General features: G+C 33.8%; 5 protein-coding genes across 5 annotated transcripts; 4 read left to right on the forward strand and 1 right to left on the reverse strand.

Moving 5' to 3' along the window:
* Nucleotides 1-9,622: 9,622 nt before the first annotated feature.
* LOC133333911 (diencephalon/mesencephalon homeobox protein 1) lies at nucleotides 9,623-81,446 on the forward strand. The gene is made up of 8 exons (XM_061542224.1): nucleotides 9,623-9,714; nucleotides 28,437-28,560; nucleotides 46,510-46,601; nucleotides 46,738-46,839; nucleotides 66,680-66,784; nucleotides 67,125-67,561; nucleotides 79,427-79,614; nucleotides 80,761-81,446. The coding sequence occupies exons 2-8, from the start codon at nucleotides 28,464-28,466 to the stop codon at nucleotides 81,444-81,446; spliced, it is 1,707 nt and encodes a 568-aa protein (XP_061398208.1). The 5' UTR covers nucleotides 9,623-9,714; nucleotides 28,437-28,463.
* Nucleotides 81,447-85,082: 3,636 nt separating this feature from the next.
* On the forward strand, nucleotides 85,083-86,903 carry LOC133333894 (kunitz-like toxin PcKuz3). Its single transcript, XM_061542204.1, has 2 exons — nucleotides 85,083-85,152; nucleotides 86,734-86,903. The coding sequence occupies exons 1-2, from the start codon at nucleotides 85,083-85,085 to the stop codon at nucleotides 86,901-86,903; spliced, it is 240 nt and encodes a 79-aa protein (XP_061398188.1).
* Nucleotides 86,904-90,042: 3,139 nt separating this feature from the next.
* Nucleotides 90,043-90,450, forward strand: LOC133333912 (U-actitoxin-Avd3p-like). Its single transcript, XM_061542225.1, has 2 exons — nucleotides 90,043-90,106; nucleotides 90,173-90,450. The coding sequence occupies exons 1-2, from the start codon at nucleotides 90,043-90,045 to the stop codon at nucleotides 90,448-90,450; spliced, it is 342 nt and encodes a 113-aa protein (XP_061398209.1).
* A 3,412-nt stretch (nucleotides 90,451-93,862) lies between these two features.
* LOC133333896 (uncharacterized) lies at nucleotides 93,863-94,955 on the forward strand. Its single transcript, XM_061542206.1, has 2 exons — nucleotides 93,863-94,169; nucleotides 94,238-94,955. Exon 2 carries the CDS (start codon nucleotides 94,245-94,247, stop codon nucleotides 94,941-94,943), a length of 699 nt encoding a protein of 232 aa, XP_061398190.1. The 5' UTR covers nucleotides 93,863-94,169; nucleotides 94,238-94,244; the 3' UTR covers nucleotides 94,944-94,955.
* Nucleotides 94,956-95,036: 81 nt separating this feature from the next.
* On the reverse strand, nucleotides 95,037-96,787 carry LOC133333895 (uncharacterized). Its single transcript, XM_061542205.1, has 2 exons — nucleotides 96,038-96,787; nucleotides 95,037-95,965 (listed from the first exon to the last, which is right to left on the reverse strand). The coding sequence occupies exons 1-2, from the start codon at nucleotides 96,536-96,538 to the stop codon at nucleotides 95,153-95,155; spliced, it is 1,314 nt and encodes a 437-aa protein (XP_061398189.1). The 5' UTR covers nucleotides 96,539-96,787; the 3' UTR covers nucleotides 95,037-95,152.
* Nucleotides 96,788-108,142: the final 11,355 nt, after the last annotated feature.

The following is a 108,142-nucleotide window of genomic DNA, read 5'->3' on the forward strand; positions in this document are numbered from 1 at the left end:
CGATTTATAATCACGATAAGAATATGTTAATATGGGTCTAATATCAAAATGGGTCTAAGATCATCTTACATGACTAATATCGCACATAATTCAATCTTAAAAACAGTACACCTGAAAATATACCCAAAGTATGTCCCACTTTTCAAACCAAACTAATAGTACGTTTACATTGTACAGGATTACGTTAACCGAGTGGGTTTCACCTGGTAAAAAGTCCTAATGTAATTGCCGTTTAAACTTTCAGAATCTAAATAAAGATCCCAAAACTTATTTCAAATTCCTCGTCAATGATTTGCTGAGTTAAGAAATAAACCTACAAAATGTATATTTGTTCTTGTTTTAGATTCTGATGCCTGTTTATGGGACTTGCTTGTGGAGAGGTAGTTGGTGTCCTTGTTGTTGTCATTGCTGCTGTGTTGATGCCGTTGAGTAATAGAAATGTTTCTGTATCTTTCACATTCACATCTAAAATGCACAGCTCTGATGGCATTTCGGCCATAACACACCGAGCGCGATGACTTTCTGCCATCCTTCTCTGAGGTTTGAGGAAACAAAAACACAAAAAAGACACACACTCACATTGAGAATGTTTGAGTGAGTGTACTGTGCTGTATTATATCGTCTACAAGTATGTTGTGGCTGGCAAAGGAAGAAATATTTTTCTGGGAGCGGTAAATTGCAGGGGCATTTGCTGGTAAAACGTTTATGTTCGTTTAAATTTTATTGCGGTCGCCATCTCCTTTTTTCTTTGGGTTCATCCTTATGGTTGGTAGGAACGTTGTAGGTCTCATTTGATGGTTTGGGAGAGAACATGTTGTATTATGACCAAAAACCCCACACTCAAGCGGAGCTAATATGAAGCTAAAAGGGTAATATAACTCAGAACTGAAATAATGGTGGCCAAAACAAAATTCACATGCACAGGCACACGCTGACACGCACACACAAACAAAACCGAGAAAACCATTCATTTTACAATTTTCAGGTTATTTATGACTGACAATTTATTCGAAAAGTATTTGAGCGGCCATTTCAATTCTACAACTTGTAATAATGCATTCGTAATAATATTGTTGTTGTTCTTGTTGGTGCTACTGCGATATGACTCCATATAAACTGTGTGTGTTTGTGTTTTTTGGCTTGGTCGGTGGTCTCAGGCTGTTATCCTTTTTCATGGCTGGCATTCAATTCAGCTTAGTTCAAATTTCAATTAGGTTTTGAAATATTTATGATATTAGCGCAATAGGTAAAAAGGATTAAAGCATAAATTTTATTGCCAACCCCCTTCTTTGGCACATTCAAACGCCAAAATGGGCGTTCGCGAATGGGTCGTAACAAAAGCTTTTGTTGGGAAGTGGGGTGTGTGGCAGTTGGGGCCAAATGTGGCAAATAAAATTTATTACATTTAGTCGAAGTAACATTTCATTCATAATTGCATATCCAAATGTATTTCGAAATGTTTTATTTGATTGGCTGCTGGCAGGAGGAAATTGCTTGTCATTTAAGTAGATTATTGTATATATTTTTTTCAAATTTTATGAAAGCTTTTTATAAAATTGGAGTTTTTTTGGTATTAGAGGGAAGAGTGCGTTGGTGTCATATCGAATTAATATAGGATCAATGTATAGATATATGAATGATGTGGAACAAACTTTTTTGGTTAGTATTATGTATTCAGTACATGGTGGTACCATCAAATTCTATATCGATTCAGCCATATACATATGCCTGTGATATATGGGATATATTGGTCCCACTGGTGTTGCCCCCATATACGATATCGCAATATTGTCGGTATTTTAAAGATTTTAGCTACATTTTGAAACTAAATTAGCTGTAAAATGTCAGATAAATACTGTTTTGTCGAAAATTTTCAAAATAGGTCCACTATTCGTTATGGTACGGACCCATATCTGGTATTATGAAGTTTTTATTATTTTCCTCTGGCATTTATTTTACAAATTAGGTTCATTTAGTCCCCATATGAATTTACCTGCGCACCTCATGTTGGACTATATACAAATTCGGACGGATCTGGCTTTAAATTTGTAAAATGTGTACTATCCGGTCGTTAAATGAATACCTACCGGAAAGTAAATGGGATATTTGAAAACACTATCCTATATTGAATAAATTCTGGAAAAAATATTTGTATTCTCCATGAATCCGATAAGCCAAATTATAACCACTTCGATTAGAAAATGCGGTAAAAAATAACTTTATAATACCGCAAATGGGGCTCTATGTGGGGGCTATATAAAAACTTGCATCTATATAGACAATTTTTCGCAAAGATGTATTTTACCCTACAATATCCCAGAAATCCAAATTACAGACACTACAATGGAAAAAGTGGGGCTAAAGCCCTCAATATACCGAACATTGGTCGGAAGCATTATATGGGAGCTATACAAAAACGTAAAACGACATTGTTAATTATCGAAAGGGAGATAACAAAGAGAACCTGGAAAATCATATTGGAAACAATTCGGTTGACCTAACGGGTTGACCAAACTCCCTAAAATATTGATACTATTATACGTAAACTTACCGGAAATTTGGATTAATATTAAAATATTTCTATTCAATGAGTATCCCAAAAATAAAATTAGAGACAATTTGGTTGAGACACGTGCCCAAACTACCCCATACCCCAAAAAGTGGGCCAATATTAATGATTTTTATACCATCTGCCTTATGGCTAAAGAGGGCGCAATGATTCTTAGGACCAAATATGTTTCAGACAATTTGCAGTCGATTTACAAATGTCCGTCTATCTGCCTGGCTAGCCGGCAGATAGACGATAACTCTCGAAGAGAGTAACAAATGTCATCCAAACTTTGCACATCGCAATATTTCTCTAGTTTAAGGTCGGAGATGGGTATTATCGGTCCACTCCTTGTGGTAAATCCCCCACGAATGGTCAGCATTTTCAATATGTACAAGTCTAATATTAGGCGAATGGAATGGCTGATTTGGGCCAAAAATTTGCCAAACCTAGTATGAAGTCCTAGTATGAATGGGAGCTATTGATCCACAACTTCTGGTGCCACCGCAACAAATTGTAAAATTTTTTAATATTTACAAATCCAATATTAGGCGAATGGAATGACAGATTTGTACCAAACTATTATCTTTACCAAACCTAGATGAAGTCTGAAAATGGGACCCATTGGTGTACTTCTTCTAGTACAACACACACACCGACTGACACTTAGTAGGAACATTTTCTACTGTTTTCCAATGAGAATATCAAACTACAGCAGATTAGGCTGAAAAACGCCTGAAAGATTCAAAATACCGTATATTGGGGTTGCCGTTAAATAGGGGCTATACAAAACATGGGCCACTATAGAAAATTTTTGGTAGGAGATTTTCTATTCAATGATAAATTTTAATGTAAAATTAAAACCAAATCTTTTCAAATAATTTGCTCAAAATATTAAAAATTTCGAATATTAAAAGGGGGAGCAGTGATAGGGGGCTACACTAAAAAGTGGACCAATATTGATCATTTTTAGTAAGAATATTTTATACACAGTAAGAACCCAAAATACCACATTACAGATTGAAAATACCGAGAGTACTGAGCTTGAGGGTAACGTTATATGAGGACTACACTAAAAAGTGGACCGATATATTCCATTTTCAATGTCAAACATTCTAGGGATAGTAGCAATGTATGTGAAATGCTCTATCATAAATATTGCGAGCTATATATTGATTTTAACAGACGGATGGTAAAGGGTAAATCGACATAGAATTATGTTACAACATTTTCCAGAAGGCATTTGTTCCATGAATCTCTTTGGTATGAACCTTCTACACAAAGTATTATATTTTCATTTCAAGTAACCGATCTGGCACAAGCTATTGCATAATATGTAAAGTTCAGTGATGATGTGAGTATTTTGAGTTGAATAGGTTTACCGACGACCCATTTTTAAACATTACAAGTCTTATCCCTAACTAACTACTGAAGTCACTATCTGCTCAAGAAATACCGTTTCATTATTTAGCCATGTATTTTCTTTATTTTCCTTCGAAATCTTAATGGATGACTATCCAACCAACACAACACAAAACCATTCTATTAAAATTAAATGCATTTAATTTTCTTCTTATCCCAGCCATTTATCTGACTCGAAACCCTATTTACTAAATGGAATTTATCTTAAGGTGTTTCACCCAAACCGAACAAAAATAAAATTGCTTAGCTTTCAAAATGTTTGCCATTCTGGTACACAGATGGTGATGGTGGTGGTGAGAGACGAGCGAATTAGGCAGGATATACGATAGGATGGCAAATGTGTTGGTGAGATTGCTTAAGCTTCAAGTAAATGTCAGAAGAATGCATTGTAAATAAAGTAATTGTGGTGTAAATGGCATAAGTGTGTGTACTACAAACATATGTATATAAATAGGTGGTATAATAGATGGGGTCGATAATTTCCAAAGTATATGTTTACAAAATTTTAAAGTCATTCGGTTAGAACCATGTTTTATATAACTTAAGAAGAACAAATAAATCGAGAATATTTTCGTGGAGAACAAATATCTGTGATAATTTTCCGAACAAATATAACCTTCTAATGAGAATACGATCATTAATTCCGCAATACCGTAAAATATTTCGGATACTTGATTGTAGACCTCAACCCGGATAGCATAATATATATTTGTGAAATGTAGTCCGAAATACCTTAAAGGACATATGATAAACCTGTTAAGATGGCCCTTGTCAATAATATGATCTCCAAAGATATCTGCCATTTTGTTACTCCCCAATCTAATAATAATCCAAATCCTCTATCTCAAATGCATCTGACTTAATGTAGTTTACAATAACAGGAATTCATTTACTAATTGCTCCATTTATTTAGTAATAGAAGCAGAGGTAATGGAATGATGTTTTAAGGAAGGACAGCAGATGGCTAATACCAAGAAATACCCACTTCAGCTTATGAAAATTAATAACATAGCACCTTGCTAGGTAAATACATACAAACAACCATTTAGGCATATTAATTGCTTTATCTGTCGCTATGGAACACCCAGTTTTTTCTATTTCCATTTTCCAGTAATAAAGTAATTATTGTTCCATTTAATTAATTCAAATTATATTTTTTTGTGCCATGCTTTGCTGTCAAATCTCAATGGCATTTTCCTTTCCCCAAATGACTTTATCATCATCAAACTCCGAAAAAAATCGAAAAAAAATCCCTAACAAATCTCGATATATTTTTTCGTATTAAAAAACTTTTGGAATGAACAGCATTCTATTTGAGTCGACGGGAAAAGAGAGCAAGAGGCAGAGAGGGAGAGAGAAAGTCAAGGAATGACAGGATAATAAGTTGAGTGAAATAAATGATTATGTGCTTGTGTAGCAAAAACACACCAACAGAAACAAAAACAAAAAAACAGTAACAATAAAGGCAATAATACCCGATAATAAATTAACTGAATTCACTTACGACGAGTGGCATTAAAAAAACCCTGAAGAAGAATAACAATGGCAGGCATCAACCTCATCGTCGTCGTCATCATCATCATCGGAAGCAGTGGCAGCAGAACGAAAACCCCACCCAACAGCAGTGGCAGCGATATCAGCAAATATGTAGCTGCTACTAAAACGGCAAATTTGAAATGATTGTTATACGTTTCGCTTTTTTTGCTCTTCTCCGGCACAATCTTCGTTCGTGTTCATGAATGGTTGGTTGCTGGTTTGGTTCGCACGCCCGTCCATTCATCCATTCTTTCGTTCGTTCGTTTACGGCGAGGAGAAGAAAATTAATAAAAATAAATTGAGTTGTCAAAAATGATATTCGAAATAAATTCCTTGGTGAGTAATCGTTTTGAGAGCCAACAAACAGTTCAAAGATATCCAAAATATAGAAAGCAGGCTACAGGATAACAACACGGACATGGGGCGGAAGGCCATTCATATACATACACACTACACACACATCATGTTTTGAGGTGCCTATGCCTACAGAGTTGCCATTGTGGAAAATTAATGTCGATTATTTATATCCCCAAATCTATTTCAGACCATTTGGAGTCGATGTACACAATAATTGTCGAATATTGCGTAATATCGTAATATTTCCTCCAAAACTACGTTAAGTTCGAAGATGGGAAATATCGACCCACTCCTGTTATGAAAATTTAAATTTTTATGAACATGATTTTATAATATAATGCGACCAAAGTTGACACAAACAAACCTTTATAATTTTTGAAGACTTGATCCACCGATATCATTTTCATATGAAGCGAATGGTGCATCCTAAACATGTTTTTCTTATTAAAAATCAACCGAAAAAAGTAAAAAAGAAAAGTTCGGCTGGCACAAACTTTTTATACCCACTATGTCTGCGGCGATCAGTGAAAATACCTAAAATGACAGCATATGTCATGGCAAATTGCTGTCAGGAGAAAACGAAATATGAGGTTGGAAAATTGGGCTAGGACGAAGTTTAAAAAAATGTCTGAAATTCTCAAAATAAAAAAATAGGGACTACGCCTTATGGTAGGCCATTAAAAAATCCACGCCTTATAGTAGGCCATTAAAAAATCCACGCCTTATAGTAGGCCATTAAAAAATCCACGCCTTATAGTAGGCCATTAAAAAATCCACGCCTTATAGTAGGCCATTAAAAAATCCACTCCTTATAGTAGGTCATTAAAAAAATCCACTCCTTTCCATCCCCGGACCATGGGCTCCATTTTTGTTTATGTGACTAAAAAAATCATCCTTTAAAAAAACATTTCACATATACCTACCAAAATATTGTTGGGCTATAGCTGACCGGCAACACTGTTTTATTGCAGATAAAAAAATAAAATGCTTGACTATGGAAATCCAATTTTTACTGTAACTCCTTTCCCCCCATTTATACAATGTGAATAGTGACTCTCTCTGTTTTATATATACTCTTCTCTGAGCCTCAAAGGTAATGAGAAATCTTGATACAAACACCTACACATAGGGGAGACTGGGGCACCTTCGGCAATCGCGTTTTCGATATGAAGCTCTCACCGTACATCACTAGTTTCGATACATAGGTATCGAATATCGAAATAAATAACTGACACAAAGTTTGAAATTTTTAGCTAATAAGCTTATTTAGATACATGGGTTTTTGTATTTTTATAGATGTTTCTGTAATATTTCAATTCCATTTCGTAAGTATTTTGTGTATAAAACTTTTTAAATTTTTAAGACAATATTATTAGAAAGTGGTTAACTACGATGTGTATTATTATAAAAATATTTAAAAATATAATGTTTTTACTAAACTGATCGAAAAAAATGAAAAAAAAAACTATAAAAAGTACATTCGGGGTACATTCGGCATTTTAAAGTGGGGCACATTCGGCCATATACAGATTGTGCAATATTATTTCCTTAAAATGTTTTTGAGTTTGTCTTTAAAACTAATCCTTTATTATGGCCTGAAATTGCATATATAAGATCAAACGTGCTTGTATTGACGAACATGTGATAGAAAACCCCTATTTCTGATGGTGTGTGCGACCTTGAGTTGTAAACGTCCGCCGCTAGAAAATAAAGTCCTATAATTCAAACATTGTGTGGCGTATTAAAACCAAATAGAGCCTTTAGAGGATCAGAATTTCAACCAGACTGATAGCGATGACAATTACCCGGCTATGACTATGGTGCCGAATGTGCCCCATCAAATGCCGAAGCTACCCCGGGTTGGGGCACATTCGGCGAATTTGACTTTTTTTACAAAACTGTAAAATTTTTTAACTAATACTATTTTTTTACATCTTTTTGGTACTATTTTTTATAATTAAGTGTCCGAGGACAATAATCAGCCATAAAGTAGTTATATATGTTGAGTAAGTACTGAGATATAGAGCTCTAAAAAAAAGGTGCCGAAGGTGCCCCAGTCTCCCCTACCATGTGGAAATCCCTCCAGTACCAAAGTGGGTAATAAAATGAAGTATACAGCTTTAGCCATAATAAAAATAACCGAATGATCCAAGAGGAACCAGCCAACGACCAGCGCCATCACCAGTGTGCAAAAATAAAGATGGGGAGTGAGACTCATTCACATCCTAATGGCAGCCGACCAACAGCAGCAGTGGCAGGCAGGCAGCAGCATCAAGCAGTTAGCATAACTTCTTTACCTTCAACAAACCTCATTACGCTTAAGAGGAGAAAGGAAATTCAATTTTCTCATCGAAACGTGAAGAAAATTCACACAAAATGAGAAAATTGTCTTTTAATGAAGACATTTTGCACAAACACACCGACACACACACTCTGCGAGCAATACTCGTTTATTCTGCTGTTAGACAAAGAGCATACGGAAGGGGTGGAGTGTCCACAAAACAGGGTGGCAATCAACAGAAAACAGTTAAATTCAATCTATCACTTAGTTGAATAACTAAATAAAGATTCTGTGGGAGAACAGAGCCAGAGAGTCGGAGTAATTCTGCGCACTAAAGCAAATAACGGGAAATTTATGCTCAGTTACTCTCCACTGAATGTCGAAGGGGCGGGTTTTGTCAAGCAAATCGTGTGTGTGTGTGTGAGTGGTGTGATGAGACATGTCTGTTTCATGGCCATCATATGGCCGTCTGGCCATAACAAACATCAGAGTCGCCATTGTTTTTCCACAAGTCAAACGGTGGTGTTGCCTGTCGCCTGCAATGTGCGATGCTGCTGCCCGTCTGCTCGCCTACCCTGCCAGCCTTGCTTGAATTGACTTCACACTTTCTCAATTGAAATAGCGCCGCGTGGTGGTACTGCATGGTGCGAATAAAACCGTTAGATCATTCGCTGATTAGCTTTGCATCGAAGTGCACGCGACTCTTGCGATCCAATTAGAAAAACAAAAATAAACAAAAAAGAAAACGGTACCCATTAAACAAATCACAACGTGTTAGAAAAAGCGTAACAAAATTCTGTTACAATAATCGGACATCTTAATTGGTGACGCTAATCCCATACACGTTTTGTTGTGATTGCAACGTGTAATTGAAATAATAAAAATATATTAATAATAATACCCTGTACCACAGTGTGGTGAAGGGTATAAAAATAACAGTAAAAAGTAAAAGGATTATTAAAAAGAGAAGAAGTAAATATCTGTAATTTTGTGTAAAAACAACTTTAAAAATTTTCAAAAAATATTAAAAAAAAAATAAATAAATAAAAACTAAAAAATCCATCTCAAAAACTTTTGCAAGTGAATTTTTGTCATCCTGATTTTGAAGTGGCTTCTCTCACGTGTGTGCATTACCAATTTAACGCTACAAAGTTTTATAATCTAATTTGCTCTTTTATTTGAACTCACCTGTTCAAAAGTCCATACAAGTACACACTCCGAACAAAATTCAGGCAAACACACACACACACACATCCGGAACCCAATTTTAAGGATAATTAAACCCTAACAAGTTCAAAAGCGCGTGTGTGTAAAATCAAAACTTTCTTCAAAAGAAAAAAAAAATAACAACAACAAAAGCTATCAACTTTATCGTAAGCCAAAATAAAAAGTGTGTGCTAGTGAAAATATTTGAGAGCAACTTTAGCTGCCCCCAGCCTACCACCATCAAAAACATCAATTCTACATCTATTTTTTTGAAGGAACGTAAATTTGTGCTGCAACGACGGCTGAGTTTCTTGACGAAACTCGCCAAACAATTACTGCCAAAATTTTCACAGACGGGAATAAGGTAAATATCGTTGATTTAAAAAAAGATTGTGAACAATTCGAAGGGGATTATGAATCACAATTTAAAGGAAATTAAAAATGAAAATTAATTTACCATCGGTGCAAAATATATGCAAGTCAATAAAGGAGTATTGAAATCATAGGAATCTGTGACAGAAACAATTTTTAAAAAAGAAGAGAAACAAATATTTATTTGAGATTGATTTGTTAATAAGTAAATACATAATTAAAATCTGAAGGCCGAACTTTTTATATACCCCATCATGAGGTGAACATTCAAAATACCTAAAATCGATTGCAAAATTTATATGGAGATAAGAAGATTTGCCACCCAATAGATCATGTACAAAATACTGAATAATGGGTGGTACCGTTATATGGGGCCTACTCCGAAACCGCAAAATCAGTACTGATACTTTTTTGATCATCATAAATACTAAATTACAGCCAATTTGGTTGAGAACGTGTCTAAAATAAAGTAATTTGGGTGGTATCTTTATGTGGGTCCCTCAAAAGTGGGCCAATATTGAAATTTCCAGATTTCCTACCCAATGAGAACCTAAAATACAAATCATAGCCAACTCGGTAGATAAAATCGGTTCCCAAAAACCTTTAGGCGGGTTGCAGTAAAAACGTTTTTATCGGCAAATATCAGTTTTTCCTTACTAGGAAATAATCTATTAAAAAGTTGCCAGTTGAGTAAAAATTATTGAACACCAGAATATTTTTTTGGAACCTTTCATCATGACAAACCTCGGATTTTGCATATTTTTGGAATGACCTGATATACCGAATTGTTGAGCCATGAAATACCTAAATACAACATTTGAGTCCAGTCGGATTAAAAATAAAAATAGACAAAAAATCGAAATCTAATCACGACGGACAATTGCTCATAAAATTTTTTTATCCATTTTGTTCCTTTATTTAACTATGGTTTCTACATCTTGACCATAAAGGCAAGAATAAGCTATGGTTCTCTATCGAAATAATTCGGAGGCTAAAAAAAACCATACTAAAATTCCTAATAATAATTTTTAAAGGGCCCATCAGAGCTTGAATTTTTTAAATAATATATTTTTAAATAATATTTTTTGAGGTATACCAAAATTTGGATTTTTGTAATACATGTGTTCTTGAAGGCCGAAACATTTGTTTGTATAATGTTTTGGATATAGGTTCATAGCCACCTCATAAGGGTTCCGTAAAATTTCTAGTATTTTGAAAGTTTTATCCGCATTTCCAACAAAATTTCTACTAAGTTGTCATTCTGGGTTGTTGGAGGATTCATTTGCGAATATTTTGCCTGTTTACACAGTCTACTCCGTGGCGTATTTTAAAGGTTTAGGCATCAGAAGAGGCTGTAAATTGACATTACAGTCTCTTGGAAGATTAAAAACTTATTTGACTGAAAGCTTTGGAATTAGGTCCATGTTTTGACATAGTGAGGTCAGCGTAGTGGCGAACGGAATCCAACACAATAATGGATAATGTCTATCGAAATAATTGGGCGACTAACCAAGAAGACATTAAATTAAAATTTCTAGTATAAAATTAACTAAATTTAGGTGTCTTAATTATACTGTATAAGGATCTATAAAATTAAATAGATTTGTGGAAGGGAATATAAACAATTAATATGTCGAATCAGAAACTATAACCTAGAAGCAGATGTCTAAAATTGTGACATAAACTTCTAACTTCAGATCCAAATTCGGAGTATAGTAAGTGTTATTATTTTTTGAATAATAACATCCGTTTTTGTTGCCTAGAATCGGGTCGAATTTTGACTGAAAAGTTCAAAATAATCTGCCGATTGGCAGCGATAACCCCGTGCGAAAACGATCATGGTCAAAGAGCGGGGAAGCACCTCAAACGGTGGCTAAATCAGGACTACGGGCTAGGAAGGTTTTGCTATGCATTTGGTGGAACTGGAAGGGGATTATTTATTATGAGTTGCTTCCATATGGACAAACGCTAAATTCTGATCTATACTGTCAACAACATGGCCGTATGAAGATAGCAATTAACCAGAAACGGCCAGAATTGGCCAACAGGAGAGATGTTGTGTTCCACCAGGACAACGCTACATCTACAGTGACTCGCCAGAAACTTTGGGAACTTTGTTGGGAAGTTTTAATGCATCCGCCATACAGTCCGGACTTGGCACCAAGCGATTATCATCTTTTTCTTGCATTGCAAAATTTCCGGACTTGGCACCAAACGATTATCATCCTTTTCTTGCATTGCTAAATTTCTTTAATGATAAAAAATGGTATCTAAGGAGGATTATGAACATCGACTAATAGAGTTTTTTGCAAATAGAGATCAGGACTTCTATGAGAGAGGCATTATGAATTTACCTTCAAAATGGCAACAAATCATACAACAAAACGGAGCATATTTGACACAAATCGGACATTTCAAAGGATGTTAAATAAAGTCCAATAGTTCATAAACAAATAATGGATTTTTCACACGAAAATTGATCGATCCCGCTGGCCTGTTTAAAAATATCGCACTGTGAACATTATTATATCCCCGTTATTTCATACAATACTACGCAAACCCATGACCTGTTCTCCTTCATTATCTCCTTCATAAATTTTAAAAGTTTTACTAGTTATTGGGTATGGGAACAAACACAAAATATTTTATATCACACTTACCAGGTTCAGTATTGTCAGTTACGTTGAAATTTTGTCTGAAATTGGAAAAGAAAAATAGACATATTAACTTATCATACAACAAAAGTCGGAAAAAGTAAGTACATTATTTGCAAGCTAAGATTGAATTTTGACCTAATGGTAGGACCGATATTTTAAGTTATCGATAATGGTCGGAATTTATTTTGTCGTAAAGTAGTTCCCTACGAATCTTAGTTTTTTGGACCAAAACTATATTCACCATACTGTTTGATATTGAGAAATTTGCATTAGGTTTTTTAAATAAAAATTTAACTGAACAAAAATTCCAAAATCTGACAATTTTATTAATATTATATCTTCAAATGAAAAATACTCCCCAAATATTATTACATTTTTCAATTAAGTTAATTAATTTTTGATTGATTTTCATGTTGGCTTATTAACCCAAAAAAGAAAAAAAAACACACACACAAATTCAAATTTAGACCACACATTTGATGATTGGGGATTGGTTTGTTTGCCTGCCCCATCGATGCATCAGTTTTTCATTTCCAGTGGAGTTTTGCCGTTTTTTCTCTCTTTGACAGATTTAATCGCGACCCCTTTTTTGCAAATGAAATGAAAAAAAAAAAGAAACTGGAAAACAGCAGACAGTTAGCCACACATGTTGCATCAATATTGGCTGCCACAAATGCATGAAGATGACGACAACGACAGCAGCATTTGACCAACCATTGACTCGATATACAATAAATTGAATACACTCCATTAAAGCGCTCCTCTCTCAATTAATTTGTGGTTTATCAATTTAATTTACGGTATTTTTTTGTTGCTGCTGCTGCTGTTGTGCAGCTGTATGTACATGATGGGGCAGCTTTGATGACAACGTCGCTGATGAAGAGTGCGGGATGAGGGATACCACACCAACAAATAGTCAGTCAGCAGTAGTCTATGGCTAGCATGGATGCAATAATAATTTGTATCTCCCATCTATCTATCTGAGGGCTGTGTTCGGAAAGTTCCAACAGGCCGATAGCCTGCTAACAGCTAAAAATGGGGGGTTTTGTCGGCAAATATTGAATTGGCAAAACCAAAAACAAGAAAAAACAACAGAAGCGATATGAAAATTGAAAAGAATAAACGTTTGATTGCAAATAATTCAATATTGATTTCGACCAATGGATGGATGGTTGGCTATGGCTCCAAGGCTGATGCGGCTACTGCTGCTGATGATGATGATGGAGTCGCAGATCTCGTTGTAAATATTAATGGCGGTTTATCAATTTGATGGCGACGATGTTGAGGGCACAAATGCAAACTCTGTATGCATATTTTGTGTGGAGTTTGTTGAAGGAAGTTGGCAGGGAGGGAGGGTGCATCGATTTACCAATTACCTCAAATAGGGATAAAAATGTTTATAAAGTTTTAATTAACATCAATTAGGTAAATTTGCAAATTAATTAATATGCTTGTCGTTTGTGGCTTTCCAATTGAAAACTGTCTGCCTTCGACGCGACTGAGTATGGTCTGGTCTCCATTTAGGGTTGCCCGACAAGGTTCCATGGTTAATTGAACAATTTTAATATTTTGGTATTTTGAGTGATTTGCTTTGTTGTTGTCGTCGTTGCTGTAGACGAAGGAAGTCCTTCACAAGCGTTTTCAAGTGGCTCCTCTCAAGTGCTTGTTTTTTTATAACCGCAATTGCTTTATTAAATTTATTTTTTAATCGTGTTTAATTTCACACACTCATTCACTGATGAGGTATGAATTCAAACACTTCTGAGAGGTTTCGAATGAAATCTGTGCGAGAACTTAATGGGATGATGAAAACCTATGGTTATCATCAACCAAAAATCTAAACTTTAAAAAAATCCGGAAGGGGAAGGTATCCTTAAATTCATACGAATATATAAAGTTTTTATAAAAAATTATGAAATAGGGCTGATACACATTTACATATGTCCAATCAGACCTGATCCTGTCATATATATTTACTAACCAACAGCAAGCATGGAGTTTTTGAGGACTACTTTTTTCGTGTACTAGACAGGTTGCATTTTTTATGCAATATTACTCAAGGTCCCTTAAGCGTGATATTTTGAAAAAAATATTTTTTTAAAAAATCCACGACTTGATTAGGCCTTGAAATAAATATATATTTTTTTAAATCCCCGACTAGATTAGGCCTTAACAAATATATATATATATTTTTTAAATCCACGACTTGATTAGGCCTTGAAAAAATATTTTTTTAAATAAACGCCTTCGTTAGGCCTTAAATTTTTTTTAAATCCACGCCCTGAATAGGCGTTAAAAAATATATTTTTTTTAAAAATGCACGCTTTGATTAGGCCTTGAAAAAATATTGTTTTAAAAAATCCACACCTTCTTTAGGTCTTAAAAAATATTCTTTAAAAAATCTACGCCTTGATTAGGCCTTGACAAATATTCTTTTTTTAAATAATATTTTTTGAAGGGGCATCAAAGCGTGGATTTTTAAATAAAATTTTTTGAGGAATACCAAAATTTCGATCATTGAAATACAAAGTTTTGAAGGGTCTTGGAGGTTCAAACATGTTTAGGTAGAACGGATAAGGTCCATATTTTGACTTGGTCCTCATATAAAAGTCCCATTCAATTTTCAGTACTTTTAAGGTTTTAGCCGCATTTCTAACTAAAATTATAGTAATTTGTAGTTTTGAGTTCGTCGAGGATTGATTTGCGAATCCTTTTTATACATTCTTCATATAAGTACCCCCTATCTGCATTTTAAAGGTTTAGGCAATTTGACATTTCAGTCTCTTGGAAGAATTAAAGCTTTTTTGAATGAAAGTTTTGGATTAGGTCCATATTTTGACATAGCCTCAAGTTAAGTCCCATATTCGGAATTTGATGATTCTTCCCCACCGAAGTGTGAAAAACTTCCCCCGAATTATTTCAACATACGTCAATAGTTAATTCTATAAGTGGAATAAATTCTCAGTTTACCAAAGGACTAACAAAATATATTTCCTTTGCAATGGCTAATGTGAATAACAAAAATAGTACCCGTTTCCCTTTCCTTTTAAAATCGTTTTTATTATCCTTAATTGCTATTATCCTAGTGTCGTTAATCTAACAATAAAGAGTCCCTTTGTATTACTGTAAATACGCTGAAAATTAAGGCATATCAAAGTTTTCACAAGTCAAGTCAGGACACCAAAGGAAAGGGCACATTAACTAGCGCATGTCAAAACATACGCTGAATCAAAAACAACAGCAACAACAATTGCTGGACATTTTACGCTACTCAAAGAGCAAAAGGATTTTTCCTTAACACAAACTTACCCCTTAATTGGGGAGGACAAGCAACCACACGCACATACACACAGCTACAAGTAAATATCATTGCTCTGACTTGCCATCATCCTCATCATCGTCGCCGTTTATTGCTGGCTAGTGTCATTGTCAACGTGTGCTTTGAATCTTGAATTAGCTGACATACGTACGTACGTCCATTCGTACCACCATCAAACGTACATACGTCCACACAAGAGTGTCAGCCAGCCGGTTCTTCGTTTGCACTAAAAAGTGATGCCAAACGATAATTGAATTTACAAAACAATTGTTGAAAATGAAATCGTGATCTTTGCTAGATTTGTTCTGTACGGCGGTTGTAGTTGTTATTTTGATTTGAATTACTGTTTGTGTGTGCGTGTTTGTCTTCTACTACTTGCAAATCTCAGTAAGCGAGTTGGTTGCAATACCACCACACACACAAATAAAACAAACTATGTAAATCGTATGATGAGACCATTTAGCACACTTAGCATTCATTCATGCATCCATCCACTCGCTAGCTCGCCAGCTCACACAATCAGTCAGTCCACTAGAAAAAATAAGTTATTTTTTGGTAGTAAAATGCAAAGCTGATAGAGAGACAAAAAAACAGAAACTGAAATCACCACACTGTCTGTCTGTCCATGCCGTAATGAGACAATCGTTGGAAAGCTGTTTTTTTTCTGAGATTTACAATCAGAATTTTCAAAATCTCAAATTCCTCCCAACCCAACCCTGTAAAACGTTTACATTCGTAATTGTCTAAAATGTATGTCAAAATGTAGAGGTGGGTGTTTTTCAGTGTTGTTGCTCGCAATTGCATCCGTTCAATTTGGATATCACTTTGAAATTTTGTCGCAAATTTTCAAGTGATATCATCCATCACACCACCGGGCTGGCAGCTAACCACACACGAATTACATTCTATTGCAACTGCAACTACAACTCAACGTGTATGGTGGGTGTGTATGTGTGTGTGTATGGCAAGTGATAATTAGGTCTGAAAATTGCATTTACTCGGCAACAGTCGAATATTGCACCGTCCAATGGCAGGGGGTTCTTAGACGGTCAACCGTCGTCGTCGACATCGTTCGGACAGACATCTACAATCATATCGTTATTTTTAAATTAAGTGTAGCGTTGATTTCATTACGTCCATCTAAATTCAAATAACGAAAAAAGTGCCTACATCCGCAATCGCACTAAATAGATTTAGCACGTGTTAAAGACACTTATATTTTGTTGTTGCTGCTATTGTTGTAGCAAATTTCAAAGCACAGCAGCCAGCAGCGAGCGAATGCATTCAATGAAATTTATGCAATTTCATTTAGAAAATCTAGAAAAAAACAGCCAATTTTTCAGGGTTAAATTCAAGGAAGATAAAGGTGACTTAAGTAATAACATTTTAAGCCAAAGTGGGATATAAAGAAGAATGGAATGAAGGAGAGACGGGTCCAAGAGTAAAACTAATTTATTTAGAAGGAACATCTTACCCTCAGATATGCCTTAGAAAAAAAAAATCTTTAAAAAATACACGCCTTCTTAAGGCCTTGAATAAATATTCTTTTGAAATTTCACTGCGTCCTACGGCTTTAAAAAAATATTCTTTTAAAAATCCACTGCTTCCTACGACATTGAAAAAAATATTCTTTCAAAAATCCACTCCTTCACTAGGGTTTTGAAAAATATCATTTTAAAAATCCACGCTTGAAAAAATATTCTTTGAAAAATCCACGCCTTGAAAAATACTCTTTGAAAAATCCACGCCTTGAAAAATATTCTTTGAAAAATCCACGCCTTGGAAAAATATTCTTTAAAACAATCCACGCCTTGATTAGGCCTTGAAAAAATATTCTTTACAACAATCCACGCCTTGATTAGGCCTTATAAAAACATTATTTTAAAAATCCACTCCTTTCGTAGGCCTTGTAAAATATTCTTTACAAAATCCACGCCTTCCTTAGGCTTTGAAAAATATTCTTAAAAAAATTCACGACCTGATTAGGTCTTGAAAAATATTCATTAAAAAATCCACGCCTTAATTAAACCCTGAAAAAATATTCTTTAAATCCACGCATCGATTAGGCATATAAAGAACTGGAAAATCTCATTTATCTTACATTCAATTTAAATCATATTGCAACTATATTGAACAAAAACATAAAAAATATAAATTTTAATGGAGTTATTCAATTTACATTAAACAACTCCCTTTATATTAACATTCTCTTGCAGCTGTGTCCAAGCATTCATAAATTATGATTGTTTTTTACTCAATCAGACAGAGAGGCAGTCGGAGAATTAATGATGATTGAATATAAATTAAAAAAAAAGAGAAGAGAAAATAATGAAAACACACACACAATAATATTATTTACATTTTGTGCAAAGCCCTTCCTCTATCCATGGCATAACTCAATGACTCATCAATGACAGTAAAACTTGGATATGAAAGCCAAGGAATATTTATTAAAATCAGTTTTTATTCAAGGTATTCCTAATGGATCTCCCCATTTTTAAACGTGGAAAAATCAGTTGATTTAGTTATATGTGTATTTTGGAAAATGCTCAATATTCCATATTTTGAAAAATGCTTCATATTTTCCACCAACAACCATCTCTGGTTTTATTTTTTTATTCAATTTATACCATCATGCTGCTTTTGTCACTGGCCTTTTATCAGCAGCAGCCTCTCTCAAATGTATCTGTGCAAATGGGCCTTCCCATATATATATGTGATTGTGTATGTGCATGTGTATGCGTGTATTTTTTCACTGCATTTTAATTTGGTTAATTCAAATTTATTAAATGAAATTGCATTTCATTACGATGAAATTGACGGGGGGACGTTGACGACGGCGACGACACATCAATGAAAACGCACAGGCAAAGTGAGTGCCAACATAACGCCACTGTCAACGGGGAAAATATGGACTGATGTAAAAAAAAGAGAGTAACGTGACTGTAACAAGGGGTTGTTAAGAATTGTGGCTCCCCCACTTGCTTTTGTATGTGTGACAACAGTTGAGGGCAAAAAATTGAATAAAAAAACAAAATAAAATAAACAATTGTTGTACCCTACATCATAATGTGATGTGTATATTAAATTTGTCATTCAGTTTGCAATAGAGTGGAATATTTTACGGAAACCAAATGAAGTCGAAAATGTCGATAAAATCGGAGAAGTGATCGAAGTTCACCAACAGTTAACAGTCGTAACATCGCCCAGGAGCTAAAAATCGACCATAGAACTGTTTTAAACCATTTACACAAAGCTGGATTCAAAAAGAAGCTCGATGTTAGGGTGCCACACCAATTAACAGAAAAAATTGGATGGATCGAATTTCAATCTGCGAAGCCTCGACCAAACGGAATGAGATAGACCAATTTATTAAACGGATGTTGATTTTAGATGAGAAATGGATCACATACGGTAACCCTGTGCGAAAACGATCGTGGTCAAAGGGCGGTAAAGTACATCAAACGGTGGCCAAACCAGAACGAACGGCCAGGAAAGTTCTTCTATGCATTTGGTGGGACTGAAAAGGGGATTATTTTTTATGAGTTGTTTCCATATGGTCAAACGCTAAATTCTGATCTCCACTATCAACAACTGGATCGTTTGAAGATAGCAATTGAACAGAAACGGCCAGAATTGGCCAACAGGAGATGTGCCGTTTTCCATCAAGACAACGCTAGGCCACACACATCTACAGTGACTCGCCAGAATCTTCGGGAGCTTGGTTAGGAAGTTTTAATGCACCCGCTATACAGTCCGGACTTGGCACCAATCGATTAGCATTTATTTTTTGGATTGCAAAATTTCTTTAATGATACAAAATTAGTATCTAGGGAGGCCTTTTACGAGAAAGGCATTATGAAGTTACCTTTAAAATGGCAACAAATCATACAATCGGACATTCCGAAGCATATTAAGTAAAGTCCTATATTTCATATAAAAATAATGGATTTTCTTTTGCCCAGCCTAATATTATTTTTAAATCCCCGCATATCATCAAAATCGAGCCTTTTGGGCCCCTTCGTACGGTTAACCTTAATTTAATTTTTTTAAGGTTTTTCCACGATTTTGAAAAGAATTAGCTTCAAATCAATTAAACTAAATATAAGTATACGATGTATCTATAGAATTTATCTCTCTGAAGTCGTTCACTTTTGTACAACAGTGTAAATATTTTCTTACGAGTTGTCAACAATGTATGTCAATTTAATTTGATCTATCTTTATGTTTTAGAGTTTGCTCGAGACCTTCATTTAATTGTCTTGTTATGTTTTTTTGCTCGGCTTCAAAGTTTTCAAGAATAACAAATCAAATTAGAAATACTTAGCTTTTCTGTAGAGAATTGAGGTAGAAAGATCGAAAAGAAGAAATAAATCATGCGAACAAATTTTCAATAGCCTATATTTAGAATTGAATATGAACACTGAAAATGAATGAAAAATTTGGCTAAATTGACTTTGTTTGTTTGTTTTTAAAAATTAAAACCAGGAGAATTCGAATCCAATTATATTTGTGATTAACAGTGAATATCCGTTCCACTGATATTTTAGTTTCTATCTGAGGATCAAAAAATTCATATATGCCATACATTTGAACATTTTAGATTTTTGCCAGTAGAATCTTTTCAATAGGATTTCTTAATTTCAATCAGAATTGGAAACTCGAAACAAAAAACGTTACAATTTTCGTAATATCTTTACAAAATAGGCATGTAATATTCTACTTTATTTATTTACCGTTAACGGTTTACACTCCTTATTTAAGAAATTTTTGCACCTTTTGCATTTCAAACGTTTTAATTTTCAATTTTTTGCTTAAACCCCTTTCAACACGATTAGAATTTTTTTGGAATATATATAGTTTTAGGCCTAAATAGTGACCACATCTAATTGCATGTTCACACGTCATGGAGACATACAAACTAAAAAAGGACCTTGCACTTTAATGGCAAGGTGTGACGGACGGACAGGCTATCTAAATTCTAAATGTAATAATGTTTTCAATTTGAATTTTGATGTTTTGCAGTATTTGCCTAACACTAACGAACAAGCGGACAGGATGTTCAAACCCACAAACACACCTAATCGCGTGTGGGATAAAATGGTGTGTGTCAGTTTATTTGTGTGTGTGTAAACCTTTTTAAAAATTTACATTCAAATTCGAGTTGGATACCACCAAACCCTGGCTAATGTGTGATGATTGTGTTTTTGGTGTTATGATAGCCCCCAATTCACATAATATAGCTAATGCTGCAACAACAGCAACAATAACTAGAGCAATAACAACAAATAACACCAGCAATTGCTGGCTCTGTTGTCTCCGGGTATTATTGTTCCTGTTGCTGATGATGGACATGTTTTGATTGAATTTGCATTTGAATTAGTTAGAGCATCATGTCGGGTTATTGCTGCGGATTTTTCCGTTGCTATGGCTGCTCTTAAGTGTTGATGGTGATACGGCGATGATGATGCTGCTGCCGCTGGTGATGATATGCAAAGTGAACAAAGTGTGCCACAAAATTTAATCTTTGAAAACCGGGTTAGAAACATTTAGGGAAGCCGAGAGGGAAATGTATGAGGGTCTTTTTGGAAAAAACAGGTGAACAAAAATGATCGGCAAATTTATAAGGGCAGTCCGTATTCATAGCAGAGCTACGAATTGAATAGGCATTCAAAATACTTAAAATAAAAAATAATAATAAATAAAATATAACATGTCTAAACATGGCCTAGGAGGATTATTATCTTCTGTGAAAAGGAGAATAGGAGAATTACAACTTGAAAAGTCCGGCAAAGTAATGGGACCATTACTTTGCACCTCAAACAAAAATATCAAATTACAGACAATTCAGACTGCTGTTAGAAAATGAAAAAATCCCTGTTGCAAACATAAAATGAAAAAAATCTTTTCGGTGGGGCCGAGCATCTGGGCCCCCACTTCATACTTCGGTAACTGATACATATATGATACTATATGCAAACTGATACTATATACAAAGCTCAATCCGAAATTTTCCTATATCTTTTGTGATTTGGAAAGTGTAAAAACCTTTTAGAAAAAGAAAGAATACCTGATGTTATAAAAATATTTAAAACACATTTCTTTCGAATTGGTCTTCGCTATTGTGATTTTTCATTCACTCTACACGGTGATAAACACAATCAAACGAACAACAAATTTTCAAATTCAAATTTTGATAATGCAACTACCCACTCTTTGAAGTAAAGCTAACAATTGTATGTCCTTAATCATCAACAGTTGTTGTTGGTGCTGTTCTTGTTGTTATGGTTGCAAATTATCCTGGTGCTGCTGGTCTGTTGGGTCCCTTTGTAAGCTGTGATATTTATCGCTGATTTTTTCACGATTATACAAATTGCTATGATTTTTGGAAAGAATTCCTCTTTTTGTGCGTTGTGTGCGAATGTAAATCAACAGTAACAAGGGTGCGCTGTGTATAAAGAGAAACAACAACAACAACAACAAAAAACAACAATCACATAATTGAATTTCGCGTGTGCGCATTGTCTTCAGCACTGGTTTTACGGCTACAACGGCTCTTGATGTCAGTTAGTCACTCAGTCAGCCAGTCAGTCTCGGAAATGCATCACAATTGGATAATTGCATTTATTTGGTTAATGGACGCCGTTATAACCACGACAATGCCAAACACAACAACAATAACACCGCCATCATCATCATCGCCGAAAATCCCATTGTAATGGACGGGAGAACGGGGGTAATGTTGGCATCAAAACTCATTGAAAACGCGACTTTACTTTGGTCTTTTGTTCGCAGCATTATGCCACATTTCACGTGACATGACAGAGGATTATTTTTTTGGGAGGGAAACAGTTGTAGGGATACCTACAACAGAATTTTAAGAATATTGTTTTCAAAGTCCACAATTTTCTGGCAGATAAAATTTAAATTTAATTAGAGGCAATAGTTTTATCAGACAAGAGCAGTAGGGAAAGGGTTTCAACATTTCCGAATCAAAGGGAGTATTTTTTCTATGGAGGCCCGATTTCTCCTCTAAAAATACCTCGATAGAAGCAAAGGAGGATAAATGTTCTATCGTTTTCAATGAAAAAAAAAAGTTCTCAGCAGAGGGGCTAAATAGTTTTCCGATATCAAATATCCTAAACCAATGAGGATGGCAAAGCTCTATTGTGAAGCTCTATCGTAAATATTGGGATCTTTCGGCAGACGAACATGGTCAAACAACGTTTATTTTTGCTATGGACCTTTGATAAATATTTCTATATACATTTCAACTCATGGTAGAGGGTTTAGATATTCTCAAGGAGAAAGTCCGAACCACATTTATTGAGAACATATTTTATTTGAGGTATTCCTCAAAGAACGAACAAGAAAATATATGTGTACTGATAGTGAATCTCAACATTGAGAACATTTGTCATATTTCTAAAAAGGTGTTTCCTCATAACTTGACCTGTTTATTGATGAAAATTTTCGAAAATGTTTTATTTTTAATTCTATTGAAATAAATTATCTGATTTGCTATAGAAACTCCATTTATATCGTCTCATATTTTCTTCTGATGGCGGTCTATTAGACTTTCAGAATTCCCACAACAAATGTGAACCAACATTTGAAATGTATACCAAAATTAACCTCTCTACCGCAATACCCCCTCCACCACATTGCAACAACTACAAAGTATAAATCAAATTTCATATTATATTTAAATGAAATATTCAAAGACTGCAATTGATTTGAATGACTGGCTATCAACGACAGCCTATAATGTCCAACCGTAAATTGGCATTACATTTTCGCTCAATTTCAATTTGTTGCACTAATACAACAAATCTATGTAAATGGGCATCAGCTATTCATTTGAAATCAACTAAAAACTAATTATTTAACACCTACCGATAAGGGAACACGAACCCCCAACAAAAATCATGTACACCTGGCAACATTTGTATAACGTCTCGTCTCTCCCCAACACCATGGGAAAATGTTTGCAGCACAGCTGAGTCCCGGCTACAAAGCAAAACTACAAGGGCTGCAATTGGTGGGCACTTTATCACATTGGTGTTCCACTTCCATCACTCCACCATAAAGCCAAGTATTGTGGTCACACGCCATAAAATTTACAAAAATAAACCAAACGGCAGGAGCAGCAGCCAGGACCATGAAAACAAGAACGGCAATCGTGCTCGTAGAGAACATTTATTTTGGTTTCATATTACCAGAGCACCTGAGGTCCACAGCTTATTATGGTACAACTTTATATATATAGGGGAGAGTGTATGGGAAAAGTGTAACAATATTTAGTTAGAGCATGAGGGGTGTGTGTGTGTGTGTGTGTGTCAGTGTGCCCGGGTAGCCAACCAAATACAGGATAATAATAAAGGATATAAAATTCCATTAGAGTTAAAGTGTCATGAGTAAATTTTGCATAATTTTTACAACTACAAATAGTTATAGCATTTGGTTAGCTAGCCCCACCTCATCCTACCTCTCGCCAAGTCCTTCCCGGTCCTTATGTGGTGTTATTGGTTACAGCTAATGTTTTAGCATCCAAATAGCTAAAAGGACACTTGGGGAAAGGGAATGGAAATGTGAATGCTTTGTTGGTTGGTTGATGGGCAAATGGATGTATTTTTTCTATAAAATTCATTAAACAAATGAATGAACATGAACCGAGTTTAATTTGTTGCAAAATGAAAATTTCATAATGTTGATTTAGATGATGGTAGTCACACACACACTCATACACCTAGACATTTTCCTGTACTAAATTGGCTTTGACTATATGGACCATTAGAGTTTTATACAATGGAGTTTCATTCAATTCATTGGATCGGAGTGTAGAGTTTGTTGAGGCCCAATTGTTAGCCATTGATGAGAGTTGGATGTCGACAAAGTTGACATTTTAATGACATGGCATTTATTTACAGCAGCAACAGCATCATCTGAATTAATTTCCTATACATAATTTATATTCCATTATTCGAATGAACGAATGCCAAAAAATATTGCAAACGGATGATGGGGTCATAATCTAAAATTATTATTTATAGGTGGGGAAATAAATCATTTGACATGCATTTGTTGTTATATTCCAGAATATATGAAATATAGAAAAAAAGTAAACGTAGGATTGTGTTAATTTAATTAAAATATATAGAATTATTTATAAAACATCATAACTGATACGGAGGTGAAGGTGGAGTCCTTAATATACGACGGAAAGTGATATTTATGATCGAGCTGAGAAGAGTCGCTCATAAACAATCTGAAAATAGTTTTTTTTCCGTACACAGGCTAGAGAGAAGAAGAGTGTAGGCGAACTGAAGAAAGTCATTCCTTAGAAGTGCACAATAGTTCCGCCCCCTTAATAAACGAGCCAAAGGAGTGTTTTTAATGACAAGATACAGGTGAACACATGTCTTCCAAGAGGCTTCATGTAATCAATAGCCTTTTGTCATATCCTATGTACGTCATTCTTTGTTTCAACACAATATTTGAGGGTAACCAACCATATGCGGACTAAGGGAGACCGAGACTAGTTAAGAAAGCATTTGTTTGGAGAGAGTTCTTTCCATAGATAAGCTTAAGAGATGATTTCATAGGCGCGAACTAAAAAGAGTCTCTCAAAGGCAATTTGAAGGAATTTTTTCATATACATGCTGAAGGGAATACTTTATAGGATAGCTGAGGGAGGCGTTATATATTACATGTTGATCTGATAGATCTGAAATTGGGTGGGTATAGTAATTGAGGGTTTTATAACCTCCACAATGGTATGGAGGGTATATTGAGTTTGTTTTTCCGTTTGTAACTCATCCAAATAATAATTTCCGATCCTCAAAGTATATATATATATATGATCACGTTTAGGCATAGGGCCCAAATAAGGGAACCCCCCAATTTTATTTTTGGGGGTATTTTGGGGTTCCTGAGCGCGTTTTCCAACCGAATTCGCTGATTTTTTTTTAAATTGGCTGCTTATTTGGTACCAAATTTCTCCACTAAAAGTTATAGATATAGGTTTATTTATTTATTTTTTTTTTTTTGGTAGCCCCCTTTGTAATGATATCTCCCGGTCTGAGCATATTTTTTCATCCGAATTCGCTATAAGTAGGTACTCTGAGTTCTTAAGTACCAATTTTTTTTAAATAAATTATAATCAGTGAGCGGAGCTGTATAGTCGGACGGGGCCGACCATACGATACCCTACACAACTACAATGGAACACTAACTTTCTGCGGATTTTTAATACGAGCCTGGACAATATTTCGTAATAGTTTCATCCACTTGACCGACTAGAGGTCAACAAATTTTACTAATATTCAGTACAGCCCATCGAATTACTTGTTCAGATTCCCTTCTACGTGGCTTGTGTTGTGATGTTCGTATTATAATTGTAGTCTAAAGATCGACTAGAAAAAACACAAACAAATTAAGTATTCGGTCCACGTCATACCAGCATTTGTATCTGATCATCAACGATAATTATAGGAGTTATCATTGACCATACCTGGATCCTCAAGCACATTTTCAAAGCGATCAGCGCTATATTTCCGCCCTCTAATATTAATGAGCTACTAAATAGTATCTGAATACGTAAGCACCTGTAAATATTTAAGTGTAACTCCCGCATCCGAGTACCTACGACAACATAATTGGTACCAATTTAAAGGTCAACCACTCCTCTTGGATATACTATCAAATTCTCGGGTCTATGTCCTTCACGGTAATTTTTGTAATTTTTCACACACAAGTCTGGGTCAATTTGGCCCGCTAAATATTAACCAATCTTTATTAAAACAGACTTGCTTATTCTTTGTCCCTAACCGCTTCTCCATGTAAAAATTTGCGACGTGTGGACCATAATTGCGGCCCCTGGAGCGACCAGAAAATCAGATTAAAAAAGTTTTTACCCTAGACAACATAGTTGGTATACAAACAGAATTCAACTTTTTTAGATAGCCCCCATATAACGGTATCACCCTTTTTCGTTACTTTTGGGTTTTTTAAGCGTTTTCAACCGAATTCGCTGTAATTTGGAACTAAAACATAACAAAATTGGCCCTCGGTAAATAAAAATGTTTATATTGAAGAAAATTGGGTATATTAATGTCCCCCGTTATATTGAATATTTTTTGTGGGGACCTCATATAGATAGATGGCCTGAATTAAAGTACAAATGTATGGAGGATAGCAGAAAGTGCGCTTATATATGAGGTAAGGACATTCTTCGTATATATCCTGAAGGAAATCCATATTTGTTTATAAATGTCCTACATGATTATATATGTATGTGCTAAAGAAGTCGTTTTATTATATATGGATAATTTATTTATACACTTTATTAAAATTTGGTTTATATACAATGAAGCCGTTATTATTATAATTAAAAACAAAGAAATGTTTTCTACCGGAATTTATAAAAATAAAATAAAAAAATCATCAGCACGTTTTGAATGCTTCGATATTCCCCACATCTCTTCCCTTGAATGTAATAGAATCGCTTGAAACTATTTTATTAGAATTGCAAACAAAAAACATTTCCACTTTTTCAAAACACAACGATTTTTTCCCTATCTATTGTAAATAAATTAATGTAAAAAATTTATAAAATGCATATAAATAATTTCATATGCAATAACAACAATAACAACAACATTGGCAGCAACTGCGCTATGAAAAAAGAAGAAATGAAATTAATTTAAAGCAATTGCTTTGTTTGAGGACAATTTAATCAATTCATTGTCCAGCAATAAAAATGCAACCAACAACTACACCAATAACAACAACTACAAATGAGACAAGAAACAAAAAAAATGCATGATAAAAACTAACGACAACAACAATTGGAGCTCTCAACCCTTTTTCCATATTCATTTGGGTTTACAACTTCTCCCCCTTTGTATTCATTATTTTTCTTTTTTTCATTAAGTTTTTGTTGTTTCTTTTTTTCATACATTTATCTTAATAATGATTGTGACAAAACTTTACAGTGGCAATCATAACTTTGCTATTATAACTGGCACGGGTAGTAAAATATTGTTTTTATTTGTCATAACTCAATGTAAATGAAAAAAGAAAAAATGAATTGAAATAAAAAGCGAAGAAGACGACGAGACCATAATTGATTCTAATTGAATCGAATTAAAGGTGCAATTGACAATATTAACTCACTGACGATGATAATAACAACAAAACAAAAACAACAACGGCAGCAAGAAAACTGGGCGTATGCAATGCCGCTTTTCATTTGTAGCAAAAAAAATGAATTTTTCAAATGCAATAGTTTGCCGCACTTAGACTCTGTGTGTGGTTTGAGTTATAGGCACCCGTATATATTGGCATCTTCCACAAACCCCTTTCCCATTCCCTCATCTTTCTACCGTTTGTGTCTTGGATGGATGCATATCGGCATCTAGCCGCCTTTTATTGATGTAATTTTGTTTTTCCACTCTCTCTATTTTTTATTTCCCTTTTAAAATGACTTTAATATTTTGCCGCATGCAGGCTGGCAGTCAGGCAGGCAGCGACGACAATAGCAAAGTCGCTTTGTAATTGAATATCAATTGAATTGCATACAAATTATTATTGATTCAAATGGTAACATTAGAAAGCGTGATTGGAGGCAGCTTGTTTAAGTTGTGTGCCATACACACTCACACAAACACACAATCTATGAAAATAAAATCATTTATTTAATAGTTCTTCATTTTTTTGTGTTGTATTTCTTTTCAGTTGGGTCCTGCTGCCGCGGGAAGAGGCATGTTTTGCTATCAATGTCCGCCCGCTCTACATCCATGTGGTCCACATCCGCCACGTTTACCAACACTGGAATATCCGTTTGCTGCAACGCATCCATGTAAGTACAAGATGATTTTACAATTAAATTTTCCAAGAACAATTTTAATGGAAAACAACCTCTCCAAAAATTATTTACGAAAATACATTGCAAAAAAATTCTCGGGGTGTTGGGCTCTGAAGACATTTTGCTTACCATGTGTGGGGCATTTCAAATTCCTTATATATCGATTATATGGTAGTGCCCATATAATCGACCCTACCGATATAAGGAATTTGAAATATAAGCAAAATGCCTTGGAATTTTTTTGCAATGTATTTTCGTAAATAATTTTTGGAGAGGTCTTCCAGGAAGCAATATGTAATCGGATTGGAAAACGGGGCTACACACTTCAAGGTAACACACTTCAAGCGTGACTCTTACATGGGGGATCACCAGCCACTTCGATGGGAAACGTGAATTAAATCTATAAATTACAGGAATGGGAACCGCTATATGGAGTCTATACCAAATCGTGGACCGGTATATCCTATTTTAAATTCCAAACTTCCTAGGGGTAGTAGCATTATATATGTATACATTTTCGAAGCTCTATGTATACATTTTCAAATCTCTGTCTTAAATATTGGGATCTTCAAAGTAATTTTGACAGACGGGCATGGCTAAGTAGACTTTGAATTATATTCTGGGTCTTCGACGAATATTTCGTAGTGTTTCAAATGGAACGAAACATTTAAAGGGTTTAAATATCCTCAGGAACAAAGTCCTAACCCCAGGCAATGAGGGTTTATACACTTTGGCTATGACAAAACATGGGGCCTAAATTTTGCTTTTAGACGCCATGTTTTTTTACCGAATCCGTTTCAGACAATTTCGAGTCGATTTGCAAATGTCCGTCCGGCACGATAACTCTCGAAGAGAGTAACCGATTTCACCCAAACTTAGCACATTGTAATATTTCTTTCAAACTTAGTTCAAATTCGTAGATGAGGAATATCGGTCCACTCCTTCTGGTACCACCCACACATAGTGGTCAACATTTTGCTGAAAACTAATTTTGTAATATCATAGGAACGGACTATTCGATTTGAACCAGTCTTTGTACAACCTATTATCTTTACCAAGCCCAGATCAAGTTTGTACAATCTTTACCAAGCCTAGATCCAGTCCAAAAATGGGACACGTTGCTCCACTCCCTCTGGTACCTCCCGCACAAATTGTTAAAATGTTCAATATTTAAAAATCCAATTTTAGTCGAATGTAATGTCCGATATGAAACAAACTTTGCACAACCTATTACATTTACCAAGCCTAGATGAAGTCCGAATATGGGACCCATTGGTCCACTCCTTCTCGTATCTTCTCGGTTTACAAAACCTGTGTGTAATTCCGTATACCTTCGCAAATCATAGACTGAGGGTATATATCTGTCGGCAAAACCGACTACCACAGTTTTACTTCTTTAGAAGACAAAATGCGCATAAACTAGGGAATATTGTACAAAACCTTGTAAAAAATGAGGCATCGGTTAATGAGGATTTTTCTTAAAGAAAAATTTTCCTCAGAAACTGATGATGATTGGGACACAGCGAATCTAACAAAACATTTTTTTTTAAATGGGGTGCAGTATTTGTGGATTTATTCTGGGAGCCTTGCAATTGACTATTTTCCCCATTATTTATTCATTAGGGAAAATAGTTAATAGACCTTGGTAATTGGAAAAAATTGGGCTTAAGTAATTAAGGATTACTAAGAACAGTAAAAAATGGGCCTAAAAACTGAGTATTTGGGAAAATTTTAAGATTTGATTTAGAAAAAAATTGGATTTTTAAATATAAAAAATGCGGATTTATTTCTATGAAAAATAAATCTTTATTTTAGATTCTTTTTCTATAGAAAGAAATTGTTAGAAGACTACGGATTTTGGTTTTTATGAATATTTTCCTCAGAAACAGAAAATAAAATATGGGTTTAAAATATTGTCAATAACAGAGGATGTTCTCTATTAATGAAAAAATGTACTCAATGACCCAGCATTGAAAAAATTGGACTTCAGTACCTAGGGATTATTTTTTGCTAAAATTTGGGCCCCATATTTATAGGTAATATTTTTTCTATATAAGATTAATCTGTGACCTAAATTATTGACGAGTTTTTTTATAAAAATAATTTGGCATTTAAAAAACATAGTTTTTTATAGAAAAATAGGATTTCAGTAATTGAGTCATTATAGAAAAAAGTCGAACTCGGTAATTAATATGTTGGCCCTATTTTTAATGAGACCTCCTCTTTTTTGTATAATTTTATTATGATTTAATGTCTAACGCGTTTTCCCGCCCCAAAAAATTATAGGCATAAACCTGGCAAAAAAATTATAGGCATGAACAAGGCAAAGCAAGTCAACAACCAAATGAGCAACAATCTTTGGTGTAAATCAAAATAAATTGTAGATAAAAAGCCTGAGATAAGTTGGCTTCAAGTGTTGCTAACAGATGCGCATCTCCCGGTTCCGCCATCAGGATGCATGAGCAAAACATTACAAATAGACTACCAGTTACCATACCAGATATGTCTTATCTCTAATGCCAAATGTATGAATTTTTTGTTGTAAGCACCAAAAAATATCCGATTACCATTTTAAGATAAATTACAAGCCACCCTTCACCCCCTCTCCCACAAGAGAAATGTATTTGTTGTGCATTTTACTGTTTGAAGCCGTGTGGGAATTCCTAAGGGATTTCTTTTATGAGGGGTTAATTGATTAAGGGTTGCTGTTCCATTGCTGTGTTTTATTTATAGTATTGAGTTTCAAAATTTGTCCAGAAGTTTACTTTTTTTGTTCTGAATAAGACAAAAGTCCAGATAGTTATCTTGTCATGTTTATATGTAACATATTTTGATTTGATTATGATGAAAAAATATTACATAATAAAGATTTGAAATTGTTGATATCATGGAAGTGAGGCTAATTAATTTCAAATGACATATTTTTGTAAAAAAGGAAATTCATAAAGATCAAAAGTAGCATTACACCTAGTTGCCATCACGAAATACCTTAAATTGTATTTTTTCTCTTTTTTATTGAATTAAAATTTTCCAGTTTTTCTCTTAATTACCTCTAAACTGTGAATAATAGTCTGAATTTCCCCTCGGATATTTAGAATTGTACATATTATGCAAATCCTTCATCATGCCCATAATCCAACTAATCTGAAAAAATGCAACTTGAAAAATTCTACATCTATTCCAATTCGAATGCAATTTTTCAAAAGGAACATCTGTATATGCAACATATCTGCAACAAACAGTCAGCAACCTTCATTGGCTCCACAACGAATATAGAATTGATAAAAATGAACATTTCTAAAAAATTCAATTTTCAAACTAAAAACAAAAATTGGTTGTGGCCGTAATGAAATTGTCATTTCAATTTACTAAATCCCAAACCAAACAGAGCTCCACAATAACGAAACAAAAAATAAAAAATAAAGAAACAACAACAAGAACACTGACGGAATGAAAACAAAATAAACAAAAAAATCTGAAAAGTGGAAAATTAAAACCAACATCAGCATCGTCCAACGGGGAACAGCGCGGGGCAAGAGCTACGACTACGAATGTAATTTGCCAACAATTTGATTGAATGGGATTCGATTTGATTCGATTTAAAATAACCATGGCTCTTATTTGCCTGGGCATGGCAAAAGCGAACAAATTCTAGGAATGTCATCAACGATGACATCAAACACCGCGTCGCACCGCCAACGTCAATGATGACAACGCTCTGCTCAGCATCTCAGCCAGCCATCTATCACTCCTGTGTCAATATAAAAAATGCAGGAGTGTCACCTTTTTTGTGATTTTTATATTTGATGGTGTATAGCATGGTATGGTATTTTTTAAAACAATTATATAGAGAGCAAATATGTAAAGTACTGGAACATATTTTTATGATTTATTTTTGTTTTCAAACGAGGTTGGTATGGAGAATAGCGTTAAAACACCAGCAAATAAACCAAACAAGAGTAAACTTATTCCCTTATAGAAGATAAGTAGTTAAAAATGTCTTATGAACTTAGAAAACCTATGGGAAACCTATGGGAAATCCTTTTAAGAAGACCGGAAGACCGCAAAGTTTTCTTACACAGAAAACCAATAGATATTCTTTCGCAGTTAATTCTTCTCTTCAATAGAAAATCAGAATGTCTTCGTCGATAAAATACCAGAATGTTTTCCTCCTAGAAGGTTTCTCCGCCAGAAGATCTTCTGCCATTGAGAACCAGAGGGTATTTTCCCATAGTAGACCAGGATTGAAGTGCCACAGATAACCAGTAGGTCGGTCTTCTTCCACAGAAGACTAAAAGGTATTCTTTTGTAGAGGACCAGGAGGTCTTCCTTCATAAAAGACCAGAATATCTTTTCCCATAGAAGATCAGAAGACCTTCTTCTATACAATACCAAAATGCCTTCTTCGATATAATACCAACAAGTTTTCTTCCATAGAAACGTGGAAGCCCGGCTATGACAGTACATGGAACCACCAGTCACTTCGGTGGGAAAATGTGGCTTAAATCTATAAATTATATAAATGGGAAGCGTTATATGTTGGCTATACCAAATCGTGGACCGATATATCCTCTTTTAAATTCCAAACCTCCTAGATGTAGATAAGCAAAGGCAAAAAATTAGTTTTTAGCCTATGTAAATGAAGATCCTTTTAAAACGGGCATCAAAATCTGAGGATTCTTTTCTATTTTCTGTTTTCACAGAAGACTAGAAGATTTTTCCATAGAAGATAAGAAGGCCTTCTTCTATACATGACCAGCATGTCTTCTTCGATAAAATACCAAAAATTCTTCTTCCATAGACAAGTAGAAGTTTATCCTATTAAAGGACCAGAAGATTTATTCCCAAATAATATCAGAAGGTCACCACTCCCGTAGAAGATTAGAGATTTCTCCTTCTCATATTCTATGTGAAGATGACAGAGTTATCTCGAAGACGATGAGAGATTTTTCTCCAAAAGAAGTCTAGAAGTCCTATCCTATAGAAGACCAGAAGATATTGAGTAATTGGAAATCAGAAGGTCTTCTCACATAGTAGATAGGGAAGGGCTTATTCTATAGAAGGCCAGAAGCTCTTCTTCCAAAAAATACGAGTAGAAGATCTTCTTTCATAAAAGAAAATATTTTTTTAGCAGAAAAAAATCTTCTTCTGCATAAAACCGGGGAGGTCCTTTATGAAGATGAAGATCCGAATAACTCCTTTCACAGAATACCAGAATGTCTTACAACAATAAAATTCCTTAGATTATTATTTCATAGTAGGGTTTACTCCCATAGGTTACCAGTCGCACTTCTTTCATAGAAGGCTCTGTAAATCTCATATTTGTAACATTTTTAAACAACCTTCGTAGATATCAATTCAATCCCTTCCCCCTCTTGAGAATTTAGTTGTAAGTATCGATGTTGTGCTGGTAACTGCTGTGGAATGTAAATTACAATTTTCGTGTTCGATGTGTAAATTGAAGCCGAATGGAGTCAGGGAAAAGCTGATGTTGCCGTGGATTTATTTGTCAATACTTCAATACGTGATTGATGTTTGGTGCGATGGTGCATGTTTGGCATGAGGATGGATAGATGTAATATTGGTACCTATCATCATCAACATCATCAGCTGCTATTACATGCATACAAACACAAGCATATACATATGTTCGGTATTGATTTATTTGTAGCTCAGGTGCCAATCTGCTCTGCTCGATTTTGGTTGGGTGATTATTAAATTTCCATTAATGTGTTAACTTAGCTTGGCAAATTTAGTCAGCAGTAACTGCAGATATTTTTTTTGTTGTAGTTATTGTTGTAATATGGTAAAATTTTATATTGCAATTGAATTTATTAAAATGTGTGTTTTTTTCGGATTCATTTTTGAAGTCACCGAAAAATGTTATAAAAATAATTTATTTCTATTAAAATTTGTCGCATGGCTTTGACATGCAATTGGTTTTTCAAATACAAATTTTAAATGTGAGGTAACATAAATCCTTAGTCACCGGGTTTTTTGTGATAATTTGGAAAATAACAGCGGCTTTGTTTTATGTGAGCAAATTTTGAAATTGATGTAATTTGAATAGATTACACTGGAATACATAGAGTCGGAACTGAAGCCATGTTATGCCTTTCTAATTTCCGTTATAATGTTGGATTCGAAATTCTTTAAAATAGTAGCCGAATTAAAAAAAATGTGTAAATTAAAAAGAAAAAAGAGGTAAAGACGTAGACTGAGGTTAGATCAACACCGTTTTTAATTAATTAGTTCATAAAATTCTCAGTTGGCATAGAAATATTTTTCCGATCCTCAATTTTCGATTAGTCTCATTTTTCATTTTGGTCAAACATTGCTTAAATCGTCGACTTACACACATACCTCGATACAAATGATAATACCAACTAATGGTTTTGATGAATAACATTTGTTGTTATTACATTTTTGTTTTTGTTGTTGTTGCTCTATATGAAATTGCTACACGTTATGAAATCTTAATTTATAACACCTTTCTAAAGATATTAACATCAAAAATCAACTACACTTACACATTAGGCATTACATTTCATTAATGTGTGCTTCTTCTATACAACGCATCGCACACACATACATATAACGTTGAGTACGTGTGTGTAATCTAAGGATGCAGCATAGATTGTGTTTACTAATAGATTATAATAATAATGCGATTATTTATTAGTTGAGTATGTCTTGCTTCCTGTATTACACACACACCAACACACATCCTAACACACTTGGACACACACTCACGCATTTGCTTGGGACATTTTAGCCATGTCTCAAGTTGCTTTTAATGGACTCTAAGCATTTATTCTCTATTCCTCTATCTAGGGATACCACCACATTTGGGTGGTGGTATTTGGTGTGCTTGTGTTCGTGTGCCTCAAAGTAAAACTATTCGTTGAGATTAAATTACACTGAAGGTGTTTTTAGTTGGCAAATCAAATAGCATAGTTTCAGGATAATATTTACTTCTTAACGTTAAGTATCCGTGTGTGGGAGCTGAGTTGATGAGGGTGTAAGGAAGCATTGTGTATATGAACATACACACACATCCACATCAATTATTCATAAGAATTTTGTAAATTCTCCAAATAAAGTCAAATATTCATTCTTACAATTAATGAGATTTACTTTTTGGCAACAGGACGAGATTGAAGATGAGTATAGTTTTGAGACTAAGTGGTGCAAGTGTAGGCGGATAATCATGAAATTTGCAGAAGATAATGTGTGTAAATGAAAATTCCACTTAAACGGAACCTTTGAAAATTATGATTAAAATAATTCCATAAAGGAGACTGGAATTTCTTTAGTAGATTTTTTAAGCTTTTATTTAAGTGGACCCCATATCTATATTAAACATTTTTATGAATTTCAAGAGTGCATACCATTGAAGTCTTGTAAATTTGTATAAAATCTTGTTGTCTTGTAGTTGTTTTTTGTAATTAACGAAAAGTAATTTTTTCGATGGCGGGTATGATTTCCGATCACTTAACGTCCGATTCCAAAAATTCAACGGCATTAGAAAGGGTATTTTACGGGTTCTGGTTCATTAATCCTAGTTCAAACCGCACAAAAATTAACAAAATAATATTTAATTTTTTAAAAATTCTCCATTTTCGACCACAAACCGATTTAGAAAATAAGGAAGAATTGAATTGGATTTATCCTAGTTCATACGATAGTTAAGTACATACTAACGTGTACAAACGGGAAAAGGATTTCATTATTAGTTATCGTGCCCGCCATTTGAAAAACACTGTTTCGGCTAAATCGGCTATATGTTCCAGAGTTATTGAGATTTTCACTTGCAATTTTAAAGGGGCATTATTGAATTAGTGTACGATTGTAGTAAATGGAAAACCAAAACTCAATTTTTGGAAAAAGAGAATGGGGCGTATTTCAAGGATTCAGATATATTTACACACTTGGCCACTTTTTCAACCGATTTTTTATTACAAAAGACCATGAAAAATATTGTTTATTTTTAAAATTTTCTGCGTTTATAAATCCTTTGAACATTTGACAGACACTTTTTGTTTTTGTATTTTTTGTCAACAAAGCAAAAATTGACCAGACGTTAAAAAGTAATCCTCTTAACGAATTTTATTTTCGGTGATTCAATAAATGTGTTTTCATTTTGCCAAAGCTTTTTTGTTGTTGTTCTTGTTTACTTTTTGGTGGTTTGATGACAATTTTTTAAATACAGTGGGAAAAACACACACTCTCAGGTGGAATTTTTATCAATTTTTTTTAGCTTAAGCTATGTTTTTGGTTCGGGATGAACCTGAAAGAATTTTGATATTCCTTCAAAATATTCTTAAGAAAAAGACAATTATAATAATATACTTGCATGTGTGCGCTACTTCGTTAGCGAACGAGAGAATTATTTAACTGTGTCTTAATATATTATTTTGTTTCCACAGACGTACGTACCTTCATATCTCAGCACTACACACCAATTCTGACAGCGACAGAAATTGAACTCTATATTAATTTTGGTACTATTTATTAAGTTTCGCACTCTTGAATTACTTATATCCAAAAATAATTCCAAATTCCATGAATTTAACCCAAATCTTAATTTTACCAAAAGAAATTATGTTTCCCAATTTCAGCTTTCGCTTCACCCAAATATAATTGTACCAAGTTTAGTACCTTTTAAAACACATTAGTACGAACTTCCTACATAACCCGATCCTCCACAACAATAGTGATCCTAACATTAAATTTTAAAATTCCAGTTCTATCGGTTAGCCAAAAATTTAAATTGCACTAAATTTAGTACGAGTGGAAATCTATCCGTTCAACCAAATCAAAATTGTACCAAAATTATCACGCATTACGCAAACTTCCTACACATTCCAATCCTACACTCCAACAGTGATCCTAAATCCAACTTTCAGGATTCCAGTTCCCACAATTTAAATTTTACCAAATTTAGTACGAATTTCCAAAACTTCCTCAATAGCCCAATTCTGCACCTCAACAGTGATCCTAACTCCACATTTCAAGATTCCAGCTCCATCGATACCATTTAGTACATAATAATACGAATTTAAAAAACTGCCTACATACCCCAATCCTAAACCAACAATGATCCTAACTCCAAATTTCGGGATCCCACCTCTATACTTTTCATATACTTGATACAATTTTCCAAACCACCTCCTTATATCGACCCGACTTTACAACCTTAATTCGCATTCCATACTTCAATATAAATGTCTTCGAGTAATATGTGAAATATTTGACACCTTAGATAAATCTCATGATTTCTGATAATATCTTAACAAATGTATATTTCTGGGGAATACGGTGGTATTTCACTTCAATATCAGTGTAATAACGCAAGGGAATTGAGAGTAAAATTTCATTTGAATATATTATTCTTAGAATGTAATTAAGCTACTTATTGGCCCTCAAACTACCATCAAAAATTAATTACATTATTCGCAAATGTGACTATATCCATTCTTCATTTAGTATAACTACTACACAAAATAATTTATTTTACATTCATATAGAATTGCTAGAATAACAATTAGTATCCACTGAGACTATCAATAATTATTTATGCTGATTATATTATTAATTTCTATAGGATAGAGGGGAAAATTAGAAGAGTGGGTTTATATCGCACCAAGTATCTACAGATGACAGGGGATGGTTGACATTGGTATCTTCAGTTTGTCATTGCTATGAAATGAGTCAAGTGTTGTTACAGCCCTTCTGTCAACCGGTTAATTATAACAAATTAAGTTGTACAACATGCAAATCCCAAAAACAAAAATTTGTTAATACCCCTTAGAATGACAACAACAACAACAGTAAGAATAATAACATGATGGTGATAATGGTAATGTCGACAATGACAGTAATGGTGGTGATGATGATGACGATGATACTACAAACAGGTCAAAAACAACCCCTAATAAAATTTTGATAGATTCTAATGAAGGAAGACAAGATACAGTGGTTCAGCAAAGGCATACAGGGGTTTCCATACCAAATAAAAGGAAGCTAACAACATTTCTTCTAAACCTATAATGTATAGCTACCAATGTGATTATTTGAGAATGTCTCAAGAGTATTATCTAAAAAATTAATAGATGTTATAGATCTATGGATTTGTAGGAATGTTTTTGGTAGCCACAACCGAGAATATAAAATTAGGACAGTTTGCTATATATGTGTGGATTCAACATATTAAACGACGAACCACTTTTAGGCATAGTGTAAATTTTCATAAATAATTATATCATATCAATATTTGCATGTTTTATATAAAAAAAAACATATCCGAGATTAATTCATATTTTATAAACATTTCTAGGGTATTGTCTCATTAAAATCAAATTAAAAAAACAGCTATTTGTTTTTCAAAATTTCCCCTGAAGAGCTGCCATTTAATAAGTGCCATCTTTTAAGAACTATGAGAGGTACAAGTGTGCATTTTGAGGGATTTACTTACAGACTTATAAGAGCAATGAGCGCAGATCTATTAAATATTTTTCCTTGAAGGGGCGTGAAGCCTGTTTTTATGTTTCTTTCAGGAAGAAAGTGCGGAATTTCTTTAAAAACTCTTGAAGGGATATTATGATTTTTTTCTTGTAGAAGAACATAGCTATAAATACGACATTTTTTCTGAATATCCTCAAAAGTCTGTGAGATCTGTTTGCAGGATATTTTCATGATTTAGTACCAAATCTATTCTATACTAGAGCTATAAGTGGAGATTATTTTTAATAGATTTTTTTGATTCTGATGTAGTGTCAGAAATATATACTCCGATTTTTTATTAAAAATTTCTTAAATGATTACGTAGACTTCTTCAATCGATACAAAGAGAAATATATACATTGAAACTACAATAATGGATTCGAAAAGATCTGGTAGTTCGATTCTATTCCAGGCCTATCAAATCTACAATTGTTTCCTCTCTCCAATCCCAAACAAGCAAAATCACTGTGCCACACCTAGTCAATTATTTAACAATGGATTAAATGCCAAAGCAAAATACCCAAAAATCAGACAAACATGACAGCTACAACAACAACAGCAACAACAACAATAATAAGAAACAATGTACTATGTGTACAGCAACAACAACGCAACGATTTCAAACAAACCACACTTGTCAGGAAAGCACAAAGTTTAACAAATCCATATTTGCAAATTGAATCAAATCGACTTGTTTCCACATTCCAAGCACTTTGCCAATACCAAGGACAAAAGGAAAACGTTTACGAAGAATCCGGAAAAAGAAAAGGGGAGTTCAGTGTCTAGTAAATTGTGGCTGAGTGTGTGTGTGGGTTGCGATTCTTTTAGGTTTTATCCTTTCGTAATTCGTAAATGACGTCGATGATGATGCTGAGGATGCTGACGAACAACCCTTAAAAGTCAAGTAATCAAAGATGAGGAAGTACCCAGAAATTATCCTTCAGTTCCTGTCTGTGTGATCTATTCTATTGACATCAGACTTGTTTCCAACAACCAGTCAGCCACCAGTCATGATTTTATTTCCCTCCCCCTTCTCCCTCACCCATCGACACTCACACAATTTTCGTTCGTTAGTTATTGCAGGAAGCACATAATTCACAGATAATTCAATTTTCAGACAGTTGTTGGTTTAATGGTAAAACCATCATTAAAGGATTTCTTTTTGTGTCTTGACTCAGTTGTGTTCTGAGTTCTGAGCAAAACTTGAATTTCCTTTCGTTTTTTGGGGGGTTTTGGGTGGCAATTTGTGAAGGCCTAGTTTGTTTTTCTTGTCGACGCCTTATGGCAGATGCTGCTACTCCACAATGCAATGCTATCAATGATAATCACTGAGAAATCATTGGCATCATTATCAGAAATAGCATCGTCTTAATGCGGGATCAACGATAACATCAATGATAACTCCATTAACCATTTGGCAGTAACATTTCGTGCGAGAGTTTTCTTTTTTCATTTCTGTTAAATCCAAGAAAATCTTCGGTTATTGATGTCGGTGATGCTGATGATGATAATGACCTTTGTGGGTTTTTGGATGACTGTTTTTTTGGGGTGATGACATTACACTTTATGGTAATGATGAAAATATTGATTAAAATAAATGATAAGTGCAAAATATGTTATGATAACAAAAATTGGAGCAGGTTGACTGAGGAACAGAAGAAGGAGCAGATGACCTCAAATGCTAATTTTAAAGCATTAACTCTAAATATAGCTCTAACTCTAAATAATTTTTTTATTTATTATTGGCTGTTTGTGGAAGGATGAACCATTTAGGAAAATTATTTCAAGTATTGTATGAACAGATTGGCAGACGGTCTGTGTTATAACAACTATTTTTGGAGGACTGCGAGAGCTATTAAAGATATTCATAAAAAATATTTTATAGTACTAACGGAGCTGCAGGCGAGGATTTTTTTAAGAATATATGCTTGTATTTAGTTGAAGGACTACCATGCTACAGATGTGGATTTTTAGGAGTATATTTTTAAAGGGCTATTAAAACTTCAAGAGAGGATTTTTTTGAAGCACAATCGGAGTAATAGGCGTGTATTATTTAGAATGTTTTTTCATTGATTTCTAAATTTTTTGATTCAAAAGAATTATCAGATGTACAGGCGTGTATATTTAACGAATACCTTTGAAGCACTATCTTAGCTGCACTCTATGATTTTTTGATAGTTATACCGTACACAACTATGTTGTCAGAGTATTAAAGCTTTGTGCAGCCCCAAGAGTTTGTAACCCCACGAAATATTGGTCCTAGACCCACATTTAACTACACCGATCATATTTCGACTAGCTGCGCCGATCTAGACATTTGTATCGGTCCGTTCGTCTGTCCATTATAATTTGTAAACGCGATAGAGGCCACATTTACGGACTAAACGTCACGTAATTTTGTTTGTAGGATGGGTTCTGGCCAAAGAAGACTCCTATTTTTTGTCCGTCAATATTAGATAATGAAATGGTCTCGAATACACCAGGAAGGGAATCTGGCCAAAGAATAAACATAACAAATTTTACCTGAAGTTCCGGTTATGATCAAGGACGAGGGCTACAATTTTCGGTGCTGTTGAGATGAAATTTAGGAGTGCAATGAACTGAAAAATGTATTTTTGTCAGATTTTCTAGTTGCTCTAAAGGCCATTATTATATGCAGAAGGTCACATATTTTACACGGTGAAGGGGATCTGAATGGCTATTTAGGGGGCCAAATCAATCAAAACATAAAGTGACCACATGCTTATTTTTTGGATTAAATATTCACATCGGAAAAGCAAGATTTGGAAAATATGCCAGGTTTAGAAAGTGGTGCTGTTGAACAATAATCGGTCAAGAGGGTAAAAATATCGCGAAATAGAATATAGAGTATAGTTTCGCAGAAAGTTGTGTGGGGTATTATATGTTGGGCGCGTCCGACTGTTTTTTTATTTTGTTTCAAAGCATCAAAACTAAAAAATATTTTGTATTATTTATATATTATATACGAAAATTCTTTGGCGTTTGGAAAGATCAGTACTAAAAAGTGGATTTGTATACCCTCCAATACAAGGCGAAGTCTATATTTAATATTCCCCGGTGAACACATGTATTATCTTTTATATTCTCGATATGAATAAAACCCTATACCTATTTAGCAAAGTTCAATATATAAAATTGAGTTTTGAAATACATTCTACTACTCCTAGGATGTTTCATATAAATGTGCCAAATTTTCCGAAGGAGCTAGAGTTTGTCATTCCGACTTTTTGAGAGGTAAAGTCCCTCTATACCTGAAATAGACCGCAATCGAAGAGCATGTAATTTTGCATATTACAGACAATTTCGAAATGGGTAATATAGTCACCAAACAAAGATCCTGCACATTTTATTTTTAAGATTTTAGTTTGGTTCAGCAAAATTTGCCAAGCCCAATTACCAACATAAGTGTTTTTAATTTTGTACCACATATTCTCAGGGATTAAATTACAATTTCGAATATAGGTACATGTTTTGATTAGATAAGAATACCCATTGATTTTAGGGAGTTGATGTTGAAATTCCTAGCCCAATTTCAAAACTAAGTGCATTTAAAATAAAAAATTACAGACAAAAATTTACAATTCCGAATATAGGTCAACGTTTTGATTAGATAAGAGCGTCCATCGATTTTAGCTACTTTGAATGAACACCACTTGGTGTAGGATATAACAAGATCTACCCGGCCGAACTTAACTTCGTTATTATTTGTTCCTTCATTTTTCTTGAAGGACTTTAACAATGGATTTCAGAATAATTGAGGGATGATCAAACGTATAAACTTTTTTTAATCTGAATGGATTAAGCATACAAAAGTGGCACCCAAAGAAGGGTTTCCCTGTGCCAGATCTGAATTTAGAACTAACAAATTTTAAAAATGGAAAATATCTTCTTATATTGATACTTTCCACATTTAATGGATTATTTTATCCCACTTTTTGTAAAAGATTCTCGAGGGACCCAAAAGGGTTAATTGAATAAAAAATAATTTAGTATTAAATTTCGCTACTATAACATGACAGAAATATATAGCATATCAAATTATTTTTTCTACAAATATATATGTCTGTATGTTTATGTATACCTCCCCTAGTCACCTCCTGGGCTTCATTTCCATCTGGCAAATTGGGAGCACACATACAACGACAACAACAACAACTCAAACTGAAATGTTAAAATATTAATTGTTTCATTAAATATTAATAAAGACACGAAGTGAAGATGAACTTAAAACACAATTTGTATGAGTGGCATGGACACAAGAAAGGGGGAGAAAGGAGAAAAGTGGGGAAGAAATAGGAGAAACGAAAAGAAAATACCAACAGTTGACAGCAGCTATGTTTTAGGCATTTTCTATTTCTTAACACACGAATGGCTTTCGGTTTTTTTTGTTGCCGGTTGGTCCTCGTCTCTCTCCCTCTCTAAAATCCATTTGAACTTGGCAAAAAGTCTAACACAAGGAGCTGTTGGCAGCTAACAGTATTACTGCGCATTAAGAGTTCCCTGGAGACAAGGACGGACAGAAGTAGTAGCAGCAGCTGTAGATGTAGTGGCCAAACAGGCCGAGTTGTAACTGACTGTGTGCGGCGGAGTAAGGAAAGGAGTTGAAAAAGTGTTTTTAATGGAAATCCGCCATAGCAAAAATATGGCCAATGCTTACTAAGTGGTCCAACAATTTGAACCTTATTTTCTCTCTCTCCCTACTCACACACACACAAATAAAAGAAAATATCAACAGTTTATGTGTGTGTGTGAGAAATGTTGTAAATATATAAAATCTCTAATCGGATTATGTTTAACAGAAAATTACAAAAAGAACACAAACAACATTAGCTACATCGTAATCAGGACAAGAGTGAAACGGTAGCCATTGCTAGCTGGCAGAGGCCACATGGGCACTCAGCTGCAGAAAAACAGGACCATTTCTAACAAGCGTACCAAGAAGGAGAAGAAGCAGAATACAACACATGCCTTTACTTTTGGGGGCACTCATTTACGCTTGACTTACTGCCCTGTGAGACCCTTCATTTCCCCTCTACCCTCTCTCAGAATTTTTTTTAAACCAGGCCAAGCAAGTGTTTTCCATATTGGCTTGGAAAAACATCTGCAGCCTTCTACCAACCAAAAAGCAGAGAAAATTAAAATTAAATTTTGCAATTTGTAAGTCATTATTTATTTAAAACAAATTGAAAATTAATTTCGCATAGAGTCCGAAATTTGCCCTGCACGAATGCCCGGCATGGAGAAGTTTTGTACAGAAATTATAATGATCATCCTCATGCTGGCGATGAAATATAAATGTTAACACTTTTTTCTTAATTTTGTTGTTGTTGTTGCTGTTGATGTGTTATTTTATCCTTCCGGAGAGTGGAAGAACTCCCCACTCCCCCTGTCCCCCAAGCGACGAATTGCAATTCAAATTGGATCTGTTGCTAATGTCCACTACTGCAATGGTGGGAGGTGAAAAATATACATTTTTAATTGTGTTTAAGGTTGGTAATGAAAGCCTAAGGTCATCACCAGCCATCACCGAATGTGAGTGTTTACTGGCCACTCATTACCTTCATTACAGCGGCGCTATATTTACCCCAGGTAAAACAGTGATTATGTACAATGTACAAATAAGAATACATAACAAGGATATGATGGATGGATGAATATATGTTCCATGAGAGTGGGGTTGTGTGTATGTGTTTGTGCTCAAAAGCAGTGATGATTTAATTATTTGTAAATAAAAAACATAACATAAAATGATGAAATTATTTATACACAATTAATGAAAATAAAACATGCCGTCAGTTAAGGGGTGGGCTGGCTAGGTTTTGTATAAAAAATTAATATGTAAGAGAATTTGAGAATTTTGCATTTAAGAGCAAACAACAAATCAATATGGACTGAGGATTTTCTAAAAAAAAACAAAAAAAAAACAAATCTAATATAAGAAAATCTTACAAAATGTTCCTCGGAACCGCTGATTTTTATAAAGACAATTGTTTTTATAAAAAATATGTTCAGGGCTCCAGAAAATGTTTGCTACAGATCATTTTTAGAACGAAGAACCTGTTAGGTTCTTTAAAAAAAATCCTTATGATCTAAGAATATTGTTGAAATAGTCGGTCCTCAAGCTAAATTTCCCTCTTCATGGTCTTATGACTTTATAGTTAGCTGCTTTGTGCCGCGAGTTCATCTATGTAAGAACTATAAAAAAATGGGTTGAGACCTCGGGTTAGTTACCCTGTAGTTTTTCCTGTCTTCAGTGTCCTCGTGTTTTTTTAACTGACATCGCAGGGAGGTCTTTGTCCACAATAAAGATGAAAGAGGGGTCTAGATAAGCCTGGGCTCTGCTATCTTAAAGCCTTACATTAACTTCTATTCTATATAAACATTTAATCTCCAGGATCTGAAGACATTTTCGGACAGAAGAAACTTGTTCTCAGAATTATAAAAAAATGTTTTTTATGGCTCTGAAGAATTGGCTTCTGATGACAAAATCGTATTTTGGTTTCTAACAATTTTCTATTGAAAAAAATATCCTCCTTAGGTTGTGTAGGATTATAACAAAATATCTAGTAGATATATTACTAGAGAAATGATTTTTATGGAACCTGAGAAAATTTGCAACGAAGCAATCCATGCTTTCAGAAATACAAAAAATTATTCAGGGTTGAGGTTGAGGAAACATCTATTATCTGAGTCTGAATAAATCTGACCTGGAAGCATGAGAAAATATGTTGAAGTCGGAGTATTTTTTTCTTCGAAAAAAAAATCTGCCCTACGTGTCGGGACATGTATGTTTTTGAAAAAATATCTTCACTTAAATCGAGGATAATTTTTAATAGAAAATATATTCAGTGGAAGGCTCTTCCAGATTCAGAGAAGTTTCCTTCTATAAAAATATTTTAAATAAAAATAAATCTGTGATATCTTTCTTTAGAACAAATCTTTCCTCCGCAGGATCAACAAACTTGTATTTTTATTTATTTTTGTGCAGCCCCAAGAGCTTGTAACGCCGCGAAATATTGGTCTTAGACCCACTTTTAAGTATACCGATCGTCATATATCGACTAGCTGAGTCGATCTATATATGTGTGTCCGTCCATCTGTCCATTATAATTTGTAAACACGATACAGGCCACAGTTATGGACCAATCTTCACGAAATTGTGCATGTATAATGGATTTTGCCCAATGAAGACTCCTATAAAGATTTAATATTTAGGGGATAAAATGGACCAAATACTTAATTTTTGTCGGTTTTTTGGTCGCTCCAGAGTCCAGAAATTACAAAAATATTTTTTTGTATGTACCACCCTAATACATTAAAACTTTCAACAAAAAAATCTAAAACATTTAAAACTTTCTACACTTTTCAAAACACATCTAATTTTCTTTACGATTTCTTCTTATTTTGTTGTTACAGATACCAGCTATTCGTATCATCCTGCCATACATGATGAAACTTTTGTGCGTCGTAAACAACGACGAAATCGTACAACATTTACACTGCAACAGGTAATTGATGTGAAAAAATGTACTCCCCCTATTCCTCCCCTAAAAATTTTACAGGCTCTTAAAACTACAAAAAGTTTTCACGACACTTGACTTCACTTAAATCGTTGTATCCTCGTTTCTTTTGTTTCTTTTGCAGTTGGAGGAACTTGAGACTGCATTTGCCCAAACTCATTATCCGGATGTTTTCACACGTGAAGATTTGGCAATGAAAATTAATCTTACGGAAGCTCGTGTACAGGTGAGAGAATAGAGAAAAATCATAAGGGATATTTTTTACTAAAAACAACAACCAAACAAACAAAAAATGGCAAATAAAGAAAGTGAACAAAATATGGAAGATTCTCTATCAAATATTTAAGGATTAGTTTAAAGTGAAGTGCACAAAAAAATGGCAGAGCTGAAAGTTGAAGGACCAGATAAGAAAATGGAAATCCAAAATACATTTGGCAACATTTATTTTGTTAACAGAAATAAAAAAACTATGAAAATTGTATCAAATTTCATTTGTTCACTTGCTGTGCTGTTCACTTTTGATTTTTGGACCACTCAGATTATGCATTCATATTTCCATCAACCATAACGACCCTTTCTTTTTGTCTACTCACCCCCAGCCTCGGTTACAAGCACAGGCGCACACTCTCACGGACAAACACACGTTCATCTCTCAGACATTCACTTTTGCTGTTGTTGTTATTATTATTATGCATGTCCTTTTGTAGGACTTATAAATGGATTGGAGTTTTTGTTTTATTTCTGTTGTTGTTGTTGCTTTACTTTAAAATATGTCATGCATTGTGATCAAAAGGATTTTCAATTGTTGTTGTTGTTGTTGCTGTTGCTGTTTTGTCTCCTGTATTCAAGAATATTCAATTTTGTTAATGTTTCTGTTCTGCTTCGTTCGACGTCTTCCAACTTTCTCAACTCGTCCATTATAAATGTTGAGACGATGATGATTTATGAATGTTTTTTGTCTTTTCTTTTTTTATAAAAATTATTTGCATTTTGTAAATTTTATGCAATTTATTTTATTATTCAAAACAATAAAAAAGCAACAAAAAGTAAAAAATATTTCGTATGTAAATGCAATGAAATCGACAAATTGGGATTAAAACAAGGAGAAATAAAAATTGGTATTGAAATTGAATTTTACACAAATAAAAAGGGTTGATTTGATACCTAAAAGCCGAATATCCCAAAAATATCAGTTATTTCTAAAAATCTAGCTAAAGCTCTACAGAGAAGATAAAGGGACCTTTTCTCTCATAGAAAGTATAGGCCTATGTTTATACATAGACCCAACATAAATGTCCCACACCTACCTCGGTATTTAAAGATTATCTGTGTGTTCCATCTTAAGGAATTCTAATTAGGCATTCCGGGTTCCTGGTGAATAAAAAACTAAACATTTTCAATATTTTGAAATTGTATATGAAATACGTGTTGGGAAGTGGTGCTGATGTATAGAAATAGTGTTAGAAAATCGTACTTATGTGTAGGAAAGGTACTAAGTGGTTGGTTAGGTACTAGTTGCATTTAGTTGAGCGTATAGAGATGGAATCCCAAAAATAGGAATTGTTGGAGTACAGGATTGAGGTAGCTTAAAAAATCGTACGAAAAATACTAAATGGTAGTAAATTTGGTACAAGTTGGATTGGAACAAATAGAGCTGAAGTCTTGAAATTGGGAATTAAAATGACTGTTGGAGTATAGGATTGAGGTAGTTTAGGAAATTCGTATTTCGTATGTGTACGAAAAGTACTAAACGGCGCTAGATTTGGTACAATTTGGATTTGGATAAACGGAGAAAGCTGGAAACGTACAATTTGGAATAATTGTTGCTGTTGGAGTGTAGAATTGAGACATGGAAGTATAGTACTTATGTGTACTAAATGGTACTATATTTGGTACATCTTGATTATGTGTGAACGGATAGAGCTGGATTACAGACTTACTGTTAGAGTGTAGGATTGAGACATGGAGGTAGCTCTGAAAATTCGTAACTAAGTGTACCAAATTTGGTACACTTTAGATTTGAGGGAACGGACCTATCTATCCGTGCACTCCATAGATAGGTAAACTATTATTTGGAATTAAATTAATTTTAGAGTACATGATTGAGGTAGTCTTGGAAATTCAATTTTATAAGTACGAAAAGTAATAAATAGGGTACAAATTGGGATCTATGGGATCCTGAAATTTATGATTAAAATTACTGTTGGAGTGTTGAATTGAGGATTATTTGAAAAATCGTACTTACGTTCGTTTACGAAACTTAATAAATGTTACTAAATTTGGTATAATTTGGATGTGGGTGAAAGGATAGTACAATTTGGACATTGGTAAATGGGTAGAACTGGTACCCTGACATTTACAACTATTATAACATTCCTAAAGTACAAAATGGTGCCAAATCTGTTACAGTTTGGATAGAGCTGGAATTTGTAAATTGGGACTTACGGTTACTATTTGAAAGCATGATTGAGGTAGTTTTGGAAATTCGTACTCATGAGTACGAAAAGTACTAAATGGTAATAATATAAATTTTAGTACAACAAAGTATACAGTTTTCACGATTTCCATTTAAAATATTACAGTGAACTCTCGATAATGTGAGCTGACATTAAAGTATTGGAAAAAATCGGGAATTCACGGTAATTAGCTGGTCGAATCGAAAATTTGAACAAATTCGAAAATATGAACTACCCCGACATGAATTAATTCATATTATCAAGAGTTCACTGAATTTATTTGTATTGCATTCCCTTTTCGCATACGAAGTACCGGGCGCTTTGCTAGTATTCTATAAAATAAAGGTATCTCCAGATCCCATGAATTTTTTTCCATAAAAAAAATTATCTTAGGATAATGATCTTGAGGTCCTGAAATTCTATTCTATAAAATAAAGGTAGTATCAGATTCCGATGATTATTCTCTTAATAAAAAATTATCTTAAAATTCAGAAGATTTAACCCATTAATGCCTGTCCATAGAACCCACGGTACATTTTTTCAAAATTTATGAGTAAGCTAATACAGGTCATAGAAGTTGCGTTTCAGCATAATGGGTTAATAAAAATATAATATTTTGGAGCGAAAAATTGTTCAGAGAAAGGTATACCTCAAGGACTGACAATTTTCCTCCAATAGCACTACAGAATAAGGTAGTTTCAGCCTTTAAATGAATTTTCTCATGATAGAATGTATTATCAGGACTTGTGGATTTTTTCTATAGAAAAATTCTATACTCAAGAAGAAATTTGATTCATTTCCCTGAGATTATTTGATTGAAAAATGTATTCTTATATTTCGGGATTTTAAATATACATTCCCTGGAAATGTTGACAAAAAATTGTCTCAGATCATGAAAATTTTTTCTAATGAAAAAATATCGGTGGTTTTTGGATTTATTTATATACACCTGTAGATGTAAATTAATCTATTCATTAAAAGAACAGCAAACATATTTAAAAAATAATCCGTACCATTACATTCTTATAGATGATTTAGATAGCTTCCATTGAGAATGCAAATAAGAAATTTAAAACATATTAAATTCCTAATTAATATGTTTACAGTTGTTACACTTTTGGCAAATGACATTGTAATAAACCTTAAAGAAAATCTACTCACCTCATATTATAATGAATGGCCAACCTAGCCGGTCATTCAAATTGTAGCCAATTATTGTTAAACGTATGCAGATCAGACATTACGTCAATGTCTGATAAACAGCATTTGTAGAACTTGACAGCTCCTTAAATAGGTATCTTCAATTAATATTTTATGCTAGCGGTAATTCGATGCCTCGAAGAAAATCTGTAAAGAAACACAAACACACACAAACACAAAATAAATAAAAGATGTAAATTTCAATTTTTGTTATTTTATGACAAGAAACGAACAAAAAAGTGAGCAACCACACAATCAAGTCAAACCAAAATTAGAATATTTCTTTTCGTTTTTCTCTAATTTTCATCTTTGGCTTTGGCTAATTTGTTTATTATTCGCGTAAAACATTTCGTAAAATGATACTTATTAAAATTTATTGGACATTTGCAAATGAGTGGCGACGACATTTCTTCTTCTTCATCCAACAAACAGCCTATACACCTACACATATGGAGACGATAGTCGTTTACACATCTCAAGGTTTGGAATAACGTCATGGCAAACAAATCATAATGAAGCAACAACAACAAAAACGTTTTTCTTTCTCTCGTTAAACTTGTTAAAGTGGTCGAGGTTTAGATTTTCTATTTTTATGCGCTCAACAGAAAATGAAAAACGGATAGAGGCAGAAATGCAATTAACACAAAATGTTTGAAGCAGCAGCATTCCGTGTTCCACTACAAATCCGTCCGTATGAATATGCCACTACTCAAGATTGAAAAAAATAAGAAGAAAGATGGACTACTTTGCCATAATCTGGGGTTCCTGTTTGTCGGGCATTTGACGGAAAGCTCTTTAGCACGTTATTTCCTCGGTAGTGCAAAAAGCGTTCATTAGCGGTTGTTTAGTTAGATGTATTCGCATAATAATGGCAACAACATCAACAACAATAAGTGCAAGATTGTAAAAACAAATTATCCTTTTTTGTATCCTTTTCAATAACAGCGATGAAAATCTCATATATTTTACAGTAGTTTCGGGAGTAAACAACAATAGATAAAATGCTGAGGAACTATTCAAAATATAATTTCAGTTCTAAAGGATCCTGAAAATTATTTCTTTAGGAAAAATGTATTTAAAAAGTATGCAGGACCCCTTTTGCAGGGTTTGGTATATAGGAAAAACAATATTTGGTCCAACTTTTTTAATTAAAAAAGTATTCGGAATAATTTCTTGTATAAAAAATTCATCCTCATGACCCTGCAATATTTAAAATAGAAGGATCAAATCCACGACTTTATTAGGCCTCGAAAAAATAATTTTTAAAAATCCCTCGAAAAGCATTTATGATAAAATCCAAGCCTTTGTTGGACCTCGAAAAAATATTCCTTAAAAATTCCTCAAAAAACATTCATTATAAAATCCACGTCCAGCCCTTAAAAATATTCTTTAAAAATCCAACTTCAATATTTTTCTTTAAAAAATAGCCCTTAACAAATATTCTATAAAAATCCACCTTCAATATTTTTCTTTAAAAAATAGCCATTGAACAAATATTCCTTAAAAAATTCACTCCTCTTACAGTCCTTGAACAAATATTCTTTAAAAACTCCACGCCTTGTGTAAACTTTAAAAAAATTATTCTTTAAAAACTCCACGCCTTGTGTAAACCTTGAAAAAATATTCTTTAAAAACTCCACGCCTTGTGTAAACCTTGAAAAAATATTCTTTAAAAACTTCACGCCTTGTGTAAACCTTGAAAAAATATTCTTTAAAAACTCCACGCCTTGTGTAAACCTTGATAAAATATTCTTTAAAAACTCCACGCCTTGTGTAAACCTTGAAAAAATATTCTTTAAAACATCCACTCCTCTTATCCACGCCTTGTGAAAACCTTGAAAAAATATTCTTTAAAAACTCCACGCCTTGTGAAAACCTTGAAAAAATATTCTTTAAAAAATCCACGTCTCCTATAGCCCTCCAAAAAATATTCTTTAAAAAATCCACGCCTCTTATAGCCCTCAAAAAAAAAAATATTCTTTAACAAATCCACGCCTTGTGCAACCCTCGAAAAAAATACTCTTAAAAAAATTCACTCCTCTTATAGCCCTCGTGAAAATATTCTTTATAAATTCACGCCTTTGTAACCTTCGAAAAAATATTCTTTAAAAAATTCACGCCTTTTGTAAAATTCGAAAAAATATTCGAAATATTTTGTAACCTTCGAAAAAATATTATTTAAAAAAACGATGTCTTTTATCCCAAAAAAAAAGCTTCAGTTACTGGGGAAATGTTTTCTACTGAACAATATTAAACCCTATTTATGGAGGACATTTTTTCTTTAGAAAAATGAACCTCTGGCCTCTGTTACCAGACTTTAACCTCCACGAGACCACTGTTCCCTATCTACAATTATGTAGATAAAAAGCAGCCTTATAATATTTCAAAAGAATTATAAAAAGCAACAACAACATCCTCCCAACAAAATGAAACATGTTTACACAAATGTTACATTTAATTGCCAACAATGTCGTGTTAACGAGCTAAAATTCTTACGCCTTCATACGCCATTATCCTTTTGGCAAAGGCTTCCATCTGTGTGAGCTTTACTTTAATTTGTGTTTTTTTCTTTTCGTTGTTTTTGAAAGCACTTAAAACATCCGTGTTAGAGAATGCGTTAAGCAGTTCTTATTGTGTGCTCTCTTTACTCATCCTTCTTGTTGGCTATAAAGCTATTAAGGTTCTCTAGTGGTGGATTTTAAGTCTATTTCCGGCACAATTATTTGTACTTGGATTTGTACGTGAAGTGATAAGTGGCTCATTGTGTTGGAGGGTCTGTGAAGGATGTATGTGGAGATGTGTGTGTGTATGAGTGTATAATATTTACTATAATTATAAGGATATTATTGTAACAAAGGACTAACAAGCATACAAATTGTGGTATGATGGGTTCTACTAATTACCGATAAATTCCTAATTTGGAGGTTATTTGAACACAGAATAAAATAATTCGTATATTATATGAATAGTGTTCATATAGTTTTGCCAGAGTTCTGCATTTTATGAATGCAATTCATAAAACTTTAAACACTGGTTTCTTGTTATAGAGAGAGGAAGAAAACATTGGAGTTGTAAAATGCACGCAAATAGTGGTAAAGTATAGCGAAGTAAAGAAAATAGTTGTAATATTAATGAAATGTTTACATTGTTTGGAAAAATTGTGGTTTTTTCATGATTGTAAGCAGCGAGGTACATGAACAATATGGAAAATAACTATAAATGAAATTATGAAAATATTCATTAAAAATATTTTTCTGTGAAGTGGAAATTTGGTTTAAGTGTTGAATATTTATGAGAGGAATTTGTAGAAGGCATATAGTTGGTCCTATCTTCATGGACGGTATCCTTTTTATTTTTTTTAGACAATTAATATAACAATCATATTCGTAAAAGGATGAGTGTATGTATAATTGTTGAGCAGTGTGTGTGTGTGTATCATCGCAATTCCCCTTGCAAAAATTAAATAATAAAATTAATAAATTTAAAACCTCCTCCAAAATGATCCCTTTATAATAGAAATTATTTTAATAACCACTGGTGGGTGGATTTTACAAAAACGAAAAAGAAGAAGAAGTGTATAATTGAAAATGCCAAAATTGCCATACCAAAAAGAAACAACCATCCGAACAAACACATGATACCTGATATCAAATTTCCGACATACGTTTAGTCATAAATTACATTACACAACTTTCAAGTTCCCAGGCTAAATGGTACACAGCAATTTGCAGGATTTCACTACCACAAACATGAAACACGGCTGCTACAAATTATGTAGATATTAAATGAAAATGAAAAAAATACAAGGCTATTTTTTATTACATTACGTTTCCCACTACCTCCCCACATTCAATTCACAAACTTACATCCCTCAAGTGGCATGATGTGCTGCTTTCAACTTGACTTTTTGGCCGTGGAAAATGCGAACAAAAGAAGTCATACACCACCCTTGTCAATCTTCTTCGAGTTGGAATAAAACCAACAATTTGGCATTTATGCCATAATTTAGTTTGTTTCGCTGTTTTCTGCGGGGGAGGAACGACGTCTGCTTTTGTTTTGTGTCAGAAAATGTGAAATAGGACCAAACAACGAAATGTCAGCTCATAAAATGGTCTATTTACAACGATTTGTTTGACCAACATGATTGTGGCATGTTCGCCGTAAAGATGTCCAGAGATGAAGTGTAAATGAAGACAGGAATTCACTCAAGTATAATGGACAATAATTGCATGAGGACACAAGTGGCCGGACAGGTTCAAAGGGATGGGGATGAAAAACAGAAATTCCATTACAAATAATTTCATGATTGTAGAAAAATAACAAAAAAACACATCAACTATTTTGATGTGACGTGAGATTTTCAAAAGAAACCCTTAGTTTTTCAAAGAAAAATTCCATTTAGAAAAAAATATTTGGCACTTGTCGTCCCATTTCAGAAGCCTGCCTTGCCATCCACTTGACAGCAACACGTGTTCGAAACATACAAATTGGCATTTGCCATTTGTTAAACTCTAAATTAAATTCAAAGTATCAAGTGTCAAAATTATTGTTAACTTACGACCAAACTCCTTGGTTTTGAAAAATATGTCATTTATTTTTGTTTTGAATCAAAAAAATATTTGTTTACATAAACAAAGGTTTGGTCGTAAGTCACTCGAATTCGTTCGTTTAGAATTTTACAAAAACAGCCTGTAAATAAAATTCAAACTATCAAGTGTCAAAATTATTGTTAACAATTACATAAAACGAAGTCGACATATTCCCACATAACTTCGTTCAAGACCATCCCATCACGTTATTTGATACAGTGACAAGTCTACACTACATGTGTATGAGTGACTGGTATATGTTCGATTTTGAAAATACATTTTTAAGAAATCTCAAAGGATTTTATTTCTCATGCCACCAAATATTTTTCGTCCTTTTTTTGACTGGTAACTGTTGCTTAAAAATGATATTTTAGGCTTTTGGGGGGTCGTTCGGTTATGATATGACATTTAAGTTAATCTGAGAATGTAAATTTTCATAAAGAAAAAATGTATAATCAAATAAAGCTTAACGCAACAAAAGTAATGCCAAATGTAATGCCAGGGAATGGTATATTGAAGAACAAAAGGAATACATGTTTGGGAAAGTGTGGCATACAGTTTATAGCTCGCAAAATCTTTAATATTGTGAAGAACTTTTTAAACCGATTTTAGGGAATTGCGAAGCGATGTGAAATTGAAGAACAAAAGGAATACATCTCTGAAGTATATTGAGAAATTCGTATATTTCTAAAGACTAAGCACAATGGGCTGAGGTGACAGACGTTGGCCGAGTAAGACTTGTGTCGTTTCGGATCGTAGACCCGGCTGGTTGTTTAGGATACCATTTGTATTTTGTAATTGGTCCCTGGTTCCGATATCGGCTACAGATCCATTATTCAAATATCAGACTTCATTCCACCACTTATAGTATCAATAAAGTATTATTTTATGTCATTGTAATACCTCGAAATATTCGTTAAATATCCGAAAAGTGCTAAAATGTACTAAATTTTGTACACTTTCGTAACATATGAACGAATAGAGCTATAAGTTTGAAATTTGGAATGCTGTTCAAAGTTGAGAAGTAGGGTTGATATAAGATGGTAATTTTGGAAAGGTTTACACATGTAAGAAAAGTACTAAACAGTACTAAATTTGGTACAATTTGAAAATTGAATGAACCAATAGAGCTGGAATTCTCGTAAATAGTACTACATTTGGTACAATTTTAGAGTGAACCGATAAGGCTGGAATCCTGAAAGTGGGAAATAAAATGTCTATTGTATTTTGTAGGTAGTAATGGAAATTTATACTTAAGCGTACTAAATGGAGTGTAGTGGATGTAGTTATGGAAATTTGTACTTATGGGTACCAAATTTGATACAATTAGGTGAACCGACAGAGCTGGAATCCTGAAATTAAATTACTTTTTAGGTGTAGAATTTCGGTATGTTTTTTGGAAGTTCGTATTTATGTGTGCTAAATGGTATTAAATTTGGTACAATTTGGATTTAGGATGAATCGATAGTGCTGAAATCCTGATACTGGGAAATAATATTTCTGTTGAATTGTATGATGAAGATAGTATGGGAAATGTGTACATAAGAATTCTAAATGGTTTTATACAATATTAATTTATGTGATCAGATAAATCCCATTCCATTACAGTAGATATCGGATATAAGCACATCTCATATGAGAAAAAATCGCATATAAGAAAGATTATCAAAAAACACTGAGCGTATACTTTCTATATCCGATAATTCCATATTCGCATATAAGAAAAAAACGCATATAGATAAGAATGTATGGAATTAATATTACGGTTGGATTGTTGATGTAGGTAGTTATGGAAATTTATATTAATTTCAGTACACATTATATTCATGTCAGTACACATCATACTAAATGTCATACAATTTAGATTTAGGTGATCGGATAAAGCTGGATTTGCTTATTGATATTGGAGTGTCTGTTAATTAGCTCTCCCGATATTTGCATTTTCTATGAAAACAACAGACATGATAAAATAGTCCACATTCGCTAACGAAGAATATGGGTATATGGTAGTTGCCTATAATTTACTCCAAAAATTATCGATTTTAGTTTATTTTTAGGCTTATTTTTAGGGTCTATGTTAAAACATAAACAAGTTTTTTGTCAAACGCTTGTTTATCCTGTGACATAACCCGTCATTTATAAAGATCCCTAACGATTACAGGTATTTAAATGTCCACCCCATGGTGGCTATACACCTTGCCACGACATATTTTATTACTGGCAAGAAGTTTCTGTCTCAAAACGAGACATACATGATTTGGATATAACGTCAATGAGCCGTACGATGTTCTTTAATCGAACTGTTTATACCCATCTCCATGATTTGGTAATTTAAAGCCCTAAATCAGTTGGACCCAATTGTATGGTCTATGTTAAAACATAGACAAGTTTTTTGTCAAACGATTGTTTATCCTGTGAATAAACGAAATACCATATTACAGACCATAGTTTTTGAAAATTTGACCTTTAAAATACATAAAGTGGACATTTTTTCCATATCTGTCAGCGAGGAACTCATTTACCTCTGCAGACAGACAGAACATGACAAAATGGACATCGAATAAATTCTAATAGCGAAAATGCCCTATTTCATTACCTATGTATTACAAGATTATGCTAACCACCTTATATCAATAAAATGAATGATATCTCTAAAATTCCTAGTCTTCTACAAAACTTCAATCCGTTTTTAAAATGCTAAATTTAGGTAGACATTTTTGTATATACAAGTGGATCCATATTTCAATTTGTATATAAGGGTAATTTCAAAAGTATATACCACACTATTCTTACTATCAGAATGACAAAATAATATTATTGGTTTGAAGAAATAACATTTATTGATAGACCAGGAGAACACATTTCTTATATACCTTAGAAAAACCCAAAGTACCACTCATTAAAAATCCGACTCATATTTATTCAAAATTCATGGCATATGGAATGTAAACAGAACAATAACACCTCCAGCAAAATGAGCTGCAGCAAAGCTGCATCGGAGCACAGCAAATTGTAAACATTCATCCTGCTTAACATGATTGTTTACAATTTGCAACATTATTACAGAGGCGGAACCAGATCAATGGACCTAAGAAGCACAATATTATAATATTTTTTTGTTTGTAACACCAGAGAGAGGGTGAAAACAGTATCAGCGGGGTTTTGTGTTGTAAAAACCGTTTAAAAAAACAAACACTTCAAACTTTTTTGTTGACTTGCCACTGTGTTGAAAGTGGCATTATCGAAAGCAAAAAAATGTGCGTAGCACCATCAATGAATGAATGGAACAGATGTGTTAATGCTAAGCTTATTTTTGGCCAACACAAACACTCCTTTTGCTCGATTACCCTTCTCGCCACATTCGTTCTGATACTCCCTGCCCTTGGGCGTATTTTCCTCTGTGGTAAGGGTTTAGGGGTAACCACAAAACACTCATTGTTGGGTAGTTACACCCCTTCTCCCATTGTGAGTATTTATAAAATGAACATGTTTTGGGATGTAGAGGAAAAAACAACAAAAAAGAAAACGAAACATCATCATCGACATCTCCCTTGCCTGTGTGTGTGTTTGTTGCACAGTAGCACAGAAGGCATTAAAGGATTACTCCACCAAATGCAATTATCCAAATCTGCCAAACCGAATAGCAATGGGTGGAATGTTGGAAACCCTTCTCCGTACCAAACCAGTCGAATAAGGAGCAAAAATCAAACCCTGGCATGCACCAGCTAGCTACCAAGTGTACCAAGAGGCTTGTAGATACTACATCCAACCCCTTTGTTGGCCGCCTTAGGCCTTTTTTTGCTATTGGTTTCATGAATATTAAATTCTTTTGGAAAGCAGCAACTATTATTTTTTCACTTAACGTTGGATAGAAAGTACTTTGTTGCTTTTGTTATTTTTTCAGTGTGATAGCTTGGCCTCCAGTTATTCCGGCTTCTAGTCTGTGTATGGTGTCTTGTGGTTTAGTGGTTGCTGTTGTTTTTGTAACATATTTTGTTGTTTTGTGTTTGTCTACTGCTACTGCCAGTCATGCTTGATCACAATGAACTTATTTGACAAATTGTTTAATGATCCGTTTGTTTATTAGGGTATTATCCTGAATTATGGTGTTAGATGATGTTTTAACGACCAGCGGGAGGAGTATGAAGAGAGTGAGGGTGGGAGGTTGATGAGTAGTTGTTTTTTTAGAGAAAATTATAGATTTGATGACAAGTGCAAATTTTGTTATTAAGATCTAATCATTAATTGGTCGATTGAAGGGGGTTCTATGTCAACAGATGGATAAATAAAATAACATTTGTTGAACTGGTGATTAGAGATTGATGAAGCTCACAAATATCCGCACAGGTAATGTATAAATTATGGTTTGACGAATTACTCTCAAGAGAAGCCTGTCAGACATACTGTGGATATTGTAAAAGGGTAAATGGTGTGCTATACTTGGAAGCATTTAAAATTCCACGATAGATCGACGAACATAAAAAAATCGAGATGATAAATGGATCACATAAGATAACCTTGTGCGAAAACGATTGTGGTCAAAGAGCGGTGAAGCACCTCAAACGGTGGCCAAATCAGGACTAACGGTTCTGCTATGCATTCGGTGTGACTGGAAGGGGATTAGTTATTATGAGCTGCTTTCATATGTCCAAACGCTAAATATGTCCAAACGCAAACGCTAATCTGATCTCTTCTGTCAACAACGTTGATAGATAGCAATTGACCAGAAACGGCCAGAATTGACCAACTGGAGAGGTGTCGTATTCCACCAGGACAACGCTAGGCCACACACATCTACAGTGACTCCCAGTAACTTCTGGAATCATTATGATGTCTAGATAATTATAACTTGGAGGGCTTATCGGGACATTTCTTTTTATAATGTGGTATACAATAAATATATTAATCGGAAAACCAACACCATATTTACTGACATATTCATCATACGGAAATTTTCTTACAAAAAATATAAAAAATCCATACACAATCTTGAATTACAATTATTCCCCATTTTACTCCATACTCAACTTTGCAAAAATTCCCATCTCATCTCTGCTCATCAGCAACATTCTCAGAAAAATTACCACAGCAAGCAAAAAATAAAAGAAAACGTTCATTAAATTACTTTCATATTTCATTGATTATCCTTTCAATTACAACGTATCCTTTCGTTTGCACATTGAACCACAAAGTTCAACAAAAGAGTGAAACAAAATTACAGTCATTAAAACTTAAACAAAATTACCCAATCAACTTTGCCACAAAATTAATAACAACAACAACAAAAACCCCTAATGGCAGAAGTCAGCAGAAGCAGCAATACAAACAGATTCCAAATCCAGTAAGAAAAACCCTAAGAGACTCGGAACCATCGAATTTGAGTGAAGAGGAGGAGGAGGAACATTTTCCAGTATCTAATCGAGAAAAAAAAAAACCCAACAACAACACCAACAGCAAGAACGATAGAATAAAGAAAATGATGAGAATATAAAACGTAATTTATAAGATTATTTCATTTTGTAAGTAACAAACTAACCAAATTGAAATCGATGACTCCCAAAGGCAACACAAAATGCCATTGCCAACCAACTACCACATCCCTGACCCTCCTTTGAACGACAGAGAGTTTTACTGAGAGCAGAAAGAAAATTGCCATTAAAAAACCGAAACAAGAACAACAACAACCAAACACAGCAATGGAGCCTTGGGGCAACAAGAAAAAAAAACCTCATTGAATTTACTCTCACCAGTGGGGTATGTGGGGGAATCATGCGCGGCACAAAGGGCAAACAACCCCCAAAATAGAAATGTATCTGTGTAGGGGTAGCAATCGCTTCCATATATATAGAGACAGCTGGCTCTATGTATTATTCAAAATACAAAAGTAAAAAAAAACCTGAAAGGATATTCGGTGGAAACAAAAAGAGGAACACAGAAGAACAAAAAATAGGTGGGCGTTACAACAAGGGGAATTTAACCACACAAACACAGGCACCCACACTTATAGGCAAGCAGAGAAAAAATGGATGTAAAAAAGTTATGGTAACAACTACATACAAACAAATTGTATCCTTACAAAATATGAGACAGTGGAGGAGAAACAAAAAAAAAATCCAAATTTGTTTTTTTGAAAAAGCATGCTCTCGCATACCCCAAAAATTGGGTGGTATGATGTGGAAGTGTTATTGTCTGTGTGGGAAGTAAAGGATGTACCTATATAGGGTCTCAACTTGATTGCATTATTCTATAAAAACAAGAGCATAATAAAGCCCTTTTATGGATATTTTCTTTATTGATGCTGCTGCTGTCCGCTGCTGCTTCGACTACTGACGCTGCCAAACATTTTCTGCTTAAGGCGAACAATTGAATTGAAATACTTCCACATGAACAGTCAGTCAGTCGGATCTGTTAAAGGATGAAGATGCTATACTTCAAGTAATATGTTGTTGTTTTTGTCGGTTTAATATATGCAGATGATTCATTCATTCATGTTGATTATTACCCCAATATTACAAGCTTTAACAAAATTGCAATGTATCGTAGACGCCCATTCCATTATCCGGTTTTCCTTTATTTTTTCTCATTTTAATAAATAAGTTAAGGTTACATTTTATATGGAAAATGATAGCCCATGTTTGTTAATGTAACAAAATTTCAAGGAGTAACAACCATTAGGAGTTTATAATATAAAATATGGTAATACCCCAATATAAGTTAATAACTATGGCATTTTTTGAGCAACGACGAGACTTCAATAAGTTTTCGGTTCAAGGACCAACACTCTAATGAGTATGAGCTTAATATAAAATAAAGCCATAACCTTAAAGCGTGATTTTTTTTACAATTTTATATTAGGTTGGGGAAAAAGAAATCTAGTAGGCCGGTCGTCCAAAATGTCGGTAAAAACGGAGAAATGATCGAAGTTGACTGGCATGCAAGCAGTCGTAACATCGCCCAGAAGCCAAAAACCGACCATAAAACTGTTTTAAACAATTTCTACCTGCGAAGCCTTAACCAAACAGAATGAAATAGACCCATTTCGAATGGTGACTGGAGATGTGAAATGGATCACATACGTCAACACTGCGCGAAAACGATCGCGGTCAAAGAGCGGTGAAGCACCTCAAACGGTTTCCAAACCAGGACTAACGGCCAGGAAGGTTCTGCTATGCATTTGGTGGGCTTGGAAGGGGATTATTTTTTATGAGTTCCTTCCATATGTCAAACTCTAAATTCTGATCTCTACTGTCAACAACTGGACTGTTTGAGGATAGCAATTGACCAGAAACGGTCGTCAAAATTGGCCAACAGGAGAGATTTCGTGTTCCACCAGAACAACGCATCTACAGTGACTCGCCAGAAATTTCGGGAGCATGGTTGGGAATTTTTAATGCATCCGCCATACAGACCGGACTTGGCACTAAGCGATTAACATATTTTTCTTGCATTGCAAAATACCCCCCCAATTGTCGGTTCTTTTTCTGGTAGCCCCCATATAAGGGTACACCCCATTTATTTTGCCCGTAATGAGTGTATTTCATAATTTTCGGATATTTTGGGTTTCTTGAGGGCGTTTTACAACTGAATTCGCTGAAATTTGGTACATTGGGTTCTTATTGGATACTAAATTTCTCCACTAAATATTATTAATATAGGTTCCATTTTTCTTTTCCCTTTATAACGGTAACCCCATTTTGAGGGGTTTGATCGGTTGTTTTCGATCGATTTGGCTGTAGTTTAATCTCTCCGCTAAATGTTATAAATATAGGTCAATTTTTTGGGTAGCCCCCATATAAGGGTATCCCCAAATTTTGGGGGTTTTGAACGCCTATTAGGAGTACCCCTACCCCTATTAGGGGTAGTCCCCATATAACCCCCTCTTTTATATTAAAATATTTATCTGATTTGTTCCGCGTTTTGTGTTTGGTTCTAAGACTTTGTTATAATCATTCTACCTGTGGAAGATATTGAGATAAAAAACAATAATTTTTATCTATGAAAGCATCAAATTTCCTGAGTCGGGTATTTAGCACACTCCCTTATCTAATTTAATTTTTTTTAGAATAATAACACTTCTGTTTTTTTCTTGTTTTTGGTTTTGTAAATTTCTTTCGTCAAACTGCTTCTTTCTAATAAAAATATATTTTATATCTACTCCAATGTTTATTTATTATTATAATGTTTTGTTTCGAATTTTGTTCAAAATAATGAAATAAAGAAAAGCTACTGCTAGTAATTGTTTCCTTTCACATGCCTGTAATTTGACTACATTATAAACTAAATTTCTAAAACAAATTGCAATCAATTTCAACTATCATTTGACTACAAATTCAATTTTTTATTTTCGTATCCTAGTTGATTTCGTTTTTTGGCCATAATTTGCTAGACAAAATTCATCTTCACCAAGAATCATGTCTACAGGAAACGGAAACAGAACAAAAACAACAACGATAATAGCAACAAAACGAACCAAATCGACATGATAAACAGGATAAAAGAACGAACACATCAACAGCAGGCAACGAAGGAAACAAACTTAGAAAAAACGAAGAAAATAACGGAAGATAATTTATCATATTGTCATGCATAAAAATCGTAAATCGTAAAGCTAATTGTCTCATTAGTCAAGTTAGGGGCAGGGGGGTTATGTATATAAACACACAGAGAAAGAAACAAGGAGAGAGAAGAGGAAAAAAGAAAAAATAAATTTGCACATCTACAAACTCGATGTACTGAATCTGCACATGTGTGTATATATGTATTTGTAGTGTAGTTGAATATTTGTGATTACTTTCCCAATCTCTTGGGTAAATTGTATGGCAGAGGAAATGCTTGGGTGTACAAATTGCCCTTAATCTACAACAAAATGGAAAACTTTACAAATCACAAGATAGCAATGGAATTCAATTTTCTTTTAACAACACTGTAGTATATGTAGTTTGTATACAATACATAAATGACAATTTACTTTCTGTAATGAAAAAGTGCATAATGAAATTGATTCATTGTTTTAGTTCGCAAAAACACAAAAAATAGAAAATCTTAATCATTGTTTTCGAAGTTTTACACAGATGTTTAGTTAATCGAAATATAACAAAAATACACTATGAAAATTGAATTTTTACAATAGACACGAGCGAGGTTTAAATGTAAATGACAACTTAAGTCACACATAAAATATACTTTGAGAAAATCCGATCTTTCGGATTTGTTCAGATCTGAAATGTGAAAATCAAAACTTTACGGTACTGAAAAGTATTTTTAAATACAGTAAAGTAAGGTTATAGCTAGTAGGGCCAAGCAAATTAATTCATTATAGACGAAGTTCGTTATATCCAAGGTAAGGCAAAGCCAAGGATTATCAGAAAAAATATATTAATTTCCAAAAAAAATAATTTTTTGTGTCCTTTTTGGCAATACTTTGGCTACTCCTCTTATCCTTTGATGAACCGTCGATTTTTTGCGAAGGTTGCCAGCGTTAGCTAAAAATATGCAGGTTTGTCATCGTTAAGTATTTTGTATATTTATAGCAAGTTCGTTATAACCGAATTACAATAAATGAGAACTGAAAGATGGGACGGTATAAACAGTTAGTTTTGTTTAAAAAAGTTCGCTATATCCGTAGTTCGCTGTAAGAGAAAAAAATTGTATGAAAAATATGTATTAAAACTTCGGGACCAGGGAATGCGTTCGCTATAAAGAAAGTTCTTTATAACCGGAATTCGTTATGTATTTATTAAACATGTCGGTAACAATTTTTAGTTGGCAATGGTAATCAATTTTTAAATTGGAATTCATGTTGTTAAAAAACACTTTTTCTCTTCAGTTATAAATGAATCCACAGATTTTCGGAATTTTTAAGGTTTTAATTAGATTTTTGGAATAATAATATTTTAAATTTGTTATTCTGTCAATTTAGCCATTTAGCTCGCAACATTTATTATAGCGCTCAGAAAAATTCCACATTAATTGCTATTACTGATATGATGTTTGTTATTGAAAACGGTATACATCGTACAGCGCACAGCCTGATCAGTTTCCAACCGAAGAGGCTGTGTTATGGCATTCCGGGTTCTTGGAGGATAAACATTAGCTCGCAGATATCTTTTTAAAATAGGTCAAAAATTTGGCTTAACCCCTATACTGATGCCCTTCCACTATATGTATTTTAATGGTCCTATCTGCATTTTCAGAGGATAAAACATATCCCTGGGAAAATTTAACTTAATGTTTTACATAGATCACATATTGAGGTCTGAACAAGATTTGATTATTTGAAGGCTCCTGTCACTTCATACAATCAAAGTTTCTGAAATTTTATAATTCTCTAATGGATGTTCCTCAATTTTTATACTGATTTGTGGTCAAAAATAGGGAATTTTAGAAAAATCTAATTTCATAAGTCCACCATTTTGTTAATTTGTTGCCATATTAATAATCCTAGTTCGTACCACATTCAGACAAGTACGTTTCAGTGGTCTAAAATAACGTAAAAACTAAAATAACTAAAAATTTTCCTTTAGTTACAAAAAGCAACAGCAACAAAATTATGTTAACTATTTTTCTTATAATTTAATACATATAATACATAATACATATTTTCAAGTTTACAAGTCTTCAATGTAATGCAAGTCCATTTGCCAACCGGGCCCCCCTTAGATAATGTTTTACATATCAAATGGGTCTATATGTGGGACCCATTTGAGTTCTTGCCGCTTCAAGTTTCTGAAACTTGATAATTCTGTTTCTCTAAGCATGAAGAATCCCCTTGAAGACAATTTGAAATGTTCAAATGATTTGACATAATCCTCCGATCACTTATTGTATTTTGAAGATTAAGGTAGCATTTTCAGAACTGAAGTGACTAGAATTTTGCATTCCGTTTTGACAGATGATAAAAAATTTTATGGAAGAACCTGTAAAACTATTCGAAGATATTTTGTATTTACTGAACCCGAAATATCTAACATGTGTGGAACATTTTCAATATAAAGATCTTTAACCCCTGAGAATCTGAACTATTAAGCTGTACTAGTAAGCTGAAAATATCTCATATAGAATCGACATCTGGACCTATTGGATTTTTTTTTTATAAAAAATTATTATTATATTAATACAATATTGCATACCTTCATAATGTTCGCTAAAATCTATAGATCGGTAATATTTTTGTAATCAAAAAGGAAAGTGTTTTTTTTTTTGTACTCCGTAGTCAAACCTAAATATGAAAATTAAAAGTTATAGCTCGATATGATATTTAGTATCCTTACAGTCCTTGAAATCCTCATTTTATAAAATTCCAAGTTGCATCTTATAATCAAATAACGAAATGAAATATATCTATCATATTTTTTAATAACGCCGTGTTCCCTCTATATCTTCAGTTAAGCATGAAATACATTTTTGCCCTTAATAAATTTACTTTCACAAGGCCCCTAAGGATCTCATCCTCTATTTTTTTCTTTTGTCATACTCAAACACAAAAATGAAATTTTCTAACAGCTCCAAAAACTTTTTCAATTTATGACGACGACTACACAAAATTATTATTTGCCTCTGGGCGACAGCAATGAAAACAATTGTAATTTTGTTTCTAATTTGGTTTCTGTGGCTTTCCTTTTCGTGTTTGTATGTGTGTGTGTGGTATCACATAATGTAAACATACGAGTAGGAAAAAGGACCAACATCAGATATTGTTTAACTCAATTTTAGGAATGGCCATCCCATCCTACTACTCGACATTTTATTATTATTACTGCATTTCATTGTTTAATAACTAATTTCTGTGTTTGTTTTCCATTTTTGTTTTGTTTGATTCCAGGTTTGGTTTCAAAATCGTCGTGCCAAATGGCGTAAAGCGGAACGCCTCAAGGATGAACAACGCAAGCGTGAAAATGGCGACTGTAGCAGTGTTTCATTGGATAAGGTAAACAATAAAAAAAATGAACAGAAGCACACCAAAACAATTGATGATAACTATGTATAAGTAAATAATGCAAATTTGTGGCGGAAAATTGATAGTCATAGCAAATAAAACAAGGGGATAGTTGCCTTGCAGGATAAGGATATAAATAAGAAAAAAATATTATTTGCTAATCCAAAAAAGGGGTAAAAATTGAATATTGAAAGAGGAAGTCAATATTCAAAGGGTTGATTATATTTTGTATGTATATTAAACACATAATATATAAGGAAACTGTTTTTTATTCTTGTTTTTTTATTCTACCCTTCTATTATATTCATGAAACATTTGTCTATAATTTCAGCTCCACGATAGCCGTGAATCATCACCCGATATAACCGGTGAAATGGATGACGATGAACCCCATCCTCGCTCCCATAGCCCTGGGCCTGGGTCATCTCACAGCCCCCATGGTACCGGTGCTGATTCGGACAATGAACGTCCCCTGTCCTCAAATCACATGAACAGTGGACACTCTGGGTCACAATCAGTCGGATCTATAAGTGCCGGTTCACCATCACCAGGTGCTCGTACCCCACGCAATCCAACAAATAGTCCTTCGAATTCACGGAACACCGATTCTCCCATAGAAGTTGGCGGTCCCATATCATTGGCCACCCGTTCAAGTGCCTCATCAACGGCACCAACAACAACATCCACATTAAATACATCAGCATCGAATCACCACTTTGGTACACACATCTTTGGTACATTTGGCAGTAGTAGCAGCAGCAATGCCATGCTGGCAGTGGCCGGAACAAATACCGGCGGAGGAAATGGCAGTGGTGGCAATAATAATGAAACGTAAGTACAAAAACAGAAGTCAGTTAGGGTAGTGGTGGTGGGTGGTTGGAGGATCAATAAAATGATTATCAATTCGTTAATGTGAAACACGTGACCAGCGAACAACGAATTCAGGCCTCATTACATTTCAACAATCTCCGTAGCTGGAGAAAAACGCAGTTCTAAATCTTAATGTTTCCGGCAAGCGTGATGTTTCCGCAAAAATAAGACGTTTATCCGTTTAAGTTTAACACCGGCTGACTTTGTTGGCAAAACAAAACCAGGGGCCACAGTAGAGTACACACGCGCACAAGCCATGGGACACTCAATGTTGTCATTGTGATTTGTTGTTGTTGTTTTTTTTTAACAAAAGAAGGAAACAACGGATACAATGGGAACGTGTGCCCACCATTTACACAATGGGTCCACAATAATGGTTGGCAAAACTACTGCTGAGCACCCTGTATGAAAATTTAGAATTTTGCGAAATTTACGGGTAGAATTTTGGGTAATTTGAGGTGAAGTGTGGTGTAATCAATTCCAAAGAGAGGAATAGGTTTTTCATGAGAAAAAAACTCGTCATTTTACTAATGATATGTGTTCGGCTTTAAAGTATTTTCATTTTTAATATAAAAAATGGGTACTGTTAGTTCCAATGGGTCCCATCTTGGGATTTGATCTAGGCCTAGTAAAGAAAATAAATTGTGCAAAGTTTGGTTCAAATCGGATAATTGTTTCGCATGATATTATTTTAGCATGATTTTGACCATTTAAAGGTGGAGGTAACAGAAAGGAGGAACAATATTCTACATCTACAAAATTAAACTAAGATTGGAAGAAGTTTGTTAAGTTCCTACGTTCGCACCAGCCGATCCGACAGACGGACGGACATTTGTGAATTAACTCCAAATTGTCTGAAATGGATTTGGGATCTAAAATCCATATGAGATTTTGAGACACATTTTTACCGTATAAAATTGTATATAGCCTCCGTTTAAATCCAAGTTTCTTTAGACTAAACCTGTAAAGATAATAAACCAGTGAACGTAGCAGTATAATCGGACGGGGCCGAGCATATGATACCCTACACAACTACCACGAAAATCTAACTTTCTGCGGTTCCTTATTCTGAGCCTGGGCAATATTTCGCGATACTCCACACTCTTGACCGATTATAGGTCGAGAGCTCCACTTTGTAACCCTGTTATATTTTCCAAATCTTGTTTACCTGAGAAGAATATTTACAATAAAAACAAAAAGTGAGCACTTTAGGTTTTGGTCGATTTGACTTTCTATAAATAGTAATGTCCTTTAGAGCGACTAGAAAATCTGACAAAAATAATGTTCGGTTCATTGCACCCCCTAAATATCATCTCAACATCACCGGAAATTATAGGCGTCATCCTTGATCATAACCGGAACTTCATGTAAAATTTCAAAGGTAGTAATAATACAAAACCATATCATAACACATATACACCTTTAAATATTTACGTACAACTCTCACAGCTTAGGTCAACAACTTCTCTTGGATATACATCCGCTTCCCGAATCGACGACCTTCAGGCGTAAATATATACGCCCCAGAATACAAATTTTGTTATTTTTCACACAAAAGTCTGGATCTATCTAATCTTTCTAATCACAATTGTTGTGTAGAGCTACCAGAAAAACAGAAAGAAATAAAGTGTTTGCCTATTTCAATAGGTGCCTTCTTTGGCCAGAACCCATCCTACATGCAAAATTTCGAGGCGATTCATAACTGTGGCCTGTATCGTGTTTACAAATTATAATGGACATACGGACAGACGGAAGGACACACATGTCTAAATCGACTCAACTAGCCGAGATATGACAATCGGTATACTTAGGTGGGTCTAGGACCAATATTTCGTGGCGTTACAAACTCTTGTGGCTGCTCTAAGCTAAAATACCCTGACAACATAGTTGTATAGGGTATAAAAAGTAAAGAATCAGAAAGTGCAATTCTCTCTCTAATTGATAGATCCCTGAAGATTATTAAACAAAGTCGTTAGGACTCAAAAAAAGTTCAAGGAATGGATATTTAAAAATTGTAGAAATATTGGCATTACCCCAGAGATTGACTTTTTTGAGTTTGGTACCAAAAATATTATATATTAGTACCAAATTTTAAGTTTCAACATTATACGTACTTTTTTGGAACCAAACCTAGTACCCCATGATATCAACATACAAATTTTAGTATCCTTTTAATTTTATATCAATAAAATAAGAAATTAAATTAATCTTTTTTAGCAATATTTTTTAAGCCCACAACTAATTAGCTTATAAGAATTTTGTTGCAAATAATTGCAATTTGAGCAGATATGAATGTATTGCAAAATAAATTTCCCATTATTATTTCGCAAAGAATAGTCAAATTTTAAAAATTTGCAACCCTATTTTGCATTCGATAATACCCAAACCCCAATATCACCTCTTAAAATACAATTTAAAACGATTATCAACAACTCTTAAGCGTACTCATACTCAATAACCTCACTCTCATTGTATTAGCTTGGTAATAGTCCATGTAATTCAAGGGGTGTGTGTGTGAGTGTGATTGTAATACACTTCAAGTGGGGTGACATTGATTCATCTCAATTTCGTTGAAGAAGAAAAACAAACATTTGACACCCCTCCCAAGCCAACAGGAGAATCACTTACAACCCACTTACTCTCACACACACTCACACACCCATTGCTTTTTAAACAATTAACGGTAACGTTTACAAAAGCAAACTGTCGGATACTTTGTTACACTGTTGGACATTGCATACTTTTAGGAATGTCATTATTTAATGTCGTCGACGTTGCTGTGGTTGGTGTTGCTATTTTGTTACCGTTTTTAAATTCTCTTCGTTTCTCACTGGGTGGCTTGGAGGGGTGGTATTTTGTATCATTTGTGTGCATTTTTGTTGTAAATAAACATTCTTAAGTGGTCTAATGATATGTCGTTAATACTGCAACAATTAGCTTTTTGTTTAAATCCAGCCACACCACACCACCTTCAACGTGTATTAGAGGGTTATTTTTATCGTTTATTTGGTTGGTACTTAAAAGTGCCGGTCATTATTGTAAATTTATTTTGTTCGACTAAACGTAACAGGAAGGGGATAAGGAAGGAAGGAAGTTTGTAATGTTTCTTTTTTATTTAACTTGCTGTTGAATATTCATTACAAACTCTCTTTTGTGTGCGAAAATTGAAAAAAAGAGGAAGAAATTCATTAGCTGAAGTAGCTATTTAAACAATAAAAAAATAATTTAGCAGGAAGGTAGATTGTTTATGGATATTTTTGCGTGGGATAAGGGCGATAATTGGCCAGTCTCAAATTTTTTACAGGATTATAATATTTCGCATTTTGCTGATTCGTGGAGAAAATTGTCACCCCACAAGTTTTTAGCACAAAATATCAATGTATGTTTGGAAAAAAAATCATAAAATATAGTTTTATTATTTTAATTAACTCATAACAAACAAATGATTTATGTGACAGTCCGCACAATAGTTTATTTATATTAGAAAAACATTTCGTGAATAAATTAAACCATCGACCATATTACAATACAATCAATGTGATTGTCAAGTTATAAAAAAGGGGATCAATATTATCAGACATAGACTCAGACATATGTATGTAGTCACTCTTGTGTTCATCAATCGTAGAGTGTTTGTGGTTTGGTTTTTTTACAAAATAACTGTTTTTTGTTGCTGAGAGTCATTAAATTTGGCAGCATCATTTTGTCATGATTCGATGGCAATTCTTTTTCCTGCCTACAACTACTACAACAAAACAATGGAACATATTTTTGCCTTTTGGCTACGCATCTCCGGTTGATGACTGGGCTGACGCCTGCCGTTTTGTTCTCGTTTTTTTGGTTTTGTTTTCGTTTTTGGTTGCAATGTCCTGTCGTGTTTTGTTTTGGTTATTATGTTGAGTTTTTTTCAGTGGCTTCTGTTGTGAGTGTGTTGGATGGTTGGCTAGGTCTTCCTGTTGGTTTTTGTTTTTACACTGACTTGGCTCCCCACTGTGCAACCCAAAGGCGTTAAGTTGGTAATATATATATATTTTATTTGTATATTCGGTGTCACTCCAATCAACAACATAAACCATACGCATCACATCCGATTTGTTTGTGTGTATGTATATCATTAATGAATTGTTCTGTCATCCATCCGAATATCCCGATCCATATGTACATATTTAGTTATGGACAATTTAATTCGTTGTTTGCAAATGTTCATTGTGAATGTGTTCGTGTGGGTGTGTGTGTGTGTTATATGACAATTGTGTTACCATTTCCATTTCAATGTTATAATAATTTTTGGGGTGTACAACATGTTGTGTGACAAATGCCATGGTTGGATGGTTGGAAAAAATTGGGTGTTATCATCGCTTATTGATGAGGAGGATTTGTTTATCATTAAATATAAGTGTTTTGATTCTCCACTAAAAGAAACACAGCAGTGGGTGGTATGGATTAATTTGGCGCGTGGGGTACTTTTTTAATATCTTCAGAATTGGAAAATTGGGCAATAATAGTAAACATAACCATAACTGGAAAAAGAAATCTATTATGAAAATGTCGATAAAATCGGAGAAATGATCGAAGTTAACCGGTATGTTAGCAGTTTTAACATAATCCAGGAGCTAAAAATCGACCATAAAACTATTTTAAACTATTTACAAAAAGCTGGATTCAAACAGAATCTCGATATTTGAGAGCCACACAAATTAATAGAAAAAATAGGATCGATCGAATTTCCATCTTCGAAGCCCTGGCCAAACGGAATGAGAAAGACCTATTTTTCTTAAACTGATGGTGACTAGAGATGAGAAATGGATCACATACGATAACGCTGTGCGAAAACGATTGTGGTCAAAGAGCAGTGAAGCACCTCAGACGGTGGCCAAACCAGGACTAACGGCCAGGAAAGCTCTGCTATGTATTTGGAGGGAGTGGAAAGGAATTATTTATTATGAGTTGCTTTTGATCTCTACCATCATCAACTGGACCGTTTAAAGATAGCAATTGACCAGAAACGTTCGGAATTGACCAACAGGAGAGGTGTCGTGTTCCACTAGGATAACGCTAGGCCACACACATCTATAGTGAATCGCCAGAAACTTCGGAAGCTATGTGGGGAAGTTTTAATGCATCTGCCATACACTCCGGACTTGGCACCAAGCGATTATCACAGGGACCAGATCTGGAAAATTCATATATACGATATAAATCCTCATCAAAAAATATAAGTTAAATAAAGTCCTATATTTCATTTAAAAATAGTAGATCAGAAGTTCTTTTTTGAAAATAAGTCTTAAAATAAAAATTTTACTACTTTCAGCCATTCATATATACGATATAAATCCTCATAGAATATAAGATCGCCTTCTAGTTGAGCGATATTTTCTAAAGTCTTAAAATAAAAATTTTACTACTTTCAGCCCAGTATTTTGATATAATAATATTTAACATGCGAAATATTTGCATTAATCTCTTTTAAATATCGTTTATGATTTTCGCGTTTTTAAAACCAAAATAAAGAAATCACAACCTAAAATTTGTTATTTTAATTCCATAAGCCATCAAATGTAAATTTCATTTGTGTAAATTCCGTGGATTTTTTTAACAAGACACACATTATTTTTGGTGAACATTTCATTTACTTCTGTGTCCTTTTCATATTTTTTTTCTGATTTCTTTCTTCGTTGATTGTGCTGGCCACAGCATTGAAATACTTCGCGGTAGATTTTTTTCCCTGAAAGTCATCATCGTCATCATTTATCTTTCAAATGGAATTATAATAAATGAGAGTTTTTTGGTCTTGGCTTGCTGGGCAGTTTCAATTTTTGTGTTATGCAAACAGCAAAGAAAGAGAATAACAAATGAAGTTTTGACAAAAAAAGATATGGAAATAGGGAAAACTGGTGGTGGACAAGCAAGAAAAAAATGTTATAGAGAAATTTGGTTATTTTTTTAGAATTTTAATAAAATTTGTATTTCAAATGGCCGCATAGGAGAATTGACTACTAACTACATTTTATACCTCTTTTCGGTCGCATCTTTCTTTTACTTCAAAATTTGTACTATTCTGTGTATCTCTCCTCTATCTACATTTGTATAATAATTGCATTTGCCAAGAATTTAGATTTTTGTCTCACAGAAATCCCCTCATAACTTGTCTCGTTGTGTGCATTTTTTGCATTTTATATTGCCTGAAGTAAAAAAGAAGGAGGCGTAGGAGGAAAGAGTAGCAGAGGGGTCCACAACTGATTGCATTTTCTCGAGACTTGAGAGTTAAAAACGAAAATGTTATTTGCCTCTAATTAAGCACTCATCCTTTGGTTGTAATTAAATTTTCCCATGTGCACATTCATCATAGAGCAGCATGGCATGGCATATGGAGTGCATATAGAGAGCGAGAAAGACAGCCAGACAGACATAGAGATGGAGGAGTAGCCCCTCAACACACAAAAACAAGTATCCTTGTTGCCATACTCATGCAGTGTGCCTGCCATTCAATTGCAGTCATGGAGCTGCTTCTTTCTCAGCACTCAGCCAGGCAATGTCAGTATAGAAACGACTAATTTTTGCTTTAGGCCCAGAAGTCAGTTGCACTCAAAAAATAACTCGAGTGTTTCAACCATATGTTTGTGTAAGTAACTGACTGGTTGTGTGTGTGCGTTTTAGTAGCCGTTTTTGTAAATTTGCTTTATGGAATTTAAAAATTAAAAAATATATATAATGCTCTACAAAGGATTGTCTGCTACAGATAAAAAATATAAAATTGAAGATCAGAGTGTCTTTCGATACAACACAAGAGAAGGAAACTGTAGGATGACTCATAAAAAAATAAGGTAAAAAGCCTTTCTACAGAAAACCAAGGGGTTTCTAGTGAAAACCAACATAGAATGCCACCAGTCTTTCGTTTCGTTGAAATAGAAAACCAGAAAAACCAGTGGCACTTCTTCAGAATTCTGGGGGATTTTTCTGCAGAATATCAGAGTGACTTTCTATTGAATTGAAAACCAGAGGATCATCTGAAAGATTTCAGCCTTTCTTTCAGATGATCCTCTGGTTTTCATTAAAAAGAATAACAGACATATTCATATAAAATAACAGAAGTTTTGGTATAGATGTATAGCCTCCTAAAAAATTAAGGACCAAGATTCATATACAAAAAACTAAAGGATTTTCTGTGAAAAAGAGATTTTCTTTTGAAGAACAGATGTATTTTGAGTTCCTATAGAAGACCAGAGAGTCTTCTGAATGAAATCCGGATAATTTTACAAAATAATACCAGACATCTGTATATAAAAGAACAGAAAAGGCTCCCATATAAAATACAAGAATGTCTTCTAGAAAAGTCCATATATTTTTCTATAGAATACCAGAGGGACTTCTTATAAAAATACATAATTTCTTATACAAGACTAGAAGGTTTTCTTATGGAGATCCAAAAAATCCTATCAAAGAATCATGGAACATCAATATATTCTTCATATAGTAGACCAGAGGATCTTCTTATGGAAGTCAAAAAGGACGTCCTATTATAGAAGTTAAGAAGGTCTTCCATATGAAGGTCAACTTATAGAACACTAAAGGCTCTTCTTGAGAATTCTTGAGGCTTTTTCATGACAATATCAAAGCGAGTTCCTATAGAAAACCAGAGGGTCTTCTGAAAGAAATCTGGATAATCTTTTAAAATTATACCAAACATATTCATATAAAAGATGAGATGTCTTTGTATATATATCCGATGGACTTTTTTATAGAAAAGGGTCTCATATAGAGTACAAGAAGGTTCTACAATAGAAGACCAGAAGTCTTTCGAGAAAAGTCCCTACATTTACCATTGAATACCAGAGGGACGTCTTATGGAAATTCAACATTTCTATAAGACGGGAAGGATTTCTTATGTAGATCGAAAAAAAGGACTTCTCATTATAGAAGTCATAAAGGACTTCCTATTATAGGAGTCAAGAAGGTCATCTTCTCTAACACCAAAGGGACTTTTTATAGAAGAAGATGCTGTATAAAAAAGGTTCCTATAAACGAATAATATTTGATATTTTATTATTGACGGCCAGAAGACAAAGAATTAAAACTCCTCACCAATAGTTTCGCAATCAAAGATCTAAATTCCGAATGTTCGCCCAAGACCTTCAGCTTATGAAAAAATGGCTGAATACGTTTATATGGACGCTAGTCAAAATAGGACATATATTGAATATTTATTATGTAAAGGTTTTTACCACACTCAAACATGAAATTGCAAATTAGAGTAACTTCGGTTCGAAGGCTGGGACCTTCACAGTGCCTTAAACAGGGCAGGACATTTTTACGGGATATATACCAAAAAACGTTTATACCATTATTGGACATTTTTCGCGCAGTTGTTTTCGCCCTCCAATAACCCGGAATGCAATAGTATCGATCATTCAAAACGTGAATAATGCCTAACATCGCAGTAGCTATGTTCTATATAAAATATATTGTTAGATCTATCGTGATTTTAATAGACTAAATCTACACAGCAACAACAATTCGCCTTATGGCAAAAATTATAAAAACCGAAAAAAAATCTTATAAAATTCCACATCTTCGGTTGTATACATGATGATCTGAAGCCATTTACAAGCTTTTCTATGACGAATGTCTTTCACAAGACCCGAAGGTCTTCCTATAAAAAAATGTACTCCTAATTTCTGTAAATTTATAATAATTTCTGCTGAAATATTTTTGTAATAAGATTACTTGGTGTGTAGAATAAAATAAAATCCTTGGAAAACACCAAAAGTATATAATGAGAAAATGCAAAAATCACATTCTAAAATTCACACAAGCTTTTCGATAAATAAATTAATATTAATTAAATGAAGTAAAATAAAATTAACATTTCGCCATTCCTTTATGGCCCAAACAAAGTGGGTGGTTGTAATCATTTTTTTGATTTTCACCATTACGTTAATACAACAATTTCAACCTGATTCAATTTACAATTAAGGAGGCACCTCCAACAACAACCAAAAAACCAAGCAAATGAAAATAAATCTCCAAACTCATTATAAAAGTTGTGTGTGTGTGCTCTCAACGGCTGATGCCTGTGGACGACATCATCATCATTTCGTTTGTAACTTCTGTGCTTCGGATGCCGACGAAATTTTTAATAACCAAATTAAGCCAATATTTAATTATTCATTAAGTAATTAACAGAAAAAGCAGTCAACGCATCGTGGAAATGTAGGAACTTTTGAAAAAATAAACAGCAGAACCTTTATTTTTCATTCTGCCACAAGCATACACACACACAAAGAGCAAAAGAGAGCAGGGACAGTATAAATATGCGTAAAGAATTCAGGATTTATATACAAATGTGTGTGAGTGAGGGAGGGAGCGAGAGTGAATGGTAGGTTGTTATTTTTAGCCATGAATATTCCATGAATTTCAACAAACGGAAATTAAATTTAACTCCCCTCAAACACGTCCATACGCGCACACACATATGAATATATGTTTGTGTAAGGATGTGGGAGTAATTCACATATTTTTTTCTCCAGCTTCCATTTCATTTCGCTGATTAACCATGTACTTGGCCTAAAGGCATTGCGGCGTGTATTTATTTTATTTGCTGTGTTTTTTTCTTTTTCTCGTTGTTGACGTTTGTTTGAGTTTTAATTTATCGTGTTTTTTTTTCTTTCATTGACTTGCCAAATATTAAAAAAAATATTTTTACCAAAGTTATTTCTTATTAAGAAAGTTATTGTGTGAAAATTTTTAATTTTGTTAATTAATTTGAAGAAGATTTTTTTAAACTCAAAAAAACTTTTTTGTTGAAATTGAAGTCCTAACACAAAAGTTAAGCGTTGATTCTTTGGAATTAAGAATATTAATTTTTCTTTTTTAATTTGTACACAAATTAAAATTAATGTTATGCTCATACTTGGCTGTTGGGATAAGGGGTGGACTTTTGGAAAATAGACAGGGAATTAGGAAATTATATATAAAATATATATATTTTTCCAATGACATTTAATCAACACATTATTAAACAAAATTGCGGTACATTCATTGCAATTTTTAGATTTTTTTCAATTTATAGATATTTTTAAAAATATTTTTTAAGAAAATTTTGTTTTTTTTAGTATTTTTGGACGTCTGGGTTAACGAGTGATTAATAAAATTTAAACACTTTTAACGAAAACACTTAGAGTGAATTTTCTTTAAAAAAAATAAGGACCAAGAGTAAGCGCAAATTTTTCGCAAAAGTTTTCCATGAACCACCAATAAGCATGGATCTTTAAATATATTTCGCATAAGAGCGGATATTTTTAAATATTAGGCTGGGGAAAAAGTAATCCAGTAGCCCGGAAATGTTAACAAACTTAACATCGCCCAAGAGCTAAAAATAGACACTTTTTCTTGCATTGCAAAATTTCTTTAATGAAAAAAAATGGTATCTTTGGAGAATTGTGAAAAACGACTACTAGAGTTTTTGCAAATAGAGAGCAGACTTTCTATGAGAGAGACATTATGATGTTACCTTTAAAATGGTAAGAATTCATACAACAAAGCGGTGCATTTTAAAAAAATTGTTAAAGAAATCCAGCAGATTTTTAAAATATACGGTTTATGTAATAAAATAATTAAGTTAGTTAGTTTCTTCCAGTTCTTAATCTATGTGTTATCTACTTTACAAATAAGATTTAAACTTTAATTGGGTTTGCTCTTAAGTTGCTGCCCCCTCCCCGTTCTTTCTTCTATTTCGTTTTCATTACTACGCCACTTGCTAGCATGCCTCCAAAAGGGTTCGTTCGCTCGCTCGCTCGTTGGTATCATTCCCAATGATTATGCATGACCCATGAACGATATGTTTATTAATAAATACAATTAGACAGTAAAAATATTTTAATTTTCTTCAATTAAGAATTAATTAAACGACACAAAAAATGACGACGACGACGCCAACGGCTAAAGCGACAAATGATATTTATGGGAGGCATGTCAAACTGCAAACACCCAACAACACACGCATTCAACTTGGCATCCAAGGGAAAAAAACAACAAGAACAGCTACTACTCTTTGCAGTATATCATCACATTACAGCAGCAAAAATAATGAAACAAAAAAACTATGATGATATGGGATTACCACATCATTTATGGTGGCAAAGAGGATCCCCCTTTTTTGGCCGTTGGTTTTTTAATGTTCCGTTTGCATGCAAAACTACAAAAAACAAAACCCTGCTGCCAGTTTTCAACTCACAAGAACTAACGGGTGGTGTCTTTAATTGTTTAATTGGAAACATTATAATTGACACGATTTGGATTGGGTTTTTTGTTTTCAATTTTTTCATTTAATCATAAAAAAATATGAAACAATGTGGAGATGCTGTTGTTGTTCGTATTTGTTGAATGCGGGTTGTTGTAATATTCATTAAGTGATAAGGAAAAACAAAGAAAACAAACAACAAATATTCTCAGCGCAAATCAATGAAGATGATGGATGAATTACCGAGTTTTTAATAAAATTATAGAGGTCTGCTAGGAAAAATTATGTAATAATGTTGCAGAATGGGGGAGGAGAGATGGATTTTTATTATATATGATTTGTTTAAGTTATTACAACAAAATAATATCTTCTAGATTGCTAAGGTTGCTTTGAAACATTTTTTGGAGCATACTTTTAGGATCCAGTTTAAATCTGTTCTTCTGTTTTAGATTCAATTTCCCCGTACAAAATTTAGTAAACTGTTTCACTTCATTTGTTTTTTTTTTTCTTCTTTCTATTTCCAGTAATTGTGGTTTCCGACCGGTTTTAAATGAAGTACCCCCACCACCAACATCCCTTGCCAGCAGTGCCTCAGCAGCAGCAGCCGCCGCCGCAGCTAGAGCAAATCATGCACCTTCTCTATTCTTGCCGCCACATTTGGCCTCGTTGAGCTCTCAATTTTCACAGCAGCCACTGTTTCCCGGTTTGAAAGGTAATAATTGTTGTTCTATGGAAATTTGATATGGTTTTGATTTTTTGCTCACATCCCCCATAACGACACTCCATCACACAGGCAATATTTTAGCCTTTTAGACTCGAAAGGGAGGAGGAGGAGAAATTAGACCAACAAAATTGAAAAGCATGGATGATGATTTTATTAAAATATCATCATCATCGTCGTCATCGTCCTTATTCTCGTCATCATCGTTTTGGATGATGGAAAACCCCAGATTGGTAAAATTTGTCAATCAGTTATGCATTTGAAAATAGACAAACAACCTACCTGCCAGGCAGTCAACCAGCCAGTCAGTCATACAACCTGTCTGTATGCCTGCCACACTCAGGGACAAACTCAATCAAAGTAGATAGATAACTTTCCACGACATCAAATGCAATTAATGTCGTCAAAAGAAAAGCTTTATCGATTGATTTTGTTTTTCCGTAGAGCTTCCCCAGCAACATTTTTGTTTTGCCCGATAGACAGACGAACGGCGGACAGACAGTCAGAGGCTGATACAAATTCTAATTGACAGCCTTTGATTTTTAAAGCTTTTAGTTAAATTAGTTGCTAGACAGTAGAGGAAGGAACATGTGTTAGGAATTCCCTAAGACTAATGGAATTTTCTTCAAAAATTTTTGATTTTTTAAATAGGCAGTGGGACTACATACAAAAAAAATAATTAAAAGCTCCGCTAAACTTGGCCGAACTTCACCATAAGTTAGGGCAACAAACAACGAAAATTGGCCCATATTAACTGATTTTTGTCGGAAAGGTTCATATCCTTCGGAAATCCGAAACAAATGTAGGACCATCGTAGTTCTTAAATAGACGTTCTTAAAATAGGGTACAAATAACAAAAATTTATCGGAAAATTATATGTCTAAACATGGGCCCATATTAACAGATTTTTGTCGGAAGGTTTCATATCCTTCAGAAATCCGAATTAAAAATAGGACTATCGTAGTTCTTTAAATAGGGTTCGGAAACTCAATTGTTTTGGCCACTCTTCGCGTTTACGATATAATTGCACAGAATAAATTTTCAGAACACTCTAGTTACAAAAACACCCACAATATTTGTTTCCTAGATTTACTGATTTATCTCCAAATAATAAAACTTTTTCCCTTATATTTCTAGGTGTCCCATCCTTCCCGGGACTCTGTGCCTGCTGTCCTCTAAAACCCCATCACACACCGGGCAGTGGTGCCGGAGGATCTGTGAACGTATCTTGTTCATCAACCAACAGTTCACCCGATTCACCACCACATTCAGCCCATAGCAATTGTGATCCACGTTCATCTTCGGTAGCCGAATTACGCCGTAAAGCTCAAGAACATTCCGCAGCCTTGCTACAGTCTTTACATGCCGCTGCAGCTGCCGGTTTGGCATTCCCCGGCCTACATTTACCACCATTGTCATTTCATCACAGCTCTTTGAGTAATGCTGCTGCTCATCATCAACATCATCATGCTGCGGCGGTAGCTGCAGCTAATGTTCGCCTAAAGAACGAAGCTCAGGATATGACACAAAGCACCATGAATGGATTGGTAGCTAATATGATGCCATCGTTAATGGATCATCAAACATCATCGACATCACCACCATCAAGTCATAGTACAACAACGCCACCAACAACATATCCAACACATCAAAGTTCTCATCAGACGCAACAACAGCAGCAGCAACAACAACAACAAATGCATACAGTTAGCCAGTTGTCACCACCGACGACACCAACTCAACTAACCTCCAATGCGTCGCCCAAGGAGGCACCATTGAATTGTACAAATGGTGCAATAATAACCAAAACAGAAGGACTTTAAAATTTAAGTGAAATAATAGATTACCGAAGGGCTTACTTGGATGTAGAAAAGTAATGATATTATTTATATTTTTCATTAGCTGGTATTTGGAATAGGAGAAGCAATTTGTTATCAAAAAACACTTGCCTGACATGCTCCAAAAATTGTGTGACAATTAGAGGTCATATCTAACCCAGATAACATACAACCAAACGGCTTACTTGGGTGCAGAAAAGTAATAAGTTGGTTTAAATTAAAGGTGAAAATCTAAATTCTATCCATAGAAATCAAATGACCTCCATATCATCTATGAAGAACAAGTTTTGCCAGAAATATAATGAGATTGCTGTGAGATTTCATTACGCTGTGATCTGACATAATATCGGAACAAAATTTACCAATTACATTAAAATAAAAATAATTTTCTTTGATAAAAATCGAATAGGAAATCCCGACGTCATAATTTTTATCTGGAAATAATTCCATCATCGTATTTTTACTGAGTTTTGTATGGGGCATGGGGTATGTTGCAGTCGATTTGGAATCTTTGATTTTCAAATAAATACTATGTAAAATATAATAATATGACCAATGCGAGTTCTATAACTCCGTAATACCGTAATAACTAATGCATATTTTTCCCAATTAATTTTTACCGACAATTGTATAAATATAAATCATCAATTATACACACATATATAAATAGATTAGTAATACCTTAGTTTTAATTTAGGTTTATTTAAATGCAAATCTATACTCAGATACAAAAATAAAATAATTTGGGTCTTTAGAAATAATCCAAAAAAATATTTTAAAAATCTATTAAATACTAACATTCATTTGAGTATATATTTTGATTGGGATTTCAGATCAACAATGTATTATCTTGAATACAACTTAGAAAATCTTACTATAAATGATTACGATTTTCTAAGCCTTACTGAAGATTTATTGAAATCAAATAAATTGGTAACCATGTTTTCGACCTTTTCTCAATGAAATTTATGAAAAAAAAATCTGTAAATAATTCATAAAATTACGCATTTAGTTTGATACCTAGAATTTAGAATATATATATATAAAAATTAAAAAAATATATATACATTTATGTAAGGCCTTATAACGAATATATATTTTAATTAATAACAATTCAATTTAAAAATAATCTAAAAAAATCTATATATAAATTTTGAATTTTTGAATATTAAAACAAAAATATATATTACATTTTAGAAATCCATAAAATAAATATAAAAATCTTTTTCATTATCCATTATCTTACTAACTTTCATTTAAAAATATATATATGAAACAAAAATCCCAATCTCTTTAACCATAAATATGTATTATTGTATAAATTAGGAAATATACAAACAATTAATAGTTAATATCAACAAGACAATTGTAAAAACCAATAATTAAATTGAATAAAATATAAAAATAAATAAAAGCAAAATATTTTAATAATTATTTCCGAAATATATTGAAAACAAGTACAAATTAGGTTAAGTTAGTCAAGATCAATGTTTTTCACCATCCACCAAATTTTTTCACCATCCACCATGAAGTGACCATTCAAAATTTCTCTGAGATAACGAAATACCATGTTACAAAAACTCTAGTTGGAAATTTTGGTTACGACCTTCAACATACTCTTACTGTAAATATGTTTTAATTCTCCCACAACCCGGAATGCTAGACTGCATTCCATTCGGCTAAAACCATAATTACAATTTCGTGATCCATAAGCATTTAATGCAAGTTGTGGTCAATCTATCTCCATTTCATACGTTTAATTTTAGTTCTAAAGGATTCCTGGTTTAACAGTTATGTCACCTGCATTTAATCCCTTCACCACTTTGGTTATATTCTATGTATGTATCCTAACATGAAATTGAACGAACTTAAATACGAGTATGTGATCTTTTGTCTATAAAAATCCGACTCACATCAATCCATAAACATACTCATCTGCAAATTTAATCTCAATCAGTCACCCGTCCGAAATATAAATGGAAGCTATGTCTGCATCTGCACCACTTTCAACAGAACGCAATAACTCCATTCTAGTTTAAGTCTTTAGTGCGCCTCATTCTAGACACTATGCCATATAAAATATATAGAAACTTTAATACACCATTTCCATTAAATCGGACAAAAATTTATATGTAAGCTAGATATAGCTTCTATAGAAAATCTGAACCGATTTTCATGGACCTTTACACACGTCATTCTAGACTCAATTTTACTGGGACTTTGGTGCACCATTTACATTAAATCGGGCGAAAATATATGGGAGCTATATCAAAATCAGAACTGATTTTTCCCAATTTCAATAGGGTCCGTCCTTGGCCAAATTAATGAGCTGTGTCAAATTTCATGGAATCATGTGTCCATCTCGTTTCCTATTACCTGTTACAAACATATGTACAAATACATATTATCCTGTACCTCAGTATGGTGGTGGTATACAAGTTTTGAAGTTGATTTTGGTGTATAAACTAATTGCTTTTATGTTTTCTTCTTTGTTTTATCTTGTCTATATTTTTCTTACATAAATACTAGATTTTTTTGCGACATTATAACAATCCTATATAATGTTAAACTTTCGATTGGTTCTGTTGTTCGTATCAACATTTATTTGTTATATAGTATTTGCCATTTATATCGAAATCATTTGGAAAACACAAATGCGAATTTTATAACACCAATACAAAGGTCGGAAAAATGTGTGTAATATGCAATGGAATTTAAAACTAGCCACAATCGAGTGAGTGGAGAGACGTTTGTAAACAAGCGAAACGATAGACAAACAAACATTTGTCTAACAACCACCAAGTGAGACAGAGAGACAGAATACGATATCAGAACAAAACACAACGGAACAATGCATGGTGGTGGCTTTTTTCTTGAGAGAAATACATTTGCGTATGAAAATGAGAGAGAGAGAAAAATGAACGCAGATAGTAGTAAAGTAGAAATAGTTTTGATACAAGTCAAAAGTTTGCATGTGTTGGAAAAAATAGTGGCTTCCTCATAATTTTAAGATTTTCTACTTGTATTATAAACGAATGAAATTATGAAATTATGGCGAAAATCATAAGATGTAGAATAGAACAAAATGAATTTCGATTTAATATATTCTAAAAATGTATGTAGGAGGATCGGTTTTATACAATATCAAAACTTTTTCTAAAGTGATAAAATTCTTGAATATATTTTGCTTTGTTGAGGTTATATTCAATTATCTCTAGGAAATCTCCTATATTTAATAGTTTCTTTCAACTTCCTGCCAACGAACTAAGTTTTTAATTTTGAAAATTTCTAAATAATTTTCATAATTTCAAACATATTTTGTTTGTTTCATTCGTGACAGCAAGAATCAGAAAAACAACAAATACCCTTATCTCTACTTTGACCTATCCTATACGGAATTCAAATTTAAATTAAACAATAGTTCAGGTATAAAACAATATGCTGACATGAGAGAATGTCTAGCGAAGAGAGGAAAGAATATACATAATGCACACTGCGATAACATATATGCATGTGACGATGTATGTCTGTATATATAACTAGTAGAAGCATTCGAACGCATCTAGTTCCGTTTTAAATACCAAACAAAGAACATTGCCTATTTTCAATAATTTTACCAACATGAAAGTTTTTGCCTTGCTGTTGTCTGTGCTCCTTGCCTTGGTTGCAACATCCGTGGCCTTGAAGGATCGTAAGTTCATTAACACGAAAATAATCTAAAGTGAGACTAGTTTTATGAAAAAAAAGCTGGATTATTTTAATTCCCTGAAGAAAATACCACAGTAATACAATATATTTTACTATAACGTTAAGAAGATTGTAGTGAAGAAAAAAATAAATAGTTTTTAAACAACCGGCGTAATCATGGAAGGCAGTCGCATTTGAGAAATTTTAAATATGAAACTCATATATTAATTTAAGGGGACCCCCCCATTCTCGGGGTCAAAATTTTTGTTGATATAATTCGAATCTACACTAATTAATAAATGTCCCTACAAAATTTCAAGTGAAAATCTCAAGAACTCTTGAAGATATAGCCGATTTATTGTGTCAGCATCAAGTGACGGCTGAAGGGCTTCTCAAACTTGAAACGCGTTTTTCTCTAAACATTTTTTGTGATTGGCGGGCACGATAACTCAAAAACTAATAACCCAATCGATTTCAAATTTTTACACGTTTCTCTGTGAGTATATAGCTATCGTATGAACTAGGATGAAGCCAATCGGTGAAGATCTTCCTTATTTTTTAACTTGGTTTTTGGTAAAAAATCGGCCATTTTCCAAAAATATTTTTTCAAAGGTCCACCATTTTGTTAATTTTAGAGCGAAGTCAATAATCCTAGTTCATATAGCCAGACATGTACTCTTTCTAGCACCGTTGGAATTTTCGGATTCCGATGTTCCAGTGAGGAGTTATCATGCCCGCCATCCAAAATAAGGACTTTTCTTTAATTACAAAAAACAACAACAAAACAATAACATAAATTTTTTGTAAATTATTTTTCTTCTCTTTTAAATCTTCAAATATATATGTGCAAAGTTACAAACCTTAACAAGCATTGGTATTGATTTACAGCCCATTGAAAATCTTGAAAAATTAAAATCGAGAATCATATATAATATAAAAGGAAAAATAAATTCCTTATGTATGTATGTCGATATACGATATAAAACATTATATTTTCTTAATCTGCACATTATTCGAGTAACTATATTTATGCGTTTTAGAAGCAGGAATCTTCGAAATTTCAATAAATATAAGTAATTGAGCTAATTTTTGTCACTGAATATATGCTGTGCGTAAATTTCGTAGGATATTAAGTTCATTTAAATGTATTATCCTTAAGAACAATTTGGAAACATATGATTGCATGAGACTACCTACTATAATTATGCCATGATCGTAAACGGAAATTGTTTGTGTTTTTAAGGACATTATAGTAACACATAAAATTTCCCACACTTATCTGTTTACCTACATGTTTACAGTAGTAGCTGGCTTATCACAACATCCTCGGTTTGAAAATAACACCGGTAGTTTGTCAAATAGTTGATAAGAAATGCTACTGATTACAAATATTCCAGTCACTGGATATTCACATTCAGTTGTAAAACAATATTTAACTAGAAATAATATCACCTCAAAATGAAATTAGTAGTCAATTTTATAATCTCTAATTTCCTTTTCATCGGCTTTGAAAGATTTTAATTCAAATAAATTTTTATAATTTTGTATTTTATATTTTATTTGTTATTCTTCTTTTGATTTCTAGCAATTTGTGGCTTGCCATCCGGTGTCATTGGAATCTGTCGTGCCGAAATACCCAAATTTACCTACAACGCCGATACTAATGAATGCATTTCATTCGTCTATGGTGGCTGCCAGGGAAATGAAAACAATTTTGTGACTAAAGAAGAATGCGAAGAGAAATGTAAAGAATAATTACGATAGAAATAAAATTGTTCAATTTTAAACAAAACAAAAACAAGCATTTTTTATTAGTATGCACATTATTTTACGTATATTGAGAAGCTGAAATCGGAAATGCTTTTGTGAGGACATTTCATTGTTGGAGAATTTCTAATATCATATATAATATTTTAAATGGTATTTTATTTTCCTGAGGTGGAGTATTTATACCCTCAGCCTTATGACTAATGGAGGTATATATACTTTGATAGGGCAAAATGTGCCTTATCAAAATATTGATTTTAGGCTCCATAGGGAAGGTATGACCAATATTTGTGGGGAAGTAGCAAAAGAAGTGCATCAATATTCCACACCTTCGAAAATGATTTATGATCATTTAAATATCGGATGAAATCGTTTACCCTCTTCAAGAGTTATATTGGTCCTAGACCAACTACTAAATTTTTTATAAAACTGAAGATTTGCTTCACATCAATAGTCATACTCAATCTTCAACTGAAAACAGGTGTGAACTTAAGAGGCTGCTGATGCTCCCTTGTCATTCTTTTCACAGTTTAAACCGGTTACAAATTTGTGCAAATCATTGTACGGGCTATAGCGAAAATCCAACAAAACGGAACTTGTTGTTCGTAAAATTACCACAATATTGAAACTGACTACACATTCATTGTATCGGTTACTACATTTGATATGCAATTCCTGTACAGTGTTTAAGAGAAAAGTAAGTAGATGTTTATTATGGAAAAAAAATAACAGCCTGCAGAAAAAAGAACGAAAAAAAATGGGATAGATCTGGACAGCAACAAAATCAAATTTTAGCGCATTCGGTTTAAAATCTTGCTCAAATTCCTCCAAAAACAAGAAATATACTCTCAACTTATGGTTTGCGGAGTTCTTCGTAGTTACTTACAGTTGTCGGATTTAAAATCAAATCGGTTGTTGATTAAAATTCGCTTCAAATAAAATTTACAAGTTTATATATTGAGGACCGACGGGTCCGGACTTAATATAGGTTTGACAAGAGGTTGTGAAAAGTTTTATTAATAAACATTTTTACCATTTGTGGGGAAGGTACCGGAAGGAGGACTTGATCTAGGCTTGTTAAAGATAATAAGCTGTGCAAAGCTTGGTTCCAATCGCCCAATATGGGATTTAAAAATATTGAAAATTTTGAATCTCTGTGGGGTAAGTAACAGAAGGAGAGGGCCGACGGGTTCCACCTTTGAACTAGATCTAGGCTTGGTAAAGACAATAGGTTGTGCAAAGTTTGGTATCAATCGGTCATTCCATTCGCCTTATATTGGATTTATAAATATTGAAATAAATATTAAAAATTGACTATTTCTGGCGGAGGTACTAGAAGTAAAGGTAATATGTTCCGCAAAGTTTGACTCAAATCAGAATACTGAATTTAAAAGTATTGAAAATGTTGACCCCTTGTGGGGAAGGTACCAGAAGGAGTGATCCAATGTATATCATTCTCGAACTTGACTTGGTAAAGATAATAAGTTGTACAAAGTTTGGTTCAAACCGGATAGTCCGTTCTTAAGATATTTTAAAATTAAATTTTACCTGCATTTTGAGCATTTTATGGCAGATAAGTGGATCGATATTCCTCATCTTCGAACTTGAACTAAGTTTGAAAGAAATATTACAATGTGCAAAGTTTGGGTGAAATCGGTTACTTCTTTCGAGAATTATCGTGCGCACCAGCCAACCAAACAAACAGACTGGCGGACATTTGTAAATCGATTCCAAATTGTCTGAAACGGGTTTGATCCGAAGAAACATGGGGTCTAAAACAAAAAAGTGTATGTACCCTCATTACCCATAAGGCTGAGGACATATACATCGAATAATCGGGTACCGCTATATGTGGTCTACCCTGAAACTTGGTCCAATATAAATATTTTTTTATAGGGAGACTTTCAACCCAAATTGCAAAAGTGTGTAGAATATGGTTTAAAATTTTGGTCAAACTCCCCAAAATACCGAAATTTTATAAGGCTATACTAAAATGCGGATGAATATTTATAATATTTGTTAGGAAGATTTGTTACCATATGAGATTTCAAAATACCAAACTCGAGTCAACTAGGTTTAAAAACATGACCAAAATCCGGAATATTTAGGGGACTCTTATATGCAGTCTGTATCAAAACGTGGACCGATATATTCCATTTCCAATAGTAGCAATGTGTGTGAAATGTATCTTAAATATCATTATCGTGTTCGATCGATATCCTCGAATTGCAATTCAAATAATTCGAAATCTAAATGTAATTGTCGAATTGCAAATGAATTTGTGATTGTGATGAATTATAATTACAATATCCAATTATTATTTAAATTAGGCGATATTATGTGTTAGAATAGTACAGAAATTCTATTCCATTATACCCGCATAAATTTAGAATCCCATTAAAAACTTGCGGTTCTGAAAATTATTATCTATAATTTGGGGATTTACATGTAGCAGTCCAAATTTAATTGTCATCTTATGGTTGATGGTTGGTTGGTGTTAAATACGACAAAGCACCTGTTTTTGATTCTCAAAATTCTCTGAAAAAAATTACGTTTATTTACATTTACATGTATGAGGCGTATGGTATTCGTACTGTACTTTAGTCAGTCATAGCTTAAAAGGGCTCGCTACAGATAACCTGAACTTGTTTTAAACGGAACAGGTTGAATGAATGTAAAAAATGCACAGTCATACTATCGAAGACTAATTTATGTGTACAGTATTACAAAACTAAAAAAATATATATGAATTCATTACTGGGTGTCTTGATTGACTCAATGTTTGACTCTGATAATAAAATTAAGACATCCAACACAAGTAGCAACCACACAGCCTATTGCAAAGCAATGTATTCAAATTTGGAAGTTTGTTTTTTATTATTATTATCGAAATACCCCACAAAGCAAAACACTGTTCAATATTGCAACAAATGTCCTTGAACCCAATGCTTCCGGGCAAGCATAAATAATTCTTAATAAAATTGTTTATCCTAAAAAAAACTGTAAACATCCTTTGTTTGGAAGCTGCCGGGAAGATCCCTATAAATATGTGATCGATTTTATGACCAGCCACCAGTCAGTTGTATTTTGATCAAGACGAAGAAACTCAAGTAGCAAAGAAACGAAAATGAAAACTATTATTTTGCTGTTGGTGTTCTCCATAACCGTGTCCATGGTATTTGGCATTTCAGGTAAGAACGACTGGCATGTTTAGGAATATAAGAACAAGAATAAAATAGTTCTACATTCCCCCATAGACATTTGTCAACAACCACCCGGTGACCCAGGTCCCTGTCGTGCATCATCAATCCGTTACACCTATCTCTTGCATGAACACAGGTGTGTTAAATTTACCTATGGCGGATGTTTGGGAAATGAGAACAAATTCTTTACCAAGGAGGAGTGTGAAAGAACTTGTTGGAATCCCATACTGCCTAAAAATGAAGAAGTAACTCAAGCCCCAGAATCAACCGAAATCCCGGAACTAAGTCTAAATACTGATGCCACACCTGCAGATATTGAAAGTACATCATAGAATATTAAACGATGAATAAAATACACTATATTGAACGTGTGAGATGGAAATATTTATAACTGAAACGATTTTTTACCAACATATTGGAACGAACTCATTATTTAATAATAAAGAAAATGTTATACAGAAATCCGCCATAAATGTTTATCAACCATGTTTGTGTTCTCTCAATGGGTTAATTTTATTGCAAATCCAAAACCTATATTTTTAATAACCCACCATTAACTTTCACTGTCGTGACATAATGAACTCTTTTTTTTTTTTTTTTTTTGGTTGAAGATATTTCTCCGAAGAGAAGTTCATTGACCCAGTCACCCACCAAACGAATTCAATAACAAATTGTTGTTTGTTTTGTCTTTGATTGTCTTTAAACATTTAAATGAAAGCACTTTTGTTAATTAATAATAATTCGAAAACCGGCCATAGATGTAGGCGGCATGAGGACCACGGCCCATTAACATATTCAGTGCTTATAAATATGGCTAACGCTACGCACCAGTGGTTTATTTCTGTTTGAGACGTCTAACTAATTCAACAAAAATGAAATTTTTCGTATTTTTCTTGACTCTTTCTTTGTTGGCTTTAAGTGTGGCAGCTCTTAAAGATCGTAAGTTTGTTTTTTGAGGGGTAACATTGAAATAAAACACTACTAAATATTAATCTCTAATCCAGCTGCCTGTGATCAGCCACCAATGGAAATTGGCCAGTGCCGTGCTACCCAAAAACGTTTCACCTACTTGGCCAAGACCAATGAATGTGTCCCATTTAATTATGGCGGTTGTCGCGGAAACGATAATAATTTCACCTCCAAGGCTGAATGTGAGAAGAAGTGCAAGCAATAAATAAAAAAATAAATAAAAATAAATATTTTATAATCAATGTTATAAATAATATGTTCATTGACTTTTTCGAATATGATGATCAAATTTTTAGTGTAAACAACAATAATAACTACCAAATTAGGTCCAAGGAAGGATTTTTCAAAGTGTTCAGCATCTGGGGGTAATTAGCAGAAATAGTGGATGGGCCTACCAACACCATGTCCTTATTTAATATATATAAAAATACTATCCCATGGCAGCGGGTTCTACGATACTGGATTAACCCGAAAGTACTCGGCCAGCGGCTGCCTCCCCAGTTTTTGTTTGATTTTCTGTTTTGGGATCAACATATCCCTGAATGCTTCTCTACAGGTCAGTGTCGGTGAGATGTAATGGTGCTGGGAGTGTGTGCACTTCAGGAATTGTTTCAGGGTTTTTCGATTGCAAGACAACGGGATTACGTTGTCTTGTGGTGCTGCAGCGATACCCTCAGTGAGTCTTCGTTCACGACGTCATATACTTCCTCGGGGTACGGAACTCCATCACAGTCTTCTCGACAGCAGTCCAATATTGTTTTGACAATGGTCGAGGTTCGAGGAAAAATAGACGAGATATTGGAATTAATGAAATTCATTGGCGCTGCAGCCGCTAGATTTATACCTGCTGGTCGATCACACGAGATCACCAGCAGAAGCAGTTGATCCAGCAAATGGGCGTGATGAGCTCCGGAAAATAGACAGAGTGGTCCCGCTAATAAAGCCAGACAAAGATGTCAGCAAAGTTGAGTCATACAGGCTGATTTCACTTTTGTCACCAGTATGGAAGACTCTTGAGGCATTACACCTGCCAGGCATTTGGGAAAGTTTTCCAATTGCTAATCATCAACATGGGTTCCTTAAGCAACACAGGACAAAAATATCGTTGCAAGCCATTTCCACACATATAAGTCAAAGACTTAACCTGAACCGGCCGTGCCATAGAACAGTGTTGGTATCGCTTGACCTTCAAAAGCCTCTGATACAGTCAATCATGCCACACTGTTTGAAGACATCGAGAACACTTCCCTCCGGTCAAGTTTGAAAGTTCAACCTGATGCAGATGCCGCAGCGCTGAATGAATACGGAGTGAATGCTGTACTCGGAGCTAACCTCCGCCCATCGCAGCTGAAGAACGTCAGCTGCCCAGACAAACAATAGTAGTTTTGGGCCCAATTACGTTCAGGATGATGCATAGTGGTATAGTTTCAAATATTTTTAGTAGGACCTATTTTAAACCTTTTCTACTAGGAGTTATTTTGTGACGAAAAGTAGCCAATTTATTAAGGATTTTCTGCAAGGAATATTTTGGTCCTTTGAGGAATAGGAAAGGGTTAGCAAATGATTAAGCGTAAATATCAAAGGTTTATATTCAAAGAATATTTCAAGGTGTTGATTATAGCATCCACCTAGCGACTACGCACTATCGTGATTGTATGCCATTATTTAGGAACGTAATCATATATTCATACACACACTCCCGTTCATTGACTCAAAATGTAATTCAGTTCTACAAAAGATTCTGATTGCTTACTGGTTTCTCTTATGAATTTAAAACTAGTTTTTAATATCCTTACTTCGACAATTGTTAATGTGCATTTTTTGCATGAAGAGGACAGGACATGCTGCGAATTGCTAGTGTTTATTATGACAGCCTAGACTAGAATCTCTTCACAGGAGTTTTTAGCATGCAGAACCATTTCTATATCATAACTTATAATAGAATTGCAAGTTGTATAGTAAAATTTTTCAATGCGAAAAACAAGTGAAGTGGGATTTTTCCAGAACAAAAATATCAGATAATAAAAAAGGGCCATCAATTTTATTTTTAAACACATATAAGTAAATCCATCCAGTTGGTTGTGGCCGACATTAAGATCTCCTACACCACATTGGGTATATGAAAGAAGTGCTCTCTAAAGGGTAATTTTTAGACCCTCAGCCTTATTTTTATACCTTCAGGCTAATGGAATGTCCAATTTGAACCAAACTTTGCACAACCTATAATCTTTACCAAGCCTAGATCAAGCTTGAAGATGGGACGCATTGGTCTACACCATCAACGTACACAGGATTTCATATCGGGGGGGGGGGGGGGGGGGGGGGGGGGCGTGCCCCCCTGCGTACGTCCCTGGTCCACACCTTCTGGCACATCCCCCGAAAAAGGTCAAAATTTTCAATATTTATAAATTCATTATCGTTCGAACGGACTATCCTATTTGAACCAAACTTTGCACAACCTATTATCTTTACCAAGCCTAAATCGATTCCGAAGATGAGACCCATTGGTCCATTCCTTCTGGTACCTCACCCACAAATGGTCAAAATGTTCAATATTTATATATCACATATCAGTCAAATGAAATTTCCGATTTGAATAAAACTTTTCACAATCTATAACCTTTACCAAGCCTAGATCAAGCTTGAAGATGTGACCCATTCGTCCACACCTTCTGGCACATCCCCCGATAAAGGTCTAAATTTTCAACCTATTATCTTTACCAATCCTTCAAGAAGTCCGAAGGACCTGTCTGCCCTCTCCTCTGGTAAGGCGGGATCACATGATTGCCGCAATGCGCCAATTATTGGTGCATTTTATATGCCAATCGTGTGATTGCACAATTTATTGTCCAATGCGACAATCAAAAATAAATTGTGCTGATTTGCGGCAATCAAATACAACTCTGGTACGACAATCGTGTGAACTGTTAATAGACAACCTTGCGCAAATTTAAAGTTGAAAAATGCGTCAATATTTATTGTTTTCTAGTGCGTCAATCAAAGAAGACAATACGCGTCAATAACCTGATTTTTTTTTAAATAATATTTTTTCTTGTGTTTGTACCGTCAACATTTCTTTGTCGTAAGTAAAGTAAAGTTAATTTAAATTGTTGTATTTGCTATAATTATGTTCATATTATGTATTTGCAGCTTTAATATGGAATTCGGTGATTGCATTGTATACGAAAATTCAGCTGAGCTTGAGTTCTTTTCCCCCGATCAGCAACCAGAAACACCTGTGCCGAAAAAAAGAAAAAAACCAAGTGTAATTTGTTCCTGGACCTACACTGCAATACAGGAGCTGATACAAGCTGTGGAACAGCATCCATGTGTTTGGCAGTATTCATCCACCGAGTACAAAGATAGGAATAAACGGGAGCAGGCATGGCGGGAAATTGAAAAAATGTGTACAGGGCACACGGTGGAAGACTGCAAGGCCAAATGGTGCAACATTAAAACGGCCTTTCAAAATGTAAAAAAAAAACTAAAATCAAAATCTGGTCAGGGAGCCGAAAATACCATACCACATTGGCCGCATTGGTCTGCAATGCAATTTTACAACGACCACTCTGTGTCAAAAATGTCAAGTACAGTGTCAACATTAGATTTGGATGACTCTGGAAGTACTTCACAACATGCCGCTGCTGAGATTGTAAAGGTAGACAAAAGTGACATTTTGCAGCGTGCAGTTAAGTGTTTAGATGCGGAGGAAGATAATTGGCACGCGATTGGGATGTATTTGGCATCACAAATGCGAGAAATTGCCAAGAAAAACAAGAAGGCTGCGAACAAACTGCATTTCCAGCTTGTCAAAGTCGTAATGGATGCAGCTTTGGAAGCTGAAGAAGATGATTAAGCCTTGATAAATTTTTTGCGTTATATTTCATTTTTTAAATTGAATTTTTATAGTATGTATATGTAAGTTTTTGTTTTGTTATTTTGTTTGCAATATTGAAGTACCTTCCTAGTCCGTATTTTTTTAGATACTAAAAATGAATTAAATAAAAGTAGTAAATTTTCTGATTTTAAATTAAAGTTTAAATTTTATTTGATATATAAAATTATTTATATATTTTTATATTGCCAGCTCAATTCTCCAATAGGAGACATGAAATACTTTTCCATTTCATCCCGAACAGCCTTTGCTTCACTTGTTATATAAGAACTTGGAACATTTTCTGTTCCACTCACAGCATCTAGTGGGAAGTCATTTCGCCATGTACCAGGAATTAAAGCACCGTCCTCATCGTAGCGATCAACAAGCAACGACGTTGTATAATTTAAATTTTTTTTTAACAAAAAATTGTGTAATGCACAGCAAGCTAGAGTTGTAGAGGTTGTTTTCTCTGCATTAAGCTTGGAAGGGCGTGAAAAAATTTGAAATCGCTTGACCATTATGCCAAATGCATTTTCTACAACACGTCGTGCTCTCGATAGCCTGTAGTTAAATATTCTCTGCCCTGCAGATAAACTTTTACCAGGATATGGCTTCAGCAAATGTTTCTGCATGCGGAAAGCATCATCCGCAACCAAAACAAATGGAACATTTGCTTGACGACCTGGCAATGGTTTTGGAAGTGGCAAATTTAGCTCATTATTGTTTAAAGCACGTTGAAAAGTACAGTCTCCAAAGACTCCACCATCCGACACACGACCATTACAGCCAACATCAACGTATAAAAAGTTGTATTCGGCATCAACAACTGCCATTAGCACTATACTATGTGTACCTTTATAGTTATAGAAGGTGCTTCCTGAATTAGGTGGTGCTATAATTTGCACATGTTTGCCGTCAACCGCCCCTATGCAGTTCGGGAAGTTCCATAGTTTGTTAAATTTGAAAGCAACGACATTCCATTCTTCCTGCGTGGATGGTATCTACATACATATCAAAAGAAATAATAAGTCAATTAAAAAGCATAAATATGTGTGTATTTAGATTTTTCATACCTTTATGTATGCACCTTTTAACGCTTTATAAATAGCATCACAAACAATTGGTACGAAAAGTGATATGGTATTTGGGGCAACACGGAAGAAGACCGAAAGACTTTTATAACTGTCACCAGATGCAAGAAATCGAAGTGTCACAGCTAAGCGTATTTGTTCGGGAATAGCCTTTCGCATGTTTGTGTCTTGTTTTTTAATATATGGTGACACTAGTTGCAACAATTCGATAAACGTTTCGTCATCCATCCGGATAAAATTTTTAAACAAAAACTTTTGGTTTTCGATTTCCCGGAATTCCATTAATGTTTTGTCATATGCACCATCAGTGCTTCTTTTTGTGAGCCACTCTCTGACCCACGTACTTCTATTTACTTTTTTTTTCTTTTCTTTCCTTTCATTTTTCTCATCGTCAAATGCACACACCATAATTATAGCTGCTGCAATTTTCTTTTTTTTTAAAGAACACATCTTAATAAAACAAATTTTTAAATGCTTTAACATTTTTAATAAACAAACTTTGACACATAGCAGCTGCTTCTGATATTTGCCGTGTAGTAGAACAATCGTGTGACTGAAGTTGGACAATAATTGTCACTTGATGGTTTTGAGACAATATGCGGCAATCAAATTTATGAAAAGTTGGACAATCATGTGACCGCAGAGAATTTGATTGTGACAATTTATTTATTGTAGTAAAACTTTGGACAATAAAAATTGGTTTAAATTGGCGCATTGCGACAATCATGTGATCCCACCTGTACATCCTACAAAAAGGGTCAATATTAAGTATTTGATAACATAAAATCCAAAACATCTTGAATTAAAAATATACCTTATATAAAACGAATAATAAAACCTGTGTATAACACCGAAGACCTCATCCGCAAACCATAGGCTGAGGGCATCTGACACTTTTTTTACTTGCTTATATATTATTTTTAAATTATTTTATTTACTACTATTATTATTATTTTTTTTTTGCAACACTGGTTGTGAAATTATAGGCTCAAATTAAATACAAATAAAAAATTGATTCTCTGAAACCAAGAACATGCGCAAATCCACGCAAAAAGTGATTCTAGTAATTCAATGGAATTCATTGGTTTTACATGTACGAACATGGTTCTATATTATTCCTTTCAGCATGTTACATACAAATGCAAAAAGTCTAACAACATGATGTAGGGTGTAAAGAAGAAATTCTGCAACAATATCAAATATAAACACACACACACACATACATGAGCTTACAACGCATTTGTATTGCGAATTCCTTATAACAACATCAACAATTATGTCTATAAAAAGCCACAGTAATAAGAAATTCGGCATCAGTCTCGTGAAAATATTACAACAATGAACATCTTTGCTATATTTTTAATCGCTATTGCCGTCTTGGTGCATTCTTCGTTTGCCCTTAAAAATGGTAATAATATTTAAAAAAAAAAATCTGGAGGAAATTAAAATATATTTTTTCTTTTTTAGAGAGATGCGGTCAAGAGCATTCCAAGACCACAGATGAACATGGCATATCATGCGGGGCCTCATTCCGAAGATGGACCTACAATGCCGATACAAAGGAATGCATCGAGTTCATCTATGGCGGTTGTAATGGAAATGAAAATAATTTCATTACTAAAGAGGAATGTGAATCAAATTGTCTAGAATGAACATCGATTTAATTATACAAATACAATTTTTTTGTGAAAATACAAATTTTCCTTTGAATATGAATTTTTTTTGTTTTGGAAAATTATAATTTTTTATTGAAAATCAGGCATAACATAACTTTGGTTGGAAAGGGGACCTCCCTCATTCTCGATTTTAATTTTTCAAGATTTTCATTGGGCTGGTAAATAATAGAAAAATCCAACAATTCATTAGATAAAATAATTGTTATTGGACCTACATGCAAATGCTTTTATTCTGTGTATAATATACTGTACATCGATCTTATGTATGCTAAAAACAAAGAAAAAAATTGTGCAACTGAACGCTAAGTGAATTGAAGGAAGCGATGATAAAACACATACATTCACAGTATGAACGCATTTGTATTGTGGAATCCTATTAGCAGCAAGTTGTCTATAAAAAGCCTTAGCAATAAGAAATCCGCATCAGTTGCGTTCTGAACACTCTCGTGAAAATATTACAACAATGAAAATCTTTGCTATTTTCTTGATCGCCATTGCCGTCTTGGTGCATTCTTCGGTTGCCCTTAAAAATGGTAATATTATTTTTGTTTATTTATTTTTTTATGGAAAATTAAAAAAAAAAAATATATATATATATATATATATATTTGTAATATTTTAGAAAGATGCGGTCAAGAACATTCTAAGACCACTGATGAGGAAGGTCGGTCATGTTTGGCTGCATTCCCAAGGTGGACCTACAATGCCGAAACACAGGAATGCATTGAATTCATCTATGGCGGTTGTTACGGCAATGAAAATAATTTCGATTCTAAAGAGCAATGTGAAACTATTTGTGTAGATTGAACATCAATTTAATTCTACAAACACTTTTTCGAAAATAAAGATGTTTTCTTAAACATGGGACATTAGAAAATTTAACAAATGATTGTTTTATTCGGAAAATGTAGAATTTTTATTTAAAGTATTAAAAATTGGCACATATCCACCTAGTCTTAAAATAAAGTTTGTTTGGGTAGGGAAGATGGGTCGCCTTTGAAAACTTTTTCCTTTCAAGCCTCATAACATTTTTTATTTTATAATTTTTGGTTTTTTTATAAATTTTAACTAATAGGTACAATGACATACTGTTTTATTATTGTTTTACCAGACCAAGTCATTATGTTAATATATTTTTTTTTTGGAAAAAAAATTCCTATTAATTTTAATAAAATATTTATTATCAAAAATCTCATGGGAAAAAACGTTAGCATATAAACTATAAGGCTGAATATCACACGATTTATTCTAGCACCTCCCCAATTATAATATCCGGCGTACGGATTATCTGTTTTTGTCCAAAATTTAAATTAAACTAATATTTTGACAAGTTTCCGCTTTCTTACAAACTCTACACATCATAATACCTTCGATAAAACTTTAATGAATCCATCAATGAGAAAATGTAATGTAAATGATAAATATATCCTTTGGTCAGATAATCGTGCCCTCACACAATTGGATAATAAAAGCAACCTGATTTTTGTCAACAAAAATACAAACGACGAGCTAACGGGGAAGGACAAACGTAAATAAACTAAAAACGTGTTTCTACGATTATCAACAAAAGTGACTATAGGTTTAGGTCTCGTTAACTACTGTATATGTTAAAAACAATAAAAATAGAATTGGTTCGAATAAACACACAGCAAGAACTGATCTGACTATTATACATACATGAGCCTACTTATCCTAAATAGCCTAAACACATTGGTATTGATGTTTTTATACTCAAACAATTTGCTATTTTGTGTATAAAAAGCCACAGTAATATGAAATCCGCATCAGTTACAAGCGGAACCCTCACGTGGACATACTCGTATTACAACAATGAAAATCTTTGCTATATTCTTAATAGCCATTGCTGTCTTGGTGCAATCATCGATTGCCGATAAGGCTGGTAAAATATGTTCATATTATTTTAAGAACGGACATTTAAATGTTTTATACCCTTATTTTAATATTTTTTAGAACGTTGCAGCCAAGTAAATTCCAAGGTAGGAGTTTGTTTTGGTTCATTCCCCAAGTGGACCTACATTAGCGAATCGAACGAATGCATTGAGTTCATATATGGTGGTTGTGATGGAAATGAGAATAATTTCGATTCTAAAGGTGAATGTGAAAAGGCCTGTGTATTTGTTCCTGTAAAGGCTTGAAAATATTGAAATTAACACCAATAACACTTATTTGGATAATAAAGATTTTGAAATAAAAAAATATTTTAAAATTTTCATAAGGTTCAAGGTATCATTCTGTGGCTAAGTATTAATAGAATGTTCGTATGAATGTTTCAAATTAATTGGAAGAGTGGTCGTGAATGTCCTTTGTAGAAAAAAAGATCGAAAAAATGTGACATTAAAAGGAACTTTAAGAGCGTTTTTCAATGTTAATCTTTTCGATTCTAAAGAGGAATGTGAAAAAGCCAGTGTACTTTTAAACGGTATGTCAATATATAAAAAATACTTTTGCATTTTGAGCCAAAATGGGATTTAGCCCTGCAAAAGGTTCTTATTTATCTGACGTTTGATTTCGTCCCATTGTATTTGATCAGTGGTTTCCTTTGGTACAATTAAAACCAGTTTTTTTCTTGACTTTACGAACGAAGAAGAGTTGTTTGACAGGAGGTTTCATATGATGGTCAATGAAAGCAGAAAGCTATTTGACATCCCTTGGGCCTTGCGCATTCAGAGCCAGTTATAAAAAATAAAACTTTGTAGTAAACAAATGTAATTTTTATACCCTACACAACTATGTTGTCAGGGTATTATAGCTTTGTGCAACCCCAAAAGTTTGTAACGCCGCGAAATATTGGTCCTAGACCCACCTTTAAGTATACCGATCGTCATATCTCGACTAGCTGAGTCGATCTAGACATGTGTGTCCGTCCGTCTGTCCATTATAATTTGTAAACACGATACAGACCACAGTTATGGACCAATCTTCACGAAATTTTGCATTTAGGATGGGTTCTGGCCAATGAAGACCCCTATTGTTTTTGTGAAAGATCGGTTAATATTTAGGGGATGAAATGGACCAAATACTAAATTTTTGTCCGTTTTTCTGGTCGCTCCAGAGGCCGCAATAATGGCCTGAACATCGTGAAATTTTCCATGGAGAAGGGGACCAGGCCAAAGAATAAGCATGCCTGTTTTCATAATGATCGGTCAATATTTAGCGGGCCAAATGGACCCTGACTTTTGTGTGAAAAATGACAAAATTTATCACTCTACAGAGCGGAACTATAGCGTTGATCGCTTTGAAATTTTCCATGAGGTTCCAGTTATGGTCAAGGACAACGCCTATAATTTTCGGTGATGACCAGATCATAATTTTGGAATGAAGTGGACCGAAAACTTAACTTTTTGTGTTATTTTTGAGTCGATCTATAGACCACAAATGAAAGCCGAACATCACAACACAACCCACGGTGAAGGAAATTTGGATGATAGCTGTACTGAATCTGGACAATAGCTGTACTGAATCTGGACAATAGCTGTACTGAATACTCGTAATATTCGGAAAATATGTCAGTGTAAGGAAGATGTGCTGTTTACCTCTAATCGGGTAAGAGGGTGCAAATATCACGAAATATTGCCCAGGCTCGGAATATACATCCGCAGAAAATTTGAGTTCCGTGGTAGTTGTGTAGGGTATCGTATGGTCGGCCCCGTCAGACTATACTGCTCCGCTCACTGGGTATTACTAGATTTACGAATGTTGATTCAATATCTGTTATTACTAAGGGTATGTCAATTTGGTCTACACCAGAAAATTATTTTATTTTATTTTTTTGTGAGAAACCGTCAGCATATATAGGGGAGACTGGGGCACCTTCGGCACTTTTTTTTAGAGCTCTATATCTCAGTACTTACTCAACATATATAACAACTTTATGGCTGATTATTTTCCTCAAACACTTAATTATAAAAAATAGTACCAAAAAAATATAAAAACATAGTGTTAGTAAAAAAATTTTACAGTTTTGTAAAAAAGTCAAATTCGCCGAATGTGCCCCAACCCGGGGTAGCTTCGGCATTCGATGGGGCACATTCGGCACCATAGCCATAGCCGGGTAATCGTCATCGCTATCAGTATGGTTGAAATTCTGATCGTCTAAAGACTCTATTTGGTTTTAATACGCCACACAATGTTTGAATTATAGGGCTTTATTTTCTAGCGGCGGACGTTTACATCTCAAGGTCGCACACACCATCAGAAATAAGGGTTTTCTATCGCATTTTCGTCAATACAAGCACGTTTGATCCTATATATGCAATTTCGAACCATATTAAAGGATTAGTTTTAAAGACAAACTCAAAAACATTTTAATGAAATAATATTGCACAATCTGTATATGGCCGAATGTGCCCCACTTTAAAATGCCGAATGTACCCCGAATGTACCCCGAATGTACTTTTTATAGTTTTTTCATTTTTTTTTTCGATCAGTTTTGTAAAAACATTATATTTTTAAATATTTTTATAATAATGCTCATCGTAGTTAACCACTTTCTAATATTATTGTCTTAAAAATTTAAAAAGTTTTATACACGAAATACTTACGAAATGTAATTGAATATTACAGAAACATCTATAAAAATACAAAAACCCATGTATCTAAATAAGCTTATTAGCTAGAAATTTCAAACTTTGTGTCAGTTATTTATTTCGATATTCGATACCTATGTATCGAAACTAGTGATGTACGGTGAGAGCTTCATATCGAAAACGCGATTGGCGAAGGTGCCCCGATGCCGAAGGTGCCCCAGTCTCCCCTACTATCAGACCACTTATTCTTGTACCGCCCCAATTATAATATCCTGCGTACGGATTATCCGTTTCTGTCCAAACTTTAAATAAAACTAATATTTTAACAAAACTATTTCATATTCGAAGGTGTCATTTTATTCGTCCGCCTGTATGTTTACACATAAGGGTAAATTTTAGAATATCTTATTATGTTGACGCACTATTCGATTTGTTCCAAACTCTACACAGCATTTTTTTTTTATAAACCTTCCTTTAATCCTAAATTGAGATTTATCGGTCCACTCTTTTTGGTATATCCCATATAAAGGGTAAACATTTTCGAAGTTTTATAAATCTCATACGAAACTAAGCAATTATACGATTTAACTAAATCTAGATCATATCCGAAGATGCAAATAGGACTGGTATGTGATTAACTTTTACCTATTTATGGAGTTTCTCATAATCAGAATATGTTATATTAATCCGCGTAATAAAATAATAAAACATTCGTTTTATACACGCTTTTGCGACCTTTGATACATATGGAAGCTTTCGTGTCTACGTTTGTATTGACTATATCCTTTGGCCAAACAAACGAGCCTTAACAAACCTCAACACAATCGGAAAATAAAAAAGACCTGTTTTTTGTTTACAAAAATATAAACGAAAGGGGGAGGATAAACGTCAATTCACACAAAAAGTTGTTCTATTAATTAATACCATCATAAGTAACTGCAGGTATATCTTGTTTACTACTTACTGTATGTTACAGACAATGCACCCTGCAGCATGGTGTAAGGTATAAAAATAGAATTAGTTCAACTAAACGCACAGCAAACGCACATACTTATCGCAGATATCCTAAACGCATTTGTATGCGTATGCGTATAAACAAAAAAATTGCTATTTTGTGTATAAAAAGCCACAGTAATATAAAATCCGCATCAGTTGCAAGCGGAACTCCCACGTGAACATACTCAAATTACAACAATGAAAATCTTTGCTATATTCTTAATCGCCATTGCGGTCTTGGTGCAAACATCGATTGCCGATAAAGCTGGTAAAATATTTGAATATTGTTTTAAGGACGGTTACTAAAGTGTTTTATACGCATTTTTATTTTAATATTTTAGAACGTTGCAGCCAAGAAAATTCCAAGGTCGGAGTGTGTGAAGCTTTAATACCAAGGTATACCTACATTGCCGATAAGAACGAATGCATTGAGTTCATCTATGGTGGTTGTGGTGGAAATGATAATAATTTCAATACTAAAGAGGAATGTGAAAAAGCCTGTGTGCTTATTCCTTTAAGATCTGTAGAATATTGAAACTAACATGACGAATATTTTTCAAATAATAAAGATTTTGAATAAAAAAAATAATAGTTTACTAATTTCAAGAGTTCAATGTATCAGTAACTGTGCCTAAGTTTTAAAAGAAATGTTCATTATGAGAGTGTGGTCGGCAATGTCCTTTGTAAGAGAAAGAGATCGAACATATTTAGCATAAGAAGGAACTTTAAGAGCTTTTTTTTAAACAATGGGTTTACAATTGTCGCATGAGGTTGCTAAAAAGAATAACAATCCAATTAAAAATAAATAAACTAATTTTTTTAAATATTTTTCTAATTGATTTGCGACAAAAAATCGATTTAAAAAATAAAGGAAAATCAAAGGTACAGTCTATAATTTTATTTGTCAGAGACCATAACGAAGTGTCATCAAATTTGATTCACATATACCTATACAATTCTCATACTCTTGTTTTTGTGCCAAAATTGGATTTAGCTCTGCAAAAAGTTCTAATCGACAAGATATTATCTAGGTATCACATCACTCGTCCTATAATAATTGCTTACAGATTTCCTTTGGTAAATTTAAAACCAGTTTTTTCTTGACATAACGAATGAAGAAGAGTTGCTTGACAGGAGATTTTATATGGTGGTCAATGAATTCCATTCCTTGTACTTTGAGCATTCAGAACCAGATTTATGGATGCTTATTCAAAACATATTATTACCGAGTGTAGGGGAGACTGGGGCACCTTCGGCACTTTTTTTTAGAGCTCTATATCTCAGTACTTATTCAACATATATAACAACTTTATGGCTGATTATTGCCCTCTGACTCTTAATTATAAAAAATAGTACCAAAAAGATATAAAAAAATAGTATTAGTTTGATGGGGCACATTCGGCACCATAGTCATAGCCGGGTAATTGTCATCGCTATCAGTCTGGTTGAAATTCTGATCCTCTAAAGGCTCTATTTGGTTTTAATACGCCACACAATGTTTGAATTTTAGGGCTTTATTTTCTAGCGGCGGACGTTTACATCTCAAGGTCGCACTCACCATCAGAAATAGAGGTTTTCTATCGCATTTTCGTCAATACAAGCACGTTTGATCTTATATATGCAATTTCGAGCCATATTAAAGGATTAATCTTAAAGACAAACTCAAAAACATTTTAAAGAAATATTATTGCACAATCGGTATATGGCCGAATGTGCCCCACTTTAAAATGCCGAATGTACCCCGAATGTACTTTTTATAGTTTTTTTCATTTTTTTCGATCAGATTTGTAAAAACATTATATTTTTAAAAATTTTTATAATAATACACATCGTAGTTAACCACTTTTTAACAATATTTTTTTAACAATTTTAAAAGGTTTATACACGAAATACTTACGAAATGAAATTGAAATATTACAGAAACACCTATAAAAATACAAAAACCCATGTATCTAAATAAGCTTATTAGCTAGAAATTTCAAACTTTGTGTCAGTTATTAATTTCGATATTCGATACCTATGTATCGAAACTAGTGATGTACGGTGAGAGCTTCATATCGAAAACGCGATTGCCGAAGGTGCCCCGATAATACGGAGGGTATATTAGTTTTGTTTTTCCGTTTGTAACCGACCCTATAAAGTATATATATTCTTGATCAGCGTAAAATTCTATGACGATATATTAAGCATGTCCGTCTGTCTGTTGTATTCACTCTAGCGTCTAAAGGAATTGAGATAGATCGCAAAAATTTTAACTAAATTCGCTGAAATGTTGTGCATTGGGTTCTTATTGGGTACCAAATTATAAATATAGGTTCACTTATTCCGGTAGTCCCCATATAATGGTACCCTCAAATTTTCGGTATTTTGGGGCTTCTGTACTTCGAGTTCTTATTGGGTAGCAAATCTCTCTACTAAAAATTATAAATATATGTCAATTTTTTCGGATAGCGCCCAAATAAGAAACCCCCCCTTCAAAAATTAGAACGTGAGGTTCGAAAATGAACTATATAGGTCCGCAGTTAGGTCTAGTCCCCATACAATGATACCTACCGATTTTCGATATTTTTAACTACTCCTAAATTGCAATATTTTGGGGATGTTCGATTCTACCATGTGTCGTCAATATCGGTCCCGTTTTTGGGATTTTTAGGGAAAATATCCATAAAATTTTCTGAAATTTGTATTTTATGTATATCGGCATGCATTTAGGCCTCTCCTTCATATAATGATACCTCCTGTAGCGAATAATTGAGATACATAACTAAAAAAAGGATACGAAATTGACATATATTGGTCATTAATTAGGAATAGCCCTCATACAATGATAACCCCAAATATTCGCTAATTCCTACACTATGTAATCTATATTGGTTACCCTTTAGGCATGGCCTCATATAACTTTTGCTATATTCTTAATCGTCATTGCTCTTGTGGTGCAATCAACAACTGCCCTTAAAAGTGGTAATATATTTGATTACTTTTTTATGGACGAACGTTCAATACGCATCTTTTAATTTTTAGAAAGTTACGATCAAGAACATTCCAAGATCGGACTGTGTCAGTAGAGTAAATGTAAATGTACACAAAAGAAATGTTCATGTTAAGGATTGAAAATATTGAAATAAACACGATTAAAGTTTATAAAAAAAAACAATTTTTTGGAAAATAAAGATTTTGCATATAAAAATATAAAATATTGAAAACACTTACCCAGGTTCAACGTCATTGTATTTGTATAAATTTGTTGTTGGTATGAAGTTTTCATTTGCAAATATGGCTGAAAAACCAGTAGATTGTTTTTGAGAAAATCCTAAAAAGAGAACATAGTTTTTTTAAATGAAATGTATGAATATTTTTTTATAATATTACTAAATTGGGAACTGTTCGAAATCATAATAAAGAACAAATTTACATTGTGTATTGACAAAATTCATAATTAAAGACCCTAACTGAATTTTCCCATCTGAATAGTTAGTAATGTGTTATTTCGATTTATTAGGAAATAAATTAACATGGCCCATAGACCAACTTTGATTGAACGTTATATTTATTTATTCCTTCAATAGTGCCGACAACTTCAAACAGTTTTCAAACTTGTTTTAAATGGTTCACTCAGAAACTGATAATTCAGAATTATTAAGCTGTTAATCTCCCATCATCATTATGAAAATTTGTTTTCAAAAACAATCTCCCATCAAAAGCAATTAAAAAAAGAAATTATGCAATAGAATGCATGGCAAGAATTGATAATCTTAAACGACATACACACAATTAATCGAAGCTCTCTAATCGTATTTCTATTATAGATTCATTCCTATCATCCAAACGTATTTTGTCTATAAAACCCCCCAGCAATAAAAAATCTACATCATTGGCCTTTTGGTGCATTCTTCGATGGCTCTTAAAAATGGTAATATTTGATTGATTTTATTATTAGTTTTACTTCATGGAAAATAAATATTTTTTTGTTATTTTGTTTAGAAATATGTGGCCAAGAACATTCCAAGACCACAGATGCATCGGGCCGTTCCTGTTTAGCACTATTCCGTCCGTGGACCTATAAATCTGACACAAACGAATGCATTCAGTTCATCTATGGCGGCTGTCATGGAAATGATAATCGCTTTGAAACTAAAGAGCAGTGTGTTGATATGTGTGTAGAATGAAAATTATTGCAAATAAAATTTTATTGAAAACAAAATTGTCGTTGTCAATATTTGTGTTTCTTGCAAAGCTAATGTTGAAATTTAAAAAATAACATCCAATCTGTGGTTAGTGATTACGAAAGTCAGAATTTATAGAGTTTTAATAAACCTCTGGGATACAAATATTGTACAGATAAATTTTCAAATTGCCTTTGTTATGAAATGGGTATAAAAATATTCTATTATTTTTATTGGGACCTGGTTTCAGTGTTCAAGAGGGCGGAACACCGCCGAACTGAAAGGTAAGAAATTATGCACGAAGAGGCTGGTTCCCCATCGAGTCTTTAGGACCTTGATATGAAGGCCATACGACCAAGAAATTGTTTCTAAACTCTTGAGAAGTTTTCCTAATTTCCGAAACTTATATTCAATTGCCGAAAACATATAAGCTAAAATGAGACTGAACTTCAAATAATTAAGTTCGCCAAGCCGAAAATTTTATGCGGGACTATATACCAACAATTGCAAGTACATACCTACATATGGATGCTGTAACAAGACGATATTGGTTATTTTTGAAGGAAGATTTGACACGCAATGGGAACCTAGAATAGGAGCTACTATTATATGCAACCTAACCTGAAACTTGGTTCAATTTTGATAATTTATTATTTTCCACTCAATGTGAATGACAAAATCTCACAAAATATACCTATTTGA

The sequence above is a fragment of the Musca vetustissima genome, unplaced genomic scaffold (genome assembly GCF_032173495.1).
Source record: "Musca vetustissima isolate MV318-11 ecotype Yass unplaced genomic scaffold, APGP_CSIRO_Mvet_v1 utg1463, whole genome shotgun sequence".
NCBI lineage: Eukaryota > Metazoa > Arthropoda > Insecta > Diptera > Muscidae > Musca > Musca vetustissima.

Bases quoted from the DNA above. Each gene is read 5' to 3' on its own strand.
- LOC133333911 (XM_061542224.1), top strand. From the start codon at position 28,464: ATGTTTTGCTATCAATGTCCGCCCGCTCTACATCCATGTGGTCCACAT. The intron at 28,561-46,509 runs GTAAGTACAAGA...TTGTTGTTACAG, and splicing joins GTTTGCTGCAACGCATCCAT to ATACCAGCTATTCGTATCAT. The intron at 79,615-80,760 runs GTAATAATTGTT...TTATATTTCTAG, and splicing joins ACTGTTTCCCGGTTTGAAAG to GTGTCCCATCCTTCCCGGGA.
- LOC133333894 (XM_061542204.1), top strand. From the start codon at position 85,083: ATGAAAGTTTTTGCCTTGCTGTTGTCTGTGCTCCTTGCCTTGGTTGCA. The intron at 85,153-86,733 runs GTAAGTTCATTA...TTTGATTTCTAG, and splicing joins ATCCGTGGCCTTGAAGGATC to CAATTTGTGGCTTGCCATCC.
- LOC133333912 (XM_061542225.1), top strand. From the start codon at position 90,043: ATGAAAACTATTATTTTGCTGTTGGTGTTCTCCATAACCGTGTCCATG. The intron at 90,107-90,172 runs GTAAGAACGACT...ATTCCCCCATAG, and splicing joins CATGGTATTTGGCATTTCAG to ACATTTGTCAACAACCACCC.
- LOC133333896 (XM_061542206.1), top strand. From the start codon at position 94,245: ATGGAATTCGGTGATTGCATTGTATACGAAAATTCAGCTGAGCTTGAG.
- LOC133333895 (XM_061542205.1), bottom strand. From the start codon at position 96,538: ATGTTAAAGCATTTAAAAATTTGTTTTATTAAGATGTGTTCTTTAAAA. The intron at 95,966-96,037 runs GTATGAAAAATC...ATATGTATGTAG, and splicing joins TAAAAGGTGCATACATAAAG to ATACCATCCACGCAGGAAGA.